At 44.4% G+C, this 144,179-nt stretch overlaps 4 protein-coding genes across 8 annotated transcripts in view; 1 reads left to right on the top strand and 3 right to left on the bottom strand.

Annotated features, from left to right (window-relative positions):
* The window catches only part of mak16 (MAK16 homolog), an 11,132-nt gene extending 2,608 nt beyond the window's left edge, over positions 1-8,524 (bottom strand). Inside the window, exons 1-7 of the mRNA XM_079563765.1 lie at positions 8,360-8,524; positions 7,216-7,265; positions 4,930-5,039; positions 3,613-3,677; positions 3,393-3,544; positions 902-956; positions 756-830 (exon numbers count right to left, since the gene is read on the bottom strand). Coding sequence (XP_079419891.1) covers positions 756-830; positions 902-956; positions 3,393-3,544; positions 3,613-3,677; positions 4,930-5,039; positions 7,216-7,265; positions 8,360-8,374 — 522 coding nt within the window. The 5' untranslated portion in view covers positions 8,375-8,524. The remainder of the gene's footprint in view (positions 1-755; positions 831-901; positions 957-3,392; positions 3,545-3,612; positions 3,678-4,929; positions 5,040-7,215; positions 7,266-8,359) is intronic.
* Positions 8,525-15,400: 6,876 nt separating this feature from the next.
* Positions 15,401-44,347, bottom strand: LOC306968440 (spindlin-Z-like). 2 transcript variants are annotated; one of them, XM_079563789.1, is made up of 7 exons: positions 44,227-44,347; positions 35,325-35,551; positions 27,130-27,178; positions 26,962-27,059; positions 25,678-25,833; positions 20,286-20,519; positions 15,401-15,741 (listed from the first exon to the last, which is right to left on the bottom strand). In XM_079563789.1, the coding sequence occupies exons 2-7, from the start codon at positions 35,371-35,373 to the stop codon at positions 15,545-15,547; spliced, it is 783 nt and encodes a 260-aa protein (XP_079419915.1). In that variant the 5' UTR covers positions 35,374-35,551; positions 44,227-44,347; the 3' UTR covers positions 15,401-15,544. The 2 variants fall into 2 exon arrangements, with proteins under 2 accessions (XP_079419915.1, XP_079419916.1); XM_079563790.1 differs by lacking the exon at positions 44,227-44,347 and adding an exon at positions 42,481-42,736.
* Positions 44,348-60,703: 16,356 nt separating this feature from the next.
* Positions 60,704-84,735, top strand: LOC306969242 (hippocampus abundant transcript-like protein 1). The gene is made up of 12 exons (XM_079564841.1): positions 60,704-60,938; positions 65,783-65,869; positions 65,938-66,000; positions 67,746-67,873; positions 70,659-70,773; positions 71,590-71,796; positions 75,753-75,866; positions 76,735-76,806; positions 79,564-79,676; positions 83,214-83,311; positions 83,389-83,525; positions 84,426-84,735. Exons 1-12 carry the CDS (start codon positions 60,882-60,884, stop codon positions 84,624-84,626), a joined length of 1,392 nt encoding a protein of 463 aa, XP_079420967.1. The 5' UTR covers positions 60,704-60,881; the 3' UTR covers positions 84,627-84,735.
* Positions 84,736-88,946: 4,211 nt separating this feature from the next.
* Positions 88,947-129,219, bottom strand: ogdha (oxoglutarate dehydrogenase a). Of its 4 annotated transcripts, none has more exons than XM_079563497.1 (24): positions 129,101-129,219; positions 124,850-125,206; positions 120,601-120,783; positions 117,108-117,198; positions 109,485-109,529; positions 105,925-106,040; positions 103,339-103,493; positions 102,810-102,956; positions 102,641-102,731; positions 102,121-102,300; positions 101,925-102,053; positions 100,252-100,431; positions 98,502-98,654; positions 98,264-98,366; positions 98,067-98,195; positions 96,687-96,837; positions 96,488-96,615; positions 95,426-95,604; positions 95,287-95,358; positions 94,609-94,734; positions 93,037-93,109; positions 90,248-90,411; positions 89,954-90,108; positions 88,947-89,286 (listed from the first exon to the last, which is right to left on the bottom strand). In XM_079563497.1, exons 2-24 carry the CDS (start codon positions 125,087-125,089, stop codon positions 89,169-89,171), a joined length of 3,108 nt encoding a protein of 1,035 aa, XP_079419623.1. In that variant the 5' UTR covers positions 125,090-125,206; positions 129,101-129,219; the 3' UTR covers positions 88,947-89,168. The 4 variants fall into 4 exon arrangements, with proteins under 4 accessions (XP_079419623.1, XP_079419620.1, XP_079419622.1 ...); XM_079563494.1 differs by lacking the exon at positions 117,108-117,198 and adding an exon at positions 116,696-116,798; XM_079563496.1 differs by lacking the exon at positions 109,485-109,529.
* Between the last annotated feature and the right edge of the window lie 14,960 nt (positions 129,220-144,179).

Here is a 144,179-nt window from a genome sequence, read left to right as displayed (position 1 = left end):
CTTTAGAGTCAAAATAGGCAATCGAATATTATAGGGCTGCGTAATTAATCGAAATTTAATCTTTAAATTTAATTGAATGGTCAATCTCAATCATGGTTGTGACTTTATAATGGACAGGTTTACAAATGCCATTTCTGTGGCACAAACAGGACCTCGTTTGGATGAGACTTTAGTGCGTTAAATGAGACTTGATGAAAGCATTTGTCTTTCTTTGAGCTCAGGTTTCAATAATACATGTATCCAATTTTATGAATGGATTTCATTTATTATGAAAAAATGTAATGGAATCGAAAATCGAGATCGATCAGTGGGGGGGAAATAATTGTGATAATAGAATATTATTATCCACATCGGAAGGAGCAAACTGATGTCCTACACAAATGAATGTAAACACAGCTGCACACAGTTCTTTTGGGACTCTTCCTTTGGAAACATTATGTGGTTATCATGAAAATGGATCAAATTTGATCTGCACATTGGATTATGGAAGCTGCCGTTGAGTGAACACTGGGCTGTGTCTTCAGCCTTTACCAAAGTCAAAGATATTGAGATAAACCAACTCTAAAATGTAAAAATGACAGAAAAGCTTTGTTTAAATGAAAAATGTGCAAATATTGAGCCCAAATGCAATGTTTATCTGTCATTTATTAAACGCTAAGACAATATATTAATCATGGCGGTTTATCGTGAGTCCTTAAATTCTTTTCTAACCGCGGTGATGTTTAAAGGTTTAACCCCGGGTCACATGTTCATACCGTCCCCTGTTTGAGTCGCTCCAGCAGCTCCTTCTCGATGGCGTTGTCCAGTTGTGCCGCGATCAGAGCTTTTTCCTGCAAAACGGAAAAGGATTATTCCACATGAAGGATTTTCACACGGTTTTACTCGTTTGATCATCTCTGACCTCTTTCCTTTTCTCTCGCTGCTCCACTTTCCTGCTCAGAGGCACCAGCTTCCTCCTGAAACACAAACCAACACCTGAACACACTCTGGCTTTACCCAAATCCAAAAACATCTTCAAAACAGAGGATGAAAACGCTAGAAAAAAAAGGGACAAAAATCCAGCTTGTGCATGCGGATGAGGTACTGAAGAAGAAGAAGAAGAAGAAGAAGAAGAAGAAGAAGAAGAAGAAGAAGAAGATCTTTATTTCTATAGCGCCTTTCACAGACATATAGTCACAAAGCGCTTTACATGAGACAATTGTACATTCACTCCATACTCGGTGGTGGTAAACTACGTTTGTAGCTTCAGTTCCCCCTGGGGGAGACTGTCAGAGGCGCTTTCGCGACTACACACGTCTGCGCCAACAGACCCTCTGACACCACCATACATTCACTCACACACATCATTCATCCTGGCCTATTGTGCATGTTTTTAGTGGTAGGGGAAACCGGAGTACCCGGAGGAAACCTACACAGACACGGGGAGAACATGCAAACTCCACACAGAAAGGCCCCGTCCAGGTGGGAATCGAACCCGGACCTTCTAGCTGTGAAGCGAGAGCGCTAACCGCTGCGCTACCGTGCCGCCCACTGTGCACTGTGTGATAATGCTATAATAGACTGACCGCCTCTTGAGCTCCAGCTTGCATGCGGATGAGGTACTGTGTGATAATGCTGTAATAGACTGACCGCCTCTTGAGCTCCAGCTTGCATGCGGATGAGGTACTGTGTGATAAAGACTGACCGCCTCTTGAGCTCCAGCTTGCATGCGGATGAGGTACTGTGTGATAATGCTATAATAGACTGACCGCCTCTTGAGCTCCAGCTTGCATGCGGATGAGGTACTGTGTGATAATGCTGTAATAGACTGACCGCCTCTTGAGCTCCAGCTTGCATGCGGATGAGGTACTGTGTGATAAAGCTATAATAGACTGACCGCCTCTTGAGCTCCAGCTTGCGCATGCGGATGAGGTACTGTGTGATAATGCTATAATAGACTGACCGCCTCTTGAGCTCCAGCTTGCGCATGCGGATGAGGTACTGTGTGATAATGTTATAATAGACTGACCGCCTCTTGAGCTCCAGCTTGCGCATGCGGATGAGGTACTGTGTGATAAAGCTATAATAGACTGACCGCCTCTTGAGCTCCAGCTTGCATGCGGATGAGGTACTGTGTGATAATGCTATAATAGACTGACCGCCTCTTGAGCTCCAGCTTGCATGCGGATGAGGTACTGTGTGATAATGCTGTAATAGACTGACCGCCTCTTGAGCTCCAGCTTGCATGCGGATGAGGTACTGTGTGAAAGCTATAATAGACTGACCGCCTCTTGAGCTCCAGCTTGCGCATGCGGATGAGGTACTGTGTGATAAAGCTATAATAGACTGACCGCCTCTTGAGCTCCAGCTTGCGCATGCGGATGAGGTACTGTGTGATAATGCTATAATAGACTGACCGCCTCTTGAGCTCCAGCTTGCGCATGTGGATGAGGTACTGTGTGATAATGCTGTAATAGACTGACCGCCTCTTGAGCTCCAGCTTGCGCATGTGGATGAGGTACTGTGTGATAATGCTGTAATAGACTGACCGCCTCTTGAGCTCCAGCTTGCGCATGTGGATGAGGTACTGTGTGATAATGCTATAATAGACTGACCGCCTCTTGAGCTCCAGCTTGCATGCGGATGAGGTACTGTGTGATAATGCTATAATAGACTGACCGCCTCTTGAGCTCCAGCTTGCGCATGCGGATGAGGTACTGTGTGATAAAGCTATAATAGACTGACCGCCTCTTGAGCTCCAGCTTGCATGCGGATGAGGTACTGTGTGATAATGCTATAATAGACTGACCGCCTCTTGAGCTCCAGCTTGCGCATGCGGATGAGGTACTGTGTGATAAAGCTATAATAGACTGACCGCCTCTTGAGCTCCAGCTTGCGCATGCGGATGAGGTACTGTGTGATAAAGCTATAATAGACTGACCGCCTCTTGAGCTCCAGCTTGCATGCGGATGAGGTACTGTGTGATAATGTTATAATAGACTGACCGCCTCTTGAGCTGTGTGATAATGTTATAATAGACTGACGGTCTCTTGAGCTCCAGCTTGCGCATGCGGATGAGGTACTGTGTGATAATGCTATAATAGACTGACCGCCTCTTGAGCTCCAGCTTGCGCATGCGGATGAGGTACTGTGTGATAATGCTATAATAGACTGACCGCCTCTTGAGCTCCAGCTTGCGCATGCGGATGAGGTACTGTGTGATAAAGCTATAATAGACTGACTGCCTCTTGAGCTCCAGCTTGCGCATGCGGATGAGGTACTGTGTGATAATGCTATAATAGACTGACCGCCTCTTGAGCTCCAGCTTGCGCATGCGGATGAGGTACTGTGTGATAATGCTATAATAGACTGACCGCCTCTTGAGCTGTGTGATAATGCTATAATAGACTGACCGCCTCTTGAGCTCCAGCTTGCGCATGCGGATGAGGTACTGTGTGATCTTGGTGAAGCGCTGTTTGCACTTGTGTCGGAGGAAGCGTGGCCAGTAGATCAGGTTCTCGTCGATCTGCTCCAGCGCCTTCTCGTAGTTTCTGCTCAGCTTCACCTGAAACAGACGCAGCTCAATCATCTGCAAACCTTCATGGGACAAAGAGTAAAGCCGCGCTGTCTGACCTTCTCCCACATTTTGGCCGGAAACGCCGCCCTCTCGATCACCTTCATGTACAAGAAGCACTGACCTGGACAAACACAAGACACAACGTTTACTCCTTCAAAACGTCGATTGACCTCTGAACCCCAGCACCTTTTCAATAGATTTCAAATTGAAAACAAAAACAATATTAGCCAACCTAAAAGTCTGCTCGGTGCATGTTTCATTTCAAGGCTAATTAAACCAAATCACTCTTAACAGCTTTATTTTCAAATCCCTGTGTGCCAGCAGTGAGGGTTTCACACAGACGTTTGATGACTAATGTTCCTAGACCCAATCCATCTGAGTCCTGAACCTTCGAAGCCAGGGTTTTTCAACCTACTGACGCCAGCACAAAGTTCTTCATTCCCACTGGATTTGGCTTTAGTGGCCCGTATTGAATGGACAGGCCCCTGTAACCGGGATCATCTGCTCGTCTATTGAGACGCATTCTGGACGAGCCTGAAGGTGGCAGCTGGTAAGTATACGGTCCATAAAAGGCCTCACCTTCCAGAATTTGTCGGTTTCCCTCTCGTCTTCTGAGACATCATAGTCAATGACCACTTTCAGATGAAGAAATGATCACGTGACATTGTGTCACTAATGGCGGGGATTCGTAGGACATTGGACCAAAACATCCTTATCTGTGGATAAGGCACGCAAGACATCAAGCTGCTGCGCCAAAAAAGTCATACATCTCATCAACCGAAGTTTTGAGAGATCTCCCACCATTACCGTTACATGGCCTTTGTGCAGTCAGCAATGAGCTTCATCAGTCTGAGTCAATGTACTGCTCCACATAAACCAGTCCATCATCTCCATCCTACACTGGGCTAGATTAAGAGTGATTTGATTTCATTACATTGAAATATGCACATAGAAGACTTTTCTCTGTAATTCCATTTTTGTTTTCAATTTGACAATTGAACGAATGATGAACGGATTATTAATTAAACAGCAGCAGCTCATACTTTACCATCGGAGTTATTTATCATCGACAAATGTTCGTGCTCAACTCTTAACTCTCGTACATGAGCGTTATAGCATACGAGGGTTATAGTAAAGATAGAATGAAATACAGAAGGTACATGAGAGGGTTGGTCTGCAGCTGATGGCAATGACAATGGCCAAAGCTTCACCACACGCGCCATGACCTTAGAACTAGTCTGCTTTAATAATCAGGAAGCAGAACTAATGGATATTTAGTGTGTGTTGTTTTAGATCAATATTTAATTAGCAAATGGATAAACCAAGTGTAAAAGCCGCTCTTTAAGGAGGACGAGTAGTGGCAGCTGCAGTACCTTTCTCCTCCCTGATGGTGGCGTACTGGCTGTTGGCCAGGGGGCAGGAGGAGCGGTTGCAGAGTCCTGTGAGGCTGTACTCATTTCGACAGAAGTTCTGACTCTTTGTTCTGAAAAACAAGTCCATGTTTCAAAGTTAAATCAGGAAACAAGCATCTCAGTCACAACAAAACCAACGATTATTGTCCCGTTTCAGTGTTTACAAGTGAAACTGGGAACACTAGAATATCATAGAAAAGTTCATGTATTTCTGTAATTCAACTTCAAATGTGAAACTAATATATAATATAGACTCATGACATGCAAAGTGACATAACTATGTCAAGCCTTTATTTGTTTTCATTTTTGAAAATTATGGCTTACATCTTGTAAAAATTCAACATCTCAGAAGATTAGACTATTACATGAAATCAATAAAAAAAAGTATTTTAAACAGAAATGTGGACCCTCTGAAAACTATAGTCATGCATATGTACTCAGTACTTGGTTGGGCCCGTTGTACTTGAATGACAGCCTTAATGCGGTTGCGTGGCATGGATGCTCTCAGCCTGTGCCACTGCTGAGGTGTTATGGAAGACCAGGAAGCTTCAACCAGAGGATTCTGACATCTGAAGACCATGTCCAGGATCCGTCTGTGTGTGGAGGCTCTTGATGCTCTGACTCATAAGATCAGACTACTGTGAAATTAGACCATATTGTAGCTCACAGTGTCACCCTTTTATCAGCCAATGAATCCAAAACACCTGCAAAGGGTCCCTGAGACCTTAAATGGTCTCTCAGTCTGGTTCAGGAGAATTCACCCTCAGGGGGAAGACTGCTGACCTGACAGTTGTGCAGAAAACCATCATCATTCATTTTTTTCCGGAGGCTCGCGTTGGCGCCGTCATGAATTGTGCCCGCCCCTTTTCTCCGATCTGTTAACATGGGACTGGAGAAGTCCACATAAAATCAGTTACTACATGAAAACAAAGCCGTTTTCAGGCCGCTAGAGAAACGGTGCAGTGACTTGTTGGTGCAAATGAACATTGGATATTTTACACAACTCAATCGACTAAACATCAGATTTGAGCGGTGAACTGTTTCCCTCACTCTCCGCTTATAGAACGGGCTTCACGCTCGACCGGAAGTGTCAGGACAACGGAAGTGCCGAGTCAAAGCAAAAAGAGTCCAAAGTGGGCGGGGCGGAATAACGTGAATAGCAAAAGAAGTTGGATGTTCTCAAAGTGCTGTATCAAAGCACATTAATAGAGTGGAAGGGAAAGGTGTGGAAGAAAAAGGTGCACAAGCCGGAGGGATGACCTCAGTCTGGAGAGGACTGTCAGGAAAAGGCAATTCAAAAGTGTGGGGGACCTTCACAAGGAGAGGACTGAGGCTGGAGTCAGAGCATCAAGAGCCTCCACACACAGACGGATCCTGGACATGGTCTTCAGATGTCAGAATCCTCTGGTTGAAGCTTCCTGGTCTTTCATAACACCTCAGCAGTGGCACAGGCTGAGAGCATCCATGCCACGCAACCGCATTAAGGCCGTCATTCAAGTGAAACGGCCTAACCAAGTACTAAGTACATATGCATGACTATAGTTTTCAGAGGGTCCACATTTCTCTGTTTAAAATCATTTTTTAAAATTGATTTCATGTAATATTCTTGAGATTTTCAATGTGGGATTTTTACAACTTAAAACAAATAAAGGCTTGACATATATCACTCTGCATGTCTATATCATGTCTATAAGTCTATATCATTTAGTTTCATATTTTAAGTTGTATTGTATGTACAGAAACCTTTTGACGATATTCTAATTTTCCGAGTTTCACCTGTACTGTATCCTTTGGCAAGACACTTCAGTGTCACCTTATTAATTACTTATCTAAAGTCCAGGCTTATGCAGTAGCATCAGATCAATTTAATGCCATTTTAATGTCCAAATTCTAGATTTCTAATGCTACAAACGGAAAAAACATTTACACATTTTTATCTTGAGATTTGCAAACATTCCTTCAAACAGAGGAATGAGGGGAATTTCAATATTCATAAGAAAAGAGAAAACAACATGCAACTTAAGAGCAAGAAGAAGCCTCGGAGTGTGTTTCAGAGCAGAATGTTGAGATCTCAACTTGTGCAGCAAAAATGGTTCAGCAACATCATCATTTTCCAAGAAAATAAGATTTATGACCAAATGGAAAACAGTTTGACCCTTTTTTTAATGACACCATGGAAACTGTGAGTAAATACATAAGTTATTATTAGTAGTTATTGTTGGAACACAAAAAGAACGTAAGACTCACTTGACTTTGTAGGAGCAGAACTGCTTGTTCCCGATAATGTCCCAGATCACCTGCAAAAAGAGAAGGGACCACTTTTAGCTCTGGGTTAGTTTAAGGCACAGTGATTTGTAAGAACACTGCAACAGTCGCTAAAGTCTTCATCTGACTGAGATTGTCAGATCCTCTTTTACACATGTTAGCGGTAGAGCTCATTTGCATTGTTTTGGTTTTATTGATTTTGTTGCATGTGCAGCACTTTGGAAACGTTTTGTTGTTTAAATGTGCTATATAAATAAAGTGGATTGGATTGGATGTTGTCTTCTACTTGAGGACCCCGTACCTGATTTGGTTTCCTTGTACTGGAGCGCCATATGTCTTGTTGTTTATTGTACACTCAGAGAAGTGTAAAACAAAACAAAAAACTATTAAGCGTTTCTGTCACAGTGAAACTGAAAACTGCCTTAAACAGAAGTTAGAAATATGTTAAAGTTATGGATGATCACTGAACTTATTTCATTGAATGCTTTTAAGTCCAGATTGAGAGCACTTGAGTCGCCCTTTGTCATTGAAACTGGTTTTCATAACGTGTAATTGTATGTGAATAACTCCTTTACTGCCTCTTGGCTATGAAGGACTCCCTTGAAAACGAGGTTTTTAATCTCAGTGGGACTTTCCTGGTTAAACTAAAATAAGAAAAGAGTTTATAACTATGTAATTTACTTTCTTTTTCTTCATTGTTTCCAAACACAATAATCCGGATTAGGACCTTTATGGTTTTGATATTGCCCATCATTTCATTCGTTATGAGGAGTTTGCTTGTTGTTAAAGGCGGATGGTTGAATGTTAGAATTCATCTATAAAAGTCAATAAAGAAAAAGGCAACACTAGCGCTGCCATGTTTCATTTTCTTGCTGTAAACAAACTCTGTTGTTGGCCTGATTAAAGTGGTTAGTTCATCACTGTATTATAGATCTGTACATTCATCTGACAGAGCTCCCTCAAACTCTTACATCCACTCATCATTCTGGTTCATCACATTTCAAATATTCCACTTCTTCCATAACAAACACCAGGTTGTATAATACCAGAAGTTTAATTTTGCATAAGACTCGTTTAGCACCAGTGGTTAGCTTAGCATTAGCTTTTTAAACGCGGCAAAACTTACGTCGTCGTGCTGCATTTTCCGTCCCGCAGTGTTTCCTCAAAGCCTCTCCCGGACCCGCTCACTGACCGCGGTTTTCTTCAATATGGCCGTAAATGTTCCGTTATTGTAGGATTCTAGATCCAGGAGCAGGAGTCACATGTGTTCACAGGCAGCCACCATTTTTGTTTGCTCCTGAGGGAAAGATCGCGAGATCTTTTTTCCCTGACACTCCGTCACTTCCGGGCGTGTTTCTTCTTCTTCTTCTTCTTCTTGTGTATTTCCGGCAGACTCACGCCACGCGGCGCATTGCTGCCGTTCTCTGGTTACACATGGTTATTGCACCCCCTCCTCACACCCGATCACTCATCCCAGTTAGAAAAATAAAGTCCATAAGGGCCTCACAGACCTCCCGATGATTGGCATCAGGGCCAAGCAACGCCCTGATAGACACCGACCCAATTCCTAATCCAAACATCCTTGAAAAAAGGGCTCTTCTTTGTACAGTCAACCTGTGACACTCCATTAAAATATGAAACACAGTCTCAGCTTTGCCACAGCTCTCACATAGGCCGTTCCTGTGCTTCCCAATCACATGGAGATCAGACGCCAGTCCACAGTTGACAAGTCGCAATCTTGTTAGTAGGACCTGCTCTCTTCTGTTGTTTCCCCAGGATGCAGTGCCCCCGACCCGCCTCTGAATATTATAGAAATGTCTACCCCTCTGCTCTTCGTCCCACTCTCGCTGCCACTGGGCATACACTTCCTTTCTTATAAGACTGCGATTTTCCGACCTACCAAACGCAACCAGCACATCTATGTTTTCATTTTTCAACGCCTCCTTCGCCACCTGGTCTACCACTTCATTCCCCAGAACTCCTACATGGGCCGGGACCCACAAAAAGCCCACATCCGTCCCCTCCCTCTCTGCCCGGTACAAGGCAAGTAGGGCATCACACACTAAATCAGGCCTAGTCTGCTCCATCCGGGAGTCGCCTACCCTGACTCATTGCCAAAGATGGAATATACACTCCAAAAGCACTTCTCTGACTTTCGGGGTCTACAGACCCATCAGTGAAGATCTGCAGGTACCCACCCCAATTTGCTTCCACAGCCTCCCTAACTACTGATACCAAAGACCCTCTACCTGTCATTTTAAGTGCCTCCATTACAGACCAGTCCACTTCTACTTGCGGGAGCAACCATGGCGGGATTGAGGGCCATACAACCACTGGCGCAGTGCTCCTCTGCCTAAGCTCTGGAACCTGAGCCCGAGCCCACAAGATAAACATTTCGCCTCTTCTTGTTCCCGATTCCCAGGTTTCCCTCAGCAGCCTCCATCCAGGGTGGCCCTCCTCCTGCCCCTGACACTTTGCCACAAACTGGAGCGCTAACTTAAGCCGCCTTTTCTGAAGGGGCATTTCCCCCATGTCCACCAGGAGAGCTGGCACTGAAGTGGTACGGAATGCACCACAACACACTCTAAGCGTTTTAGCCTGCACCACATCTAATTTGGCCAGGTTAGTGTTAGCTGCATTGCCATAAACCACACTCCCATAATCCAGCGGTAAACGAATCATGGCCCGATATATCATTAGCAGCAAGGCTCTATCAGCTCCCCAGCTCATGCCAGCTAGACACCTCATTACATTTATAACTTTACTACACCTGTCTACCACTTTTCCAATATGCACTTTCCAAGTCACCCTTTCATCAAAATGAACCCCCAGAAACTTAAATGTCTTTACCCTTTCCAACGCCTGCCCATAAAGCTGCAATCCTACATTATCTATTTTCCTCTTGTACCCAAAAACAATAAACTTTGACTTCTCTACAGAAATCCTAAAGCCCCACCTACTGGCCCACTCCATAACCTCATTTAATGCACTTTGTATTTGACTAAAAATATCCGGGTAGTGTAGTTGTTTGTTCGTTATCATTATTATTATTATTATTATTATTATTATTATTATTATTATTATTATTATTATTATTATTATTATTATTGTTATTGTTATTGTTATTATTATTATTATTATTATTATTAATGAAATTCATAATAATAAAAATGTATTGTTCCGTTTTTATTTACTTTTCGTAGTTTCTCTTTCTTTTTTGGTGAAAAAACAACACATTTACTGCAACTATTACACCAACAAAGACATATGAACTATTTTGCCGCAGTTTTACAAATTCATGAATATTGTTAGGCTACAAGTAAATCAAAGTGTGTTGTATGATTTCTATACAGGCAGATTTTCTTACCCATAAGTGTTTGGATGTTTACTTTACGGCCCACACTTGATCTTTTTTTGCGCCAGAGCAGCTCTTCCCCAAGTCTGGCCCTCGTATCAAAAGATCCCACCACTATGGATTCATATGTCATGTTTTTCATCATCATTTCTCATCATTTTACTAAACAAATGGCAAACAGAGGTTATTGGTTAAATACTCATGACTAAACAACTTTTTTGGAAACACTTTGGAAACGGAAAAGGCGAGTTTTATTATATTTTATTATGATTATCATCGTTACATTTTATTATAATTGTCTATTTAAAAAAAATCAGACCATGTGCTTGATACAAATGTTCAGCGCGATGTTTCTTCTCCCGGAGGCGTAGAAGCACCAGGATCGTCTTAAAGCTGGAACTTCAAGTCTGTATCAGCGGTGTTGTAGATGGCAGAGCATGGACCTCATGGGGTGCAAACATTAAAGCACAATTCAGTGCCCACTCCAGCAGATGGCGCCCTAGGCAGCCGCCTGGGTCGCCTATGCATTGGCGCTCAGCGCCATGAAAGACTGGGTGTATTTTGCAAAGGTTTAGAGTTATTTATTGACTCTCACACTAAAGCGTGAATAGTTTGGTTAGAAGGAAACTTGAACAGCCGAAAGACAAAATGGTGGAAGTGTCTCCTGACCTGTGTCATACTTTACTTTATATTTATATATATCTATATATATATAATATGTTCATTATGATAGATCCATGTACTTTCCACACTCTGGACAGAGCTCTCGGTCGGGGTCAGACGGACTGAGGCACATTTGCGTAACAAGGTTAGGCCTGTACCTCTCACAGAGTCCTGTGAGTGAGCCGTTCATCACGTTTATGACCGAGAAGGATCAGACCGACTCAAGATGGCGCTGGAGTTAGTGACGCGCGGCCACGCCGCTCTGTGTCAGGGTTCACACGCACGAACAGCACAGTCATTCAACAGCACCGGCACATGCACGGACACGGTCTTCTGTCGCAGATGAAGGCCTGCACAGGAGAAAAACAACTACACGAGGCGAGAAAACGCTACGAAGGTGGAGGGAGGTGGTGAACTGCATCATGGGAAAAGCTACTGCGGCGGAACAGTGACATCTAGTGTTTGATTTATCATGAACACGGTGATGAAGAGGCTCCATCACAATCTTTCAGATTATTATAGATGATATATGAACAGCATTATCTGATGTGTGCATGAAGTCACCAGGGAAATACAGCCCAAAGACCAAATGTCACACATATCTAAATATATTATAAAATAAGATTAAAAGCAACTTTAATAAAATATATATATTTTTTGAAATCACAAAACTATCCATGAAATGAATCCATTTGTTTGAAACAGTGAGCAGCTGATGAGTGGTATAACAGAAGGCCCAGTGTTTCTCTCGTCTCTTTGCCCTTTTCGCTTTCATTAAAGCCCGGCCCTCCCCCCCCACACCAGTCCCCCCCTCACTCCCCCCTCTCCATCACATCGGACCAGATGAGGAGAGAGCTGAGGCGACTGAAGCGGGGGAAAGCTGCAGGACCAGATGGCATCAGTCCCAGGCTGCTGAGGACCTGCGCAGACCAGCTCTCCGAGGTCCTCTGCCACATCTACAACCTGAGCCTCAGCCTGGAGAAGGTCCCCGTCCTGGGGAAGACCTCCTGTCTGATCCCGGTTCCTAAAACAGCGCACGCCAGGGAACCGGCCCACTACAGACCAGTCGCCCTGACCTCCCACCTGATGAAGACGATGGAGCAGCTCATCCTCACCCACCTCCGCTCTGTGGTGAGCCCCACCCTCGACCCGCTGCAGTTTGCTTACAGACCCAACATTGGAGTGGAGGACGCTGTCATCTACCTGTCGGAGCGGGCGCTCACGCACCTGGAGCACGCCGGGAACGCTGTGAGGGTCATGTTCTTTGACTTCTCCAGTGCCTTCAACACCATCAGGCCGGCGATGCTGCGGGGGAAGCTGGAGGACGCGGGAGTGGATGAACATCTCACCGCATGGACCATCGACTACCTCACGGACCGACCACAGTATGTGCGGCTGCGCAGCTGTGAGTCTGAGGTGGTCGTCTGCAGCACCGGGGCCCCTCAGGGCACTGTCCTCTCACCGTTTCTCTTTACCATCTACACATCGGACTTCACATACAACACGGACAGCTGTCATCTCCAGAAGTTCTCCGACGACTCCGCCATCGTGGGCTGTGTGTCTAAGGGGAACGACCTGGAGTACCGGTCAGTCATCATAGACTTTGTGGACTGGTGTGAGCGCAACCACCTGTGCTTGAACATCAGTAAGACGAAGGAGATGGTGATCGACTTCACTAGGAAGCCACTACCGCACACACCGCTGAACATCCAGGGGGAGGACATTGAGGAGGTGGACAGTTTCAAGTACCTGGGTGTTCACCTCAACAATAAACTGGACTGGTCCCACAACACCAACTCCCTGTACAAGAAGGGCTAAAGTCGCCTCCACCTTCTGAGGAGACTGAGGTCGTTCGGAGTGAGCAGGCCTCTGCTCAGGACTTTTTATGACTCTGTGGTAGCCTCTGCTCTCCACTACACTGCCGTGTGCTGGGCCCCGGGCCGCACAGAGCGGGACAAGAACAGACTGAACAAGCTGGTCAGGAGGGCCAGCTCCGTCCTGGGCTGTCCCCTGGACTCTGTGGAGGAGGTGAGGGACAGGAGGGTGTTAGCCAAGCTCACCTCCATCATGGACAACACCTCCCACCCACTGCACGGGACTGTAGAAGAGCTGAGCAGCTCTCTCAGTGGCAGACTGAGACACCCTCAGTGCAGGACGGAGCGCTACCGCAAAGCCTTCATCCCCACTGCTGTCAGACTGTGCAATAAGACTGTGAAGTAACATGTGCAATAATCTCTGCATCAGCTGCACTTTATTAACTCTGAGTGATCTTCTTGAACGCCGACTGTAACAAGTGAATTTTTCCTTTGTGAGATCAATAAAGGATTATCTTATCTTATCTTGAATTTGACTTGAAAATTTGTGAGATTTTGTGTTTTACTTTTCTGAGATTACTCTAACTAATTCCTTAGGAAAATAATTCAGTTCACTGGATTTGAACCTTTGAGATTCTGAACCTGAGCTGTTTTGTACAGGGGGGTCAATGTCACACTTTGACTCAGGGTCAGTCAGCTCTCCCTGGTTCTGCAAACTGCAGGTTTATTTAATCTTCTTAGGCATGCCCTTGTAGTCTATAGTTTTAAGGCTTTTATAGGTTAATATTTATCCAAGTTTTGTTTTATATGTTTTAATGTGTCATGTTGCACGATTGAACCGATAAATAATAATGAAAACTGTTGTGATACTGAAATGTTACGCAGTGTAGCTTTAAATTGAACAGAACATACTTGAAATGAAGTACAACACTGCAATGTTCAAAAAAGTGATCAAACAAAAGCCTAAAATAAACGCCTCACTTCATGTGTATTTAGTGAAAAAACATTTTTATTGGTGAATAGTTTTCTGTACAACACTTTTTAAACTTGGCACCGTTTTAAAGACACGATAAAGTCATTTTCAGCCACGAACAGCGAAAAGAGCGACTCATAAAAGCAAATAAAATCTTCTCCACGAGACGAAAAAGCCGGTCGACATGCGGCGCACACCACCGTACAGGAACTACAGGAGACAGGCATGCAAACGCACCAATCAGAACGCTGAGCCGCAGACCCAGGCCCGCCCACTCAGGAAACCGGGACCAGAACAAAAAGGTCAAAGGTCGAAGGTCAAGCTACGAGAGAAAAGGAGTTTAATGGAAGAGAAAGGAAAAAAAAGGTGGACTTTGTTGCATAACGTCGCCCTGAATCTTTTTGGCTCAAATAAAGTTCCATTTTTGATCAGAGAAGTGCTCGTGTGATGGAAATAAAAAGGTCATTTATTGAGGTAACAATATAATTTTTTTAATGGGTGACCAAAAGTACAAGAACTTTAACTCTACCTTTTCAGCTCCATCTTGGCTTTACCATCTTTTACAAGCCTAAAAAAATCTTAACTTTTAGGATAAAAATGTGTTATGTAGTCAATCCTTTGCTTTGGCCATTTTTCACTTTCAAAATAAATGAAAGCTTATTTAGATTAATTTAATTCCTTTGAGGACCATCAAATGAGTTCCAATAAATTGTGAAGTAAATTTAGTATAAAAGTTTTATTTTCTTCATTGTCATTGTACTTTTGGTCATAAAGTGAAACAAATAAGTATATTAGGAAACAAAGGCCTCTAAATCACATGCATGTTCAGTTTGTCGATATAAAAAACAAGTACAAATGGATAAACTCTAAATATGTCAGCATCAGATACATATGAACAAACAGCGGGAGGAGAGCGAGGGCTCATGGGAAACGTAGGCAGCAGCAGCAGAGTCCTGTGGTTTTATTGGTCCGTTAATTCCTTCATAGACCTCGCGTCCATCGAAGTCCGTGAGCAGCGCGAGGTCTCAGGACGAGCCGCTTTCCCAACACAACAAACCGCTTTTACAGAGAGCCTCGTTTTCCGTCAGAAATACAACCAAAATCCCAGTCGACTGTATTCTCCCTGATCTGACCAAAAGCGGAGCTTCCCCTAGTTCAAGCACAGTGTAAGAATCTTTCAGAATCACTGGTTTCAGTCTGATCCGTTGTGGGGTTGAACTCTGCACCTCTGCCTCACAGCCAGGCAAGTTGAATTTGACATTTTTTGACTGTATAAGTCTGTGCCACTTTGAATGTTGTTCCTCTCGTTTGAAATGGGTCAAAAAACAGACAGGTCCAGGACTAGGTCCAGAACTAAACCTGCGTCTGGAGGAAAGGTTGTTCCAAAACCACAGAACAAAAGGATGGTACCAATAAAAAGGACACAGAGGCTCTTTATAAAACACGTCCTTGTTGCTCCACACATGGGCTCTGATTCAGAGTCCGTTTGAGTCCTTCGCCACGCCTTTACGACGTCTTGACCAGGTCGTACACGTAGATGTGGAAGTCGTCATCAAACTTGATGAAGTAGACCGAGGGCTTGGCCTCCACCTGGTGGATGACCATCCCCGAGCGCTTCCCGCCGTCCTCTTTGGCGTACTCCACCTGCTTCCCCACCAGGCTGTCCACCACCTCGCCTGGCTCGCGCTCCGCACTGCCCTCATCTGGGGGAGAGAACACAGAAGATAAGTTTGGCCTCTCGGTCAGACACTTTCACAACTACAGCGCTCGCTACAGCCATAAAAGAAAACTTCATGAGGAACTTAGTGCGGTGGATCCACAAAGTGGGTCTCAGAACTGTTTTCAGTGGGTCTTGAGCCACAAACCCCGTTCCAAATTATTATGCCAATGACTGATTTTCTAAACGGTCAACTCAAATGAGAGTCAGCATCATTTTCAAGTCTTTAACTGGTAGATGATCATTTAAATGTGGTTGAAAAAATCTCCCAGTGATAACAGTATTTTTTTCAGAAATAAATATAGTAAAAAACTCAAAATATACTGTTCAAATTATTCTGCAACTCATCGTTTCAATACATTTTAAAGCTTGTAATTAACTGAAAATGGTCATTTGTTGAATTTGCAGCATTAGGAGGTCATATTTACTGAAATCAAAAACTATTTCAATCAAAAACATCTTATATGTTATATTTCAACATAGGACCTTCTTTGAGCAGCTTCAAAATTCTTAAATCCATTAAACTTGTGAGTTTTTGGACAGTTTCTGCTTGGATTTGTTTGCAGGATCAGAATAGCCTCCCAGAGCTGCTGTTTGGATGAAAACTGCCTCCCACCCTCATAGAAGTTTTTTTTGTTGAGGCTCCAAAGGTTCTCAACAGGGTTGAGGTCAGGGGAGGAGGGGGTCCACATCATGAGTTTCTCTCCTTTTATGCCCATAGCAGCCAGTGATGCAGAGGTTTTCTTTACAGCAGGACATGGTGCGTTGTCATGATGAAGAGGATCTTGTTAGGGAAAACACGGCTCTTCTTTTTGTAGCATAGAAGAAAGTGGTCAGTCGGAAAGAGGTCATTTACACACCTTCAGGGGCCTAAACGGGCTGACCAGCTCTCTCCCCATGATTCTGGCCCAAAACATGACTCCGCCCCCTGTTTGCTGACGTCACAGCCTTGTTGGGACATTGTGGCCATTCACCAACCATCCACTACTCCATCCATCTGACCATCCAGGGTCACACGGCCTCATCAGTGAACAAGACTGTTTGAAAAATTAATGTATTTCTGAGCCATTGCAGCCGTTTGTGTCCATGAGCTTTCAAATACAATTAATTTGGAACTAATACAGGAAAAGAATAGCATCATGACTTGAGCCTGATATTATCGGGTTGTTTTTTGTTTTCATCATTTCAGCTTTTTTGGGTAATCCAACTCTTATTCAACAACATTTTTGAGGAAAAGACCATATTTTACAAGTGTAACTTGTTTTGGGTCAGATTGTGGGTGAAGCTTTAGAGTTAGAGTTAGTTTCTGTGGTATCGTAAGGTCTTCAATATTACAATTTATCACAATAGTTTCCTGGCTCAATATATCGAACTTTAGATCTGGTTATCGTGACAGGCCTTCAAAAGAGAAGGGCGCGGCGGCTGACAGAGCAGAGTGCCCTGGGGGAGAGTCACTGATGTCCCACTGAATCAGAGTAAAGCTCTGGACTGAAGAGCCTGGTCCTGTGCACAGGAGGAACTCACATTAGCGTCCAACATCATGTCTGAAGAAAGCTCAGGCCGTGACTTCACAGACAGTAACAGGAAAAGAGAAGTCGTGATAAAACGATCTCACAAACACGACACGCGGTATCGTCATGCCATCACCTTCAGCCATCTTTGATTAAAAGATGACGAGACATTTTCCAGTTTTCATTAACTCGATGAAGGTGTCAGAAAGTGTCAGATGCTCACAGTCAGAGCCGGAGCGACTCGTCTGAGCAGCGATCAAACTGGGACTTTAGTGTTTGATTTTCCCACTGAAATACCGCTGTGTGTGATCGCAGAAATAGTGTCAATGAAGGAATGTGCAAACGGTGCTGTTAATAAACAACCAGATCAGAGGATGAGGAGAAAAACAAAACAAAGTCAACTGGACTTTTTAAGAGACCGTGGTGAAACATCTGGCTGACGGCTATTGTTGTGACATTAGTGACGGACACTGTAGCCTCGCACCAGGGTGTTCCTCCTCTGCCTGGGACCGGATGTTTTGTGTCGAGTGTTGAGCTGATGTTGAATAGCATGTTTGTGTTTCTGCGGAGCAGGAACCTAAATAAAAAGGAACTGTCAATGGAGTTCTGGACTTCACTTCTCTCCTTCTCTGAAGTCACCAGCTTTTACTTCTATCAAGGAACAACTGCAATAAACACCTTTTCTTTGAGACGACTTCTATCTCCACAGTGTCGTTTTCGTCAACGAAGACGATAACGATATCTTTTCGTTGACGCCCCTTTTTTTAAATGACGATAACATAACGATGACGAGCTAAAATGAGCTCTTTGGGGACTAGAACATGACGAGACGTTTACGAGTTTACGTCAATGAGACGAGACGAGACAAAAATGGGAGAAGGTTTTTGGTCAGATCGTTCACAGAGTTTGTGCGCGGAGTGAGAGAACACACGGTAAACGTGACCCGGAGCGGCGCCGTGCTGCTCATGATGACCCGGGCAGCGGCGCCGTGCTGCTCATGATGCGCCCGGGCAGTGGCGCCTGCTGCTCATGATGCGCCCGGGCAGCGGCGCCTGCTGCTCATGATGACCCGGGCAGCGGCGCCGTGCTGCTCATGATGCGCCCGGGCAGTGGCGCCTGCTGCTCATGATGCGCCCGGGCAGCGGCGCCTGCTGCTCATGATGACCCGGGCAGCGGCGCCGTGCTGCTCATGATGCGCCCGGGCAGCGGCGCCTGCTGCTCATGATGACCCGGGCAGCGGCGCCGTGCTGCTCATGATGCGCCCGGGCAGCGGCGCCTGCTGCTCATGATGACCCGGGCAGCGGCGCCTCTTTCTCTCTCTCTCCCCGTGGCGTGCGGTCACTGCTCGCGTACATCTTGCTCGGAGCGTCTGACATCCAGGTCACAGGGACTGTATTGTTTCTCAGGACAGTTTTCAACACAGTAGCGTATGAACGCAGAAAGCACGTTGAGGTCGGCTCCGTATGTGCAGACAGCGCTGTTGGTAAAAAAAATAACAAAAAATCTGGAAGCGACGATCAGAGGACGAGGAGAGCGGGCGCTTTTGGGAAAAGTCCTGTTCACATTCGGCCACTTCTGCCAGTGCCTATCGTGGTGTAATCTGTTTGTCAAACGCTATAGAAGCTTTTATTTATCCCAATTTCCAAGACTTATCGAAATTAATTATAAGTTCTTATAATGAAACAGACGAAAACTTGACAAAAACCTTTTTAATTTTCGTCTGACTAAAACGTGACTAAAACGATCACATTTTGAAATGACTAAAATGTGACTAAACCTAAAAGCATTTTCGTCCAAAAGACTAAGACTAAGACTAAAAGTAAAAGGGCCAAAAACAACACTGTATCTCCAGTGTATGCTTAGGCTTAGGGCTGGGCCATTTTGGAAAAAAATAATAATCACGATTATTTTCCCCATATTGATCGATCTCAATTTTCGTTTCGGTTTAATATTTTCATGATAAATGAAATACATCTTGCTGATTCATAAAATTAGATCCATCTTTTATTCAAACCTCAGCTCAAACAAAAACAAATGCTTTCCTCCAGTTTCATTCAACACACAAAAGTCTTCCATTGTCTCGTCCAAACTCCCAAACCCGGTCCTGTTTGTGCCAAAGAAATGGCTGTAAATCTGACCGTTATTCAGTCCTATGAACAAGAAAGACCAAAGTGGAGATTGCGATTTCGATCAATTGCCCAGCCCTACTTAGGCTATATCCAAATATCTGTCCTTGCGCGATACAAAAGCGCCAGGTCATAACATCTTTAATTGATTATTATAATTCAGAATTTTGGTGAAAAATACTGGGCTTTTCCAAATGGGAATTGTTGCGTTGTGTTGTCAAATTTTATTATGATTTTTTTTTATTATTACTTTATTATTAGCAACATTTCCCTCATGGTTCATTAAAGTTGGTCTTTAATCTTTTTTATAGTTTATAGCAAAGTATTTTTTAAAGTGCGTGTTATTTCAATCAAATGTTGTTATTCTGCACAATGTGCGTTGCTACGAGAGTGCGCTCATCTCTAAGTGACGGCTCAGCAAAGGAAACAAGGGACTTTTCTTTGCCAGTGTTATGTTTTTAGCGGCTGCTGATTGTCCTCAGTGAGTTTTTAAGAAGCCGGTGTTAGCGATAGCAGCCTAGCTTAGCGATAGTAGCCCAGCTTAGCGATAGTAGCCTAGCTTAGCGATAGCAGCCTAGCTTAGCGATAGCAGCCTAGCTTAGTGATAGTAGCCTAGCTTAGCGATAGTAGCCTAGCTTAGCGATAGCAGCCTAGCTTAGCGATAGCAGCCTAGCTTAGCGATAGTAGCCTAGCTTCGCGATAGAATTAAATCTGCGGTCCTGAATCTGTGCCTCCAGCTTGCAGGTTTACCACTGCACAGCGGCAAACCTGGAGGCAGCAGATCCAGGATCTGTCTTTTGTAACGGACCCGATCCTGTCATGAAATCCGATATTCTCAAAAGGCCTGGATCGGCTACCGATAGTGGTTAACATTCCCTGGTGGCAACACGTACTGTTGTCGGGCATGATGCGCAGGTCTCCCTCCTTGTAGTCGTCCAGCAGCTGGTACATATAGAGCACCGGGTCCTTCTCGTAGGTGATGTAGAACCAGGACGTCATAATGGGCGCTCGGGCCAGAACCATCCCCCTCCACTCCTCCTTCGGACCCTCCTCCGTCTCAAACATGTGCTCCACCGCCTTCCCGATCATGGTGTCAGCGAGCAGCGAGTCCGAGGCACGTGCCGGCGCTGCGGGCCAAGAAACAGCAGACATCAGCACCAAACCACAACAACCTACGACAGAGCCCCCCACCTGCAGCACAGTGGAGGCGTCACAAGGGGCGCTACAGGAAACAAGGAAGGGTCAAAGGAAAAGAATGTGAAAGATTAATGTGGAGCGGAGGGAGCTGTGCAGGAGCAAGAAAGAGGAGGAGGAGCTGACCAGTGCAGGACACCACGCTCTGAAACAGGGACAAACCCAGGACGTGGTGCACTGTTTCAGAGGAGCACTGAAGTCAGCCAGCCAGGTTTCCCCCGGGTGCTACGATTTCCCCCAGCTCCAAAAACATGCTGCTCAGGTCGGCCCAAAGCGGCTCAGGACTAACACCTGAACACTATTTCAATGTACAATGACTTATTTGGGAGACAAGGCGGCGCTAAACCACACCCCACATTTAGGAGTTTGACAGGGCACAGATTAAACGGTCTGGAAGTGTGCAATATCAGAGAGAGCAGGCCAGGCTACAACAGTGTGCAATATCAGAGAGAGCAGGCCAGGCTACAACAGTGTGCAATATCAGAGAGAGCAGGCCAGGCTACAACAGTGTGCAATATCAGAGAGAGCAGGCCAGGCTACAACAGTGTGCAATATCAGAGAGAGCAGGCCAGGCTATAACAGTGTGCAATATCAGAGAGAGCAGGCCAGGCTACAACAGATCAACACAGGTCAAAAGTCCAGAAATGCTTATGTTTAGTTTTTTCTTTTATCTTCAAACTATTTACATTGTAGATTCTCATTTATGAATGAACACATTTGGAATTATATTTCAGAGAAAGGTGAAATCAATTCTTCTTTTGTTTTGATTTCAGCTTTGCACATGAGCTTCAGGATGTCGTCACTGAAATGGTTTGGACTTCACAGACGTTAAACCATTTCAGGGACAAGGACCTTATGAAGCTCATGGAGAAAAGGCCAAGAATAAAGAGAATTTTATATATAAAACAGATATGAATTAGGGTTGGGCGATGTCCCCTTAATTGGCCGTTGACGATGTTTACAGTGAACCATCGTGATGGACGATGATATCGTCCATTTCTCATTATAAGCATTTTTTTTACATAGACATTTACATAGCCTATATATGCTGCATATTACTATGTATGTTAGGAAAATGTGAGATTGCAGCATAAATGGATCTAAACTAAACATGATTTGAACAGAGTCACGGACACGACTTTTGCAAAAGAAATGTGTTAAAACTTGTGCGCAAAGTCTGAGAGGAGAACGACTCATTCAGAGCGTGAACTCCAAGGCTCTTATCACACTAATACAAATGTAAATCGGAGCTTATTATTTGCATTTGCTCAATTTTAACGTAATGTTTAAGAAACAGTGGGTGAACGGGACAATATTTTGAAGTTTGCGTCGTAGCTACATTTTTGAAGCCGCTCCACGCGCCGCCCGGTCCGTGTGCTCTAACCTCTTAACTCCTGCTGCACCGCCTCTTTCTCTCTCCTCTCTCTTTCCTCCTCGGTCCTTCGTGAGAATAGTCCACGCGCTCAGCTAGCTCCGATGTGAGAGCCATCTCATTTTAAAACGGTTTAAGTTTCAATACGCAGCAAAGCAAAACAAAACCACGCGCTGTTAAACTCTGAGCTGCAGAGAGAGAGAGAGAGAGAGAGAGAGAGAGAGAGAGAGAGCCCCGCGCGTCAGAAACAGAGCAGCTGCGTCTTTACTTTAATAATTACGGCCAACACATCGTGGCTTCTGCCAGGCTACTGACGCTAGCGTGCATATTAGTTACATCAGTGATTTAATTTACAGTGCAATCCCTGCAAAGTTTGTAGGTTTACAAGGCCTACAGAAGACCAGTGTGTGTTTTTGACGGGAGGGGGCGTGGCATCACGATGGTGGCTCTCCATCGTGATGTTGCTCATCCATCGCCGATGGACGATGACATCGTCCATCGGCACAACCCTAATATGGAGTCATCTCTTCCATAATCCCATGTGTTCATTCAGAGTTTAAAGGAATAGGCCACCGTTTTTATATACTAAGATATGTTCTTACCTCACTTTAGTCGAGTTAATATATCCCCGTCTGGTCATTGTCCGCGCGCTCTGTCACGCAAACGGAGCACATACGCAGCCTCTCCCATATGTGACATAGCTCCGAAAAAGCTCACGATAGAAGCTACCAAGCTCTTCCACGTGTTCCCTATTTAAAGGAGCTATATCATGCTATTTTAGCCATTCCAAAGTTAAGTATAGGCATTTATATGATATATTGTACCTCTACCATTATGGAGCACTCATTTTTGTGATAAATATAAGTGTTTTCTGGAGGTATTTTTCAAACCCGGAAGACACAACGCTTCGATTCAGTTAACTCCGCCCCCTCTCTCCGCACATATAACTTTACCGTAATATAAATAAACAACAATAAGTGAAGTTACTTCACGATGCAGTTATATGGAGTTGACATCTGCAACACAGCTTCATAAATGGCTAACACACATGCTAATATGCTAACACACAAGCTAACCCGCGTTTGGATTGACGCACCCTCTGCTCCATCGTTGTTTACATTATGGGACTTGCGTTGGTTATAAAAGTTAATCCACTTTGATTCTGGCGAAGGTTCACCAAACATCCATAAGAGACAGTCACAGAAAAACACCATTTTGGCTGATAGTCGCTGAATCCCGGAGAAAAAAACAGCTGTGTGTCCTCTTCCTGAAAAGGGTTGAATATAAACTCCTCTTCCTCGTAGCCAAACGCGCTTCTTTTTCTCCGTCCGTGACATTATCGTTAGTTAAGAATAAAAAACAGGTGTCCAGAGTAGGTAACGAGCTCCATCTTCACAGCTGCAGCGCAAACATGACTGATCTGTTCAGAAGCGATGTGTTTGTTTTGGCCACAGCTGACCTGGAAGCACTTCGGGCACATCCTTTTTTTTTTTCTATTTTTTTTTTTTTTTTTTCATTTTTTACTCTTTGTTTCTCTCTTACGACAGAAATAATGAAAAAGCTGTTTTACAAATTAAAATCAGGCCGTAAGCACAGAATTAAGACATTACATTACAGACGTCGAGCACTTCCGTTCCGTTGTTACGACACAACTGAACACTCAGCCGTTCACCAGGAGAGGGAGGAGCAGCTGCTCAGAGAGCAGGATTCAGGAGGATTACTGAGAGCTGCGTGAATGAAGCCGCAAACCACTCTGGGGGTGTTTTTGATAAGGAAATAGCATAACAACATGGCTTAAAGCTCCAAAAAGTCGATTTTGCATGATATAGGACCTTTAAATAAAGTTACGTGAAGTGTTTTCATGCGAAGTATATTTACACAGAAATGTAACGTGTCGATTTTATAAGCAAATAAAAAGGGGGACTATATTGTGAGGCGTAATGATACGAGGAGCACAGCGTCCGCGTAGTAACTCCTAAAGACTTCCCCCGCTCACTTCCGTCAATAACCTTTAGGAGTTACTGCGCGGACGTTTTACTCCTCGTATCATTACGCCTCACAATATAGTCCCCCTTTTTATTTGCTTATAAAATCGACACGTTACATTTCTGTGTAAATATACTTCGCATGAAAACACTTCACGTAACTTTATTTAAATAGGGAACACGTGGAAGAGCTTGGTAGCTTCTATCGTGAGCTTTTTCAGAGCTATATGACATGTGGGAGAGGCTGCGTATGTGCTCCGTTTGCGTGACAGAGCGCGCGGACAAAGGGATATATTAACTCGACTAAAGTGAGGTAAGAACATATCTTAGTATATAAAAACGGTGGCCTATTCCTTTAACGTCTTCAACTATAGAAATAGTATTAAAATAACTTTTGACTGGTTAAGTATGCACACCAACAATAAGGCCTACATCGACTTATCCAGGGTAGCTCCAGCTTTGGCCGAGTGAAATTGAAGACTTAGAGTGATGAAGCAGACTGCTCACACTGTTGCAGTAACAGCTGGTCACGTGACTGTCTCGAGAGCGTCTCATTGAGCTGCCTTGAGCGACGAGGCACTAAATCACGGATGTTGCCCTATCCATACAGCGATGTAAATCATTAGTGATAAATACATGTGCTGTACTTCCCCCATTGACCATTTAACCACGTTCATGTGGTGAAAGTGTCTGCCAGAATAAACCCTTTTCCTAATCTTTACAAAGTCGTGCTTTTGAAGAGATAAACACATGTGGATGACTGACCAGGCGAGGGAAACGTAAGTGACATCTACAGCAAACAGTGGCTTAATTAACTCTGACTGAATGAAGCTAAAACATTGCACACTGATGTCCTGCCTTTGAGGAGCAGAGCTGCAGGTGACTGAGGCCCCGCCCACTGGAGCTCCATGAAGCACAGACCCACATTACAAAGTAAATTACTCTTATTTATTGGCCTATGATTGATTTGATCATTCAAACATCTATATCAGGCTGCAAATATTAAAACCACCAAAGCTCTCTTCCACATGATTGTGTTTCAGTCGTGTTAATGAGAAGTCTCAGAGACTTTGAGACACTTTTTTTTCCAGGAAAGCCTTAAAGTGCTACAAGGCTTCTCATGCCTAGGGCTGGGGATCGATACCACTACTTTAACGATACCTGCTTTTCGGTACCGGTGCCTTAACAGTGCTTTTTCTGATATCTATGTTATTTTAATTACATTGACATAATGTGTATGAAAAACAATAGTTCAGGAGAAAGTCCAAAGATGGTACAACAGCAAGAACACAGGCCGCAGCAGCGTCACCTGTAACTTCATTTTTAAGCCGAATTCCCACTAAAACAGTGATAAAAAGAGAGAAAGGACATTATTACCTCCTGAGCTGCAGAGACAGACCACATCCACATCCGTCTTTGCTAAACACACTGTGCTGTTCGGTAAAGTGAAAGTGCTCCACACGTCAAAGATCTGTTACATAGTGAGAGAGCGCTCACTGTCACTAATCATTTACCATAACTGTTCCAAAAATGGCTAAGGCAGTGTGAGTGCTCACTTTTTCCAGAAACAATCTTTGATGAGTTGCATAGTGCACCTTTAAGTTTTGGAGTTTGAGTTAAGCTAACCCTCTTCAATAATATTGCTTAGAGTGATATTTTACCTCTGGAGAAGCAGATCAAATCTGCATGCGACTTGAGGGTTTAAAGTCCAGTGAAGCGGAGTGTGATACTGACCCACTCTGTCGGGCAGGATCTCCAGGTTGATGACGCGCTCGTCGGAGAACAGCTCCAGGCCGTAGATGCAGTCAAAGCCGTCGTACTTGATCAGGTACAGAGACGGGTTCACGGGAACCTGGTCCAGAACCGTGCCCTTCCACACGGACGACTTACCTACAGCAGACAGGACTGTCAGGAGAGAAACTACGTACCAGACAGTGACTCCCAGTGTCCCCCCTCCCTTTATAATGGCAGGACCACAGCCTTTTATTATGATCGTTAAAACGGACATCTTTACCAAATCCATTCCTCTAGTCCATTAAAAAGTAATATATTCTTAGAAATCCGGTCCCTGTTTTATGACATACTATGTCTGGTCAGTCAGAGTCCGTGTTTTATGCAATCATTGGAGAAACAGAGTCTGGAACTGCCGTTACAGCGCGAGTGAGTTAAACTAGAGCGATTAGACAATAACATTAAAGTCGATCCTGGTTGGGTCGGTTTTGACCGACGTTGGCGTGCGCGTGTTTGGTTTGGACCGTCGGTCGTAGACGCCGTCTGTGGAGGTCGTGGAAGTCAGTCTGGTTCATTTGCATTTGTCAAATCGCTGTCTCCCTGTCACCACACTAGGTGCGCTGCGATTGGCCTAGTGTTACCAGCTGGTCAGCCAATCAGCTGGATATTAAAAGGTGAGTTTGTCGACTGCATTTTTGAGTTAATAAACTAAATTTGGCTCCCGGGCGCTAATTTTGCCTTAAGTGCTGCGCATTGTTTCATCAACTAGTTGGAAAAATATACAAACATATTCTTTGTGCCATAAATGTGAATAAAAAGGCGACGGACTCACAGAGAAAACAATTGACTGGCCAGAGACGACCACCACACAGACCGAGGCATTTTGTTACAATGTACAACTAAACGCACGTGCATGTGCACTGAGCAGCTATCGGGCTCGGTCTGAGACCTGAGCAGGAAAATTCAAACAATAACATTTCTAAAAAGACTATTATCCCCCGACAGCGCTCACGAACCGTGCACATACATGTGTGGCCCTGCCAAACCAGAAAAAGGGATATAAACCTCAGGGAAACACTCAAACATCTCAAAACAAACATTTCTGACATTGGCACCCCCCCATTTTTGGAGTCTGTAGGAGCTACTAAAGTGGAGATGTTGTTGAGAGAGTAGAATGAAAATGGCCTTAAACTTTAGTCACTTCTGTCTGCACATGCGCGCTGTGTATATTTCTCCCACAAAGGAAATGACCACATTTGGATATTAAGGAGGAAACATCGGACTTACTGCCTTCCTTCCAGATGTGCTGGATCCTACAGCCCACAATGTTCCTCCTCTGAGTCTGGGCCAGAGCTTTACTTCCCCCTACAGTCGTCTTCTGCTTCCTACGGGAGACAGGACATGGCATTAGGACAAAAGCGTTGGAGGAGGAAAAGTGAAAAGTGCAAGACCCACTTGTGAGGATTCTTCTTCTTCATCATGTTGACGGAGACTCCAGCGTGTCCTGCCGAGGAGAACAGATGGGAATCACACTCACAACCTCACGACAATAGCAGCAAACGAGTTAGGTCGACCTAAAAGGGCTCTCCACCCGAGAGCGGCACTTTTGGGTCAGTGTGGACCCAATCACAGCAGTTTGGCCCAGTCTGAACAGTGTGGTTGAAACAGGTCTCTCAGAGCAGCCTGTGCCGCACTCTGCGGGCATGAAGGCGGCCGACCTTGAGCCAAACTGCTCTCGCTTTCATGCCTCGTTTTTTCATGAAGAAAGAACGAATAAACGAGCTGCATGACAAGACCATTTGGATTACTACTGGATCCAACTTTAAATCAAGGCACATCTCTCTTCAGACCCTCGTTCCCTTCCTGCTGCGCAGTATGTTTCCTCTTCATACATTCAAGCACGATCCGGGAACTTTTGCTGACCCACGCCCCCTTTTGGGAGGAAACAAGAGTTACAAATTGCATTGGTCAGGGCTCCAGACTAACTTTTATTTTAGTAGCGCTGGTGCTACCAACTTTTTCATTTGGTCGAACAGACAATATTTTGGTCGCACAGACTCGAGACACAATATATATATTCACCATTTTAATCAATTAAAACAAGGACGTTTATAAACATGTTCAAAATCACTAATAATTGATCCTAACAATGATTAAAATAGTGTTAAAACTTTTTAAAATAGAGTTTTTCATATTAATAATAGAGTGATTTTATATAATTTTATTATAATTTTTTTGCATTGTTCTGCTTTAATTTTGTGTTTTCAATCCATTATTATTCATCTTCCTGTCAAATGTTTGCCTCTTTCTTTCCAAATCTGCAATATCACTGTCACTTGCAGGATATTCACTTAGAAAATGATGTATTACTGCCAATGAAGACGTATTAATCACAGGCAAAAAGGAACTGTTTTAGCCTAAAGCCTAAATAAAATACAGGAGCTGAATCTGCTGCGGCTGAGGGGGAGGGCGGGCCATAACAGCAGCTGTTAGCTTCACGTTTGCTCTCTGCTAGCTTTACGTTAGCTCTCTGTTAGCTTTACGTTAGCTCTCTGTTAGCTTTACGTTTGCACTCTAAAACAAGCTTCTTCTGACCGTGAGGAGATCAGAGTGAGCTCAGGTAGGAACATAAACCGCTAAACTCTTTCTGCTCCTGTCTCCTCTCGAGCTCGCGCTTCTCTCTGACCTGTGCTCGTGAGCTCGCCTTTTGGGGCGGTACTGCTGCAGCCGAGCGGCGAGCTCAGACATAAACATAAAAGTGAAAATATACTACTGTGGGGAATAAACTGTGGGAAAGTGCGTATTGGCAGAAAGTAATAGAAGGTTAATTCATGTCGGGACACGTGGCTTCTGTTGCTGTCTGTATTTCACCTGTCCCTCGGACAAACAGGGAGAGCGGGGCACTTGCCTGGACAAAACGTTTAGCGTAAACTACCAGCTGACTTCTTCAATAATAGTGGAAGCTTAGGTGCGTGCGTGCGCAGTGTGTGTTGAAGAGTGCTCTGGAGACGCTGTTTATAACGTTATTTGCAGCCTATTAGACTTTCTCTTTTTTTTTTGCTCGCACAGGTGCTACCACTTATTTTTTTTACTCGCACATTCTCTAAAAATAGTCGCATATGCAAGCATTTTGGTCGCAGTCTAGAGCCTTGTTGGTGTGTATGTGGAAACAGGGATCCTTTCTCCTTATAGTATAAAAAATAAAAGTATATAAAAGAGTATAAAATATTCCAAACCAGTAATCAGAACCACAGGAAAATTGCCGTTCTTGATGACAGACACATGAGCTCACTGTCAGAGGACGACTGGAAGATTTCTTATTTTTTTGTGGAAAATTATATGAGCGACTTTATTGATACCTACTATCTGCAGACCTGTACTATCTGCAGACCTGTACTATCTGCAGACCTGTACTATCTGCAGACCTCTACTATCTGCAGACCTCTACTATCTGCAGACCTCTACTATCTGCAGACCTCTACTATCTGCAGACCTCTACTATCTGCAGACCTGTACTATCTGCAGACCTCTACTATCTGCAGACCTCTACTATCTGCAGACCTCTACTATCTGCAGACCTCTACTATCTGCAGACCTCTACTATCTGCAGACCTCTACTATCTGCAGACCTGTACTATCTGCAGACCTGTACTATCTGCAGACCTCTACTATCTGCAGACCTCTACTATCTGCAGACCTCTACTATCTGCAGACCTCTACTATCTGCAGACCGGTACTATCTGCAGACCGGTACTATCTGCAGACCTCTACTATCTGCAGACCTCTACTATCTGCAGACCTGTACTATCTGCAGACCTGTACTATCTGCAGACCTGTACTATCTGCAGACCTGTACTATCTGCAGACCTCTACTATCTGCAGACCTCTACTATCTGCAGACCTCTACTATCTGCAGACCTCTACTATCTGCAGATCTCTACTATCTGCAGACCTCTACTATCTGCAGACCTCTACTATCTGCAGACCTCTACTATCTGCAGACCTCTACTATCTGCAGACCTGTACTATCTGCAGACCTGTACTATCTGCAGACCTCTACTATCTGCAGACCTCTACTATCTGCAGACCTCTACTATCTGCAGACCTCTACTATCTGCAGACCTCTACTATCTGCAGACCTCTACTATCTGCAGACCTCTACTATCTGCAGACCTCTACTATCTGCAGACCTCTACTATCTGCAGACCTCTACTATCTGCAGACCTCTACTATCTGCAGACCTCTACTATCTGCAGACCTGTACTATCTGCAGACCTCTACTATCTGCAGACCTGTACTATCTGCAGACCTGTACTATCTGCAGACCTGTACTATCTGCAGACCTGTACTATCTGCAGACCTCTACTATCTGCAGACCTCTACTATCTGCAGACCTCTACTATCTGCAGACCTCTACTATCTGCAGACCTCTACTATCTGCAGACCTCTACTATCTGCAGACCTCTACTATCTGCAGACCTCTACTATCTGCAGACCTCTACTATCTGCAGACCTCTACTATCTGCAGACCTGTACTATCTGCAGACCTGTACTATCTGCAGACCTGTACTATCTGCAGACCTCTACTATCTGCAGACCTGTACTATCTGCAGACCTGTACTATCTGCAGACCTCTACTATCTGCAGACCTCTACTATCTGCAGACCTCTACTATCTGCAGACCTGTACTATCTGCAGACCTGTACTATCTGCAGACCTCTACTATCTGCAGACCTCTACTATCTGCAGACCTCTACTATCTGCAGACCTCTACTATCTGCAGACCTGTACTATCTGCAGACCTCTACTATCTGCAGACCTCTACTATCTGCAGACCTCTACTATCTGCAGACCTCTACTATCTGCAGACCTCTACTATCTGCAGACCTCTACTATCTGCAGACCTCTACTATCTGCAGACCTGTACTATCTGCAGACCTGTACTATCTGCAGACCTCTACTATCTGCAGACCTCTACTATCTGCAGACCTCTACTATCTGCAGACCTGTACTATCTGCAGACCTGTACTATCTGCAGACCTGTACTATCTGCAGACCTCTACTATCTGCAGACCTCTACTATCTGCAGACCTCTACTATCTGCAGACCTCTACTATCTGCAGACCTCTACTATCTGCAGACCTCTACTATCTGCAGACCTCTACTATCTGCAGACCTGTACTATCTGTCCAGGCCATGTCAGGGCTCATTATTTGTGACGTCTTTAAATCGGGAAATATGTACTACGAGGCAGGTGAGGGGGTGCAGATGTTTGTGTGGTACAGGGCAGGTGAGGGGGTGCAGATGTTTGTGTGGTACAGGGCAGGTGAGGGGGTGCAGATGTTTGTGTGGTACAGGGCAGGTGAGGGGGTGCAGATGTTTGTGTGGTACAGGGGCAGGTGAGGGGGTGCAGATGTTTGTGTGGTACAGGGGCTGGTGAGGAGGTGCAGATGTTTGTGTGGTACAGGGCAGGTGAGGGGGTGCAGATGTTTGTGTGGTACAGGGGCTGGCGAGGGGGTGCAGATGTTTGTGTGGTACAGGGGCTGGTGAGGGGGTGCAGATGTTTGTGTGGTACAGGGGCTGGTGAGGGGGTGCAGATGTTTGTGTGGTACAGGGCAGGTGAGGGGGTGCAGATGTTTGTGTGGTACAGGGGCTGGTGAGGGGGTGCAGATGTTTGTGTGGTACAGGGCAGGTGAGGGGGTGCAGATGTTTGTGTGGTACAGGGGCTGGTGAGGGGGTGCAGATGTTTGTGTGGTACAGGGGCTGGTGAGGGGGTGCAGATGTTTGTGTGGTACAGGGCTGGTGAGGGGGTGCAGATGTTTGTGTGGTACAGGGCTGGTGAGGGGGTGCAGATGTTTGTGTGGTACAGGGGCTGGTGAGGGGGTGCAGATGTTTGTGTGGTACAGGGGCTGGTGAGGGGGTGCAGATGTTTGTGTGGTACAGGGGCTGGTGAGGGGGTGCAGATGTTTGTGTGGTACAGGGCTGGTGAGGGGGTGCAGATGTTTGTGTGGTACAGGGCAGGTGAGGGGGTGCAGATGTTTGTGTGGTACAGGGCTGGTGAGGGGGTGCAGATGTTTGTGTGGTACAGGGCAGGTGAGGGGGTGCAGATGTTGGTGTGGTACAGGGCAGGTGAGGGGGTGCAGATGTTTGTGTGGTACAGGGGCTGGTGAGGAGGTGCAGATGTTTGTGTGGTACAGGGGCTGGTGAGGAGGTGCAGATGTTTGTGTGGTACAGGGCAGGTGAGGGGGTGCAGATGTTTGTGTGGTACAGGGGCAGGTGAGGAGGTGCAGATGTTTGTGTGGTACAGGGCAGGTGAGGGGGTGCAGATGTTTGTGTGGTACAGGGGCAGGTGAGGAGGTGCAGATGTTTGTGTGGTACAGGGGCTGGTGAGGAGGTGCAGATGTTTGTGTGGTACAGGGCAGGTGAGGGGGTGCAGATGTTTGTGTGGTACAGGGGCTGGTGAGGAGGTGCAGATGTTTGTGTGGTACAGGGGCTGGTGAGGAGGTGCAGATGTTTGTGTGGTACAGGGCAGGTGAGGGGGTGCAGATGTTTGTGTGGTACAGGGGCTGGTGAGGAGGTGCAGATGTTTGTGTGGTACAGGGCAGGTGAGGGGGTGCAGATGTTTGTGTGGTACAGGGGCAGGTGAGGGGGTGCAGATGTTTGTGTGGTACAGGGTTGGTGATGGGGTGCAGATGTTTGTGTGGTACAGGGGCAGGTGAGGGGGTGCAGATGTTTGTGTGGTACAGGGCAGGTGAGGGGGTGCAGATGTTTGTGTGGTACAGGGCAGGTGAGGGGGTGCAGATGTTTGTGTGGTACAGGGGCAGGTGAGGAGGTGCAGATGTTTGTGTGGTACAGGGCAGGTGAGGGGGTGCAGATGTTTGTGTGGTACAGGGGCAGGTGAGGAGGTGCAGATGTTTGTGTGGTACAGGGGCTGGTGAGGAGGTGCAGATGTTTGTGTGGTACAGGGGCTGGTGAGGAGGTGCAGATGTTTGTGTGGTACAGGGCAGGTGAGGGGGTGCAGATGTTTGTGTGGTACAGGGGCTGGTGAGGAGGTGCAGATGTTTGTGTGGTACAGGGCAGGTGAGGGGGTGCAGATGTTTGTGTGGTACAGGGGCAGGTGAGGGGGTGCAGATGTTTGTGTGGTACAGGGTTGGTGATGGGGTGCAGATGTTTGTGTGGTACAGGGGCAGGTGAGGGGGTGCAGATGTTTGTGTGGTACAGGGCAGGTGAGGGGGTGCAGATGTTTGTGTGGTACAGGGGCTGGTGAGGGGGTGCAGATGTTTGTGTGGTACAGGGCAGGTGAGGGGGTGCAGATGTTTGTGTGGTACAGGGCAGGTGAGGGGGTGCAGATGTTTGTGTGGTACAGGGCAGGTGAGGGGGTGCAGATGTTTGTGTGGTACAGGGGCAGGTGAGGGGGTGCAGATGTTTGTGTGGTACAGGGGCAGGTGAGGGGGTGCAGATGTTTGTGTGGTACAGGGCAGGTGAGGGGGTGCAGATGTTTGTGTGGTACAGGGCTGGTGAGGGGGTGTCATGGGGATGGCTGATTCCTTACAGGTGCTAGAAAGGCCACATTTATTGTATTTATCATTAAAAAAAAAAAATAGGGATGCACCGATACCAGCATGTGGTATCGGGCCGATACCACATGCTTGTACTCATACTCTTACTCATTCATGAGGTCCCGATACCAGAAACCGATACCATTAATACAATAATCCACATAGAGCTGACTTTATTACAGACTGCGCTCTCTAAACCAGAGTCTGAGCTGGATTTAACCAGAGCTTAATGTTGTTAGAGCTGCAGCGTCTGCAGTGTTTACAACATACAGGCTAACGATGCTAACTCGCTGCAGCGTCTGCAGTGTTTACAACATACAGGCTAACGCTGCTAACTCGCGGCTAGCAGTTTTGGCCATTCTGACGCCGTTTTATGCCCAGGGGTTTATTCATCTGAAAAACTAACCCAGCGACTAAAAAGTCCTCAGAAAATCCAAATCAAAGACATACAGCATGTTTATATTGAGGGAAAATGAGCTGCAGCAGAACAATGAAAACGCTGTAGCTACTCGCTAAGTTACTACAAACACACGAGAAAATCTACAGGAGCTGAAGTAAAGACGAAAAGAGACCATTTAAATAACCATCTCAATACTATTGTTAAATGAAAATACATAAATGAATAAAGCACAGGAATTGGGAGCTTTTGGACATGGGCTTTTCTGTCTGTGTAATAAAGTGCAATAAAAATTAAAAATGATATTGAATGAAAATAAAATAAATAAATAAATGGCATCAGCACAATTCTAATATAACTTCTCTTAAATCTGTAGCCTACTTTACTTAAGGAAATGTTATGGCTCGTTTCCACCAGCCCTACCCTTCTCTACTCTACTTGGTTTGGTCCTACTCTACTTGGCCTGGTTGTGTTTCCACTATTCTGTAGAATCTGATACTGTATCCATGGTTACCAGGGTGTATCCATGGATATGGTTTTGCTTTTGACTGTATTCATTGGAAACAGTACCTGCTTGGCCTGGTTAGTACCAGGGCCAAGCAGGTACTAAAAAAAGTACCAGTTAACTGTAAAGTGGGCTGGTGGAAACATTTCAAATGCAGGCAAAGTAGAGCAGGGTAGAGTAGAGTAGGGTAGGTGGAACCGAGCCATAAATGAGTAAATTAACTAATTACAAACCAATCTGCTGTGAAAAAAGTAAGAATGTTGAAGAAAATGCCTTGTACTCGTATCGGTATTCGGTATCGGCGAGTACTTAAATCAAAGTACTCGTATCGGTTTTAGAAAAAGTGGTATCGGTGCCTCCCTAGAAACAAAAAAAGAATCAAATTGAAAATCGAGATCAATTAAGGCCCTGTCCACACGAAGTCAAGCTGAGGACCAAACGCAAAGATATTTTATCAATCCAGTGTATCGTCCATACGAGCCGGCGTTTTGGGGGTCTGTAAACCAACATTTTCCAAACTAGGTCCCAGAGGGGAAAGATCTCAAAACGCTGTTTACGCGGCGCCGTTGTCAAGACGTCACCGCAACTTTTATTAAAGCATCACAGCACCAGCGTTTGTGTCTGTTATCCATCATGGATCTGTGATGGTTTTACTCCTCTTTGCTCCACTGCCGTCCACAAGCCACAGGTGACAAGTAGAAAAACACGAGTCAGTCTGTGTAAAAGTAAAAGTCACTGACAGGTTTTTAGTCCCGCTACGTCTGAAGAATAAACTCTCCTCCTCGTCTCTTCTGTAGATCCTAAATCCTTCGATCAGTTTAATTTTCACTGTTTACATTCCACATAAGTTCACTGCACATGCGCCTCTACATCTTGTTCTATCATCTGTGTTAGCTTCACAGCGCCTCACACAGGCCTGGAAGATGAATTGTGCCGTTTTCACAGACCTGAGTCGACCCATGTGGACGCACACATTTACTGAGCTGGCTTCAGGTTTACAAAGAAAGTTTCTGAAATCATAAGCGTTTTGTCTTTGTGTGGATATAGCCTAATATGGGGAAGATAATCCGACGTTAGTTGGAGCCCTACTTCAGAATATTGTGGTTAAACCTACAGATCGATGCCTAAATGTTTTAACCTCACAACGACAGCAGGAACACGTCCAGATCCATCAGAATAAACTGCTCACCTCCGTCGCCTTGGGGCCGGGGCACGGCGCTCTTGAACGGTGTCTTCATTTGGAGCAGACGGGGTGGAGCGGGGGAGGCTCAGGGGGAAACGGTGAGGGTTTGTGGGACAAAGGGAGAGGAAGAGAAGGGGACGAGGCTCCAGCGGCTGCACCAGACCCAGAGCAGTGGAGGAGCTTCACATGGACGGAGCTGGAGCCCACGGTCTCCTGCAGAGCACCGGGCCAACCTGCAACAAAGATCCAATTTAGGCTTTAGATACAGCATTCGCCTGCAACAGCACATGACATTATGACATTACATATGACATTAGATTTTCAATACAGGATTCTTCAAGAGGCACGGTAGTACAGAGGTTAGCGCCTCCGCTTCACAGCTAGAAGGTCCCGGGCTCCATTCCCACCAGGACGGGGCCTTTCTGTGTGGAGTTTGCATGTTCTCCCCGTGTGTACTCCGGGTACTCCGGTTTCCCCTACCACTAAAAACATGTGCAATAGGTGAATCCTCCAGCCAGGTGATTCTGACCATCAGCCTGGCTCCACATCATGGAGATGTGTCCCCGGGCGCGGCACTGCCGTTGACCACTGCTCCTTACGGGTCGCCCCAGCGGCATCGAAGGATGGGTTAAATGCAGCGGACAAATTTCCCTACGGGGACAATAAAGTATAAAAACAAAATCAAAACTTACACCTGATAAATCAACCATGGATTGACGGGCAACAAGACTTAAAACTATGATAGGTAAAACTTGGAAAATTTGAATATTGTGAAAAAGTTCATTTAACTTAAATTAATATGATATAGACTCATGACATGCAAAGTGACACATGTCAAGCCGTATTATGGTTTACAGTTTATAAAAAACCCAAATTGAAAATCTCAAGATTAGATGACATGAAATCAATTTAAAAAAATGATTTTAAACAGAGAAATGTGGACCCTCTGAAAACTATAGTCATGCATATGTACTTAGTACTTGGTTAGGCCGTTTCACTTGAATTACTGCCTTAATGCGGTTGCGTGGCATGGATGCTCTCAGCCTGTGCCACTGCTGAGGTGTTATGAAAGACCAGGAAGCTTCAACCAGAGGATTCTGACATCTGAAGACCATGTCCAGGATCCGTCTGTGTGTGGAGGCTCTTGATGCTCTGACTCCAGCCTCAGTCCTCTCCTTGTGAAGGTCCCCCACACTTTTGAATGGCCTTTTCCTGACAGTCCTCTCCAGACTGTGATCATCCCCACAATTTTCTCTTCCAATCAACTTTCTGCTTTGATACAGCACTTTGAGAACATCCAACTTCTTTTGCTATGACCTTTTGAGTCTTCCCCTCCTTATGGACGGTGTCAATGATGGTTTTCTGCACAACTGTCAGGTCAGCAGTCTTCCCCCTGATGGTGAATTCTCCTGAACCAGACTGAGAGACCATTTAAGGTCTCAGGGACCCTTTGCAGGTGTTTTGGATTCATTGGCTGATAAAAGGGTGACACTTTGAGCTACAATATGGTTTCTAATTTTCTGAGATTTTGAATTTGAGATACATCAAGCCTTTATTTGTTATCATTTTGATAATTATGGCTGACATCTTGTAAAACCCCCAAATCTGACATCTCAGAAATTACAATATTTTGAAAATGGACTGTAAGCCATAATCAGCCAAATCAAAACAAATCTCACTTTCCATATCAATTTGTGTCATCTGATTTTCACCTGTATCATTTCTTTTGTCCTCCTTACTGTAAACTCAGACATTTGTGGGGACAATGCTGTGCATCTAATTATAAAGCATTTGTATAATTTTCATTAACTTGGGAGTTTTCTATAATTTCTGGAAAAGTGCTCAAGTTGTGAAATGCGCTGATAAACTTTTATACTTTAATTTGGATTTTCTGAGGACTTTTTAGTCGCTGGGTTAGTTTTTCAGATGAATAAACCCCTGGGCATAAAACGGCGTCAGAATGGCCAAAACTGCTAGCCGCGAGTTAGCAACATTAGCCTGTATGTTGTAAACACTGCAGACGCTGCAGCGCTAACAACATTAAGCTCTGGTTAAATCCAGCTCAGACTCTGGTTTAGAGAGCGCAGTCTGTAATAAAGTCAGCTCTATGTGGATTATTGCATTTCCAACAATTCTCCAGTTTGTTGCTTCTTCTCTCCTCAGCTGAGAGCTGCGCCTCGTAGCTGCGCCTCGTAGCTGCGCCTCGTAGCTGCGCCTCGTAGCTGCGCTGGCCGCACGTCAAATGGTAAGACCTCATGAATGAGTATGAGTAAAGCATGTGGTATCGGCCCGATACCCGATACCCGATACTGGTATCGGTATCGGTGCATCCCTACTTCATTGTGTAATTGGATGTACAATACCCCTCAGTCCCTTTGTCTTTTCTGTCTGCGTAGTATTTCCTCTCACTGACAATGAGTAAAAACAAGCAACATGCTACGACACCTGCAGTGGCGCTTACGGCCTCTAGGGGCATGAGTTACTTAGTAATGCTTTAATATGTAATATTAATTCATATTTAATATAAGTATTTCATCTCGGGTTTCATATCGTTAGCCCCGCCGAGTCTCGATTTGGAAATTGCGTCCTATTACCACAATTCCAGACTGTCTTTTATATGTATTTATAAATACATAAATAAAGTCGGTCTAGCTTTATGCCAGGCAACAACAATTCAGCCTGTAAAATATGCCAAAGCCTTTAGCTTGATTCTACATGCGAGGAAACAACCAAGCTCTTCCATGGTTTCCATATTTAAATACAGCTACGTGAGTAGTTACACCATCCAAGTATAGTCACACAAAATTAAACATGTCCTTTTCTAAGCAGATGAAAAGGGCTACTATATTGTAAGGTGTAAAAATACTAGGGATGCACCGATACCGATACCAGTATCGGGCCGATACCACATGCTTGTACTCATACTTGTACTCATTCATGAGGTCTTACCATTTGACGTGCGGTCAGCGCACCTACGAGGCGCACCTACGAGGCGCAGCTACGAGGCACACCTACGAGGCGCAGCTACGAGGCGCAGCTACGAGGCGCACCTACGAGGCGCACCTACGAGGCGCAGCTACGAAGCACAGCTACGAGGCACAGCTACGAGGCGCAGCTACGAGGCGCACCTACGAGGCGCAGCTACGAAGCACAGCTACGAGGCACAGCTACGAGGCGCAGCTACGAGGCGCAGCTACGAGGCACACCTACGAGGCACAGCTACGAGGCACAGCTACGAGGCACAGCTACGAGGCACACCTACGAGGCACAGCTACGAGGCACAGCTACGAGGCACAGCTACGAGGCGCAGCTACGAGGCACACCTACGAGGCGCAGCTACGAGACGCAGCTACGAGGCACAGCTACGAGGCGCAGCTACGAGGCGCAGCTACGAGGCGCACATACGAGGCGCAGCTACGAGGCACAGCTCTCAGCTGAGGAGAGAAGAAGCAACAAACTGGAGAATTGTTTAGTGTAAATCCAATAATCCACATAGAGCTGACTTTATTACAGACTGCGCTCTCTAAACCAGAGTCTGAGCTGGATTTAACCAGAGCTTAATGTTGTTAGTGCTGCAGCGTCTGCAGTGTTTACAACGTACAGGCTAACGCTGCTAACTCGCTGCAGCGTCTGTAGTGTTTACAACATACAGGCTAACGCTGCTAACTCGCTGCAGCGTCTGCAGTGTTTACAACATACAGGCTAACGCTGCTAACTCGCGGCTAGCAGTTTTGGCCATTCTGACGCCGTTTTATGCCCAGGGGTTTATTCATCTGAAAAACTAACCCAGCGACTAAAAAGTCCTCAGAAAATCCACCTTAAAGACATACAGCATGTTTATATTGAGGGAAAATGAGCTGCAGCAGAACAATGAAAACGCTGTAGCTACTCGCTAAGTTACTACAAACACACGAGAAAATCTACAGGAGCTGAAGTAAAGACGAAAACAGACCATTTAAGAAACATCTCAATACTATTGTTAAATAAAAATACATAAATGAATAAAGCACAGGAATTGGGAGCTTTAAAAAAAACATGGGCTTTTCTGTCTATGATGGACAGAGACATAAAAAATAAAAATTATATTGAATGAAAATTTAAAATAAATAAATGGCATCAGCACAATTCTAATAAAACTGCTCTAAATTAACTAATTACAAACCAATCTGCTGTGAAAAAAGTAAGAATGTTGAAGAAAATGCCTTGTACTCGTATCGGTTTTCGGTATCGGCGAGTACTTAAATCAAAGTTCTCGTACTTGTATCGGTTTTAGAAAAAGTGGTATCGGTGCATCCCTAAAAAATACCTTAGGAGCAATTCGACGTCCGTGCAGGGAAAGCGTGGAAGAGCTTGGTTGCTTCTAACATCACCCCTGTGTGGGTCCATAGAGGCTAAATGCTAACAACATCTGTGCTCCGGATTGTAGCCTTGGGCTAATTCCATCCGTCGTCCCCCATGCGCACTCTCAAACACACTCTCATACATCCTGGCCTATTGTACATGTTTTTAGTGGTGGGGAAACCGGAGTACCCAGAGGAAACCTACGCAGACACGGGGAGAACATGCAAACTCCACAGAAAGGCCCGTCCACGTGGGAATCAAACCCGGACCTTCTAGCTGTGAAGCACGAGTGCTAACCGTACCACAGTGCTGCTCTTTTAACCCCCACCTCAACCAAACACATTGTCTGCGGTTTAACTTTAACCAAATCTAAAAGCTTACTGAAAAAAAAGCAAACAAATAGCAACAAAAAAGAGACGTAAATGAGGATGAAAACACAACCCAAAAAAACATCAAAAAATGAAAAGAAATCATAAAAAATGCAACAAAACAGGCGACAAAAAAGTGATGAAAAACACATCACTATAAAAAACGCGTCTAAATTGCACCAGAAATACGATGGAAAAGTGACGACAACGCAAGAAAAACATCTTAAATGAGTTTTCTAGGTTTTAGCTTTCAAATGAAGCGCAGGGCTGTAATCTCCGGTCCACAAGCTTTTAGATTTGGGTAAAGCCGGACTGGAGTGAATGCGCTTGGTTAAGAGGTTCATAACATGAACTCTATGACCTTGACTCCCCTTTGGATCAATGACAGTTTCACATTTCAGATCTAAAGTCATGTCATTAGAACTTTCATGTCATTATCGCAGGCGAGGCTGGTTGGGTCAGTAAAAACGTGACTTTAAGAGTAAACAGAACATTTTAAACACTCTTGCATTCTACATTTGATGAAAAACAAATGAGGAATCCTTTCAGTGCTGCATCACTGCGAATGACAGGCTACAGCTTCACATTCTCCAGCAAAAGCACCTCGATACTGCAAAGCCACGAAACAAAAACCTTACGCACAGTAAGTTCAGAATTACAGTGCGTTTAGAAAGAAGCCATTTTGGCAACAACAAAGCAACATTCAGCAACAATAACATAACTCATCTGCAACACCACCGGTCTGACCAGGTGGAAATGTCCAAAACAAGGAGATCATTCAGTTAAACCACCTTGACAGTGTGCGTAAAACACAACCATGACCCAAACACAACCCTGCAGACCCAAACACAACCACAACCCTGCAGACCCAAACACAACCCAAACACAACCCTGCAGACCCAAACACAACCACAACCCTGCAGACCCAAACACAACCACAACCCTGCAGACCCAAACACAACCACAACCCTGCAGACCCAAACACAACCACAACCCTGCAGACACAAACACAACCCTGACCCAAACACAACCACAACCCTGCAGACACAACCACAACCCTGCAGACCCAAACACAAACACAACCCTGCAGACACAACCACAACCCTGCAGACCCAAACACAACCACAACCCTGCAGACACAACCACAACCCTGCAGACCCAAACACAAACACAACCCTGCAGACACAACCACAACCCTGCAGACACAACCACAACCCTGCAGACACAAACACAACTCTGCAGACCCAAACACAAACACAACCCTGCAGACACAACCACAACCCTGCAGACACAAACACAACCCTGCAGACCCAAACCCAAACCCAAACACAACCCTGCAGACACAACCACAACCCTACAGACCCAAACACAACCCTACAGACCCAAACACAACCCTGCAGACCCAAACACAACCCTGCAGACCCAAACCCAAAACACAACCACAACCCTGCAGACACAACCACAACCCTGCAGACCCAAACACAAACACAACCCTGCAGACACAACCACAACCCTGCAGACACAAACACAACCCTGCAGACCCAAACACAACCCTACAGACCCAAACACAACCCTGCAGACCCAAACACAACCCTACAGACCCAAACACAACCCTGCAGACCCAAACACAACCCTACAGACCCAAACACAACCCTACAGACCCAAACACAACCCTACAGACCCAAACACAACCCTGCAGACCCAAACACAACCCTGCAGACCCAAACACAACCCTGCAGACCCAAACACAACCCTACAGACCCAAACACAACCCTACAGACCCAAACACAACCCTACAGACCCAAACACAACCCTACAGACCCAAACACAACCCTGCAGACCCAAACACAACCCTGCAGACCCAAACACAACCCTGCAGACCCAAACACAACCCTGCAGACCCAAACACAACCCTGCAGACCCAAACACAACCCTGCAGACCCAAACCCAAACACAACCACAACCCTGCAGACCCAAACCCAAACACAACCACAACCCTGCAGACACAACCACAACCCTGCAGACCCAAACACAAACACAACCCTGCAGACACAACCACAACCCTGCAGACACAACCACAACCCTGCAGACACAACCACAACCCTGCAGACACAACCACAACCCTGCAGACCCAAACACAAACACAACCCTGCAGACACAACCACAACCCTGCAGACCCAAACACAAACACAACTCTGCAGACACAACCACAACCCTGCAGACACAAACACAACCCTGCAGACCCAAACCCAAACCCAAACACAACCCTGCAGACCCAAACACAACCCTACAGACCCAAACACAACCCTGCAGACCCAACCCCCCAAACAACAACAAACGCCACGGAACCGAACATTTCTCCTCGTTCCGTCATGGACCGCTCGGTTTTGCGGCACGGTCTGACGTCCCCCCGGCTCATGCCCCGGTGAATGCCCCGGTTTGGCTCGCCTCACCTGTGCTGTTGTCGCGGAGGAGGTGGGTGTGCTGTCAGTCCGCGGTTTGCAGCGCGTCACTCTGCAGAAGGTCACGTTTCTCATTAAAACACAAATGACCGTCGAAACACCGAGCCCCGGCGCCCGGCAGCCACGGCTCCGGTAAAGCGGGGACCACGGCAAACGAGGAGCGGCGTTTCCCGAGGCCCCGGAGAGGCGCGCGGGGCGGAAAGATGGAGAGAACAGAGGAACGCGCTGGTGAACAAAGAGGAGCGGGCACGGGAGATACGCAGCTGCAGAGCGGAGGAGCTGCGGATCCAGGGCCGCGGCGCTTTCACGACTCTAGTTTGTTAGTCAGCGCCACCTGCTGTCGGGAAGAGCGTGCTGCAGCTGCAGTCATGGGACTCTTTTCAAAGGGCTCATTTTCATGTCGTTTGTTTGCAGAACAATGAACATCGGACATTTTACACAAATTAATCTACTGAACATCGGATTTTAGCGGGCGAACATTTTCCCTCGTTCTACGCTTAATAAACGGCAAAAGAGGCAAAAGTGGGAGGGGCGGAATCAGGTGAATAGGTATCGAAAACAAAGTATCATTAAAGTAATGGTAACGAAAACATTTTTAACAAAGCCAGCCCTAGTCTTGAAAGGTCCCGAAGTGATAGCAGAGAGAACCACTGGTTTAATGAAAGGTGCATTAAAGGGACTAAACAGACTTAAAACATGTTAAAATAAAGTATTTTCCTCCCCCTACATGTTCCAGTAATGTCCTAAGGTGTAAAATGAGCCCAGACCTGTTCACCACAACTGCCTCTGAAATCATGACCTGTCACTCACAAAGGTGTTCATTCGGGGTCTGTAGTGCCGTTTTGACTCAGTGGCCTTTACTTTCCATCACAGTGGTTCCTAGGACGCTCCAGGATCAATATCTGTTAAGGTTTTTGGTAGGTTTTATGGATATGCGTAATCATGTATGGTCCCATCAGCTGTAAAAGCCTACCAGAAACCCTAAAAACAATTGATTCTGCTGGGTCGCTGAAAGGCCAAATATGCACCCATAACAACTATATTTTGCATATAAAGTTACAAAACGCACCTTTATACATCCATTGATTATGTATTCATCCTTTCCAGGCTTTTACTTGCAAACCAAACATGAAATACAAATCTTAGTTTGGTGATTTTTATCCAGGTACAGGAAGAAGCGAGATTTTGTGGCAAAACGTCAGCTTTAAGTCAAGAGTATCCCACTTAGCTCTGCTTATTAGACTTAATCAAATGTATAAAGAATACTGATTGTGAGGATTAAGATGCATTGATTGGACAAAACTGGAGATAACTTGCACAAGAACATAGCTGCATGACAATCTTTAATTTGACATTTTTGTTTATATTATGGATGAGTGACGTGTCATTTCAATTTCAATTTTTTCTCCATCAAAATGTTCCCTAACCCTGGCTCTTTCATGTCAAAATTAGAACAAGAACACTACGGTGTGCTCTGTGAGGGGTTGAGTGTCTGACTCTGTTCCAGAAAATCAAATCAAACAGCAGGTGGCGCTGTCTCGGGAAACACTCGAGTCGCGAATCAGCGGTCGTGGATCTGCAGCGCTTCTTTCCGCGGGTTCCCTCGGCGGAGCGGGAGCTAGCCGTGTTGTTAGCCGCGGGAGCTACAGCGGGAGAGCTAACGAAGGCTAAGCGGGCCGTGGGGCGCTCACGGCGGGGCAGGAGCGGGGCGGTGGTCCCGGGGGGTCCATTACTCACCGTGCACCGACCAGAGCTGCAGAAGAGCGGGCGACGACACCGAACACAGCCGCCGCGGAGCTCCAAACGATCCAACAGTAACGTTAAAGGTGAAGAGCCGAGAGCGGGAAGGAAGTCAGCCCTTCACAATAAAACACCCGCTGTTTGCACGCGCTCTCCAGCTCTGTCTTGCAGAGATAGACACACACGTACACATTCAGCCAGAGCTCCAGCTAACTGTACTTTTGAATCATGTATTATGTACTAGCCGCTAGTCTCCACATTGGGTCAATCTGTGCCAAATCACCCAAATCCACAAAATCTTCCCAGGTGAGTGACCCTCTCAGATTTGGATGAAACTTTTTTTCTTCAGTTCCTCCACGTGTGTAAAGAGTATGGAGGACCGTGGCTTCCAAAACAATAAATATATATATAAATAAATTAATAAAATAAAGATCAAATGTGCAAAGAAATGCATGCATTTAATAATAATAATATTTATTTATTTATTTATTTCTGTATTTAAATAAATACAGAAATAAATAAATATATGAATAAATAAAGGCACGTATTATAATAAATGCATGCATTTCTTTGCACATTTGATCTTTATTTTATTTATTTATTTATAGACATATTTATTGTTTTGGCAGCCACGGTCCTCCATAAGTTGCAACCACCTTTTCTGCTCGTGGGTGCGTTTTGTGTTTGTGTGCACTTTAACCAGCTTAATCCAGGAACAATCATCCAAAATGGGCTAGATTGTGAACCTTGGGATTTATAGGCTGGTCAAGATGGCAATTTTTCCATTCAGGGAAAACAAAAGAAGTGCATTGAGTGATCATCTTCATATTCTAGATTTTTGTTTGTTAGGATATGACCTTGTTGCAGTGGAAGCAGGATGTTGATCTGATAAAGGGTCTTTGAGTTAGAGCTTCACAAAGATGGGTCCTACTCAGAAATGGCCTTCTAGTCTGTGCAGGATTTGACCACGTAGTCTACCACTGAGGCACTTTTCCCAGATACAAGACATATTAGTCAGTCTGTAGCCAGAAATGTTTTATCTATCTCAAATGACTGATTAAAGGGGTTCGATGCAAGTTTGGCATTTTATACTCACTCCTGCCACCTCAGGTCATACGTGTAAACTGCAGCCTCTATATTAAGCTCGTGCATGACGGCACTTCAGACCCGAAGTAACACGTTTCTGAGTGACAGAGCAGGGTTTTAGAGGCAGTTGTGGTGAACAGGTCTGAGCTCATTCTACACATTAGGACATTGTTGGAACATGTAGGGGAGGAAAATACTTAATTTTTACATTTTTAAACTCTGTATAGTCCCTTTTTTTGTGTGTGCATTGTCAAAATAAAAAAGACAAGGTTTATGATGACAAGAAATGCATATTTATGTACACAGACAAATATGATAACACTTTAGTTTTGCATGTGTATAGATACATTTGTTTACCTAAAAAATGCTGCAGATACGTCTTCCACTTTGAATTCTCACTAGCTTCATTATACTATCTGAAAGGAATATTCAATGCATACATATTTCTTGAGATTACACAGTTTTTAACATTTCTGTTATTTTTTTCCCAACTCCTTCTTCCGAAGCCTGTGCCGTCTGCCAGTATGGTGGGTCTTCATTTGTACATGGCCTCTGCAGTGAGAATGCAGACTTGCTCTGGCTACGAGACATGTCACAATTCACAACTGTCCAGCTGTCGCACGGTTCAGTTCACGGTGCAGGACCTGCAGTTTGGTGCATCATGGTGCAAGTAGGCTACAACATAAAAAATAACAAGTTGGTTTTGAAATAAAATAGCTTAAATGTTCATTAGACAGTATTTATAATCTCAGAATAAAATTGGCAATGCTTTCAAAGCTGCTTTATAATGTACCTATGGGCCTTGTGACAGACATATTCCTCTACAATAGGCAGAAGTGTTAAAGCCATATTGACTTGACGCATTGCATTATGGGTACAGATTAGAGAACTGCGTGGGACTGTTTCTTTTCATCCCGCTCGTGCTGAATTCCTGACCATTACCATCCGCAAACGCAATCCCAGTCCTGCGATGTGTATGTCCACTGCAGCCCGCAACCTAGAGGTTAGATTTTTGGCCCGAGCCCGGCCCGAGCCCGACCCGATATTCGGGCCGGGCCGGGCCGAGATTTCCCGCATGAGAGTCGGGCTCGGGTCGGGTCGGGCTCAATTTTTTTTTTTTTTAAATTAATGTCATTATAATCTCTAATAAAAATCTATGCAATATGCGGAGTCTATTGGATACAAAATGTGGCAATACGCAATATTGCTGGGTTGCAGGTTCTAGAATGTGATGATGTCATCGGACCCAGCGGGGGGCAAGAGCCAGTTTTTCCTATTAATAACATTACACTTTCACAAGTCATAGCTAAAAAGAAAATATATGAATTTAAAAAATGATCTTTAATATCAGTCACTGGGTCCAAGATCTCTCTGTACAAGACCAAAAATTTCCTCAAAAACAAAATAATTTTTCCTCTATATAATAGTATAGGCCTTTAGAACGCTGTGATGTCACCTGCAACCCAGCAATAAAATAGAGGAGTCCGGGAGGGAGGTGGTGCAGGTGCGGGGGGCGGGCGCAGCATGGTCAGGCTGTGATACCGGCGCCACACAGAGAACATCACTCTTCAGTCTTTCTCTCAGGACAGCGTTTCATTAACAGTGGATAAATAAGCAGTTTGGTTCCTGTTACTGCGTAAAAAGTAGCTTTTGTAGAGCGCGATGTTTATGAAACATGAAGGAGGAGGAGAGAGAGAGACGGAAAAGAGGAGACAGACACATGGAGCTGCTCCGCGCCGCGTACGTCTCTGCCCACCCAGGCATGTGCGCTACTGCTGCGTGCACGTATGCCGTGCGCGTAGCCGCGTACCTCGCAAACATGGTGCTGCTGTGCAGATGCATCTATCTGAGCCTTAAATAAATAATTATTTACATCGGGTTTGTTTCGGGTTCGGGCTGACAATTCACGTTAATTGCTCGGGTCGGGTCGGGTCGGGCTTTATAACCGCGGGCTCGGGTCGGGTCGGGCTTGATTTTTTGGGCCCGATCTAATCTCTACCGCAACCTGCTGCTGTGTCCGAATGTCCTCGTTTCACAGTTAAAGCCACACCATGTAACATAAAAACAAAATCAATTGAGCATCGGACAGAAATCGCTGCTTCAACAACTGGACCAGGAGCTGACTGGGATTCGAGACAAACCGCCCTGACAGAGGCATCCACCAGATGGAGGGGAAAATGAAGACTCTTCTAGAGAAGCAGCTGTCTATGAAGGCAGCCAATAAAACCGCCGTAGAAGATGCTAGGAGCCATTTCAACATCGAGGAACGAGATTGAGGTCCTCCATAAAGATCTGGACTCACAGCAGAGCACAAACCAGATGCTGCAGCTGACTCTCCGCAAAAAAATGGCCTCATGCAAGACGCTTCAAGACGAGCTCCATCAGACAACTGAAAAACCGATAGAGGACCAACAGCAGAACCTCGTGCTCCAAGAGGAAGTGACCGGACATTATGACAGCATGCAGGAGAGCATGAGAGACAGACTTAACGCTTTAGAAGAGTCTAACCATATGTTTGACAGGTTTCAAAAATAGAAACAAACAATGAAAGCTGCCTTTGAGAGGACTACAGCTGATCTACAACAACCGCAGTTAAATCTCCAGGACAAAGTTTAGACTTTGAAGAGGCAAACAGAAATGACTTACGCTTGTCTCAGAGAAATGCATCCTCACACAAGAGATCATGAAATCTAAAATGCAAACATCAGGGCCCATATCACGCCTGGAATTGCAGCTGTAGGAGGCCAAGACAGAGTTGGAAAAATCAAAGAGACTCCAAGAACAGCTGCTGCTGGAAGTGTAAACCGACCTGACAAGGCTATGGAAGAGGCTGACAAGTTGAGGGAAGAAACAAGCGTTTTCCGTCGACAGGTTGAGGAACTGTATGAGAATCTGGACAAAAGTGTCAAAGTAATTGTGGATTTGAAGGAGACCAACACGGCTCTTCATAGAGGAAAACAGGTCATTTTAGAAGAACTCATTCAATTTAAAAAGACAGGTGCACAGCAGGAGACAGACAAACTACAACCAGATCAGCTGAAAACCGAGGAGCCAGAGAGGAAAGGAGCGCCGCAGGACACACAGGGCTAAAACAAGGTCTGGAAAGACTCCAGGACGCAGAGAGAGAGGGACAAGAAGGTTGAAGCTGACCATAAGAGGCTCAAGGTTCAAGACCAGAGGAGGATTGATGCCATTAACAGGAGACTTCAGGAGAAGGAGCAGAGTCAGAGGAAAAACGATTACCAGGTCTGAGGTGTGACAGATCGCTCACGAGGTCTCAGGGGGACAGATCTCTCTCATGAGGTTTGAGGGGGACAGATCTACAGTATCTCTCCTCTCTTTTCTATTCTATCTCTCTTTTCTCCCAGATCTTTTCTTTCTCTTTTTTGCATTTTTCTCATTTCTCTCTCTCTCTCTCTCTCTCCCCTTCTTTCCCTCCCCCATTTTACTGGGGCGACAGTGGCACACATAATAGAGCGGGTTGTCTCGGGACTGAAGGGTCAGCGAGACTGAGGTTTGAATCTTGGCTGCTCTAGGTACACACTGTTGTTGTGTCCTTAGGCAAGACACTTCACCCGCCTTGCCTCCAGTGGCTGACGCTGGTGTAAAGCGCTTTGAGTGCCTAAAGCACTACTTACTGCATATGTGACCACATTTCTCCCCATCTTTCTTCTCTTTTCTCTCCCCGTTTCTGTTCTTTCTCTGTCCTGTCTCTCTCTTCCCCCTCTCTCTCTGTCCTCACTTCTCTCTCTTTTTTTGGCCTCCTCTCCATTATTTCTCTCTTTTCCTCGTCTCTCTGCCCCCCCCCCCCCTCTCTGTCCTCTCCTCTCCACTCCTATCCTCCCTCTTCTCTCCTAAAGACCATCTCGTTTCACATCTGCAGACCTCCTCTCGCCTGGAGTCTTCCTTGTCCTCGTGTTGAACCTGTGTGTCCTCATCATCGCTGAACATCACACTCCTCAAATGTGACTCTAATGCCTACTTTTCCTCTCATCCGTTATTAATCTCTCTCTTTCTCTCTCTCTTTCAGATGGCTGGTCGGCGACAGGACAACAAGAACTGAAGCTCCAGCAACTGGACGTTCTTCCAGCGTGGTCTTGGCCCCGTCTGCAGAGGGACACTCATCAGCCCCCGTAACCACCTCCCTTATTTGCTTTACAAATATAAAGAATGCAAACAAATATAAGTCTAAGTGTGCTTTCTGCTTATATTACTATGTTTCTTCTCAGCTGAGGGCTTTGCCTTTGTTCCTTCACAGCAAAAGCACATCCTGAAAAGGGCCTAAATGAATGACCTCATGTCATGTCATCTCAATCACAGATCCTAGTAGAGATGGATTTCATATTACCGATTGAGCATGGATCCACAGAAAACACCAGACATTCATTACACCCATGAGGTTGCCTAGTCCAACGGGTCGAGACCAGGTTCACACAGTTACCATCAACGTTCCCTCCAATGTTTCATGTGTCTGACCAAACACAAAGTCCCTAAGCAGTCCCTTGGGGGACTCCCAGTCACACCAGGGGCAGAGGCGGAGCTTGCCATTTAGGGATGGGACGATAATTACATTTTAGGTCTCGATTGTCTTGGCCAAAATAATTGGTATTAACTATGTTATCACGATATTTGCCTATGGATTAAAAATGTAACTGAAACATGCAGACATTTCGGTAATGAAATATTTCTTTTCATTCTTAAAAATGTCATATTGAGTGAGACCTGATAAAGAATATTTAAACAAATTCAACTGAAAACTGTTATATCTTAACTTATAAGTATAGAATGAAATCCACACATTAAAAAATAAGTCAAGGCATAGGTCGTCAAACTTCGAGAAATCTTCTGACTGAAGCATGTTATGTTATTTACGTTCAGTTCGCTGGTCTGTCACTTGTAAAGGACGCTGGGTGGTGGTCTGCTGTGATGCTGGGTGGTGGTCTGCTGTGATGCTGGGTGGTGGTCTCCTGTGATGCTGGGTGGTGGTCTGCTGTGATGCTGGGTGGTGGTCTGCTGTGATGCTGGGTGGTGGTCTCCTGTGATGCTGGGTGGTGGTCTGCTGTGATGCTGGGTGGTGGTCTGCTGTGATGCTGGGTGGTGGTCTGCTGTGATGCTGGGTGGTGGTCTGCTGTGATGCTGGGTGGTGGTCTGCTGTGATGCTGGGTGGTGGTCTGCTGTGATGCTGGGTGGTGGTCTGCTGTGATGCTGGGTGGTGGTCTCCTGTGATGTGGGTGGTGGTCTGCTCTGATGCTGGGTGGTGGTCTGCTCTGATGCTGGGTGGTGGTCTGCTGTGATGCTGGGTGGTGGTCTCCTGTGATGCTGGGTGGTGGTCTGCTGTTATGCTGGGTGGTGGTCTCCTGTGATGCTGGGTGGTGGTCTGCTGTGACACACCCATCACACAGTCTCTTCAAGGTAATGCCTTCAGGGAGGAAACTATGGAATCCATGGGATCCACGCTAACAGTTTTATCCACCAGGCTATCAGGAAGCTGCACTCCCTCCCTTCCCTGTGCTCCCAGCCCTCACTCTCCACCCCCCGATCCACGATCAAGGATGAGAGAATGATCATTTCAATTCATTGACAAATAAATCGACATATATATATATATTTGTATCTTTTTGAGTCTTCTCTGCATGTGAGAGTTTCATTTCTTAGCTTTCTTTTGCTGTCAATCCACAAAGATGCCAGACTTTACTTTTCTCCCGGGGAGGGGAACGTGTGGAGTTATTCAGATCCATCTTGTTCACTTGTCCATGTGCCATGACAGCGGCATTGACTCACTCATTTTGCCAAAAGCTTGCACTGACTAGGGGAGCGGGGCCCCCTTGTGGTGTAACACCATAATTCACGATTATCTTCTTGTGCGATAATCCCGATTATTAAAAAATGTGGCGATCAATGAATAGCTGCATTTTTCATAACGATTAACAATATTATTATTTATCATCCCATCGCCATTAGGCAAGGCAGGCAGCTGCTTGGGGCCCCCAACAGTCAAGGGCCCCCATGAACTGGCCCATCATTTATACAACTTTACAAACGCTTGATATACACAGTCTTCTAATGACTTTGGCTGCAGTTAAACCGCCTCAGTGCTCTATAGTGCTATTTATTTTACGCTTTCATCGATGGACAAATGATCAACACATTTAAAGCGACACCAAGTGATAAGAGGCTGTTCAAATGTTCATAGCTTTATATGTAAGACTTATTTGCACTTTGTTTTTCAGAAGGTATGTACTTTAAGAGCCTATAGTAGTTACTGAGCTTATCCAGCTGTGTTTATGGTAGGCTATTATCTTGTCTATCTTTAAATGTTCCAGGTTTAAGAGATGATTCAAGGTTTGGAAATGACAGTGGGGAAGTGGCTACATTTCTCTTTCTCATGGGTCATCTCATTCTGCAGGAGTTGGGATTATTCTTAATACATTTGAAGGTAAAGTTTTGGATCAGAGAAGTGATAATGAGGGTCGCCTTGTCGAAATGATCATTCATTTCAACATTTAGCATCAACAAGTATAAAAACAGCTAAAACTAAAACTTTTGATTGAAGAAGTGATTTTAGGAGGGGACATTCATCCAGCGCAGCATAATTGATCATATTTAAATAATGTGATGATGGACTTTGCTGATCCCCTATAGATGATTATTATGTCATAGATACCTGTGTTAAATACAGTGAGAACCATATGTTTACATACACTGCATAAAAAGACACATTTGCATTTTTTTCTCACTGTTTGACATGAAACCGCTATTAACTTTTATTTTCCTTAGGTCAACTAGAATTAAAAAAAAAATCTATTTGTCAAATGCCAGAAGAATGAGAGATAGATTTTTTTTTACATTTTGTTTTATTACTGTTTACAAAATCAGTCCACACATTAAGATTACTATACCTTTAAACAATTTGGAAAAGCCCAGATGATGACGTCATGACCTTGGAAGCACAAGTCTGATTCATCCCTGGGTGTAATCATTTCAAGACACATGAAGGTGCCAGGAGGAACATGCTTCTGTATGGTCCTTATGGTGGGGAGCTGACGTTGCTGTAATACCACCCCCTGGTGGCCAGGGGCGACTCCAAGAGACTCTTGGGAGCAGGTGAAATATTTTTAACCACGCTGGTTTTTGTTTATCAGCCTCATATTTGGAAGCATTTTCAGTGCATTGACTGGCTCCAGAGCCTGTCAATCAAGCTCTGGAGCTCTGTGGAAGCTCCGCCCACCCCGTGAGTGCAGGGCTTCCTGCATTTTTGCCCTTTTAAAGGAATAGGCAACCGTTTTTACATACTGAGATATGTTCTTACCTTAGGCACGGGGGAAGATCAGACAGGTCCTAAAGAACTCGTCAAAGCTAAGGTAAGAACATATCTCAGTATGGAACAGCGGTGGCCTATTCCTTTAAGGACAGAGAAAGAGCGGCCATTAAGGTTCACACAGGACTTGGGAACCTTTTTCAATGAATGGGGCTGAATGGGACCTGCTCATCTTTATGATGTTATATCTATGGTTCAAACAATGATGTAAATGTCCAGTCATCACACAGATCAGAAAGAAGGCGGGTTCTGTGTCCCAGAGATGAATGTGCTGTGTCTGAAATGTGAAGGTCAACCCAAGAACAAAAGACTTGGTGAAGATGCTGAACCTGGTCAGAGTTTGTCATGATCCAGTGACCGACATGGGCTGAGAGGGAACTCTGCACGAAGAAGCTCTTACTCCAACGGAAACACAACAATGCCAGTTTGGGTTTGCAAATAAAAAAAGGATAAAGACTTTTTTTTGGAGTCTTCCGATGTGTCTCAGTTACACCAGTTCTGTTTGTGGAAGGAAATCCAAAACCTTTGACCCCAAATATACAGTTTAAAGGCTATTCTATTCTTTCAAATCAAATTTTGGTTTTGTAAAAAAGTAATAAAAAAAAATGTGTAGAAAATTCTATCTCTCCTTCTTCTATTGATTTAACAAACAAAAACAAAAAAACAAATTTAACAAATAGAAATTATTTTTAAAATTCTAATTGACCTAAGAAAAATAAAAGTGTATTCTGGTTTGATGTCTGGCAGTGAGAAAAAAAAAAGCAAAAGTGTTTTTTTTTAGGAAATGTATGTAAACATATGGTTCTCGCTGTAGAACTTTAGCACTTACCCTCAGGCCAGAAATGCTCCTGTGTTTAGAATCACCACATGCCGCTCTTTTGTTTGCTCTGCAGCTGTTTAAGCCACAAACTCTAGCACTTATGTAGATGATGTCCCACTATCTTCATTTGTTTCTTAATAACTGTGTGCTCATTTCAATGTTGAAGTCTTTTCTATCTCATAGTTTTGATGTAAAATTGAGTGTGTTCTGGAGTATTAACATTCAAATGACAGCCCTTTTCTGTTAGGCTGCTGCGAAGGTGAGCGAAGTGTGTTGCCAAAGCTCTGACTCTGAAATTGAACCGATAGCCTTTGGGGTTTTCTGGGTGGACGTTGTGCCCCTGGGGTAGAATCCACAGTGCCATGACTCACGGGCGTAAAGCTGCCTGTTCTTCAGTGGCGTCTGCTCGGGCTTTTATTGTGAAAAGTCTTCGGAGGAAGTGTCATTAGTCGGCGTCCACCTTTCTGCTGTTCTGCAAAAACACAGAGCTTTGGCCCCTGCACCACACTTTCATTTCCCCATGTGTGCTCCCTGTGCTCTTCCTGCAGACGCAGGGTGCCCAAACTCCGAGGGCCAAAATTAAAAAGTGCCTGTGGGTCGCAGGCCAAACACATCGATGTTGAGCGTGAAACACATGACTGCAAATAATAGTTACTTTATTTGATTTTTCGGTATATATTTGCATTTGATTCTATCTACATTAATACAAATGTTAACTATGGCAAAATCCTAGTTTTACTAGAACAAAATCAACAATTGTTGCAAAATGTAAACAACAACAGTTTTACAATGACTTTGCCTCATTCATTTGTTAACTCAAAGAAAATGCTACATTTGATCATTTTGAAAGAAAACCTTTCTTGATGTCAACAACTTTTGCAATAAAAGTTGTAAAACTGAGAAAGTTGATGCTACAACACTCCACCATAGCACCATAACAGTGTTTCCTTAACTTTGCGCCCCCAATTTGCCGCTGGTGGCCAAAAGGTGTACTGCATCCAAATGTAACAATGAGAATGAATGGGAGAGAATTGGTATTAAAGCAGAACTAAGTAACTCTTGCCCCTAGAGGCCATAAGTGCAACTGCAGGTGTCGTAGCAAGTTACGATTTTTTAATGTATTTATTATCTTGGAGAGTAAATACTACGCTGACAGGAAAGGCGAAGAGAGAGGCGGATATTGTACATCCAATTATACAATGGAAATATTTTTTTTCATTCAAACTTGGCTGTAAATACTGTTTAAAGTGACGTTAGCCCGCAGTTAGCTTTGCCCGTTAGCATGTTAGCTTCTTCGTGATTCTATTAGTGTGTATTGGTGGCTCCGGTCCGGTGGCAGTCAAGTTGCAAACATGATTTTCTGGCCAGAGACACCGGGGGGAGACGAAAGACCCTCCAATCATCCCATAAACACTTGTATTACCCCCACAGGGACCAGGGGAAGGATTTATTAAGGTAAAAACGTTACTGCTTTAACCAGATGCTGCGAAAAAGTAGGTCACCCCACTTTGGGCACCCCTGCATTAGGTTATGGTCCATTTTTATCCTAAACTGTGAACAATCTGTTCCTTGCTGTGACGACGAGGCGTCTGTCTGTAGTGTTTGGGAGAAACCGAAATGCGTTCACAAACTTTTACAGTAGTTTTATTCACAAACTTTTTCCAGTAAACACGAGGCTCATGCTCTTGTGAGAGTTGGTGCGTGATCTGAGCCAGTGCCTCTGTTCTCAACTTCAATAACCACATGTCCCATTTGACTGAAGGAGCTCAAGGTCTATTGATTTCAATGGCCTCTGCTGCTTACTACTCATACCGCCAGACAAAATGTTGACTTCCACATTATGTCCACCTTGGTTTCTGTGTTATTGGGCCCAAAGAGCGGTGTACGGTTGTTACTCCTGCGAGAGCCGATGCATGTGTGTGTGCCACTGCCCGCATCACATGATCGAATCTGGCCAACCAGCAGCGCAAAGCTTAAAGGCAAGGCAAGGCAAGGCAAGTTTATTTGTAGAGCACAATTCATACACAAGGCAATTCAAAGTGCTTCACAGTTGCATAAATACAAGAAAGCAAATAGAATCAATAAAAACATCAACATAGAATTAATCAATTACAGTAAGAGGCAAGAGTGTAGATAAAATACTTTCAGTTGTATGCATTTTTAAGTCTTGTTTAGATTCGCTCTGTCTTGAGCACTATTTCACTCTGTCTTAAGCACTATTTTTCTTGCTCGTTCACACAAAGTTAGTTGTTTTGTCGCACCTTCTCCTCTGGACATCAACATAAAATTAACCAATTACAGTAAAAAGCAAGAGTGCAGATAGAATACTTTCAGTCATATTCATGGGCAAACAGAACTGTTTTCAGCCTGGATTTGAACATTGTCAGAGTTGAGGCCTGTCTCACATCCTCATGAAGACTGTTCCAGATTTTAGCTGCATGAAACTGAAACGCAGCCTCACCGTGTTAATTATTGACTCTGGGAACCACCAGGAGGCCCCTCCCTAAAGTTCTCAGGGCCCGAGATTGTTCATACGGCTCTAACATGTCAGAGATGGACTTTGGTGCTAAACCATGAAAAGACTTGTACACAAGCAGAGCTGTTTTAAAGTCTATTCTCTGAGTGACAGGAATCCAGGAAGCCAATTCACAAGAAAATTTGAAAGGGAGAAAAAGTCCATGATGATATTACAGCTAATAATTGCCACAACATCTGACCTTTGTGGAGCTGTAGGCCCCCGTCAGCCGAACACGGTCAGTTTGTTTTTACACAATTGATGTATGAGAAAAATCTGTGATTTTCTGCTTCAGTATCACGTAGCGCGGTCTGAGGACCCAATCCAATATAATACATCAATAGCTCCATGTGCCACAGTCAGCAGATCTAACTCTCTGAGAGGGACGTGGCAATCTCTTTATTCCATCTTATCTGTTGCCAGGTTACAATGCAATAAGTTCATGGCCCATACCCAGACATGGCTTCCGGGTCACATAATCGGCCTTGTTATCTCTCACCAACCACCTTCACCTCCTAGACCAGGGGTGCCTAAAGTGGGGCCCGTGGGCCAAAATTGGCCCGCCGAAACAATTCCATGGGCCCACCAGAGAGTGACAACTTTTGCACCAGTATGATTAATTCTCCCATTCATTCTCAAAGGTAAATAAGGATGCAGTACACTTTTTGATCACCAGTGTCAAATTGGGGGCGCTGTTTCACTCCTTTCACAAAGTTAAGGAAACACTGTTGTGGTGTCTTGGCGTTTATCAATCACAGAGCGGTGTAGCACATCAGCTACCAGTTTTCCAACTTTTATTGCAAAGGCTGTTGACATCAAAAAAGTGTTAGAAATTGATTAAAAAAATAATTTATGCTGAACTGACACTTTAAAAATGATCTAATGTGGCATTATCTTTGAGTTAACAAATGAAAGAGGTAAAGTCACTGTACGTGCTGTAGATACAGGTGTTGCTGTTGTTTATGTTTTGCACTACTTTGCTACAATTTTAGATTTTCTACTAAAACTAGGCTTTTGCCATAGTTAACATTTGTTTTATTGTAGCATGTTCTTTGTATCGCTAGAATCAAATGCAAATAAAAAAACAAACCAAAAACAAAATACAGTAATTATTATTTTTTGCAGTTATATGTGTTTCACATGATACATGATGTTTGGCCCGTGACCCACAGGCACTTTTTCATTTTGGCCCTCAGAGACAAAACGTTTGGGCACCCCTAATCTAATGGATAAACCGACGTTTGTAGCGTATACTGGACCCAGGTGCTGCAGCCGCCTTGTTCTCACGAAAGGTTATGTCAGAGCAAGTCGGAGGCATCTTGGACACAAATCTGAGCAGCATGCACTGCCTGCAAAAACTGCACAATCAGTATTGCCTTCTCCACGTGCCGGAAGTAAAAATCCCATTCTAAATCTCCATAGACTTTTCAAAAAAGTCAAATGCACGAGACAGGCTAATCAGCTCTGTGCTTCTAACCACTGGATTGATATTTAACAAGATAGAAAACACTAAATACATGAAAATATGGCCAAATCCTGTTTAAAATTGTGTGTTTTATGTCCATGAGTCATCATTCTTTTAAAACCTTGATATATATATTTTTTTCTGATGGATATTTAGAATGGGATTATAACACTGCGGAGCCTCGACTGGTGAGCTCTATTGTGATCCTCCACAATGCAAGGACGGACCTGTCCCTTTTTAAATCCATTACAGACTCATCTCTTCAAACTAACTTTAAACTTAGAACTCACTGAATTATGTCTAGGATGTAATTCTGTGTTTGTCAGTTGTTTTATCTATGAAGCACTTTGGCCTTCCTTTGTGTCGTAAAGTGCTATATAAATCAACTTTGATCGATTATCCAGCATAGCATCTTAATCAGAGTCAAATCAAAGTGAAGGAATTTAATAGGCTGTAGTGTGCAGTGAGTGCAGCACTTACAGTGGTATGCATAAGTATCGGCCCCCCTTTAACCCCCCTTTAACATTTTGCCATACTATGGACCGTAAACATAAATATAAAATACATTTTATGTGAAAGACACACACTAAGTGACACACAATCGTGAAGTGAAATTAAATTAAAACATGATTTAGATTTTTTTTTAATACATAAAAAACTGAAAAGTGTGATGTGCAAAAGTACCTGCCCCGCTTTCCTTTTAGTGCCACCAATTGCCTCAGAGGTTTCCTGATGATTTCTGAATGATCACATGTTGACCTCATGACTAAATAGAGTCTACCTGTGTGTAATCTAATGTCAGTTCAAATACAGCTGCTCTGTAATGGTCTCAGAGGTCTGTTAGAGACTATTGTGGAGCAGAAGCATCATGAAGTCCAAGAACACACCAGACAGGTCCAGGGTAAAGTCATTGACAAGTATAAAGCTGGGTTAGGTTAGAAAAAGTACATTTCCAAAGCTTTGACCCTGGATGAACTGCAGAGAGCTACAGCTCAGGTGGGGGAAACTATTAGGGAACTATTAGTCGTACTCTGCACAAATATGGCCTTTATGGCAGTGCAACCAGCGGCTCTACGGAAACACCTACTGGAGCTATACGCTCAGAGCACATTCAACGCGTGCCCCCACCAGCCCCTGCCTAGAATGTCCGGCCTACCATTTCGACTCATGCTCGATGAGAATGCCACACCAGGTGCCTGCCACCCCCATTACCGTGGCCGTACACTGGCAAGATGAGGTGAAAGCAGGCCTTGACCAGGACGTTCGTCTTGGCGTACTGGAAGAGGTGACGTGGTGTCATCGTATGGTGATCTGCGCAAAAAAGAATGGCACACCACGGCGCACTGTCGACTTCCAAGCCCTGGACAAGCATGCGCTCCATGAGACCCACCACACGCAGTCCCACTTCCACCAGGCGAGACAAGTACCCAGTGGGAAACGCAAGACTGTGTTCGACGCTTGGAACGGCTATCACAGCGTCCCACTGCATGAGGACGACCGACACAAAACGACGTTCATCACCCCTTGGGGACGCTACCAGTACCTCTCGGCCCCACAAGGATACTTGGCGTCGGGGGATGGTTACTCACGACGCTATGACGAGGTGGTCGCGGACATCGGCAACAAGACCAAGTGTGTGGATGACACACTACTGTGGCCAGATTCAATTGAGGAGAGCTACTTCCAGGCGATACAATGGCTGGACGTCTGTGGCAGGAACAGCATCATCCTCAATCCAGACAAGTTTGCCTTTGCTGCGCCCACAGTGGACTTTGCTGGCTTCACAATCACCATGACTGACACACACCGTGCAGCCGTTACCTGGAGGCGATCCGAGACTTTCCACGGCCACGCAACGTCACAGACGTCAGGTCCTGGTTCGGACTAGTCAATCAGCTAGTCACAGGGGCGTGCACTACCTTGTGATAGTGGACCGCTACTCGAATTGGCCAATTGTCTCGAGATCGACGGGTGGCGTGCAGACTTCATATGCCATCTACGCCACGCCTTTGCCACGTACGGGACACCTGACGAACTGGCGTCGGACGTGGGGTCCTGAGTTCACCTCCACTGAGACCAGGTCTTTCCTTCACAGATGGGGTGTGCACCATTGCCTTTCCTTGGTGGCTTTTCCTCACAACAACTGCCGCGTGGATATTGGGGTGAAGACGATGAAGCCAGCCCTGGACATCCCGTGTACTCTGCCACCGGCCTCAGTGGCCCCCTTGGCCCCTTGGCCTCCGAACGAGTCGCCGGCAAAGGATTTACGCCGGTCACCGGGAAGGCCGGTGTGCCCACCTGGTATAAGGACTATGTTGTGGAGTAGTCTTTGATGGGTTTCGTGGCCTTTGTGTTCATGTTGGACCCTCCTTTTACGTTTCCGGTGCGTTCTGCTCTATACGCTCTCATGTTAGTATTGCACTGTTTCTGTGTTAAAGGCTCGGGGGAGATAGAGAATACTGCACTACGGTACTTTATTTTGTAGGACATAGCGGAACAGGAAGTCAGCTTAACATGACATGTTTGATTATTGTCATTTCACTGATGTCATTCATTAAAGCATGTGAACAAATGGAACACTGTTCTTATTTACAAGTAAATATCTTTGATGTCTCCGACCGACAGGACTGCTAGGCAAACGATCCACTTACTCCATGCATCTACCATAGCTGTGAAAGTCCGATCAGGGCAGACGACCTCCTCCGTGGTCTCACTTTGAGAAAAAACCTTATCAATTGCACTGAGATTTCAGTTAATCAATTCCATAGTTAAGTGGTTCGGGAGGACAGCGAGCAGGTGGTCCAAGAGAAACTAAAAGAAGAAGAAGAAGAAGATCTTTATTTATATAGCGCCTTTCACAGACATCGTCACAAAGCGCTTTACATGAGACAAAGTCAAACAAAGACACTCGCAGAGGCAGGAAAAAAGCACCAAGACCAGGAGCAGTTAGAAAGCACGTCTGCACAGAGACAGGAAGTACTGGAGCTCACTTAATTTAGTCAGCTGGTCATTTATACCCATTCAAAATATGACATATTTTATTTCTCTCTCCTGCTTGTGCCAAGGACAATGAGCCTTCACCAGAGACATTTTATTACACATGACACAGTTTAATGTAAAAGAACACTGCTCAAATGTGTCAAGTATTGTCATGTTTTGTTTAGATTTAGGTGACAAGTCCTTTTTATCGGGTGTAAATCACCCGGCGTTTGTGACGGTGTTCTGAAATTAAGCACCGCCCGCCCGGACCCTCCTGCGATTGTAAACCCGTGCGGAAGTGTATCCTACTCGGTCAGACTCCTCCTTCACTCCCCCGTCTGCTCCTCCGGTTGCTCCTCCGGTTGACTCCCAGCGGTTGCGGGACACATGAGATCCCGGGCCAGAAGCACGGATTTGTTCGCTCCGCGCAGAACCTCCGCTACCTCCGCCAGCACCGAGGCCATGTGAGATGCTCTGCGGGAAACCAGCGTCCCAGGCCGGCCACAGCATGTCGGTGCGCGGCGCGGTGAGTTAGCCGCCTTTAGCTCTGTCCTGGACCTGCTCTAATCCCCGGAGAGTGATTTTGTAAACCTCCCTCTCTCCTTCAATCACTTTTTAACGCCTCTTAAATAGCACATTATTCATGTTTTACTAGCTAAAGGCTACAAACATTTGCAGCCAATAGCTAATAGCAGCAGTTAGCTTCTACTTTTTAGTAAGTTTTGAACGTGAAACAATCGCGATCGCAGCTTTTACAAGTGAAATAACAGCATTTTCAGCTTTGTCATCCTCTCCAGACATATGGATTTTTTGTTAAAGCATTTTAGGGCAGTTTCGACGCGATTACTATATTGTTTTGGAGACCTAAACATGTAGCCTAATTGTGAACATTTCCATTACGTCCCGTTGCTTTGTTCGGTTTGACACCTTTCTTTTGTTTTCTCTGCATCTTAACTTTCTGTTGATTTGAAAGAGAATTTTATCTTGGAATTTGCCAAAGTATCAATCCATTTCAGTAGTGCTGTCATGCAGGTATTTGAGCTGAACCAAATGAGCCACAGATTAACCTTCTGGAACCCTTGAAGTTGTGCCACTATTCTTTTCCTCCTGAGAACTTTTAGAAGGGATTGACCCAAAGAGATTGTTGCTGCAGTTAATGATCTGACAGATGTTAACAGTCAAGGAAAGGAGCTAAAATGAGAAGACGAGTGAACAGAAAGACGTTTCCCCTTAAACTGTACATTGTTCTTTCTGGTGCCGTTTTTATAACACAAACATCCTCACTCATTTCTGAAACAAAGGCAGGTCTCCACTAAACCAAACTCACTTTATTCATGTAGCACATCTAAAGGAGCATTATGCAAATGTTTATGTGAAAAAGTTGATAAGTTGATATTTGTGCATATTTGACCTTGTAGCGACCCAGTGGCTGGAAGACACCTTTACTTTCCATCACAGGGATCTCTAGGATGCTCCAGAATCAATCATTTAGTTGGTTTTGGGAAGAGGCTCCGTCAGCAGTGAAAACCTCCCAAACAATTGATCCTGGAGCGTCAAAAGCGTCTGGTTTACATGCAGAATATACGGTGGACGCGCTTCTAGGAGCGTCGAGAGATCCTGCAGCACATCCTGCGCCTCTTATGGTGCGTTTTGAAGTGTTGCGTTGGATGCTGCGTGTTTTAAGATTTTAAGCTTTTGACGCGCGTCAAAACTTGGGATTGTTCAACTTTCATCGTCTGTGTCGTGAACCGGAGCTACAGCAGCTCTGACACCCATCTTTGTTTCTTTTACCTAAACACCCAGGATTAAAAGCGGTGACATGAAAAAAAAAAATCCAGAGCCTGGATCTGCACTGGGAATGTGTTTGGGACTTGATGATGCACAGAGTTTTCCCGTCGGAGAAAACTAACGCTCCAATCGATCATGTGAAAACAAGACATACGCACTAAATCAGTGAACTGTTCCCACTCTCACCTATGGTCATGAGATTTGGGTCATGACCGAAAGGACAAGATCGCGAATACAAGCGGCCAAAATGAGTTTCCTTCGCAGGGTGGCTGGACGCACCCTCCGAGATCGGGTGAGGAGCTCAGTTACCCGAGAGGAGCTCGGAGTAGAGTCGCTGCTCCTTCACGTCGAAAGGAGCCAGCTGAGGTGGCTCGGGCATCTGTTCCGGATGCCTCCAGGTCGCCTCCCGCGGGAGGTGTTCCAGGCATGTCCGAGTGGGACAAGGCCTCGTGGAAGACCCAGGACACGCTGGTGGGACTATGTCTCCGAGCTGGCCTGGTGTCGCCTCGGGGTCCCCCCAGAACAGCTGGAGGAGGTGTGTGTAGACCGGGAAGTCTGAGCATCTCTGCTGAGACTGCTGCCCCCGCGACCCGGCCCCGGATAAAGCGGAAGAAAATGGATGGATGGATGGATGTTACATAAAGCACCATTAAACAAAGATCACACACTGAGCTGGTTGTGTTGATTTTGAAGTTTATTGCTCACTTTTCATCAACATCGGCCGTAGCTGATCTTGGCATGGTTAGCATCCGGAGTTTGCTGCATACCAGCTGCTAGCTCGTATTGATTCTGTGAAAACAAGTTTTATGCACAATAACGTAAATAAAGCCGGCAACGACATAACTAAAGTTGGTTAGTTTCACTAAACCTCAGTCAATATGGACAGGCCTGGCACATGAATCACAGTGTTTTCACAGAACTGAATGAATCCATGTGGACGCACTCGTTTACTGAGCTGGCTCCGTGTTTACAGAGAAAGTTTCTTAAATTATAAGCATTTTGTCTTCGTGTGGATATAGCTTTAGCCTTTAGCTCAGAGACACTTTTACAGTACATTCATTAAGGATTTCTAATGAGGCTTTGGCAGGAATCTAAATGTGGACAACAGCTGAAAACATCTGGATTGTTCATCATTTCCTATGTTTAAGTCTAAATGCTAACAGCTATAGGAAAAATACATTGAACAGACTCTGAAAAATGTCCAGATGAGCCGACTTGCTAACTGTCCGCGTATGTTGGGATCCAACCATAGACTGTAAAAAAAATGGACGTCTTCTGCTCACTCCTCCCTGTTTACCATAATGACCACGGTCGTGGGGGAAGTCATGGAGGATTTACAGACTCCTCCTCCCCAGCTCTGACGAAGCATGTTCCTAAAAAGGGCATAAGGGCGGGATTTTCACCGTAGACTCCGCCCTTGCGTGACGTGTAGCTCGCGCAGCTCCAACGCTAACAGTCCGAGCCTCATTAAGTACGAGATTTCAAAAATTCTTTTCACGAAAACCAGCCTGGTTTCATATATTGTGATTAACCCAGCGTTATCTCAGGAGGAATATCTAGCCTAGTCTAGGTTTGAAAAAATTGAAACCAGGCGTTAAAGTTGTTTTTCACGTGTCTAAAGTCCAATGCTTTTCAATGGGGGCCTCGTGGCGATATGGAGGTACTACAGCAATGGCGGCCCCCAGTGTCGTGGGCATAAAGCAGAGCAGCCAGCGCCCATTGGATCGAACACCGCTTCTCCTTTTTATTTCTATGGGCCAGTCAATATTCGATATAACGTTTTTATTCATTCATAGACGCTAATCTTTAGAGAATAATAAACACGGTGAGGCTGCGTTTCAGTTTCATGCAGCTAAAATCTGGAACAGTCTTCATGAGGATGTGAGACAGGCCTCAACTCTGACAATGTTCAAATCTAGGCTGAAAACTGTTCTGTTTGCCCGAGCATATGACTGAATGTATTTTATCTACACTCCTGCCTTTTACTGTAATTGATTAATTTTATGTTGATGTCCAGAGGAGAAGGAGGTTAGGTAACTTTGTGTGAACGAGCAAGAAAAATAGTGCTCAAGACAGAGCGAATCTAAACAAGACTTAAAAATGCAAATAACTGAAAGAATCTTATCTGCACTCTTGCCTCTTACTGTAATTGATTAATTCTATGTTGATGTTTTATTGATTGTATTTGTTTTCTTATATTTATGCAACTGTGAAGCACTTTGAATTGCCTTGTGTATGAATTGTGCTCTACAAATAAACTTGCCTTGCCTTGCCTCCCGACCACAACACTAAAAATGCAGCGGATAATAGGTGTAATAACATTAGGTCTGGCCCATATTGACAAAAATGGCAGTATGTTTTGGGACTTTCTCGATAATGATGATGCAATATTTTTGTAAAGATTAGAAATATGTAAAAAGGTCCTGTAAACCTCTGAATTTACTTCGCCTTATTCCTCAAAAAGATGATTGTCCTCAACAGACTACAAAAGGGCAGAAAAAAAACACTTTCCTCATGTTTCCTCATTTCCCCCCCAAATTGTTTACAATTGTTTTGTACTTTGCTAATTTTTCACCAATTTCTTCACTTTTCTTCCCATTTTTCCCTCAATTATTTCCTAATTTTCCTCTATTTCCCCTTGTATTTTGCTATTTTTTCCACTTTTTCCAGCATTTCTTGACATTGCAGATAAACTCAATATTGTAAATTTGCATATCTTCCAAACTGCAATTTTGATGGGATCTTGCAGAAGAAGTAACATCTCCAAACTGAAACGGTCTGTTTGGGCCGAGCAGCTCTCAAGCTCACCTTTATTTTGTCAGTTAAACCTGGAGGACGTTTCCTCAAACTGGGACTCAGGGCAAACATTTGTTTGTATCTTTTTGTAAACTCCGCTTGTTCGTGTGAAACGGCTTTTGTTGACAGATTTCACAGTCTCCACATGCTCTTTGGGGATTTTCCTTTTGCCAAAAAGCAAATAGAGAACACAGGGAGGGAAACGGTGACTATAATGATCTGGAGCCAACTCTGGATTACTTTGTGCTTTGACAAAGAGGAAGTGAGGTGCTTCCTCTGATGTAGACCCTCATGTTTCCTGGATTTATTTCATATTGTTCCAGTTGTTTGGAGAGATCTCCAAATTTACAATATCGAGTTTATCTCCAATGTCAAAAAATGTGGGGGGGAAATGGTTTAAACAATGTGGAAATACATTTCTGCCCTTTGTAGTCTGTTCAGGACAGTCCCACAAATATTGAGTCATTTTTGTCAATATTGCCCTTATTTCATTTTCCTTGATATTCTTACTGTGACAATTTGGCCTGTACTTTTTCTTTCCCATTTTTTTTATACATCATTATTGTAGCGCACCAAGTAGAGCTGCTCAAATTTGGAGAAATGTTTAATTGCAATTCTCGGACACAGCTCACGGCATTTCATACTTGGACTGAGAGAAAGACGAAAAGACTGGAAGCTTTGGAATCTATGATCTAAAAATGTATTTTGTTTGGTTCATTCAGCTAACGCTCTGTTGTTCTCTGTCCACATGAGTGAGTGATTTACCTGTTGTTCTCTTGTTCACAGCGGGGCCGAGCCACAGTGACCCACGCGGTCATCGTCATCTTCCTGGAGTTCTTCGCCTGGGGCCTCCTCACCACGCCCATGCTCACGGTGAGTCCTCGGAAAACGTTTAACAATGTAACGTCCATTTTAACACGCCGTCTTTTGTACGTCGTCAGGTTCTGCATGAGACGTTCCAGCAGCATGAGTTCCTCATGAACGGACTGATCCAAGGAGTCAAGGTCAGTGCCTGCAGTCACATAAAGGATGAGTAAGGCCAAATCTGTCTTGTCTGAGTAAAACCTATGTAGACCCGAGACCTTTGACTTTCACCTGAGCCGATGAGCGACTGCTTTGGCCCATTGTACTAGACTCGGACTAAATTTGCAACAGCTTTGCCACAAACCAGACCTCTCTGTTTTATACAGATCAGCTACTGTGCCTGAACTAAAACAAAAGTTGATTGTTCGCCTCTAGAGTGCAATGAAAGGTATTCAGCTTTACCGGGGAATAAACTATCTGGAACTTCAATCTTAGATGTGTTTAGTGGAGCAGCGGTGTTGTGACAGTGGTGTTGTCGCTTACAGGTATTAGCAACACTTTCATTATGACAAATCGGTGCCTTTTCAGTTTAAAAAAAAAAAAAAATTCTTGATATTTTTTAGATTTGTTTAGTTTTACTAAAATGTATGGGGGTCATCTCAGTCTCTCATTTTAATTTTTTGAATGGATTTTTCTTGTTTCTCTTCCTCAGAATAGTAACAGGAATGACCAAATTTGACCAATTTGTCAATTGCAGGCTAATGCTAACAAGCACAGAAGCACAGGCTGTACCCACTGAAACTACATTTATTGTAGATATTGATTAAATAAGTTAGAACAGAAACATACTTGGATTTACACATGAAATATTGGTAACAGGAATGACGTGACATATTTGCCCCCCCTCTCCAAATGTCCACAGTTCATAGAGTAAAATATGGGAGAGGGAGAGTCCTGATTGGTTTAGATGGTGGGAAAGTCTCTTCTGAATGTAATAACTCCTTGATTGTGACGTCATTGGACTGAACCATTAATGTGTGGAGAGTTTTTGTAGTTTGGTAACAGGAATGACGAAAAACTTAAGGACACACATAAAACTGCAAATATTTCATAGAAATAACATTTTTTAATACTTAAAAACAGTAAAAATAATGAGATCTCTTAGTGGACAATGTAATTAAGTGATTCTTTTGTAATTTTAGCTACAATTGATACATTTTATATGTTATTAACGCTGAAAAATCACAGGCGAGTACAGGCCAAAAAACACATTTTTATGAAAATTTGAAATAAAAATAAAAACCATTGCTGAAATTGTTTCAAAACTATTAAATATTTAAAAAAAAAATCTAAATAATGTTATGTGATAGTTGTCTTTCAACAATTGGTTGTGATTGCCATTTTGTGCCTGTTTATTTTCTTATTTTCTCACCGTCTTGGCAGAATGACTTGTGAGCTATTTTTTTTTAGCAAGTATATTTACGATGTTGTAGGGTCAAGGCTTTTTCCCTGCACACCCTGAACCTATGTACGACTAGACTTTACATGTAAATGTATGGAGTGTCAGATTTTGTGGTTGAATCAATACATTTGTGAATTTTAGTGATGGGATTTACGGCTCTTTATTGGCAGCCCTGTCTATGGTATCCATTCATTTCAACGAGTCAAATGAAAAAATGTAATAATGCCAGATATTAACTCCCAATATCTATGACGCGATCCATTAATTTAAAAAGTACAATGGGACTGATGTTTACGGTTTGATAAACGTGTTTGTGAATAAAAGTTTTTGTGCTGATTCTTAAGTTCGTTCAGGGGAGTTCTGGGTAAAGTTGACTTGACTCCGGCTCTTTTCACAACTGAGATTCCGTTTGAACCGCTCACCTTAAAGAGCCGCTCCTTCATGAACATCTGGAGAAAATAATGATTTCTTTTGTTACCTCAGGGCTTCCTGTCGTTCCTCTCCGCGCCTCTGATTGGTGCTCTCTCTGACGTCTGGGGCAGGAAGTCCTTCCTCCTGATGACAGTCTTCTTCACCTGCGCCCCTATCCCCTTCATGAGGCTCAGCCCCTGGTATGTCGAGCCACATCTTCACTTTGACATATTCAGATTAGGCTTCGGATGAAAAGGTGCTTTAGTTTTGGTAAAGATTTAGTGAAACAGTTTTCTTCAGTTGTAGCTGAGGAAACTTTGATTAAACCTAAGTGCAGAGCTGCAAACAAATCACCATTCGGCCGTTTAGATCAGGGGTTCTCAACCTGGGGGTCGTGAGACAAATTTGAGGGGTCACCAGAGAATATACTGTATTTTAATATTATTATGGTATTATAGCATACATGCCATTTTACTAGGGTGCCATTTTTTGTTCTAAATTTGAATCATTTTATTTTAGCCATTGTTTTGTCTTTGTTTTTTTAGAATTATATAGGGTAATGTCCCTGTTTTTCCCATGGTCTGACCCGGGCAGGGGTCACGATCCTAATTAACTGTTATAATGGGGGTCACGGCTCCAAAAGGTTGAGAACCACTGGTTTAGATCTCGAAAACGGTCATCCACATGAATTGCGCACATCTGTAATAAAATATTTGGAGGGGGTTAGTGGGGTCTGCGTAGGCAAACCGATGCCGTGCTCGCTGCGACGGGTGCTCGTAACGATGACTGTTGAGGGTACCAAAGAGGCCATTTCAGCTCCACCACAGCCCTACACAGCCCAGCAGTAGCTGCACGGCTGTGTAGCCGCTAGTTGCAGGTTCCACCACGTTGATTAATGCCTTAGTAGATTGCGAGCAAGGTCGTTGTCTTGTTGAAAGATCCAGCCCCGGCACAACTTCAAATTTGTCACTGACCTGAAACAGGTCGCATTTATCTGACCTACATGCCATCGATGCTCTACAAATACCATTCAGTCTGCGTTAAAGTAGATGGGAGCGGGAGGAAAACTACACGTGGACTTGTAGTGACACCACAGAGACACGTTTCTCTCGAAAAAAAACCTGGACTATAGACTTTTGTCTCTCTTCCTTCTTAAAGGAATAGGCCACCGTTTTTACATGGTAAATGGTAAATGGTCTCAACTTACATAGCGCTTTTCCACCTACATTAGGCACTCAAAGCGCTTTACAGCAAGGATCCACTCACCCATTCATACTCTCATTCATACACCAATGTACGCAGACACTGGGGGCAATGTGGGTGAAGTGTCTTGCCCAAGGACACAACGACAATGTGCACTTTCAGGAGGTGGGATTCGAACCCCCGACCTTCCGATCATGAGACGACCCTCTCTACCATCTGCGCCACTGTCGCCCCATACTGAGATATGTTCTTACCTGAGCTGTGACGAGTTCTTTAGGTCCTGTCTGATCTTCCCCCGTGCCTTCAGTCACGTAAACACAGCGCAGACGGCGTTAGCATTTAGCCTCTCCCTCTCTCCTCTATAGCTCCAAAACAGGTCAAGATAGAAGCTACCAAGCTCTTCCACGTTTTCCCTATTTAAATATGGTTACGTGAAGTGTTCCACTACAAAGTGTATTTACACAAAATTAAACATTGTGGATTTTCTAAGCGGATAAAAGGGGGAACTATATTGTAAGGCGTAATGATACCAGGAGTAGTTTGGCATCCGCACAGTAAAGTGAAGATTACTGCGCAGTAAAGTGAAGATTACTGCGCGGATTTCGAACTACTCCTGGTATTATTACGCCTTACAATATAGTTCCCCCTTTTATCCACTTAGAAAATCCACATTGTTTAATTTTGTGTAATTATACTTTGTAGTGGAACACTTCACGTAACCATATTTAAATAGGGAAAACGTGGAAGAGCTTGGTAGCTTCTATCTTGACCTGTTTTGGAGCTATAGAGGAGAGAGGGAGAGGCTAAATGCTAACGCCGTCTGCGCTGTGTTTACGTGACTGAAGGCACGGGGGAAGATCAGACAGGACCTAAAGAACTCGTCAAAGCTAAGGTAAGAACATATCTCAGTATGGAAAAACGGTGGCCTGTTCCTTTAAAATGATTTGGTTATTGATGTTCTCGCTCCGTTAGCTTCCAAAAACCTTTACATTACCAGATCAGTGGTGCTTTTTTTGGCTCTTCCTCAAACAGCAGAGCGCTGTTATCCTGGGAACCAGATTCACCGCTGTACCAGCGAGTGAGTCAGGTCACGGAAGCCTCAATTCCATTTCCCACAGCGGTGCATATGCAGGAGAACATCAACACTGTCCTAAATGAGTTCAAAACTTAGACTCCACACATTTATGGAACCACATTTGTGGAGTCTAGTGTGGAAAGTTGGAAATGCCTGATGAAAGTGTCCTTTATGGAGTCGTTGGCCTCAGACTGAGCTTCACATGATCCGCATGTGACTGAGTGGAGAGTTACAGCACCGGCAGAAGAAATGGTTAAACGGAATTAACCCTTTCAGAACCCTAGTGTTAATTCTGTCAGGATTTTAGTAAAAAATATATTATTGCTGACTAAAATTAGACTAAAGTAAAAGTGGTTAATGAGACTATAACTGTGAATGTGAGTTAAACCTGCAAATATTCCGGTTGACTCCTAAAAAAAGGAGTCGAAGGAAAAGAAGGGACAAAAACATGTCTGAAAGAGCCTCATATCATCAGGTCTGTGCTTTGTTCAGGTGGAGAACAAACATGAAGCACACGATATCAGTAGATTTCATTTATGAATACAATTAGAGACATTTAGTTTTCGTCCATAAAAACTGTGACTAAATATTGGCTAAAGCTAAATTAAAATATGTTGTCAGAATGACCCCTGGGCCTTGTCCTTGAACTCGTGGATTTCTTTAGATGTCTAGTTTTAAAGCATTAATGCTGGTGTGGTGTTTTCCAGGTGGTACTTTGCCCTGATCTCCGTCTCTGGCGCCTTCTCGGTCACGTTCTCCGTGATCTTCGCCTATGTGGCCGACATCACAGAGGAGCACGAGAGGAGCACCGCCTATGGCCTGGTCAGTCCCTCTCATGACACAGTCACATGATGCGGTGTGAGGAGGGATTAGCCCCGAGGCTCTGCTCTGTGAGGGGTTTGGACAAGAGCTTTAACATCTGAGAGCACTCGGGCCGGGACACAACATTGTACGTGGTTGTGATGTTCGTACTGTATCGGAAGCATTGTTTTGGCTGTTGTTTGCTTCAAATGCTACAATTATAAAACTGTTTTAGTTTGAATGTAATGTGTGGTCTTTCCTGGACTAGCAAGTAAACAGATGCTGCGGTAAAACTGAAAACTGCATCTAACTCGACAGCAAAAACAAGCTCCACACTTCCAGCCTCAGTAAAACATCCCCTCACCTGCCCACGCAAGCTTAGATTAAGATTCCATTAACTGCCCAGCCCTAGTCTGTGAAGTGAAACTAATGTGCAAGTGCAACAGGTCACTTTATTATTCTGACAGAGTTTAAATATATTATTAATGCACTAAATAGGATATTTAAACAACAAAACGTTTCCAAAGTGCTGAACAATGAAATCATAAAACAAAAAGCAATATATTACAAATTAGCTCCACCAATATTTGGGTACTTTTGTTGCTCTTCAGAGCCGTTTGGGTGCACATAGTCACTGTTGTTTGATGTAATGCAAAGAAAGGTATTTAAATAAGATAAACAAACAACTGTAGTATTAAGAATTTATTCTAAAAAGGGTCTTAAGTGTACATCACACATTAGACACAAGTTCTGCTAAAACACACTTAACACAATTATCTTAAGATTTAGTCAAATATTTTTCCTCCTTTTCCTTTGACACGGTTTCTTCTGTGGCAGGTGTCAGCGACCTTTGCAGCCTCCCTCGTGACCTCCCCCGCCATCGGGGCGTTCCTGTCCCATCGCTTTGGGGACAGCCTGGTGGTCCTGGTCGCCACGGTGATCGCGGTCCTGGACATCGCCTTCGTGTTCTTCCTGGTGCCGGAGTCTCTCCCCGACAAGATCCGCGCCTCGGGCTTCTCCTGGCAGCAGGCCGACCCCTTCCACGTGAGTGTCTTTACCAACGGGCCGACCCCTTCCACGTGAGTGTCTTTACCAACGGGCCGACCCCTTCCACGTGAGTGTCTTTACCAACGGGCCGACCCCTTCCACGTGAGTGTCTTTACCAACGGGCCGACCCCTTCCACGTGAGTGTCTTTACCAACGGGCCGACCCCTTCCACGTGAGTGTCTTTACCAACGGGCCGACCCCTTCCACGTGAGTGTCTTTACCAACGGGCCGACCCCTTCCACGTGAGTGTCTTTACCAACGGGCCGACCCCTTCCACGTGAGTGTCTTTACCAACGGGCCGACCCCTTCCACGTGAGTGTCTTTACCAACGGGCCGACCCCTTCCACGTGAGTGTCTTTACCAACGGGCCGACCCCTTCCACGTGAGTGTCTTTACCAACGGGCCGACCCCTTCCACGTGAGTCTCTTTACCAACGGGCCGACCCCTTCCACGTGAGTCTCTTTACCAACGGGCCGACCCCTTCCACGTGAGTCTCTTTACCAACAGGCCGACCCCTTCCACGTGAGTGTCTTTACCAACGGGCCGACCCCTTCCACGTGAGTCTCCTTACCAACGGGCCGACCCCTTCCACGTGAGTCTCCTTACCAACGGGCCGACCCCTTCCACGTGAGTGTCTTTACCAACGGGCCGACCCCTTCCACGTGAGTCTCTTTACCAACGGGCCGACCCCTTCCACGTGAGTGTCTTTACCAACAGGCCGACCCCTTCCACGTGAGTCTCTTTACCAACGGGCCGACCCCTTCCACGTGAGTCTCTTTACCAACGGGCCGACCCCTTCCACGTGAGTCTCTTTACCAACGGGCCGACCCCTTCCACGTGAGTCTCTTTACCAACGGGCCGACCCCTTCCACGTGAGTGTCTTTACCAACGGGCCGACCCCTTCCACGTGAGTCTCCTTACCAACGGGCCGACCCCTTCCACGTGAGTCTCCTTACCAACGGGCCGACCCCTTCCACGTGAGTGTCTTTACCAACGGGCCGACCCCTTCCACGTGAGTCTCCTTACCAACGGGCCGACCCCTTCCACGTGAGTGTCTTTACCAACGGGCCGATCTCTTCCACGTGAGTGTCTTTACCAACGGGCCGACCCCTTCCACGTGAGTCTCCTTACCAACGGGCCGACCCCTTCCACGTGAGTCTCCTTACCAACGGGCCGACCCCTTCCACGTGAGTCTCCTTACCAACGGGCCGACCCCTTCCACGTGAGTGTCTTTACCAACGGGCCGACCCCTTCCACGTGAGTCTCCTTACCAACGGGCCGACCCCTTCCACGTGAGTGTCTTTATCAACGGGCCGATCTCTTCCACGTGAGTGTCTTTACCAACGGGCCGACCCCTTCCACGTGAGTGTCTTTACCAACGGGCCGACCCCTTCCACGTGAGTGTCTTTACCAACGGGCCGACCCCTTCCACGTGAGTGTCTTTACCAACGGGCCGACCCCTTCCACGTGAGTGTCTTTACCAACGGGCCGACCCCTTCCACGTGAGTCTCCTTACCAACGGGCCGACCCCTTCCACGTGAGTCTCCTTACCAACGGGCCGACCCCTTCCACGTGAGTCTCCTTACCAACGGGCCGACCCCTTCCACGTGAGTGTCTTTACCAACGGGCCGACCCCTTCCACGTGAGTGTCTTTACCAACGGGCCGACCCCTTCCACGTGAGTGTCTTTACCAACGGGCCGACCCCTTCCACGTGAGTCTCTTTACCAACGGGCCGACCCCTTCCACGTGAGTCTCTTTACCAACGGGCCGACCCCTTCCACGTGAGTGTCTTTACCAACGGGCCGACCCCTTCCACGTGAGTGTCCTTACCAACGGGCCGACCCCTTCCACGTGAGTGTCTTTACCAACGGGCCGACCCCTTCCACGTGAGTGTCTTTACCAACGGGCCGACCCCTTCCACGTGAGTGTCTTTACCAACGGGCCGACCCCTTCCACGTGAGTGTCTTTACCAACGGGCCGACCCCTTCCACGTGAGTGTCTTTACCAACGGGCCGACCCCTTCCACGTGAGTGTCTTTACCAACGGGCCGACCCCTTCCACGTGAGTCTCCTTACCAACGGGCCGACCCCTTCCACGTGAGTCTCTTTACCAACGGGCCGACCCCTTCCACGTGAGTGTCTTTACCAACGGGCCGACCCCTTCCACGTGAGTCTCCTTACCAACGGGCCGACCCCTTCCACGTGAGTCTCCTTACCAACGGGCCGACCCCTTCCACGTGAGTCTCCTTACCAACGGGCCGACCCCTTCCACGTGAGTGTCTTTACCAACGGGCCGACCCCTTCCACGTGAGTGTCTTTACCAACGGGCCGACCCCTTCCACGTGAGTCTCTTTACCAACGGGCCGACCCCTTCCACGTGAGTCTCTTTACCAACGGGCCGATCTCTTCCACGTGAGTCTCTTTACCAACGGGCCGACCCCTTCCACGTGAGTCTCTTTACCAACGGGCCGACCCCTTCCACGTGAGTGTCTTTACCAACGGGCCGACCCCTTCCACGTGAGTGTCTTTACCAACGGGCCGACCCCTTCCACGTGAGTCTCTTTACCAACGGGCCGACCCCTTCCACGTGAGTGTCTTTACCAACGGGCCGACCCCTTCCACGTGAGTGTCTTTACCAACGGGCCGACCCCTTCCACGTGAGTGTCTTTACCAACGGGCCGATCTCTTCCACGTGAGTGTCTTTACCAACGGGCTGACCCCTTCCACGTGAGTCTCTTTACCAACGGGCCGACCCCTTCCACGTGAGTGTCTTTACCAACGGGCCGACCCCTTCCACGTGAGTCTGGGCCCAGGTCCACTTTACGGGCCGACCCCTACATTGATGGTGATATAAGACCGTGTTAAGGTCTCCACAGCTGACAGTCAGTCATTTTTTTAGGGATGGTTTTGTCACGATTCAAAGCACCTCTGCACAGCCGCTCTTTCTCCTGCTCGTGTCAATGAAGGAAATCCAAGCCCTGAATGTTCTGCAGACATGAGGCTAATGCAAGTTACTCTTTTGGCTGCGAGCCACTCTTCTTTCAGAGCTTTTAAACCTGCCGTCTGTCTCTTATTCAGCAACACATATCTCCCTTGCCCACGGGGGGACTTCCTTATTTGTTAAGTAGCCCACTGCTAGCGAAATGCTTCCTGTTTGAGTTCTTCACAATAAAAGCCCTGGATTTTAACTTCATAAGAGTTTATATTGTAAAAGCGACAGAGCATCACATGGCAGCAGCCTGATGTCATGAGAGGACACCACAGAAGCCTTTGCCAAACTTACTTTGATTTCCCTTGTTATTTTTTACCTGTGTTTATTAATAGTAGTATTACTGTATTGATTTTCACAAAGTTGAATAAATTTCTTTCCCCTCTTTCGATCTTTAAGCTGATACAGCTTGTTTGCCATGAGGGCTAAATCAATGTTGTCCTGTTCAATCCACGGCAGCAAAGATTGGAACTTTTACTTTCATGTATTTGTTTTTGCCTTATAAGCCTGTCATGATAAGCTGCTATAAACATGAAATATAATGAAACAACATTTTTACAAAGAAAGAATAGGGGGGAAATTCTGATAAATGAACAGACGATAAATATCAAGCCCAAAAATATATTGTTTATCGTGATTTATTGAACGATAAGTCGATATAGTAATTATCATGACAACCCTATCATTAGGACATTCATTTGGAATATTCCTAGGTAGGAACTATTGTTTGTTATGTAGGTTCTGCTGGGGCGCTTTAGTTTAAAGCAAGTCCCCAAACATGAGACAAAGCCCCGAACCCTAACGCTGCTTTGAACCTACCTACCTGTGGTTTCACACTGTGACTGTAAACTGGAACAGAAGCAGTGGAATGTTTCTGCTCGCTGCTGATCGCTGAGGAATGTAAAGAAGCTTGTCTAATGTTTTGATCAGCTGTTAAAGGTATTGTTTGTGATGTTTTCTCCAGTCACTGCGGCGCGTGGGTCAGAACCCCACAGTTCTGCTCATCTCCGTCACTGTGTTCCTCTCGTATTTACCGGAGGCCGGACAGTACTCCAGCTTCTTCCTCTACCTCAAACAGGTACAAATACTGCTACTACTACTATTACTAATATTTATTTATTCATATTTAAAAAAGGATTAAACTGATATTGGCTTAAAGACAGTTGAGTTAGTGCCAGTTTTGGTGCTGATAGGTTTAAACAAAAGAGCCAGAAAACATTTGCTCTTTTCAAAGTGTTTAACTCAATGTCTGATTTATTTTTAAAGTCTAACTTGTGTAACTGAGTGAACTCAGAGAATACCATATATTGTATCGTATTGGACCTACTGTATCGCGACAAAAGTGTGTCTTCCCTGCTAGGATAACGGTACGGTAGCGCAGCAGTTAGCAGGGCTGTGACAATTAATCGAAAATTGATTTAAAATCAGTCAAAATGACATATGTGACATATGTATTCATATGTGTAATGTTGTCATGTCAAGTTCTCTTACTGAGACGACTTGTTAAGGACAAAAATGCAGATGTTAAAATAAAAAAATCTGAGTCATATCCATATTGTAAAAAAAAGGTTAAAAAAATGCTGAAATTTAAATTGGAAACTTAAAATCAGAAATCTAATTGAATCCCTGCTCCGGTGACGGCCTTCTAAAATATTCCATAAATAACAGAGAATTTCGGTTGAAGTAAGCCCTGGTACCAGCCCTGGTACCAGCTGTGATCTTTGCAGTTTGCTGAGTTCAGGCATGTGTCATCCATCGAAAGGCAGCTGATCGCCAGACCCTGCCTTTCTGTTGAGTGCCCTATAGTTTCTGTTTTACTTTCGAGTGACTTCTAAAGTACATCAGGGTTTGAAAAGATTGAGCAGCTTTGGTTTGTTTGTGGTGAACAGCTCACTCTGTGTCTAAGCCCCTCCCTCAGACGCTTCATAACAGACTCTGTTCTTCAGGTGATCCACTTCACTCCCACCTCCATCGCTGCCTTCATCGCCATGGTGGGAATCCTCTCCATCATCGCCCAGGTACTGACTAAAACATTTAAAACAACAGGGTACTAGAGAGGTTGGGAACACTTAGGTACTGACTACACAAAACTATTGCAATGTTTAAAGAGTAACTAACTTGTTAGCATTTTAGCGTGATTTCTCCACTGCTTTTGCAGTAACTCTCTTTGAGATTTCTTTGAGATTTCTGGAGTTCGGGCTCTTTACGTCAGAAATGGCTCTTGGGCAGAGAAAGTAATGTTCCTGAAGAACAATGTGTATTTTGAAGACACTGCTTTTATGTGACACTTTTTGTGCACTTAACTGTAAAAATCATGACATAGCTTGTAATACATATAATCACGTCTCTTACCTCACACATCCTCTGCTGAGGACACTGAGATACATTTCACATGCTCACGTAGAGAACAGCAAAAAGTCTACATCTAAAATAGGCTGGTAAATTCTGTCAGGTCACAGTTACGTCCAGTCCCTCAGCTGTAGTAGTAGTTAGTAGTAGTAGTAGTAGTAGTAGTACTCCACACTGTGATGCTAACACCGCTCGAGCTCAATGCTAAGCCACTAGCTTTGTGGAATCACCCTAATAAAATCAGCCCGTGCATGGAAGCAGTCGCAGGCACACATGTCTGCCATGATGCTTGTGTGCAGAGAGAGCTGTAGTTAGCTCGCTGTGGGAACTCCATGCGGAGCATTCAGGTCATGTGACTAAGCCCTGTCAAACCCCTCCCACCCCTAACCCCCCATACTTTCTCGGACTCGGTAAGCTACGCCTCTTTTTCTGGCATTTTTCAAATCAGGCTTGAGGCTAAGGGTTCACTAGTTAACAACTAACTGGGGGTTATTGAACCTGACTGAACTTTTCAGATTTGTTTTTTGGAGCCATCTCCTGCATTTAGAAAAGGCTGTATTTCATTATTTATTATGGACGTAGCACAAGGGTTCATGTTCTCTGTCACTACAACAGATTTCCCTCATTTTGACCAATTAGGGGAAATTGTCACTTTTCCATCTTTAGCCCACCTAAAGCTACTTACTGCAGCTTTTGAACATTTTGAAACCTGTTTCATTATAGCAGCCTGATATTAAAATAATGCACATTTGTTTACACTGTTACACTAATTGCCCTTCAATAATAGAAACTGAAAGTGTGTAGATTATTAAAGAATAAAAATAATATTTGGGACATTTACAACTTGGAAAATTAGAATATTGTTGAAAAGTTCATTTATTTCTGTAATTTAAAATGAGAAACTAATATATGATATAGACTCATTACATGCAAAGTGACATATGTCAAGCCTTAATTTGTTATGATCTTTAGGATTATTTGGAAAATGGACTGTAAGCCATAATCATCATTGTTATTCCTATATAGTTGAGCCATAATAATCAAAATGATAACAAATTAAGGCTATACATATCTCACTTTGCATGTAATGAGTCGGTCATATATTAGTTTCACAGTTTGAATTACAGAAATGAATGTTTTTAACAATATTGTAGTTTTCCTAGTTTCACCTGTGCATCATGGGGCTGTCACACCTTGATGATCTCGCCAGCGTGTGCCAAACGTGTCCTGAGCGGGGCAGCCAGCGAGGATCAAGCTAAGGCCATGGGGAAGGAAGGTTCGGGACGGGTCATGAAATTCTCCCTTGATCGCGTGGCGGGTCATATATGCCGGTCGTGGTCACACTTTGTCATTGAATTCAGCCACAACTTACTCCGTCATCTTGAGAGCAGGTTTTTGTCGTAAATATGCGGTAGATTTTCATAAAATAATCTGTTTTTGGAGCTCGATGTCTCGTGTTTTCGACCCTCTGTGCGTCTGTGAGTGAGTTCGCGTGACCTCTGCTGCGCACAGGAGAAGGAGAGAGAGAGAGCGATGACACGCCAGTACTGTTTACTTCAAGCACATCTTTGGACGGAATGAAAGCCGTGGTCAATTCAGACGGATCATATGTGTATGGTGTAGCCTAGTTTTTAATGGTTGCGGGGAAGGTTGTTAAGATAGAAACAACGTGCGGGGCAGAACTTGCTCCAAATGCGGCCCTGCAGGCTGAAAAAAAAATAAAACCCCGTCCCGCGCATCACTATTAGACATCACAACTTATGAGTAACTTAAAATTAACGTGTCAACGATCACATGACTTACCTGTAACTTATGACCCACTTATGTCGGACGTATGACCATACACTGGCATACGTTGTGAAATTTTGAGCATGCTTAAAATTTGTGGGCGTATGCCAGTGTACTTGCCGTATGTGAACGTGCTTCAGCGTGCTCATAACTTATACAAAACGGCCCCATAACTTATCCAACATACACCAGCGTATGTGTCAACTTTATCATACGCCGGCATACGCTGTATTTGTATTTGTGACCATCTTTTTTCTGCACATTTTCTCCCTCCTATTAGCTTGGCTAACACCAGACTAAAACAAAGTGATATTTAGTCTGGGGACCACCAATTAATGTTCTGGTAGGAGAGGTGTGGTTTACGATTGTCCATAGCCATTGTCTGTTATGTGTCTGAAGTAGCCACAGCCAATCGTATCATCGTATCAGATGACGAATGACGTACCCGCTGTAAACTTTGGAGCTAAACTATTTAGAACACGGTCTAAAGCTGGATCAAAAGATGGTCTGCTGCTGCTGGCATGTCCATTGGGGCTTTTTAATAAAAACAGGACAATGCTGTGAGTGTGAAGACAAAGATGTGGAGGCCAGAATGATAAGTCTGTGTTCAATACGTTTCCTGATGTGGTTCTTTTCAGACGGTGCTGCTGAGCGTGCTGATGCGCTCCATCGGGAATAAGAAGACTGTTCTGTTGGGGCTTTGTTTCCAGATCGTACAGTTGACCTGGTACGGCGTGGGCTCACAGCACTGGTATGTCACTTAGTTGTTACAGGAGTTAACCTGCCCTGATTTAAAGCCACCCTCTACTCCATTTTGCCGGCCCGGAACGCTTACATTCCCACATTACATCACAAGATGCTTCAAACAGAGCTACCTTTGTCCCATGGAAGTAAAAACGAGCTCCACACCTCCCTCACCTCACAGCGCACCCTCCATCACACCCTCCATCACACCCTCCATCACACCCTCCATCACACCCTCCATCACACCCTCCATCACACCCTCCATCACACCCTCCATCACACCCCTTACCTGTCAGGTCAAACACGTGCAGGGATCGCAAATGTTTGAAGCAGCAACAGTTAGTGGCTAACACAGTCAGAGTGTAGCATTCGCGGCTAGCACTGTCAGAGTTTAGCATTCGCGGCTAGCACTGTCAGAGTGTAGCATTCGCGGCAAGCACAGTCAGAGTGTAGCATTCGCGGCTAGCACTGTCAGAGTTTAGCATTCGCAGCTAGCACTGTCAGAGTTTAGCATTCGCGGCTAGCACAGTCAGAGTTTAGCATTCGCGGCTAGCACAGTCAGAGTGTAGCATTCGTGGCTAACACAGTCAGAGTTTAGCATTCACGGCTAGCACTGTCAGAGTGTAGCATTCGTGGCTAACACAGTCAGAGTGTAGCATTCGCGGCTAGCACTGTCAGAGTGTAGCATTCGCGGCTAACACAGTCAGAGTGTAGCATTCGCGGCTAGCACTGTCAGAGTGTAGCATTCACGGCTAGCACTGTCAGAGTGTAGCATTCGTGGCTAACACAGTCAGAGTGTAGCATTCACGGCTAGCACAGTCAGAGTGTAGCATTCACGGCTAGCACAGTCAGAGTGTAGCATTCGCGGCTAGCACAGTCAGAGTGTAGCATTCACGGCTAGCACAGTCAGAGTGTAGCATTCGCGGCTAGCACAGTCAGAGTGTAGCATTCACGGCTAGCACAGTCAGAGTGTAGCATTCGCAGCTAGCACAGTCAGAGTGTAGCATTCGCGGCTAGCACAGTCAGAGTGTAGCATTCGCGGCTAGCACAGTCAGAGTGTAGCATTCGCGGCTAACACAGTCAGTGTAGCATTCGCGGCTAGCACAGTCAGAGTGTAGCATTCACGGCTAGCACAGTCAGAGTGTAGCATTCGCGGCTAGCACAGTCAGAGTGTAGCATTCACGGCTAGCACAGTCAGAGTGTAGCATTCGTGGCTAGCACAGTCAGAGTGTAGCATTCGCGGCTAACACAGTCAGAGTGTAGCATTCGCGGCTAGCACAGTCAGAGTGTAGCATTCGCGGCTAGCACAGTCAGAGTGTAGCATTCGCGGCTAGCACAGTCAGAGTGTAGCATTCGCGGCTAGCACAGTCAGAGTGTAGCATTCACGGCTAGCACAGTCAGAGTGTAGCATTCGCAGCTAGCACAGTCAGAGTGTAGCATTCACGGCTAGCACAGTCAGAGTGTAGCATTCGCGGCTAGCACAGTCAGAGTGTAGCATTCGCGGCTAACACAGTCAGAGTGTAGCATTCGCGGCTAGCACAGTCAGAGTGTAGCATTCACGGCTAGCACAGTCAGAGTGTAGCATTCGCGGCTAGCACAGTCAGAGTGTAGCATTCGCGGCTAGCACAGTCAGAGTGTAGCATTCGCGGCTAGCACAGTCAGAGTGTAGCATTCGCGGCTAACACAGTCAGAGTGTAGCATTCGCGGCTAGCACAGTCAGAGTGTAGCATTCGCGGCTAGCACAGTCAGAGTGTAGCATTCGCGGCTAGCACAGTCAGAGTGTAGCATTCGCGGCTAGCACTGTCAGAGTGTAGCATTCACGGCTAACACAGTCAGAGTGTAGCATTCGCGGCTAACACAGTCAGAGTGTAGCATTCGCGGCTAGCACAGTCAGAGTGTAGCATTCGCGGCTAGCACAGTCAGAGTGTAGCATTCACGGCTAGCACAGTCAGAGTGTAGCATTCGCGGCTAGCACAGTCAGAGTGTAGCATTCGCGGCTAGCACAGTCAGAGTGTAGCATTCGCGGCTAGCACAGTCAGAGTGTAGCATTCACGGCTAGCACAGTCAGAGTGTAGCATTCGCGGCTAGCACAGTCAGAGTGTAGCATTCGCGGCTAGCACAGTCAGAGTGTAGCATTCGCGGCTAGCACAGTCAGAGTGTAGCATTCTCGGCTAGCACAGTCAGAGTGTCAAGCTGCTCTGATGAAGCTGAAATTCTCATCCCATCTCCAGGGAGCTGTCAGGTGTTTTTCTTCTCTTTCCTTATGATTAAAGAGTGCTGGGAGGCTTTGAGGTGTTCAAGGTTTGTCGGGGGAAAAAAGCTCTGCACCGTAAACCTAGTTCTAAATGGAAGTTTTATGTTCTAAATGCTAAAAAACCCCAAGACCCAGAATTACATGAAAGTGACATTTTAACAAATGATAATTTAAAAAAAATGCGTTTTATGCTGATAACTGTGTGTTGAATCCATCCTCATTAAGCAGCATGTGAAGGCAGAGCAGGGTTCACCACTGACATGAAATACAACAAAAAAGACATCATTCAGGGCAGCTTTAACCCTGCTCTGATGGTGAGGGCCACTTCAGTCTGACGGAGGTAAAGTTTGTCTTTTCCTGAAGTGAAACGTGTCTTGAAGAGAGAGCAGTTGTAGCAGTGGACCTCTGAGAGTCTGCTAGGGTTGCCAGATTCTCAAAACCAATATATCGTACCAAGCTTCCCAAACTATCGTATTTCAGCTCAAACTAGTACACTGTAAATATGCCAATAGCGCTGTAGCATCTGCGCAAAATATGGCTCCCCTAATACAGGCTCACATCCTATTTATTACATTACTCACACATGATGACATCACCTCACCGAAGAGATGAACTCCACCTCCTCGTCGGAGTCATTCTCTTCTGCAGGAATTTCTGATGTAGACGCGGCTAACACAAGTTTGCCGAAGTCATAAAGCGCAACATAGATGTAGTGGGTTTGAAATCCGAACATCCTCCTCCATTCTTCACACACTGATTACTGCAGCAGCTTTTCCAAGCATCAGTCTATTGCTGGGTTTGGTTTGATCAGATTTACTTTGGAGAAAACACACTCACATGACGTGTTAGAATGAGGAAAAGTAATTAGCTAAGCAGTATTAAAGAAGCGGGTAAATGACCAACTCGTGAGAGGTGAGACGGGATTACGTCCTGCTGATATGTGATAGAAGAAGAGACTGGATCAGTTTGACAGTTCCACTGACAGCAGATATTATGCCCGTGTGCATACGGAGTTTAAGTCTGACTCCAGATCAGCGCGAAAGCAAAGCGTTGCTGAAGCATTTAACCAGACCTTATCTGGCGCTCTGAAATGATCCTACATTTAGGGCTTTTTAAAATGATTGCTTGTGCAAAATGATCGTACAAATACACTAGTTATCGCACAAGCCTGGTCTTTATCGTCCACTAGTTTTGTCCTGAACGTCTTAGTTTTAACGTCTGTTTGTTTCCGACGTTAAAAGTCCAGAAGAAAGGCAGTTTGAGGATGTCCTTGTGAATCCTTGTGTTCAGGATGGTGTGGGCCGCCGGGACCATCGTTGCGCTGTCCTCCATCACGTTTCCGGCTGTTTCTGCGCTGGTCTCTTACTGCGCCTCGGCCGATCAACAAGGTACTGAACTACAGTGACTGTGTGCTGTGGGCGTGGCCTCTGGGGTGACGTCGGTGTGGCTTTGCCGTGTGTTGCAGGCGTGGTCCAGGGCATGATCACCGGGATCCGTGGCCTCTGTAACGGTCTGGGCCCCGCTCTGTACGGCTTCATCTTCTACCTGTTCGACGTGGAGCTCAGCGACACAGACCCAGAGCCACAGACGCCACAGACTGAGGTAAAACACAGTTCCTCTGAGATCCTCGCCTGTCCCGCCCCAGTCCATCCACAGTGGACAGACAGCGGCGCAGCTGGTAGAGCTCGAACCCCACCTCCTGAAAGTGCACACTGTCGTTGTGTCCTTGGGCAAGACACTTCACCCACATTGTCTACACCAGTGTCTGCGTACACTGGTGTATGAATGAGAGCATGAATGGGTGAGTGGATCCTTGCTGTAAAGCGCTTTGAGAGCCTAATGTAGGTGGAAAAGCCATTTACCATGAAAAAAACAAAAACATAGTTGATGCTGTCGGGGCAAAGGTTCACTTCCTTTAATGTTGCCCCTGGACCGTTTCCCCCCCTCTCATTTTGTAGCCATTTTTTTCCTTATTTTTTCCCCATTTTCTCCCCACTTTCTAACCTAAGTGATGTTTAGTGTGGGGACATTGTCTCGTAGGAGAGGTGTGGTTTACGAATGTCTCTCATGCGTCAATCGTATCATTGTATCAGATGTAAACCTTCGAGCTAAACTATTTAGAACACGGCCTAAAGCTCGCGTCTGCTGCTGTCATGTTTGATCCGTAAATAAACTTTTAGTTTTTAATCCGTGAATAAACTACAAGCTTCCGTATATCGAATAGCTCGTCATCATCTCGCTGTCCCTCCACGTTCTGTGATTGGCCCCAAATCCATGTGCACATTTGGGCCCTGGCCCCCAGGCTGCTGTGCAGTTCCAGATGGTTCAGTCCGGCGTCTCTCCTCGTTTCTGTTGCGATATGGATGCTTTTTTTTCCCAAGAAGCTTTTAGAGTTGGATAAGGCCAAACTGTAGATAATGTGCTCGGTTCAGGTGGGGGTTAAAATGTTAAAGATGGAAGTGGCCTTTTGTTAACATGTGTTCCTCCTGTCCCCCCCCTCAGACGCCGCTCGTCCCGGGGCCTCCCTTCCTGATCGGGGCGTGTGCGGTTCTCGTGGCCATTTTCGTGGCCATTTTTATTCCTGAAAACAACAAACTCTTGGACGACAGGAGCCCAAAGTCCACCACCACCGCCGCCACACTAGCCCCGCCCCCCAGCGACACGGAGGACATCGAGCCCCTCCTCCAGGACACAGTCATGTGACCCGACAAGTCGCTATTAGTTTTTTACCTTCGGATGGCGTTATTTATTGAAATCAAGTTACTGCTTTTTACAGATGTCACAGTTCCTTTTTTATTTTCACCTTTTAGTCGGTAAATCTGTTAATTATCCACACAATGTATCAATATGGAATCACAAACTGTTTGACAAAACATTTTAAGAGTTCAGTAAAAAGTAGTTATTCTTTCATTTTGCAAAGTCTTTATTCCGTGCCATTTTGATTGATCTCAAATCTACAAGAAGTAAATAATGAAATCCATGTAGCAAAAAGAGGCTCATTTCAGAGTTTGAGCGACTTTACCTTTAAACAGATGTTCACAGCTGTTTGTGAGGTTTCTGTAGTTGGGTTTACCACGTGTCCTAACAAGGAAGACGTGCTTGGAGTGAGTGACCTCCTGGAGCTCAGCCGTGTGGACTGGTCCTGCTCTGGATCAGCTGATTCAGTTCTTCTGATGTGAGTCTGATCTAATATGAGCATTAGAGTTAAACCTACAGGAGCAGAGTCTGACTTCCGTCTGAACGTTATGGCTTCCCTGGTCTCGGTCCGAGTTGCAGATTTAACATGAGACGCTCGAGGAGACGCTCTTATGCCTGCTTAAGTGACAGATTTTTCTTTATTATTTAGATCTTCAGCTGCTCTTCCTGGGTCCTTTATACAATTCACACAAAAAATTCATGAAACAAATACGCTGCTCTTATTATAGAGACGCAGCAAAGATCCAGAGCAAAGATTCTTTCAAGAGTTTCTTAAAAGTAGCTTTTGCAGAAGCTTCGGCGACAGCCCACAGTTCAGCTCTGAACTTGACAGATCTGGGTCTGACCCTGAGCGGCTCCTCTGGTGGAATCACAGCTCACGACAGACGGCAGTGAAGCAGGCTGACCTTGGCTCCAAAGTACACGGCACCACTGCTGTCAGGAGATCACAATGACGAAAGGTCATTTCAACTGTAGCGACGTAAAGTAGCCTTTTTCCCGCTCCAACTGTGACAACAAATCTTTTTTTTTTCTTTAAGTGCCATTTCTGTTGTTTTCCCATTTTCTGTCACTTTTGAACCACATTCCCGCCTCCTGTAACGCCGATTTCAAAGACTGTTTTATTCTTATATTTCCTCTTTTGTTTTTGAGTCTTTAAACATCACATATTGGACCTAAATAACTTTAACTCATATGTTACTGACGTCTTTATATCATGTGTTTGTGTTTGACGCTGCGTTCGAGGCTCAGCAGAAACTCGCCACAAATGTAAGACTTCGATTGTTTCCTCCGATAGGGAGCGCTTCAGTGTTGCAGTGACGACCGATTATCCCCACCTTAAATTTAGGGCTGAACGTTTCAGAAATGTGTCACAAAAATGTTTTAGGATTCCACTAAACCAAAGTTTGTAGGATTCTGTTGGAAACGCAAAAGACGACGCATTTTTCCCTCCCAAAGTTTTGAAACAAGTCCATCGCATATTTTGCTGAAATGCACTTTTATTTATATTTTGACAGAGCGTATCCGATATGACTTGGATCTGGTTCCGGTCGTCTTTTCTATGAGTGGCACAAAGCATTTATTTCAGTTAAAATGGCAGTTTCTGAGACTTTTCTTGATCTTATTTCGATGTTTCTGCCGAGTTTGTGCTGAGCCTGCATCGCGGAGCAGAACAATCGGCCGCACTTTACGTCTGAGCTGTGCCTAAAGTGTTTTTATGGAGACCAGACGATGCTTGTCTGAGTTTGGACAAATCTAATTATTAAAGAAAGACTTATCTTTAGAAACATGAGGCTGTGTGTGGTTCTTCCCTCAAACACCAGGGGGCAGGTTTTAGTTTGCAGTTACAGCTGTGGCTCTGGAGGAGAAAAACAAATCTAAAGTGTTCAAATTGAACACTTTTTAGCTCAAAATGTTTCATAAAACATTTTGATCATGAAATGTAAACACTACCGTCAAAGGTTTGGGGGGCCAGGTTAGCTCTGTAGCTTTTCTAACAATTTTCAGCAGTGCTAGCATAATTGCACGAGGGTTTTTTAATCATCAATGCCCTAACAAGAAACCGACAATGCTAGTGATGGGTAGATGACACCTCGAAGTGTGTGTCACATACTTTACAAATAGCGTCACGTTGTTGGTAGGCTTATAGGCGCCATCTGGTGGTGAAAAACGCTGCAGCATCTGCTCTCACTATTTCAGATAATGTGAATCAAATCGTCAGGATTGAGCTGTTTAACAGCTGAGAGTGATACTTTATCTGGAGAAGTTTTCCTCTTTTCATGAGAATAGAAACAAAATATAGCCACAAAGCGGCGTGAAAGAATAATATCCACTTCACTTTGTCCCATTAGTGTTTGTTTTCCGATACATGTGCGCGGTGAGAGTTTGAGAGGTTTTGTGTCCTCCGTGCACTTTGGGGGTGTGCACTAAGGGCCCCTTCTCCAGCCCTGATGGCGCTTGGGCCTAATGAATGATAATGAGAAGTAGCCGATCAGTGATACAACCATCTGAAAATGAAGTCCAGGAAGTAATAAAGGACAATAAGAAGGCACCACATTTTTGCTTTTGTTTACCAGTGGATGTCAAGTCAAACGCCTAAACCATCATAGGGCTGGGCGATATGGACCAAAAGTCATATACCGACATATGTAGGTTGAATATCGATATCCGATACATATCCCGATATTTTTGTTGCATAGTGAGAGCTGTAAAATGTTAACTTTAAGTCAAAGCCAAATGCGACGAGTTTTATTGAAATTTCACTACAAAATGTAAACATAAACACAACATAGCAAAGCTCTGTAAGGTGCACATTTAATTAAGAAAAAGTGGGCACAGGTCCAATCCACCTCCCCCTACTGGCAGTTTGTGTTCGGCAGCATCGGGTCCACAGAGACTCCAGAACACCGAGCAGATCGGCCACCAGGGAGCTCCTTCGCCCTTTTACTATACAGGCTTATTTTGAGATTCTTTCCACTTTTACTGCTTAATAATTTTGTTAGAATAAACCTAATCAAACTTTTGATCTGTTGGCTTCACGTTTTCGCACGTGACATGAAAAGGGTCTAGTAAATTCACAGCGCAGAGGCATCACCGGGGTCCAGACCAAAAGCTCCAGGTCCGGAGTTGCCTCCTCTTCAGGCACATTCACGTTTTCTCAATAATTCCAGGACCCAAAGCGAATGGCCCAGTTTCCTCTGTAGAATCCATCTGGAGACATATTTGAAAGTTTTGCAGTAAAAGAACGACCCAGAGTCCGGAGTTGATACATACAGTATTTATTGGAGCGCAGCTAAAGAGTTTCCCTCGTTATGAAAATAAATAAGTGGATTTGACCCTCGTTTGGCACCGGGTTAAACTGGTTCAGCGCATTCAGAACGACAGCCTGAGAGGAGCGACAGGCCTAGTGTTCATGTTTTAGGTTTAGGTAACAATTTGGTTGTTTCGTAGTTCATGTTGGCCACCAGAGGGCAGCACTTGGGTCTGTGAAATGAATAAAAACATTGAGCTCCTCTCACACCGCACGCCCCGTCAAGAATGCGCCCAAAGAAGCGATTGAGTAAATATTTATATATAATTTCATCTACAGCTGCAAAAGGCAAAAGAAAAACAATATCCAAGCAACAAAACAAGTCGAAATGAAATGGAGTTCTCGCGGCGGGAAACGCTCTGACCCAGAAAACACTTAACTCAGGAATAAAAGGTTTACTGTGTTTAGGCGTGGAGGAATTGCAGAGAATTCATTTTGAAAGTGAAAGAAAAACATTTCAAATCTCTTGGAACTCGAGAAAAAGTTGTACTGAAGTATTTTACTAACACTGGCTCCTCCTGCTGGCAGCGGTGGGAATAACCTTTGATTTACTGCTTCAGATAGTCCGTTGAAGTTGAACCGATATGTCATGTTGGATTGAAAAATGGAGGACAGTTTCGGGTTTTAATAATGTAAATATAAGCAGGAAGTACAGAACGAAGCATTGACAAGGGAACGATGCATCATGTTTTTATCAATTGTGCAAATTCCACCACCTGCTCTTGCATTCTGATGTAAAGTAAATAATAATATCCAAGTTACTTTTGTCAGGTCCCTCCTTACCGGATCTCTGCAACTAATCACAGTCTATTATCCGGAGACAAACTTTTCCTGTGAACCAGCCTGTCAGGTCCAATCAGGAGGGGTTCCTGCTCTCATTTTTTAAATTTGATTGTTTACTGTCAAATGTCACTCTTTCTCCTCACTTTGCAAACTCACAGACTATCACTTTAGGAGTTATTTCCCAGAAACGTTGCTTTTGGCTCCGACAAGAATTGAAAATGTGGTTTTAAACTTTGCAGCAAAGTTTTAAAATGTGTCGAATTAAAAATGTTCAATGTGACAATAAAAGGTTTGTTCGGGCTCAGTGTTTCCCCAGACGTCGTTTTGTTGCAGAAATGAGGAAGTGAAAGTAAAATGAAAGTCCAGGTCAGAGCGTCCCGCGACATGTTTCCCCGCACTGCTCGTCCGTCGCCTGTAACAGAGCCGTGTTTTACGCCTCGCTCAGCCCCGCCGCTGTTCTACTCCATCCGAGGAGAGTCCAGGTCGAAGGCGGAGTCCAGGAAGCGCTTCAGCTCCATCAGGTGAGTGACTTTGTTTCCCGTGGCCGGAGCTGCCGCTGGGCCGCGCCCCGCGTACCTGCAACACATGAAGAAGAAACATTAGAGTCGCTATGTTAGACTATTGGTGCATTCGTGTGCACTGGGGAGCTCGCTTTCCCCAGATGTGACGTCAATGTCCCCAGTTGGTTTATGTTCATGTGCTTTTGATGTCATCAACAAAATGGTCTTTTATCATTGATTAGCTAATCATTTAAGTGTGTTGTCTCAATAGCTACATGCTAGTTTGTTAGTTTGTTGCTTGTCAGGCATTTCACTTGCAATTTTGTTCCGAGGATGACGACGGCTCACACTAAAAAGCTCACATTAGACAGAATCAGCTGATTTCTGCAGTCGGGTCAAAACGAGCTTCCCGACGTCCGCACCCGAGTTCCTCAGTCGTTTCCCCAGTTGAGCGAGCGTTCACGTGAATTCCCCAACTGGGGAGTTTGCACCGTATGCTGACTTTATTTTGATATTATTTACTTTGCAGACACACAGTGAAGAGCTACAATATCCAGATTCTTAATAATCATTTGTCACTTAGAACAAAAAACTACAAAAAACAGTATGGTTGTTTGTATAATGTTTTAAGCCGAGTTTATGGAGTAAGCTCGTCTCATGAAAGAATTCACAGGCTCAGAGGTTTTCCAGTACAGATTTGCCGCTTGGCTCTCTAAAGCAGTGGCTTCCGTTTAGTTCCTCACCACACAGGTTTGGTTCTCTGGATGGTGGTCCTGATCCGTGGTTTGACGTAGTCGTAGTAGCCCTGGTTCTTGTGCTCCTCCTGACACCAGACAAGATCCGCATTTGGGAACTTCTCCACCTCGGCCTTGACCTGATCGAATGGGAACGGGGACAGCTGCACAGAGAGAGAGAGAGAGACTAAGTATTACAAGAACGTCTCTAAAGACACTACAGTTACCAGTTACTATAGCCATGAAAATGTGAAGAAAAGCTGTGCTATCCCACGGCCTAACCCTCCTCACTGAGCGCAGTACCTGCTCCACCCTGGCGATAGCGACACTGTCCTCCAGCCCGCGGTTCTTCCGCTCTTTGTTGAGTTCGTAGAAGACTTTCCCAGTGCAGAAGACGATGCGCTTTACGCCGTCCGGATTCTGAGCTGCAGCGCCCCCTTCAGGAATCAGTCGCTGGAAGTGTGTCCCTGAAATAAACCACAAACGGCTCTGCCACATTATTCCCTGTCCGTTCCACATAGGGAAGTTACTTTGTACAGAGTAATCGGTGCAGTATGAACGGACGGGCCTCGCGCACAGACTGTCAGTAAGATTAACCAATCAGCAGTTAGACATGACGACAGCTGTCGCCAAATTCAGAAAATATGAGCTGAATGTAAACTTCATCCGTGATTAGTTTTCACGACTGCACACATCTGCGCCAACGGTCCCTCTGACCACCATCATTCATCCTGGCCTATTGGACATGTTTTTAATGGTAGGGAAAACCAAAACCTACGCAGACACGGGGAGAACATGCAAACTCCACACAGAAAGGCCCCGTCCAGGTGGGAATCGAACCCGGGACCTTCTTGCTGTGAAGCGAGAGCGCTAACTGCTGTGCTACCATGCTGCCCGCACGGTACCACAGCTTTAGCCACTTTCAGTTTTCAAACCAGCACATAAGGAGAGTAAGTGTCTAAACCCCTCATTGTTTTCAAAGTGTCCTGATTCTTCTGGATCAGGAGTGCAAACCTTTGAGGGTCTCAGATTGAAGTGTTCATTTCTGCTCTCCACATGGAGCCTTCTGTCTGTATCCTGCGTGATTCTGTCCGTGTGCTCCATCAGATGCTTTGTTTATCCAGAGTCATAGCAACAAAATGGGAGCATGTCTGAGCCTTATACGATGTGGAGGGCCACAGATAATTAGACTTTAACCTGTGCCCCGCACCTTTATTTAGGCCTGGAACCTGAAAACTAGCTTTCCCACAATAGCATGTTTGTAGCATAGCATAGCATGAGGCTATTATTGTGCACAATTATGTGTGGTAACTCTCACGATGCCTGAAGGCCACCATAAAGGTCTTAGTGTAGGTTTCCCCTACCACTAAAACATGTACAACAGGAGAATGAATAACGTGTGTGTGTGAGTGAGTGCAAGCCCATTTTCAAATGAGGCAAAGCCTCTTGGAGTGATCAGACTAAAATATCACTTTGACTAAAATTAAGACAACTAAAATTAGACAAAAAAAATAATAAAAAACTATGACTAAAATGTTCAGATGTTTTAATCCGACTGAAATAAGACTAAATAAAAATGAAAAGGAGAGACTAAAAATCATCCAAAATTCTGCTGACCGTCTGAAAGAGCCTCATATCATGTACATTCACGGCTCTGTTCATGTGGAGCAGCTCCATGAAGCAGAGCACCTGATTAAATATCATTATATTAGAAATGCAAAGTCGACTAAATTTGTCTTAAATTCGACAAAATATTACTAGAATTGAATTACCTTTTTGTCAAAATACTAAGACTAAAACTAAATGAAAATGTGTTGTCAAAATGAACACGGAGTGACCTAAAATTCAAGCGTCACAATGAGGAAATGTGCAAAATGGCCGCAAGGAAATCTTTGTTCTCAAACTGCTTAAAACTAAAGCTGCCACCAAGAAGCGATCAGCTGCTGTTGCACTTACACAAGGCCTGTGTTGAATCTCTTCTGGAGGATTGCTCAGTGCTGAACACTGGTGAACTGTCGGGAAAGTGTGTGCATTTCATTCTTCAGACGCCACATCGCTCAGAAACAACATCTGAGCATTATGGACGACACTTTAATCAAGACACACCTTTGCTCTGTCCTGTTTTTAAACTGTATCATGGGCTCTGACCGTCCCGCACAAAAAGTATTACCCTGTACCCTGTGCGCCAGCCAACTTGTGTATTGGATGGGACAGTGCCTGCAGCTGCAGTGTTGGTCTCGCTCTGACATGGGACAATGGGTGAATTTAAGTGATATCTGGCCACATTGCAAACTTCCCTTTTAATTCGGGGTTATTGTTTTGTCTTTGGTTGTGTGTGTATTTTCCTCTTCCCAACGGTCTTATGACCACCCATTTTAACTTATATTAAAATGAATCTCGTTTTTAACTGTGGCTTCTTGTCTACAATAAAGTTCTTTTAGAAAAAAAAAAGGGAACATTGGACATTATACACAAATCATGCTAAACATCAGATTTTAGTTCTCCGCTTAATGAACGGACTTCCAGAAGAGTCAATGCAATAGAAGTGCTGATCCGCGGGGCAGAATCAGGTGAATAACATGGTCCTGAAGCCTCTGGGTCTGGAACAGTGTGGCAGTCCCACATCGGCTGATCCAGCAGCTGCTCCCGTCAGACACTTACACCTCAGCCTCAAACACGGACTTTCAGATCACTCTCAAAACTTCATCTAAAGCCCCAAACTAACGTTCGACTAATCTGCAGACCAATCACCAAATTAACGGATTAATTCCAATAAACTAGCTTCATACGGAAATTGATCTAATTTAAACTTTCATTAATCTTAAGTGTTCCTTAAATCTCATTGTGATGTTATGCTTTTCAAAGTAAAAATCATTTTCCTTTATGGTCTTGTCTGTCCTTATTCATCACCAATAGATTATCATATTTTACTTTACAAAGTAACTTTACTCTTACTTGAGTCAATATTTCGGCTTTTCTACCACTTTGATATTTAGAAAGATGCAGAAAAATCAGAAAGCCCATATTCAGCCCAGTCCAGCGCGGGTTCCGTTAGAAACAGAGCTTAAAGCTGCTGTTGTGTGGAGTGTTACCTGGGAGCATCTCGTCAAAGCTGGACCTGGCCTCCGGGTGGCGCAGCAACGATTTGGGAGTGAACACGATCAGCTGCAAACAGAGAGAAAGAGGCAGGTTTTCAATGTTAAAATCAGCTGGATAAGGTGAGTGATGGAGAAGTTTGGGTCACTGCAGAGGTCTGAGGTTAAAGAAAGTGCGTCTGTGGGATTTGTTAACCTGTGACTTACCGCCTAATTTTGGCCTATGCACAAAAATGGACATACCCAAATGCCATCGCCTGTAAAAGATGGTCTTACAGCCTAGATGCATATATGATACTGCATGTGAAAGATGAGGCCTTCTAGTATCTTCTGCTAGGCAGAAGAACTACCAAACTTAGTTTTAGACACATTTCAGCTGCTAAAGGCTGTCGGTTTCTTCACTCGGAAATATTAGTCCCAGTTGCTAAATTACAACGCTCTAGTATATTTCAGTGTAATCATGTGAAAGTCACTACACTTGGTGTACACACCTTGTGGACAACATCTGTGTAAAGTGGCTAATCTCTGCACCAAATATGGCTATGGGTCTTTTTGTGTTAAACAGGCTTTTCGGCACAACTGCCGAACTGCTAATGAGGGTGAAATTTTGGTTCTCCTTTCTTCAGCTCGGTCGTCTGCTGCAGAGAGGAGTCTGCTGCCGTGGGATCTGTGTTCACTATGGATATGGAGGATGAGGCTTAGCTAGTAATCACCAGTTGGTAAAGAAGTTAATGCTATTACTAGTTCAATTAGTTTATTACAGGTTTATTTGTGGCAATAACACGCATAACAAAGTTGCTGCTCAGTATATGTATATTGATTAAAAAAAATCATCGGCATTGAGGATGGATCAAATGTGGAGAATGAATTTCCCTACGGGGATTAATAAAGTATACCTTAAACCAAGACTAAACCAGGACTAAACCAGGACTAAACCAGGACTAAACCAGGACTAAACCAGGACTAAACCAGGACTAAACCAGGTCTAAACCAGGACTAAACCAGGACTAAACCTTGACTAAAGAGGGCTCATTGTTGAGCTGAGCAAAGAGGATAAACACAGCACAGGAAACCAAGCACACCCAACACCAAATGCAAAATGGCGACCTAGCGGCTTACATCGAAGAGAAATAGAGTGTTTTATTCTTGTTTTCTTGCTTTTCATGGAGTTTGAGCCAACTTTGACAAACTACTACACTACAGGACGTCACTCTGGAAAATACAACTAGATATTCTGCTTTGGACTGCTGAGTAGGTGCTAAAAAAGTCCACATGTGCCCGGATTGGGACTTTTTCTGGACTTGTAGACCCGACAAAGGTAAGAAATACCAACATAACATAATTCATTTGTGCACATATTTCAATGTAAAACCTTTTCTGGTGGATAGTGGGGGGGCTATGACTTTATACTATTTTTCTTTAAAAAGTTGATGTACAACATGCTGGGATTTTTAAGAATAATAAAATGGTTGTTACCGGGTGTACAACAAATACGCTACTTAGTGACGAGCTCGTTCAGATGGGGGGTATCAGGTTAATTGCTTGTGAATAATCATAAATGAGACTGACTGGTTTCCTGAATGGCAGCAGGATCTGGCGTCTCAGGACGTGGAAGTAATTTCCCGGATTGGAGCAGTTCACGACGATCCAGTTACAGTCGTACAGCTGCCGCACGGCAAAATCGTCTGTGATCGGCTGAAAAACACACAAACAGTGTTACTATACACTAGCCTGGCTAATGCCAAAATCACAAGTGATATTTAGTCTGGGGACGACCAATTCATTTTCTCGTAGGAGAGGTGTGGTTTACGATCGTCCATAGTCGTTTATTGGGCGCTATGAATGTCTATCATGCGTCTGCACGTAGCCACAGCCCATCGTATCATCGTATCCGATGACGTATGACGTACCCGCTGTAAACTATCGAGCTAAACTATTTAAAACACGGCCTAAAGCTTGATTGAAAAATAGCGTCTGCTGCTGTCATGCTTGATCCGTAAATAAACTACAAGCTTCCGTATATCGAATAGCGCGTCATCATCTCGCCGTCCCTCCTCGCTCTGTGATTGGCCCCAAATCCATGCGCACATTTCTGCCATGGTCCCCAGGCTGCTGTGCAGTTCCAGATGATTCGAGAGAATAACATTATTTTCAAAGGCATGCAGATTTAATGCCTGCTGGAATCATATTACATGTTTATTTTTCATGACATTTCGGGCCTGTAAGAGTCACAGAGTAGTGTTTTACCGGGTGAACGTCGGGGTCGTCGTTGCACATCTGGAGGAACCTCTCGGGTCGAGCGGACGAGTGCTCTGGGCCCTGGGCAGAACAGATCATTTACTCCAGCTCTTAACACTGAGGTTAAACTGGGAGAGTGCAGACGTACCATGCCCTCGAGTCCGTGAGGCAGTAGCAGCACAATGCCGTTCTGCCTCACCCACTTGGCTTGTCCCGGGCAGATGAACTGGTCGATGATGCACTGGGCCGTGTTGTGGAAATCGCCGAACTGAGCCTCCCACAGGATCAGGGCGTTGGGGCTCGCCATCGCGAAACCCAGCTCGAAACCTGCGCACAAACATCGTCACAAACACGAAAAGGCCATTTCAAAACCAAGTGTCTTGTGAGCTGCAGATAGGACTGGGTCACCCAATTAATCATTTGCTCGCGGAGCGGACAAAAACAACTGATCGCCGTACGCACGGATCATTGTACTATAGTAAGTGTGTGTCTTTACAGCAGGTTTTTGCTCAATTGCAGGAAAAATAATACACAGGCTTTATACAAAATATTAAAACCACAAATCGAACCGCAAAATCTGTCAGAAAAAAATGCAATTAGGTTTTTTGTCGAAATCAAGCTCAAAGCTCAATAAATTTGTCAGGAATTAGATCTGTAAGAATCCTTGTGTGAAAAAAACCTTCCAAGTGCAGTTAATTCCAAGCCTGTAAAGTGTGGAGTCTGTAGAAGCGGCTAAAGCGTAGATGTTGTTAAAAAGTTTAATGAAATTGTAATGAGAGCCTAGTTTGTGAACTTGTTCTCAAACTATGGCAATAAATACTATTCTGATTCTGAAAACGGCCCTAAAGTTGAGTCCCTTTGTCTGCACATGCGCCGTGTGTATATTTCTCCCGTCTTTAACCGCTGCTGTCTCCCACAAAGAAAGTGACCATATTTGGATTACAGCGTCATCACATGGATACCAAACATGTTAGTATTTGTGAATGAATAAGCGAGGGAAAGCGTGGGACCAGGGAGCGCTACAGCCATGTTGGGAGTCACTTCCTGGATAAATATGCGGCTCAAAGCGTCAGAGAATAAACATTGTAAAGAGAGAGTTTGGCCTGTTTTTACTCTGACAGAGTTCAAACTAAGTTGTTAAGGTGATATCGCAGGAGCCCAAGATCCACTGCCATAATGTGCAGAGTAAGTGTTGTGTGTTTTGACCCACCCAGGACGCCATACTCAGACAGGCAGCTGTTGCAGACTGTGTAGGGGGCCTGGTCCGGGCTCAGGTGGTTCATGGGGATGCAGGTGCGCTTGTCCACGTTCTGGTCATGGAGCACGTGGTGACGGTGGCTGTACAGGGACAAACATTTCGTTATTATTTTAGTGAAAGTAGTTTCCTGAAGTGTAAATGTGACTTGTACCTGAAGGTGCCTCTCTCCACGTCCTGCCCCGACAGCCGGACGTGCGTGCCCTCCTTCAGCAGAGAGCCGAACGCCATGTACTCGCCCAGCGCCCAGTCTACCGTCCTGTTACGGATCATCTCCCCGCGACCTTTCAGGATCCGGCTCAGACCTGCACACGACAGCAATTTACAACATCGACTTTATTTCCAATGTCAAGAAAAGTGGGGGGAAAATATATACAGGACTAAAAATGGTAAAAAATGTGTAAAGAAAAAAAGAAAAATGTAAAAAATGTGCTCATATTTGAGCACATTGATTCTGTGGTTCTTATAAACCTGCTGACTCTGTAGTCTGGACTAGAGCTGGAAAGAGGCCCAAAAATAAACAAGCCCGAACCGACCCGAGCCCGCGGGCACATAGCCCGACCCGAACAATTAACTTGCATGGCTGGCCCGAGCCGAAACAAACCTGCCGTAAACAATTATTTCTTTAATGCCCGGTCAGAGCCTCTGCACAGTAGCCTACATACAGCAGCAGAATGCGCGCCGTATGTGCGAGGTACGTGCACGTATGTGCTGCACACATACCTGGGCAGGCCGGGAGACATGCGTGGGGTGTTTTGGCAGGCAGGTTTCGCGCAGCAGCAGGCTGTCAGCGTCCCTCCTGCCTCTCTCTCTTCTCCTTGTTCATAAACATCGTGCTGCATTTGCAAAAGCCACTTTTTACGCACAAACAGGAATCAAACTGCTGATTCATCCTCCAAGTTAAACACTGTCCGGAGATAAAGAGTGAATAGCGATGTTCTGTGTGGCGCCGATATCAAAGGTGCCTGGCCACGCTTGCTTAAACGTGACAATAATAACCACGTGTGCCCGCCCCGCGCACCATCTCCCTCCCAGAGCCGCAGGAATAAGTAATATCATATATTGTGTATTCTGCCCCGCCCACTTTTGCCTCTTCATTTAAATGGAGAACGAGGGAAAATGTTCGCCGCTCAAATCTGATGTTTAGTCGATTGATTTGTGTAAAATGTCCACCGTTTCTCTGCACAGCCTAATAACGGCTTTGTTTTCGTGTAGTAACTGATTTTATGTGGACTTCTCCAGCCCCATGTTATCTGATAGGAGAAAAGGGGCGGGCACAATTCATGGCGGTGCCCACGCGAACATCCGGAATAAGGTGAATAGCTTAGATTTTTATTAGAAATAATGACATTAAAAAAAAAATAATTCCTGAAGCCTAACCTGACTGTTCAGGTCGGGTCGGGCCGAGATGTCACACATGACAATGATTTCCAGCTCTAGTCTGGACCTTCTCTCAGTCACCCGAGGAGAATATTCTCCGCAGGCCGTATTATTATTCAGTCTGAACCTGTTTAACCGTGCAGTGACGTCATACCTCCATGGATGGTGAAGTCCTCGACGGGCACAGACGAAGCCATGCCCCCGATGTGGTTCAGATTCTCCTCGGTGAGTCCAGTAGAAGGGCAGCTCATGGACTTGGGCTGACCGTCCAGAGTGAAGAAACCTAAACAACGACAGTCAGACGGCGCCGAGAGTGAGGAGAGCGGCCGGAGAAAATGAGGAGAGTCTTACCAGGCCACGGCGAGTCCAGCCAGTGCTTGATATGGAGGATCTTCTCATCTTTGGAGCGGGCATACGCCTCCTCGCAGATCTTATCATACTTTGCAATCTCCTCCTGCAAAAGAACACGCTGATCAACGCCATGTTTTTTCCCCTTTTGTCCTCAAAACACAACTCCAAGTGGTCTTGTGAGGAGGGAACTACATTATAACATGACAGAAAGCGTGTTGAAACGTCTCTCTGGCCTCACCTCGTACTCCTGCCTGGTGACGGCTCCCTCTGCGATAAGTTTCTCCGCGTATTTCTGCAGGACGGGCTTCTGCTTCTTGATCTGTTTGTACATGAGCGGCTGCGTGAACATGGGCTCGTCCATCTCATTGTGGCCCATTCGGCGATAGCCCACCTACAGGACACAGACACAGTGTTAGTCCAATTCTATTCTATACGTCAAGGAATACAATTTGAAAGAAATAAAAAAAACAGTCGATCTTATTGACTAAAGCTCTTGCTCATCTCTGAAGCATGTCTGAACAGAATATAAACAAATAATTAAAGAGTGGGTTCTGAACCATTAACTGTTTATTCCCCTCATCATGTCACATATGCTTTATGGACATTTGACCATTACATACCTATATTCAGTGAGCATTACCACATGTGTTCCTTCTATATACGTTCATTTGTTCTTTGGATAACCAGTCATCTAATCTATAGAGATGCCCTTGTCGATGGCTCCTTATGTATCTGCTGTATCTCCATATGCATATGTCAAATAAACCTGCACGCTTTAGGGATGCACCGATACCACTTTTTCTAAAACCGATACGAGTACGAGTACTTGGATTTAAGTACTCGCCGATACCGAATACCGATACGAGTACAGGGCATTTTCTTCAACATTCTTACTTTTTTCCACAGCAGATTGGTTTGTAATTAGCAAATTTACTCATTTACATTTCCTTAAGTAGGCTACACATTTAAGAGCAGTTATTAGAATTGTGCTGATGCCATTTATTTATTTATTTTTATTTTCATTCAATATAATTTTTTATTTTTATTGCACTGTCCATCATAGACAGAAAAGCCCATGTCCAAAAGCTCCCCAATTCCTGTGCTTTATTCATATATTTTTATTTATATATATAAAGTATCATCTATCTATCTATCTTAACAATAGTATTGAGATGTTACTTAAATGGTCTCTTTTCGTCTTTACTTCAGCTCCGTGTGGATTTTCTCGTGTGTTTTGTAGTAACTTAGCGAGTAGCTACAGCGTTTTCATTGTTCTGCTGCAGCTCATTTTCGCTCAATATGGACATGCTGTATGTCTTTTATTTGGATTTTCTGAGGACTTTTTAGTCGCTGGGTTAGTTTTTCAGAAGAATAAACCCCTGGGCATAAAACGGCGTCAGAATGGCCAAAAGTGCGCTAGCCGCGAGTTAGCAACGTTAGCCTGTATGTTGTAAACACTGCAGACGCTGCAGCTCTAACAACATTTAGCTCTGGTTAAATCCAGCACAGACTCTGCTTTAGAGAGCGCAGTCTGTAATAAAGTCAGCTCTATGTGGATTATTGTATTTCCACTAAAGAATTCTCCAGTTTGTTGCTATTTTCTCTCCTCAGCTGAGAGGTGCGCCTCGTAGGTGCGCTTGCCGCACGTCAAATGGTATCGGTTTCTGGTATCGGGACCTCATGAATGAGTACGAGTATGAGTACAAGCCTGTGGTATCGGCCCGATACCCGATACTGGTATCGGTATCGGTGCATCCCTAGCACGCTTGATTCATGACAACTTCTCTCCGGTTTTCATTTAATATAGTCTTAATGTTTACCATAACAGCTCTCTGCTTTAGCAGGTGTTAATAATCTCAAACACATCTTTAAAATTCCAGCCAAAACTGCAACTGGGCGTGTGTTTTTTATGCAAACGTATGCAGCAGAAATAGAGGATTATTGTGAGGGGAAGGGGGTGGAGAGACAAAGGAGACACAAGTCCATACCAGGTCGACCACGACGTCTTTGTGGAAGGTGGCTCTCCACTCTGCCGCCACGTTGCACACGTACATCACAGCCTCCGGGTCATCCGCATTCACATGGAAAATGGGAGCGTTCACAACTCGGGCAACATCTGTGGGGTACGGTGACGAGCGCGCCATTCGAGGGTCCGTGGTGAAGCCAATCTGAGGGAGAGAGAGGTCACAGCAAAAACAGGTCCGTCAGAGAAATAACATGTCAAAGGGAAAAGAGGATTGCTTGATGAACGACGTGGCAACACTTCTACTACTTCTACTCAGGCTTTTTGGACTTATCGTCTCTTTGTATTAACTTGGGGCAAACTCTGATCCTTTTTGAATGATATTTAAAAACATTACAGGGTCAAGGTTTGTGGCAACATCGTTTTCAATAGATAGTAGTTGAATAAATATGCACAAAAGCGGGGGCTATGACATGAATACTGTCAGAAGCTCTGAGGGAGAATAGGCGGGTTGTTTATATGTAGCTTTAGGTGCTACAAGCTAACACTGTTAAAAACAAATTCAAGTGCGATAACACATGTTTGTACTTGTACTAGTGCTCATTAATGTGGTCCCAATACCAGAAACCGAAACCACTTGACATGCAGGGCTCCTACAGGGCACTCCTCCAATACTCTACAGTATTCCTTATAGAGCTGATTTTATTAAAATGCAGCGGCCCTAATGTTAAGCTGCATTTGTTCCCTACTATTTCTCCATCACACACTGCGGTCCAATGAAATATATTGGCCCTGGAAGTATGGAAGCTGTGCCTATTTGGTGAAGAGAACGGTTGGTGAAATTCACGAAAAGTTGGTACACCCATGTCCTCAGAAATAAAAAATGCTCCTCCGCAACACAGTGTATCTAAATTAGTCATGTGGCTTTAACTTTCCTCTAAATCAGTGGTTCCCAACATTTTTTGTCTTTCGTACCCCTTTCGTACCCTAGACCTTTGGCCTTTCAGTGGTCAACCATGTACCCCCTACCTCAAGGGTGTTACAGTTTATTTAAAAAGTAATTACTTAAATGTAGTATTTGTAAGAAAAAATATAGCTTTTCCTTTTCCTACCCCCAGGGGTCCCCGTACCCCTGGTTGGGAAACACTGCTCTAAATGAAAGCAAAAGCTTCAATTAGGCCATTTACTGAGGCGGCTCTTTAAAACAGTGACATGTGACTATGCTGTGGTGACTAACGATACTTTGTCACTTTTATAAAGTTTGGCTCACGCGGAATCTTATTTTTCATCATCACTATTAAATGTGTGCCTTTCAATCAACAGTGGTTGCGCATGAAGAATCACTCGAGCGTGGGCGTGGGGGCATTGGTATCTTTGTACTTCAAAAATTATGTTTGAAGCAAATGCCTTTTACATGTATCGGTATCGGCAAGCACTCAAATCAAAGTACTGGTACTCGTATTGGTTTTAGAAAAAGTGGTCTGTGCATCCCTACCAATATATGCTTCTATAAACACAGTAATAGACCTGACCTATGAGCCGCCTGCATTTATTCTCACTGTAGACACTAATTTATATTTTTGATACAAATGGCCCTCCATACAGTTCCCATTATCCTCAATGTAAACACAGAACAAGAAGAAGCTGTAGAGTCAGTAGTATCAGTAGTAGTATCAGTTTTCGTAGTCGGCCTCTGACCTGGTTGTTGACGACCACGTGCACAGTCCCGTGGGTGGAGTAGGATGGCAGGTCTGACAAATGGAAGGTTTCGTACACGATTCCCTGACCCGCGAACGCTGCATCTCCGTGGAGCAGGATGGACATCACCTGAACGCAAACCGCACGCTCAGAAAAACATTTATAAATAAATGACCTGTCAAGTCAAGCACAATACCCTCTTGCCGTCGTTATCCCCACAGTAGAACTGTTCGGCCTTGGTCTTTCCCTGAACCACGGGGTCCACGGCCTCCAGGTGCGAGGGGTTGGCCACTAGTGACAGAGTAATGTTCTTGTCGGTGACACGGTTTATGCGCCGATGGTACATGCCCAAGTGGTACTTCACGTCCCCGGAGCCCTGCAGCAACGGCACAAAGTTAACAGGACCCAGAGTCAGACAGAGATGACAGAGCAAACGGAGCAGTCAGACAGAGCAGAAGCTACATTTAAACCAGATTTATTTCCAAATTAAGTTTAGCTCATATAAAGTAAACATCCCTGGGGCCGTTATACCGTGTTTCAGTACCATCCCTAGAGAGGAACAGGGGAATTTTTTTTGGCGAAAACTAAAAAGAATTGTTTGGCTAATTGTTCACTAAAACTAAATGTCATTTTTGTTAAAAAACTAAACATATAAAAGTTAAATATGTCATTGAACAGTTAAAAAAATGCTGGAGAGGAAGGTCAGATGACCGTACCTCATCCGCTGCCTCCAGCTTCGAGTCGAACTGACAGAAGATCTGCTCCAGCTCTTTCCGGATGACATTGGCGAGAACGTTCAGGCGACCCCTGCAGGAGGAGAGAAGAACAACGTTACCACTGACTGCTCTAGTTTAAGGGTCTGACGGCGAGTGAGGGTGAGCGGACCTGTGCGGCATGCCCATGATGACGTTCTCCACGCCGTTCACTGACGACTTATCGATGATGGTTTTCAGAGCCGGGATCAGGGACTCGCAGCCCTCCAGACCGAATCGCTTCTCCGCAGACCACTTCTTCTGCAGGAACTCCTCGAACCTGCAGCAGGCAACAACAGTGAGGCACAGTACGGCCGCAGTAACAGAACGAGGCCTTCAAACGTCAGGCAGACCTTAAACTCTGAATGAACTCAGGGGATTAGGGAGGAAATAACTCCATATATGTTTGATATTTTAAATTCCCTTTAAATACCCTTCTTGGCCATTTCTCCATGAGCTTCATAAGGTCCTTGTCCCTGAAACAGTCTGAGGTCCAAACCATTTCTGTGATGACATCGTGAAGCTCACTGAGAAATTGTCCAAAGCAATTATTAATCAAAGTAAAAGAAGAATAGATTTAACCGTTTTCTGTTTCCAGTTAGTTAGTTCATAAATGAACCTAACTTTTGAGCGGTGCTGTAGGTTTTTGTAGCGTGCAGTACCTGGTGGAGCGGACCATCCGAGCGAGCAGCGTCCTCTTCTCCTCCAGAGTGAACTGCATCCCTCCCGGCGTCTCAAACTTCTGCCTGATCCACTGGCATTGCTCCAGGTCGTTGATGAACATGAACTCCACTCCGATGTGCTGACAGTACGCCATCTGCAGATCATCACACAAATCGTCCATTATATAGATTTTTATTTATTGGTTTTATACCAGGGGTATCAAATTCATTTGACAGGGGCACGTTTACTATGTAAACATAGTGTTGGTTGGGGGCCGAAACACACAAAATGTCTTTAGATAGACGAAATAAAGACTATTTTTTATTATTTTATATGCCTTGAATATGCCTTTGAATATACTGCACATTACCTAGATACATTTCTAAAAGCTTCCAGGGTTTTCATAAGGCTTGTATTTCTTGTGTATTTTAAAGTTAGAAATATCAAAAAGGCCAGAAACTCAATTTGTGTTTTTGTAATAAGCTAATTCATGTACATGTACTGTATGTAGTTTTATTCATTAATTAATGACTTGTTACGTTTCTGTAACAGTGGTTCCCTACTGCTGCTTTAGGTATAGCATTTGAATATTTCCTTCTTCACAAACTCATCAGTGCAACATACTGAACAGTGTCCTGTCTGTTCGTAACTAAACATTGTGCTCGATGTCGTGGCAAATGAGACAGCGTTTGAACTTGCAAGTTGCGATGTTTGCTTTGTAATGCACATGATCAGCTGAACAAAGAAAGTTTCCCTCCTCGCCTTCAGCCGCTCTCCTGTTACAGAAGCGTCAGCGCCCTCCGTCCTTTTTCCCTCTGTTCATTTCTTTGGTGAAAAAAAGTTTGAAGGGCGGAAAGCCCCTGTAAAAAGCCGTTTCAGCAACAATACAGCGCTGAGAAAGGGGCCGCGTCATCTGCTTATGAGAAATGTACTTCCAACGTCTTTGACACCATTTATCGGCAGGCCGGGAATGCAGAGGGAATAGAGTCTTTAGCGATAGGAAGAGTTTTAAGGCTGGTCATCTGACCTTCCTCTCAAGCGTTTTTTTTAACTGTCTTAGTTTAAACCAGCGCTCAGCGGAGACGAGTGCAGCTCACGATGTTTCCATCCACACGTCTGTGCGGTTTTTTTTGTCTTATAAGATTTCTAGATTCACATTGCAGTGTTCACGAGGCATAAGGGAGAAACCGTTACATTAACCGAAAATTCTCCGTCATTAACGGAATATTTTAAACTTTCACGGAAAATTTTCAAGGCCGTCCGTCATTTTGACGGATTGAAAATCAAGCCGAAATTAAAATAAAAACGCAGCTCTGCTGTTACTCAGAGCGGGCGGGGCTCGCACTCTAAAAGCAGCTTCACTGTTTGACACCGCGTCTCGTCTTGAATGACCTCTGACAAGGTAGCTAACTTTCTGGGCGCTAACGACAACAAGGGGGAGAAAACCACGATGCAAACGAGCCGTGCTTTAACTTGAACTACTTAAAGTCTCAGGACGAGCTCATCTATTTCTCTCCCTCTCTCTTTCCCTCCCGTATGTGTTTCTGAGTGCAGTGATGCAAACTGGGAAATATTGTCCCATTCACCCGATGTTTCTTAAACATTAACGTTAAAATCGAGAGAATGCAAACAATAAGCTTCACTTTATATTTGTATTACTGTAATATGAGCCTTGATATTGATGAGCATATGACGCTCTGAATAAGTCGTTCTGAGACTTTCACGCACAAGTTTCTGTAGAAAAATTTGTGTTCCACGATTGTTCAGATATTTCGTTCAACTCCATTTATCCAGCGATCTCACATTTTTCCTAACAAACACAATATGCAGGCTATATGTAGGCTAAATGACTTTAGAAAATGCATATAATGCAAGATGAATTCATGAAGGATAAAAATGCTCATGCTCATGGCGGATTTTTATAACCCTGCCCATCAAAATGGAGGATATTATCCCTAGCAAAACCACTGGTAAGGATCATGTCATTTTATGTGAGTTATTTATATTAATGTAACCTAAAGCCTGTCATGCTAAAGATACTTGATGAGAAAAATCCAGTGATTCTTGTTTAATGTTTTTCCAATACGGTTTATTAATAGATATACAGTAAATGATCTTCAAGAAAAATAAAGACTTTATTGATCTGACACTGGAGGAAAGAGACAATTAATTTTTTCAGTCACTGCCGATATCCAATATTAGCCATTATCAAGAGACTTCTTTTAAATACTCAAACCTCCAGTATCGCTATCGGAAGCAACAACATGAGCAGCTAAGCATTTTTTCCGCTGATCACCAATACAATTGAGCATGGGATGAGCGAGTAAAGCACCACAGGGGGGAAAAAAAAGAGTCAGTATTTGTCAATAGATAAGCGTGGGAAACATCGTAAAGGAAGAGTTTGGTCTGTTTTAACTTTGACATTAAAACTAAGATGCTGAGGAGAAAACTAGACACAAATCTCAACATAGGCGATTGCGTGACAAATCGACATTTTCACATGCAGAATCTCTACATCAGCTCTGAACATCTCCCCGCCTGTTCCCTAAAAAACGTTCTACTAAATAAAGTAAGAAAAACCTGACCTCCAGCCTCCGTATGATCTCCTTCAGTGGCAGCGCGGTCTCAGATCCTCCGATGAAGGTGGTTGTGGGCAAACGGAAAACCTTATCCAGGTCCGACTCGTCCAGGCCGTAGAAGCCTGCACGTACCAGCATGCACCGAGGCAGAGAGGGGAGTTTTCAGAGTGAGGGAGGAAAGAAGCAGACGAGGTTAAGCTTCACGAGTCACAGATTTCATGACACAAACTACAGTCTGTTCACATGCACTGAAAGGGCACGAGTTTCCAAATCAGTTCTAATAAACACAGTCATTTCTGCCCATGTGAACAAGGTCAGATGCAAATAAAAGGCTGTTTTCAGAGACCAGCTCCCAGGGAAACAATGACATTTTAAATGAGTTGTTTTCGATCGAAGTCGCTACCTAACATGAAAAAACTTTAGTATTTTTGATTTAGTGACTAAACTCATGTCATTGGTTGTTTAAAACTTTGAGGTTTAATTCAGTCTTAATTAAATCTATGCCCTTTCTCAGGGGCTCCCAAACGGAGTCTGGGGCACATGGGATTGGAGCTTTGACTGGTCAGAGGGTCATTCGTCATTATTCGGACTAACTATAGTAGTTTACTCAAAAGACTGATACTACTGAATGCTTAACTTGCTCAGGCTCGTCAGCTACAAAGTGCTAGTAGTGTGTTTAGTTTGATGTCAGTGAAAGAAGCCTTTTTAAACCTCAACCATATAATGAACAGTTTAAAAATCAGAGTTCACTCAAACATTGAACACATTCTCCACAGCAAAAGGTTCAGTAGGTTCCACAGAAACATGGAGCAAAGCGTGAAGTGAGTGAAAGGGAGGGGAGAGAGGGAGATGTTATCGATTTGGATCATGGCACACTTTTTGAAAAACGTTCCAAATCGGGGGAATGAGAGGAGAGAAGGAGAGAGGAGGAGACGGGAAACACTTTAAAACTCGACTGACCTAAACCTTCAGCCAATCAACACAGAGACAACTATAGTTCAGCCAATCAGAGCACAGATAACCGCAGCTCCACAGCCAATCAGCAGACAGCGTTCAACCCATAACCCTGCCGCAAACGTCACTGGGCACTGACCACGACGATCAACTCAGACTGTCACAAACTGCAACAGTCACAAACAGTCCATCAGCCGCTGAAGCACAAACCGAAGCCAGACGCAGACGTTCCTCTCCTCTCGGACACGCACAAACTGAAGATTGAATCTCAGCCTTTGAAGACTTCTTCTGTTCGTCCTTTGTCTTCTCTGGTTTCCCCTACACATCTAAAATGTTAAACTCCATTGGTACTTTCCCCAGAATAATGGATGGTCACTAAAAGCATTTTTTTTAACTGTATAATTTTAAAAGTATTAAATAATAATAAACTAAAGGAGGAGTAAGATGTTTAGCAGCCACTGGATGTGAATCCAAGCCACAAACAGCAAAAACTGAACGTGAGCTCAGAGTAGGGCATTAACGACAACTGATTTAAGGTCGACTTATTTGCAAAAATAGTCGCACACGAGAGACTAGTTGTGTGGTGATGTCATCCCATTAACAACGGAGAAATAACGCCTCATCTACAGTATAACGAGTACATCATATCCAAATGCATCATCCAATAAGGTAGGCACCTATAGCGGTACATTTCCAGTTCCTAGGTTTTAACTTCACTTTTAGTATTTAGTGCTTAGTGTTAACCTTGCACCTCCAGAAACATCGGAGGTCTGCGTTCTCTCTCCTACTCAGTTGGTCTTGTAACTCCACTCTTCTCCTGGCCTCCTCTGTACTCGTTTGTACTGTTAGGATCATCTTCATTTTAAATCTAGGATCTGAAGTAGACGAGCTTTTGGTCCTGGAGTGTTAGATCGTAGTTAATTCCATGTGAGTGAGTCCGTGTGAGAGAAAAGTGAAAAGTGGAGTGCGCGATGGGCCGTGGTGCGTGGTGACCGTGGAGAGACAGTTCTAGCATCAGCTCGCTCATATATCGGCTGAATATGTCCATATGAGATGCATGTAAAACTAGGCAGAGAGAGATTAACACACGACTAGTCGACTAGTGCTGCAGTAGTCTTAATGCCCTAGCTCAGAGACCCTTTTATACACTCATTCTAATCTAAAGTCCCATCTCCAAAGGTCTGTACATTCATTAAGGATTTAGAACCAGGCTTTGACAGATACCTTAACAGCTGAAAACATCTGGGTTGGTCATAATCTGGGATGTTTGAGGCTAATGGTAACAGCCATGGGAAAAACAGGCTAATGCTAACCGACTCTGCAACTTTCCTGAAGTAGCAGACTTGTGAACTGTCTGCAGACGTTTGGAAACGCTGCTTCTTTTTATTTCTGCGGGTGAAGGTAAGACTTCGACAGTGGCATCGATGGTAGGGCAAAAATATAAATGCTGAAAACATTATTTTCTGACTAAAATCAGATTGTGAACATTTAAAACACTTTCGTCTCGAAGCAGGAGAGGAACGATCGGAGCCAACATCAAACTCCGGTTCAAACGCAGACCCAGACTTAAACCAAGCTTTGAATAAACAGTTTACCACGTCGAATAAGGCCTCTGAACTCTGACTCTGCAACAGACCACAGCAGCGTTAGCTCCGCTCACGCCTCTGACACTACGGCTCCTTCAATACAGGATGGAGCAGCTAAGGCTAAAGCTAATGAGACTTACACAGCTTAGGAAGCAGCTGAAGTCAACAGGAAGCACTCAACAGACAAAGTGTCTGAGTGTTTCGTGGATCTGAGCGCTTAAAGATTTTTCACTGGAAAACACTAAATAGATGTATTAAATCTGTGACCAACAGTTTGACAGTGTTGTGCGTTAAAAGGTGCATCATGGAACTTTTTATGCAAAAAACAAATGCATAATAGCACAGTGCCTATTTCGATCATGACATCCTCTAGAACGGTCCAAGATCAACAGTTTTTCAAGTTTTCTGGATGGAATGTATGCGTAACCATGACAACAGGCCATCAGCAGTGAAAACCTACCAGAAACCCTAAAAATAATTGATCCTGGATCATCATAGAGGCCTCTGTAATGGAAAAAAAAAGGGGGCTATGCTAACCACTCATAACAGCGCTGGGTCAGATTAAAATTACATAAAAAGTCCCATTATGAACACTTTTAAAATCTTTTCTTCTATCCATCCATTTTTGGTGCTGACTTGCCAAGTCAAATAACCTGCCAAAAGAATAACCTTGATCCACTGGCAAATTAACTCAGGGTAGGTCACACAATAGGTAGGTCATTTTAACTAAATTAATAATTGCTTGTGCGGTCAGTAATCATTGAGAAATAATCAATTCAAGATGGCGGCCATAACTTCCCATATACAGTTACTTTGTTTAGTTGAAATTCTGTTAAAATAGCGAACAGAATTAATGACAAACCCCACCATTTTTGTGGCGTCCCTGTGTGAAGGGACTATCCCCCAAATATTACAAAGAAAATGTAAGATAACATGTGTTCCTGTCGTTTTCCAGCGAAACATCCCTTTTGCATTGGGCCTATTTGTCTAAAAGTAGCGTTCTGTTCTAGAGCGTAGAGTCCCTACCTCCAATCGTCAGAACTCTCAGCCTCTCCTTGAACACTGACACGTCTGGTCCAGCGGGGGGCAGTGGAGAGACACCCACACCGTTAGAATACACACAACAGACCTGCACAATCACCAGAGTAAGACCGGCAGAGCACGCGGCCAAACGTAGTCGAACTTGAGTCGAGCAGCAAACTGCAAAACGTCTGAAAACTGCGAAACATCCTGAGCGACAGTCAAAGGTTATGATTGGGTTACAGCACAAACAATGACCCCTTGATTCTACAGCAGGTTAAAGGGACTAGATGGAAGTTGGCATTTTGATACCTGCTACTGCCACCTCAGGTCTTATACATATCTGCAGTTTCTACATTAAAGGGACTATACATAAGTTTAACCACAAATAAATATATACAAATTAAACATGTCTTCCTCATTCACGCTCCAGCAATGGCCTGGTAAGTAGAATGAGCCCTGGCCTTTTCACTGCGATTGCCTCTACTGTGGTATGCAAAAGTTTGGGCCCCCCTTTAACTTTGACATTTTGCCATACTATGGACCATAAATATATTTAACAGAAATGTTTGTATTTTTTAAAGAAAACCATAAGAAGTCCCGTTTCTGCTTGACAGAAGCCACCATGTGGCCTCCATGTGGCTTCTGGTAAAACGAAAACAGGACATCTTATGGTTTTCTTTCAAAAATGGCTTGTTCAAGCCATTCTGCCATAAGGCCAGGTTTGTGCAGTGTACGACTAATAGTTGTTCTGTGGACAGTTTCCCTCACCTGTCCTTGTTCGGTCAGTAAGTTGAGGAGGACGGCCGGGTCATGGTAGGTTTGCAGTGATGCCAGACTCTTTCCATTCCAGGATGGTGTATTGAACTATACTTTGAGAGATGTTCAAAGCTTTGGAAATCTTTTTATAACCTAACCCAGCTTTATACTTCTCAATGTGTTGTTGGACTTCATGATGCTTCTGCTCCACAATAGTCTCTAACAGACCTCTGAGACCATCACACAGCAGCTGTATTTGAACTGACATTAGATTACACACAGGTAGACTCTATTTAGTCATGAGGTCAACATGTGATTATTCAGAAATCATCAGGAAACTTCTGAGGCAATTGGTTGCACTAAAAGGAAAGGGGGCCTATACTTTTCAGTTTTTTATTTATTAAAAAAATGTTAAATCATGTACAAATTTAATTTCACTTCATGATTGTGTGTAACTTGGTGTGTGTTCTTCACATACAATTTCAATTAAATATATTTATGTTTATGGTCCATAGTATAACAAAATGTCGAAAAGTTAAAGGGGGCCCAAACTTTTGCATACCACTGTATATGCCTGTAAATTCACTTGAATAGAGAGTGCCTCGGGGCGAACAAGCAAACGTCATGCACGTTCATACTCAGGTGTAGCGTTAGCTACATCGTCTCCATACTGAAACCGCCAAGGAGCGAGAGGTAACTTTGGAAGGATGGATTGATTTAGTGGAGAAGAAGAGGAGAGAGGCTTTAAGCACCGGCGAAACTCCAGCCCAGACCCCGACTGGCGACAAAAAGGGGCGAAAGTTGAGCCTGATCGGCGTAGGCAAAGAACCAGAGTAAACATCGGAAAATGTTGAGAGAATCACTGGGTATGACAAAAGATCCGCAGTTGGCGTCATTTTTGCTTGAGAGTTAAGAAATTAGTACTCAATACGTGGGAAAAAGTGATGATTTCAAAACAGCAGTGTCCGTGCATGTTTTATACAAACTTCCCTGAAAAAAGCCATAAAATAAATCATATTTTGAAGTTACCCAACTAATTGATCTAATAGTTTTATACATACAGACAAGTTGTGTTGGTAGCAGACTAGTACTGTCAGTAATAAGAGTAACTGCGCTGTACCTACAAAATATTTGAGTAATAACGGTAACGTTGCTGTATTTACAACGGCAAAAATATTGTTGCTAATGTTAGCTTTTCTTGCCCGCAAAATAAGCATGAAGCCCAACGCACACCAGAACGACACTTCAGAGGCTTCTCAAACCGTGTGGGGCTTTAAACACGTTTTTACATTTATCATAAATAAAATACACGTATGTCCGTGTTGTAAGAGAGAGCAAACGTGGCTCTGTTTTGCAGGCTCATAATGAGTTGGCGACAGACTAGTGAAACGACCACAAAAAGTCAACACTGGACTTGTGGCGTTTATAAGCATAGCCCAGGGAATTGAAGAGACAATTTTGCTTCCCTGGTAGCATTTCTACATGTGGAATTATTTTATTGATACAATTAGGCCTAGGTTTATGCATACAAAGTATACCACAGTATTTTTTTCCTCCTTCAAATGTCATTTGTTTATCTGTATTATTTGGCTTCTTCACCCGATTCACTTTGCCATGCATTTGGCTTAAGTATCACATCTTGGAAAATACACACTCAAAATATCTGACAAAACGAAACATTTCTTACCTCAGTTGAAGTCATGCCTGCAAATCTGCACAATACATTGACTAGGGCGTGAATGTAATTTCTGGTGCTTGTTCCCCCTGCACGCCTCATGCACGAGCGTATCATTGAGGCTGCAGTTACACGTTTGGCCTGATGGGGCAAATGTGAGTACAAAACTGACAAACTCCACATAGCCCCGTTTTAGTACTTCGGACCTGAACTCACACCTTTTTTAGTGACAGTGCTGATTGTTAGAGGCTGTTGTGGTGAATTGGTCTGGGCTCATTCTACACATTAGGACGTTGCTGAAGCATGTAAGGGGTAGAAAATACATAATTTTAACAGTTTTAAACTATATAGTAGTAAATTGAATGTAAAGCTGCAGGGGTCTGCAACTTTCATTATCAAAAGAGCCATTTTGCCCCTGCTTTCGCCAAAGAAAAGAAGTTTTAAGCCCCAAAATATAATACGGGTCACAAACTAAAAGTAAAAAGAAAAAAGTAAAAGAATTTTTTGTTAAAGTTGTCCTGTTACAACAAGTGCAGTCTGTGCATGTGTAGGCCTAAATTAAACAGTGAAATATGCAAGCCAATTTGTGTCTGTCTTATATTTGTATAATAATACCAGAGGTGGGTAGTACTCAGTTATATTTACTCAAGTAAATGTACTTTGGTAACTATTTGAAGTAACTGTACTTTTTTAAATCAGGTGCTAAATGATGTCTTCATTGGACCTCAGCACTGGGTCTGCTGCTAATATTTCTAACTGTGCTTATGGTGCTGGAGATTCTCAAGCCACTTTATGCCTAAATCTTCATCTGTAAAAATAACCCAGCAATTGAAAAGTAAATGCAAAAAATACAAAATACACAATGTTCATATGCAGTGAAATTTAGCAACAGCAAAAACAAGCAAAATGCTGCAAGTTGCTCTAATCTATAAAACACACCTACACCTATCGGTTTTAGAAAATGTATCGGTGCATCCCAATATTTCATGTTTTGTTTCTCATAATTTAAGTCGCCACTAAAACATGAATCAAACGTTTATGCCAAGTTATTCACAGAACTAACATTTTCTCCAGGTTCCTGTTTACTCCTATTTGAGTACAATACTAATTTTCATGTTGTTTTTTTGAAGAGTCCCAGGTTGCCTATCTGCACCAGACACTGACTGGTTTTCTGATTCCCTATTAAAGCCGAACTGAACATTTCTGAGTGTCATTTTAGACAGCCTGACGCCTCATTTACACCGGATACGTTACGTCCACGGTCCGCTTTACGTACGTCTACCATAAGAATAGGAATTACATAAACTAATGTGGTTGTTTACACCTGTCCGTCAGGTGTCCGTCCCGTCTACAGCTCTACGGCAAGAACACACATCGATTCCACTTTTGACGGACACCGGAGCGTCATCAAAGGCTTTTTCTACTGCTCAGTAGTTTGTTTATCCTGCATAATGAGCAATGTGCTCCACAAAAGGGCAAAACACCGGATAATGGCCTAGTTTTGACAGTGATGTCAAGGCGGAACTGCTTCTCCGTGTTTCGGTGGGACAATAAACAGTGTAACACCACTTCAGAACAATATAACATCTCCTGGAAAAGGTTTAGCCCGCAATCCGCGTCTCTTCAGAAGTTATTTAGCCGAAATAAGCTAGCTAGCTATAGCGGGGTCTCCACCGTGACTGTGTCGAGACCCACTGCATGGCCCGCTTTTCTTTTTCTCTTACACGGACTCGCTATGATCTGAAACTCCGGGGACTGAGGGCACGTTTGCTTCAGACGTCAGATATGAGGATGGGGATGATCTGAGGAGAACAGAGACAAGGAGAGGAGGACAGAGGATAACAGAGAAGCAGAAGACTGAGGGGGAAAGAAGAGGACCTGAGCGGATGATGAGAGAGGAGGAGGACACAGACAGACCAACTGCAGCTCCGTGATGTTTCTTGAGGCGCAGATAAACCCGTTAACTCAAAGCATTGCCTAAAAAAATGAAGTTATAATCTAGGAAATGTATATAAGCTCCCATACTGCATGTTAAACTCGTAAAATAAACAAAATAACAACGGACCGTGGACAAAACGTACTCTGTGTAAATGAGGCGTAAGACATCTGTGAGGGGGGTGGAGAGGTGCTCACTATTACAGATTGATAGATTTGTGAACAATATTTGAGAGAAATGAATCTGTTGTGTTTATAGAAAAAGTTTCATGTTTTTTAATTCAGGGCAAACTTTGTGACACTCTGAAATAAAAGGAAAAAAGCCACCACAAAAGAGATTCATGGGAGTTTTCCACTAGTTCTGACTTGGAGCTCATCGACTTGGCTTACGCATTTTCACTGTGCTAATAAACTGTGTTGTAAAAAAGCTCCGTGAGTCGAGCTGAGTAAGACTTGCTTTGCTAATGGAAAACTCTGTATTTGATTTTCAGGTTCCCATCATTTGACAGTGTTAAAAATCAGAAAAATAAAGTTAAATAAAGTCAGAGACCCCACAGCTACAGTTGTCAGTCTGGTCTTACCTTTACCAACCTTCCATAGTTGGTTAGAATAATACGTAGCTCTGCCTGTAACCCAAACACAACTCTAAAACACCTGCTTTTCATTCCAGACTTCACAAGCCCAGCGTCTGAATACAAATAATGTTATAGAAAGTGTGAGTTTGTGGACGGCCTTAAACCATGCAGCTTCAGCCTCGCACCCAAAACCATGAACCGGGAAAACACCAGAGCTAAAGTTTTAAGCTCAGAACTGTTTCAATAACATTCAGAGCTGGAACAAAGCCACAGTCCAAGGCCAAACTACTGTCTGTGTGTGCTCTGAAACAGACAATTTCACCAACAACTGCAGAGGAAATAGTCAGGGTTTAGTAGAAGGAAGAGGCTTGTGATTAGTGCCAGGATTCATTCAAAAGGGTTCTCTTATTTGATTCCAAAAAAAGTTAAAATTCAGTGTTTCAGCTTTAAAAACATTTGGTGCTGTGGTTCTCAAACTGTGGTAGGGCCCTGTATTACAGCTACACTTCAAATAAATATTTCATTTTAGTCAACATTACTGTTTTATATTTCTAGCCTGGCCAGAAAAACTATGCACTTTTCCAATGCTTTCCAAAGACGTGCCTCGGGCCTGGCATGAGCTCAGTGAGTGCTAGTGGTTATGATTGACAGGCGGATTAACCAATCAGAGAAAGAAGGTCCTGCTTTTGAAAAGATTAGGAGTAGCAGACAGATTAGACGAGTCCTTGTTTGGTCATAGCTTGGTCTGGTTTAAAGGCTGTTTACCTGGCAATAGTCTCCAGGAAAACGCAGCAGTCACATCCTCTTTTGATCCGCTTTCACATGATAATGAAGTGTCAACGAAAACCAGCTTAGAACAATGAAACTGCTGTGCACGTCTTCGTGCAGCACAATGTTTATTTCGTCGACTAAAATATTTAGTCTTAATTTTAGTCAAAGTGATATTTTTGACGACTAAAATTGGACTAAAACTAAATTAAAAGTTTCTCATGAGACTAAAACTACGACTAAAATGTCCAGATATTTTAGTCGACTAAAATAAGACTAAATAAAAATGAAAAGGAGAGACTAAAATCATCCAAACTTCTATTGAGCGTCTGAAAGAGCCTCAGATCATGTAAATTCTCTGCCAAAGGATCAGCTCTGAGCTTTGTTCATGTGGAGCAGCTCCATGAAGCAGAGGAACAACATTAAATATGATTATAATCAATATTATCAATGCAAAGTCCACTCAATTCGTCTTAAATTTAGTTAGACTAAAATTGAAGATATTTTTTTTGACTAAAACTAGACTAAAATCGAATTACATTTTCGTCAAAAGACTAAGACTAAAACTAAATTAAAATATGTTGTCAAAATTAACACTGGTGCAGCAGACGTCGCTGTGTGCCTATCATTATTTTAGTTAGGCATAACAACTATTAACTTCAGCCTAAACTATTTCCATCATACTATGCATTGAATAATGGAAATGTTTGTTTTGTTTTTAAAAGAAAGTAATGACTAAATAAACTACTACTAAAGTGATATCTTTGTGACTTAAATTAGATTAAAACTAAATTAAAAGCAGTTGACACTAAAACTGACCAAAATCTCGCAAAAACTCAAATCAAAAGTAAAAGAAGGGACTAAAAACATGTTTGAAAGAGCCTCATATCATTTACATTCACTGCCAAAGGAACTGGTCTGTGCTTTGTCTGTGTGGAGGAATGTGAAGCAGAAGAACGTGATAAAATGTGTTTAAACACATCATTTAAATGTTAAGTTTACTAAATTAGTAGAACAGGGTAGCTCGAGCTTTGGCCTCGTAAAATGTGACACTTTTTAAAATACCTTTTCATGCCATCACGGTGAACGTTAATGCCACTATTACTGGTCAAAAAGTACAATTTGTTCTCATTAAATAAATAAAAAGATTAATGATAGGCTAATGAGGATGAAATTAGCGGCTAGTGAAAATAATGTTAATGTAAGCAAAAACATGTAGTTGGACAGTTTGACAAATTTATTGCATATATATTCATTTACATAAAAATGTGTCAAAATCCACATTGCTCAGCCCTGATTTGGCCCTAGTTTTAGTCCTGGTAAAGGCTAAACTGAAACCAGGACCGGAGCTGCAGAGTTTAAGAACCACTTAACACTTCCACGTCTTTAAAGCCCCAGTCCTTCTACAAATGCGTCATAACTGATCTGAGATCAGTCGCAGGAGCAGAGTTAGCTTTAGAGAGGTTTAAGGTGGAAAGAAGAATGATTTAAGGCGGAATGATTACCCAGCTTGTCGGAGGAGGTGATAATGTCAGTGGGGACACAAGAGTCCAGATCCGCGTCCATGATGCCCAACGGGTCCAGCTGAGCTACATGATGCCCCCGGATCTACATGGCAGGGGGCACAAAACACAGCCACCCACCGGAGAGAGACAGGGGGGAGAGAGATAGGGGAGAAGGAGAAAGAGAGAGAGGGGGGAGAGAGGGAGTAGGGAAAGAGAGAAGGGAGACCCCAAAGAGAGAGCAGATGAAAGCAGAGATGAAGGAGCAGCAGTGAATAGAAATGAAGGCAGGGGGGAGGAGCCAGCATGAGAGTGATTGACAGATGGAGATGATTGACCGGCGGGGAATGGGGGAGGTGGTGGGTGGTGCAGCACAGTTAGCGTCAGAATCACAGCGACGGCGTCTGGAGCTCACCCACGTCCTGGAAGCTCCGCACGGGCGTCTCGTCAAAGTTCACGCAGCTGATGCCCAGAGGGTCGAGCTGTGCCGAGTGATGCCCCACGACCTGTGCTCGACGCCACAGTCAAAGGCATGCACAGGGGAAATAAACACGAGACATGGACAATGCAGAGAGACGAGGCAGCAGCTCACAGGAGGAAACAGTATAACAGTACAAAACTGGACACACCACCTTAAAATGAATAGATGAATAGGTTCAATAACCTGAAAAACCTGTAAATCAAAGCCACAAGCAGCATCTTCAAGGCTGGATTGTTAAAGGTGGCTCCCACAAGATGCAACAACTAAACGACTAACTAAATTTAAAATTCAGGAAGGACGTACAGAAAATTCCTAAAATCTTTTAGACTGATTTTAAAATAGATCATCACAAACGAGTAAAAAACAAATGAACCAATCAACTAATTTTGCTTTCGTTTTTACCAGCACATAAACAAACGCCGCTGCACACGGTTCTTTTTGGACTCATCCTTATTCATGATAACTGCATAACGTTGCCAAAAGAAAAAAATGCTGCACATTGGATTATTGAATCTGCTGCTGGCTTCATATGTTTGTACTGGATTTAACTCAAGGCTGTTTCTTCATTCTTTACCGGTGAGTGGTCGTTTGGCACAAATACACTACAACTCATGGGGCGTGGCAGCGTTTTAACATTGTTACTTTTAACCTACTGTGCAGTAGGGTTGGGCGATATGGACCTAAACATGTATCACAATATTTGTCAGAATGTATAACAATATGACGATATGATATAATTAAATGAACTTATTTTTGATTTATTTTTATTTAACCAGGAAAGTCCCACTGAGACAAAAATAAATAGATTTAAAAAAATAAAACTTTTTCAAGGGAGTCCTGGCCAAGAGGCAGCAAAGGAGTCACAATTACAAAGTAAATTACAAATCTCAAAGTAAAATTACTCACACATTATGAAAAACCGTTACAATTATAAGAGTCGTTTCAAGGGCTCTCAATCTGGATTTAAAAGTATGGAATAAATTCAGTTATTATCCGGCTCTTCACAACGAAAGTAGAAGCTCCGTTGATTTGAATGGGATTTCCCAACGTTCTACCGGTCATTATTTTCTGATAAAGGACCTCTGAGAAAAATAATGACGCTGCCAATGGCAACGGAGTTGGTGCTTTCATATCACTCCGCGCGTACGTAGTAGCGACACTATCTGTCCCGTCACTGCGAGAGAAGTTGGGGGAATCGCTCGTGAAGTTAGCGTGAGTCTGACTTTCAACTTACCCAGAGATTCACCACATTCCTCCAACTGCACCTTCAGCTAAGTAGCTAGGCTAGCTACTAGCCTTTCTGCTTCTAGCCTAGGAAAACGTTGCCGAGCAACGCGCAAACTTTTGGGAACTATTTGTCGCGGAAGTCATTAAATAACCTTTCGACCATCATAAAAGTGTACGAAGTTTATGTTGTGTGTGTTTAGTTGGCAAATGGCCGTATAATAAGCGGGATAATGTATAGAACGCTGGTCATTATCGGGAAAATAAGCACCGACAGGGCGAACCGGACCCCGACGCAAAGCTTTTTTTTTTGCTCCATGTAGAAGGAGCAGAGTGAACAAAAGCCCCTTTTCCCAGAGCGGTGAGTAAGTCAAAAAACAAAGCTGTGTTGCACATGTCAACTACTTATAACTGCATTGTGAAGAAACTTCACTTATTGCTACAATATTAATGTTCTACTACTGGTAATGTTGGATGGGCGGCATCAATTCAGGGAGAGGGGCGGAGTTAACTGAATCCAAGGGTCTTGTGTTGGTAAAACACTTAAATTTCTCACAAAAATGAGTATTACATAGTGGTAGAGGTAGAAATGCCTATGGTTTACTTCTGAATGGCTAAAATAGCACAATAGAGTCCCTTTAATTGTAAGCCTTTTATAGCGTACCCATCGATCACATGGCTTCTTGTCAATGAAAAAACACACTGGCGACTATACTACGCCCGAGAAGACGCAATCTTATATGCATGCGAGCCGTACGTAAACATAGTCGATTGCCACACAATATGGCTGCTGGAAATGGAAACCCCCCTAATGAAATTTTCCACAGGCCAATGTTGCATCTCGTGGAAGACAGCTGTCGATCCAGCCATGATGAGCCTCATGGTTTGTGTTGAAATGTCTGTTTAAAGTAGAAAAGGAAAAGTGTGGTGGCCAGTCTTTGTTCATTTTTGTAGAGGAGGTTGTAACTCAAATATAGCCCACAAACCACTCGAGGAGCTCCAGTATGCCGTTCAAACAATATTTATTTTAAGTGGTTGACCACAAATTGGGTTTTCTTTCATTTAGTTTGGTTACTCAACAGTGTCTCCTCTCCTCCCCAACTACTGACACATACAAACTGCCCACAGGTGAGCTGATAAGGCTGCCTGATTAGGAGGGAGGGTCAGAAGTCACACAAACACAAAAAAAACATACTTCATTCCAAACAAATAAACTGGCAACAAAAAGAAACAGGACTGTAGTTGATTGTGTATTTGAATGTGAATGAAGAGATCTGCCACTGACTGACTGAAATGTAAAGCTTTTTAATGCCATTTTAATACTTAATTACTATATTTGTAATGCCACAAATGCAAAACTACTCAGACATATTTCATTTCGTAACATTTGTAAATAAAAAAAAGCCTAAATGTTCATCATTATGCCGTATTTAAAGTCTCTGAAAAAAATGGCAATGCTTTCTAATTCTTCGAAGCTGCTTTATAATAAAATGTGCTCTATAAACCCTATTACTCTTAAGTAAAAAAGGAAAAGAAAAGAAAAAAAGCAGCACAGTGTAGGCCATGTGCTTGTTAAGTGACAAGTTTCAGTTTCGCTTTTATGGATTCAGCTTTCAGTATAAGGCGGATTATGACCAAGATGGGATCCTACACATTTGTCTTGCTGCACTGGATCAATTTACCGCAGCCTGGTCATCAGCAGGACTCGGGAGAAACCTTTTCAAAGCCACGCAGATTTCATGTGTTTTTGGAGGATGTAACTTTGCATGTCTGGAGTGGCTACAGCCTTCAGTTTAGCGGTAAGCGATGATGTCACCCATGCGCCCTGTTTGGATGTGCGCACAGGCATGACATCTGCCATAGAGACTGAAGGTTGCACCGTCACTTTCATACGGTACATATCGTCAGATTATGGTGCATTGTTACAACCCTATTCAAAAATATATTTGACAGTGTGTGGCATGTTTCTTCAAAAATTGTGATATCGTAGGTTATGCATATTGTGAGCCATGTATCACACTGAATTGTTCGGTTTCTAGAGGATCCCACGTCTTCTGGACCAATACAGGAAGTCACTGTCCAGACTGTGGAGCTACTGTACCTCGATTCCAAAATCATACAGAGTCAATTAAATGTCTCTATAACAAAATGTGTTTACAAGGCTGTCCTATGCGATGTGCTAATTTACGGTTTGTTTCCGTACCTGGTAGGCCCTGATGAGCGACTGCACGGCCAGATGGTCCTCCACCAGTTTCTCCACGTTGGGCTGAGCCGACATGGCGGAGCTGAGCGGCGAGAGCAGAGCCGGGCTCAGGCCCAGAGGAGACTGGTACGCGGCACCAGGGGGCGCTCCGGCGTTCGCATTACGGAAAAACACGTCCCACGACTGGAACAGGGGAAGAAGGTATGAAAATGAGACAAGACACCAAATAATGATTTAGAACAGGGGTGGCCAACCAGTCAGAGACCAAGAGCCGAAATTTTCAACCTTGATCCTGTGAAGAGCCACAAAGGCACCGACCATTAGCGAGATTCCGGGGCGGTAGTTTATTGTGATTAAATAGAATGTGACAGTTTTATTTAATCACAATAAACTATAACTTTATGCCTTTTTCTTTCTTTTTTTTAATAATTGTGTTAGATTGAATGGTTTTACTCCTCAACAAGATTGAAATACATGTATATTAAATGACATTTTGTGCTTTCAGCTCTGACTGAGACAGAATTAGATTATTATTATTTTTATTTTATTTTTTAATGCTGGGGTGTGTTTGTATGTGGGGCCCTGCCCACTGAGCCCCCTTCTCTGATTCGCCCCTGGCCTGTGCGCTCTGTGCCTGCAGCTTCGTCCTGACTGGACTGTGCAGAGAACGCACTCTAGGCTGCATAAAGTTCATGAACTTTAACCAGGAGCCTCTGGACGACCGAGAGTCTGTTTTAAGTTGCATCTGTTACAGTTACTGTCACATGTGAAAGAAAAGTCATGACTTTGCGTATTTCCGCGTTACGATGTCGCGCTTCGCATCATATGCTACATAAGAGCTCCGCTTTTTTCCATTTCCTAATTTTGATCTTTTTCTGTGAATATGAGGCCAAATTACATCAAATAAAGAGTAGCTGATCAGAAATCTGAAAAGCACAGAAGTTAATCCTAGTGCCACGATCTGCCTGCCTGTTGTTCAACCTACATCCCGCTTTGAGTGAGGCTGCACGGGCACCTTTTACACGCCGTCTCGAAAAGGAGAGAGATACAGACTCTCATTCATGTAGAGATGGAAACAGGGTCTGTAGCACGATTTTTGGTCAAAGACTGTTACAGTTTATGGGAAATATTTACCAATTATTTTGCAAAGAGCCGCATTGTATTAAACATCTCCAATCATGCAAAGAGCCGCACTCTGATTGGCCAAGAGCCGCATGCGGCTCGAGAGCCGCGGGTTGGCCACCCCTGATTTAGAACTACATATGAATGAGCTGAGGTTTCCTCTATGAAGGGAGAGGAGGCATTTTTGACATTTTTTATGATTCACCAAGTTTGTGTTTGTGGAGCCTTCAGTTTAGCGGTTAGTTATGATGACACACATGTCAAAAATGTAAAAAAAAGAAAGTGAATTATACAACAATTACAAAGAAAAAAAACAGACAAGAGAGACATTACAAAAAGCAGACAACAGATCTCAAGTGACATTGAACCAGAAAACTTAGAATTTAGGCTGTATTGGTAGGCGTACTGGGCGGAAGTGTGCATGTGTGCGGCTGTGCGCGCGTGTGTGTGTGCGTGCGTGTATTAAAAACAAATGAGGATATAAACATTTTTCTTTTGTAAGGCGCATTGAGTTGCCTTGTGTACGAAATGCGCGGTATAAATAAAGTTGCCTTGCCTAAGGTTGCGCCTTCTGAATATTGTCCCGTTCACCCACTGTTTCTTAAACATTATGTTAAAATTGAGCAAATGAAAATAACAAGCTCCGATTTACATTTGTATTAGTGTGATCAGAGTCTTGGTATTGAGGAGTTGACGCTCTGAATAAGTCGTTCTCCTCTCAGACTTTACGCACGAGTTTTAACACATTTCTGTTGCAAAATTTGTGTTCCGTGACTCTGTTCAGATCATGTTTAGTTTAGATCCATTTATCCTGCAATCTCACATTTTCCTAGCATACATAGCAATATGCAGCTTACATATAGGCTATGTAAATGTCTTTAAAAAATGCTTATAATGAGAAATGGACGATATCATCGTTCATCACGATGGTTCACTGTAAACATCATCAACGGCCAATTAAAGGAACATCGCCCAACCCTAGGAAACATAATAATAATTTGTTATCATTGTCATCATCATCAACATCATCATCCACAGCAATGTTGCAACTACTAATATCATCCACACTGTCAATATACTGTATCTAATAATAATGGTAATAATATAATGATAATAACAATAACCATATCAATACTGTTTGACACGAGCCGCCTCTGAGGCATTCCGTATACAAAAGTTAAAAGTCCTTGATTGTAACATCTGGACAGCCAACCCGTTTCGACACATACGCGCGTCTTTGTCAAACTTCACAAACTCTTGCCTTGACAAACTACTTTGGCGTGACTGAGCTCACGCACAAAGACCAGACAGGTACGCCTCAACTCGTCTAAGCTATGGTAAGAACATATCTCGGTATGGAAAAACGGTGGCCTGTTCCTTTAAACAGGGATTTAAAACAGTTTGTCCAGTAAATCCAGAAGGCAGACCATCCCAAAGCTGGGGGTCTGCAGCTGCAGAAGCTCTGTCTAGATATTGTATGTGTCTGAGGGACATCCTGGAAGAGCGCAGTGCCCTGCAGGAGATATGAAGACATGCCCCCAGACACTAGGGATGTTCCGATCCAACATTCAGAATCGGTATCGGTAGCAGAACCAAGCATTTGGCCTATCAGACCAATCACAGACCGAGAGGCGGGAGTTCATCATACCAAGAGATGGAAGCCGTCAGCGCACTCTTACACAACATTAAAGATGGCGTGCACAGCTAATGAAACACTGTTTTCTTCTGCTCTATCGTCTGTTTTAAATTAGACACAGCGTTCCATTGGCAGACATTAAAGTTTAATGAAAAGGCTTCCTGCAGCTTGCTCGTCTGTCAATCCCGCATATCGGGAAATCGCTGAGATCACGCTCACACCAGACTACATGTCTTTGAAAAGCATGTCGTTTGGCAGGCCAGGCAATGAAAACAGTATTGCTTCTCTTTTTTCTGTAAAAAGTTATGTTATCTCTGAAACTCAAGTATCAAAGTAATATTGAAAGATAATACAAGATTAGGCGTTCATGTGCAATTTTCTATTCAACAAGTGGCAATTACGAGACCACATGAAGGCACCATGAGCAGAGAACAGACAGAAGAACTTTTAAACATTGTTCTCAAGCTCTGACTCAAATGTCCCCCAGTCTAAAAATAACCAGTCACATGACCCACGTCCCAAAGTCTGAGACAGACTGTACTTTCTGCAGAAACAGCCCTTTCACAATTAAAAGGCCGTTACATGACCATGTGCTACTGATTTTATGAAGTCTGATCTAGAGTCCTGCATCATGTTCATTGTGTGTCATTCGAGTTTATGCAGCTGTTTCTAAGTCCGGGTTCTGTGCCCAAGTGCATAAGAGCAGGTTTGTGTGCAAGTTTAGGCGTAGGATCAGACGGGGCAGAGGCTGTGTGCTCATGGGTCGTGTGTGACAGGTGTGTAGCGTGTTTGTTGCGACAGGTGTGTGTTGCGTAATCCCGTGACTTCCCTGTTATTAGCCGCTGCAGAAGGACACGGCTCTGGCCTCAGGGACGCTCTCACTGTGGCCCTACATTCAGAATAAAGTCTCAAAGGCCTCTCTACGTGACACTAGATCTAGAGACTACATCGACTTATTGTTCAATAAATAACAGATAAATAACACTTTTTTGGGCTCAGTATTGATCATCACTTCATTTATTTGCATTTTTTTAATGCAATACTTTATTTTATACCAAATGTAAGTTGTGTCTCATTGTACTTTATATTTATTGTGGGATATAAGTCCTTTTCAAACAAAGCTTTACTGTCATTTTTCAGCTTTAGTTTCTGTGGCATTATACGTTCTTCAAAATAATACTGTTTATCACGATTTCCTGACTCAATATATCTAACTGTAGTTTTGTTTCATCGTGACAGGCCTAACCGGATCGTTTAGGCGGGGTACCACAAGTGCGTTTAGGAGAAACCTGTGGGGCTTCGCTCGGGCCGGTTAATGCAGATTGAAACCTTATAATAATAAATGTTTAAAGATTTAAAAAAACAACATCAAATGAAACTACAGTGGGAGGAAAAAGTTAGTACACCGTTTGGAATTTGGAATCGGCCATCTGCCATGCCAACCCCTTCATATCGGTATCAGTACAGTAGTAGTAGTAGTCGCAGTAATACCTTGTGGACGCTCTTTGGATCCTCCAACCAGGCGAAGTACATTTCCTCCACATAGTTTGAGCTGGTGCCGTTGAGAAAAGGCTCTGAGGCCACCGGCGCAGAGTAGCACCTGATTGGCTGAAACGTCCTTGTTCCGCCCGGACACTGGGCTGTGATTGGCCGCTGGGGGCCGGCAGTCTGAGCGGTCTGTGCCGCCGTGAGCGGCCGCAGACGCGCTGCACAAGTCCTTAAGCGGTGCATAGTCCCGGTCCACAGACCCAAACCACAGAGTCCGGGTTAGTCCACACAGGAAGTGACACGTCCAACTGCAAGTATCCAACAGGAAGTGAGAGTCCACTGAAGTCCACTGTCCTCGATCTGTGGATACAGAAGAATGTCACCAAGTAGAACAACATGAAAGAAACATTTTTTAACCAGAGTAATCTTGTTTTTGTTTGACTGATGTTTGTGTAAATCACTGCTTTTTATTCACACTTTTCACTGCTTCAAGTTTAATCGTGGTTTTGTGCCAAGTGTCCTGATTGAGATGCCATTTTGAACACAAACTACTTCACCACAACATTCTTCAAAAATGTGATTTTCTTCTTGAGTCTAGTTTTGAAAACACTGATGTGGATGTGTAGTTTTTACACAAGTGACATCCAGTCTGTAAATGTAAAAATCATTTAATTTGATATATTTAATGACATTCAAGAACAACCTTTCTGCACGTTTTCACACCAAACAGTGGCCCCTAATCTTCATATTCACCTTATTCCGGCCCGCCCACTTTTGCGTTGTCTCGGCACTTCCGGTCGAGCGCGAAGCCCGTTCATTTTAAACGGAGAACGAGGGAAATTATTCTCTGCTCAAACCTGATGTTTAGTCGATTGATTTGTGTAAAATGGCCAATGTTCATTTGCACCAACATGTCAACACTGCAGCGTTTCTCTGCGCGGCCGATAAACGGCTTTGTTTTCGTGTAGTGACTGATTTTATGTGGACTTCTCCAGCCCCATGTTAACACATAGGAGAAAAGGGGCGGGCGCAATTCATGGCGGCGCCCACACAAACTTCCGGAATAAGGTGAATATATATTTCAGTTCTCATGAAAACATGAATTCAGGGATCTCTGCTTCTGCTGTGAGTGAAGTAATGTTGATTAACAATAACCTTAAGGAGAGTTTCAGCACAAATTTCACTGTGTGAACAGTTTGTGGTGCATTCACCAATGAAAAGCATTTCTGTTCTGGAGACTTCTTGATGGAGGTCGTTGTAGGTCAGTGAGAGGTCAGATAACGCGGATAAACTGTTTTAAGTAACAATGTTGTTGAAGTTTAGAAAATCTCAGCTGAAACAGGAACCAAAGACACAACGTTGTCTTTGGTGACAGTAACTTAACCACAGAACATGCACTACAAACTCAGGGACAGCTATTGTGAAATGGAAATGTGATTTTAGAGCCTACTTTCACACATTTTCTCCAGAGAAACACTTAACCCACTCATCATCAACATGAGTGTGCAACAACAGAACCACACCCAATAGATTAACAGGTTTAAACTAGATTTAGTTGTTTGTTTTGGCAAAAGGATGAGCCCGAGGACAAAACATTTTCCACCTTACATGTTTAATTATTTGTGAAGTACTTTTGTTTTCATCAAAGACATGTTGTATTCTTCCTGTTGTGTCTCAGTGTACTATCATTTTGTCTCATCTCATAACAGCTTTAAAAGATATAACATAAATCCATCTACACTCATTTTCAAAAGGGTTTTACCACTGCTTATCTATTTGGATCATTAAAGATAAACTCACCCTCAAATCCACTTTTTTTTGCTGATAAACGGTATAAATGAGTGTCCAATAGTGTTGTCCACATATCCTGGTCATAATTTTGGCACTTACGTGCAAATTAGTTGAAAGATCAACTTTCTGCCTAAAACCGTCAGTGAGTCGACATCTGCAGGCGACCTGTATTTACTAGGGCTGTGCAATTCATCGAAATTCAATTACGATTTTGATTATTACACTAAACGATTACAAAATTAGCATAATCGAGAAAAAAAATTGCCAAGCAGACTTGCATTATTTCATGGTGCTGGGATTATTTTCCCTTCGCATTTCACGTGCCCTGGCTCATGCTTTTGCCTGACATAAAAACAAACAGCGCTGTGTGATGATGTCATCAGGCCGCGCTGCTCAGTTTACTTGCGCAGGTGTGAGGGCTGGCCAGCAGGGGGCAGGTGTGAAACAGAGACCGCTCTTTAATCGAGGCAAACTTGAAATCATTTGTACTTTTATGACTGTTCAGAAAACAGAAAATATTCAGCATAGTTTTTTTCATTAATAAATAAAACACTTTTTTTAAAGGCAACAAATAATCGTTTGAATAATCGTGATTTCAATTATGACATAAATAATCGTGATTATTATTTTTTCAATAATCGAGCAGCCCAAGAATGTACTACATCTGAATTTTGAATTTGGCCCCACCATTTGCGCAGGCGTGAAGCCTGACGTGTCAGCGGTGAAGCCTGACGTGTCAGCGGTGAAGCCTGACAGCCTAGTTATAGCATTTAGGTCGATTTTTTTAGCATAGCTTTTTGTATTAGAGATAATGTGTTAATAGCGTTGTTGTTGTTGAATATTGTAGTTTTAGTAGTTGCTTTTATTGTTCGATTAGATAGCTGAATTTAGCCCAGGAATGTTGTTAGCATTACTTTTTAGTATTCTCCATGCTCGGACTTTGTTTACGAGGAGCGCTGCAGGTGCAGCGTCGAGGTCAGAAGCCTCAAGCCTGTCAATCACAGACCCAGGCCCCTCCCACCCCTCACCCCTCCCGCGTGCCCCTTAGTCCTCCAGGCAACGCTCCTTTCTGTTGAGTTTTTCAAATCTGAGGCTCTGAGGCTGAGGCTCTGGAAGAGGGTTTAGTGACTCTTTAAATTAAATATATTTGAATCCATTACTTATTATTATTTATAGGAGTTCACTATTTTATGCAATAGTTTCTAATGTCAAGTTTCTAAACATGGACGAAGTCAAACAAGCTTGAGTTAATGTTATATAATGGACTATATCCACGGGCAAAACTTAAGCCCAGGAGCCACTTGCTGCCCTTTTAGCTTTTTATTCTGACCCTAAAGCATTTCAGTCTGAGAATAACCTCTACAAAACTAACACCAATCTTCAATGCATTGGGTAAAAATTATGACCGGCACAACTGTTCTTTTCAACTTCTCACTGATATACAAAAGGTAAAGTTATAGAAGCTCTGCTTGTTGCTAGGAACTAGTAAACATTGTGCATAGACCAACATGAGCAGAAAACAATAATATAGAGCTGAGGAAGAATAACTCTAACATATCATAAGTACATTTAAACACTGTAGTTCAAATAAATGCCTTTATGTAAAAAAATAACTGCTGCACTTCATCATCAACATAACGGAATAATCCCGAGATCTGTAACTATTCTAGACGAATTGCAGGCTATAACTGGGACTATAACAGGTCTCAAAGGTTGGGGTTTTATCCAAAGTTTACCTCATACAATTGTACGCACAGTAAAGCAGCTCCAACTCTTCTGCTCTGGAGTCTATTCTTGGCCCTGTACCAGCTCTACTTCTCGTGTTTTGACCTTCCACAACATTCCCCCTGCGCTGCCCCGCTAATCCCCACCCCCCGCGCCTTCTGATTGGCTGCGCGCAGAAATCCCGCCGCGCCATTGGTCACACGCGTCGTCGATCACCATGTCCTTTCCAGCCACACCAGTCATGAGTTCCCGAAAATTACACCTCACACATTAAACAAAACACGGAATTCAAACCCTTTAAACTCCCCAAACCACACATTTACCCCTCATGTCACGGGTTATGAATGTGTACAAAAAACGCGGCCGGGACTAGTTATGTAATTAGCCGGTTTGCTTGCAGAGGATAGAACTAGTTTCTATTATACAAATGCTATTAGCAGTCTAGCTTCAAGGCTTGAGCCGCAGGCGTGTTAATAACATATAAGACGTAAGGTAGCTACATACGCAATTACGGAAAATATATGTTGTTTGCCTTTGTTGTAATCTCCTCGTAAATGCGTCAAAACATTCAAACTCCGGATAAAGTTAGCAGTGGCGCGGTTTAGCTTAGCATGCTAACCCAAACATTCCTCAACACTGGCCTGAAACCCTCGCGCTGGCGGTCGGATTTAAACGCCCTAAGGCGGACAGCGGTGAGAGCCCCCCCGGAGTGTAGAGCTCCGGGGCCAGCGGACTGACCTGGAGAAGGCGGGTTGCGGTGCTCCGTGAGGCCGGTTCCCCCGATGCCCTTCGCGGCTCCCGGTGAAAGGTGCAGCGGCAGTAGGATGAGGCACGGGCAGTGACGCGCTGTGACGCCAACACAAAGAGTGACAGCGGATGAGGGTTGCCAGAGTCTCAGAACCATTATATCGTGCAACGCTTTCCAAACTATCGTATTTCAGCACAAACTATCGTAGGCAAGGCAAGGCAACTTTATTTATATCGCGCATTTCGTACACAAGGCAACCCTACACTGAATATGCCAATATGCGCAAAATATGGCACATACATTGGGCTAGGAAAGCCCTTCTCTGTCCTCCCGACTACCAGCAATGCAAATTTGTCCTCTGTATTGGACATTTCTAAACCTGAGTATCTCCCAACCAATACATACTACTGAATGAACTCCTTTTGGCATCTACAGAGGACATTTGCAGCTTTTCAATGGTACCAAATGTGAAGGGGTGGGGCTTTGGTAACTTTCTTTTTTTTTCAACAAGTAAAATGTTGGCCCTCGAGGGCCAACATTTTACTTTGATGCAGTACATTTACTGCATCAATGCGAGGACATTTTATGGAAGAATAAAAGTAAATGCATAAAAATTTCATCGAGCGAATTTTGGATGGCAATGTTGTTAATGCATAATTTAGATGTGTCCTAACAACACATTAATGCACAGTTGGACTTATTTTTAACTGTATTTTACCATAGTATTGATGCGTTTAACAAATGTCCTCTGGCGTGGTCGTTGGTAGTTATTTTGTTCTATTTGATGGAGAAAATATGTACAAAGATAGAAAAAAATATCTGCACACCCCCACATCAAAAGTGGAAACACCAGCCACTTAGACTCTATCATCCATCTTCCAGAGATGGTGGACAAAACATGCATATAGGTGTCGCAGATTAAGATGCAAGAGCAAAATCTGTGTAGGGCAGGGGTGGCCAAAGTGGGGCCCGCGGGCCAAATTTGGCCCGCCGGAACAATTCCGTTGGCCCCCCAGAGGGTGACCTACTTTTGCACAGCATCTGGTTAATACCAATTCTCTCCCCTTCATTCTCATTAGGTGTGTTTAAGATGAAGTGGCCTCGCCTCGATTCCAGACGAGACCAGGCGGTGGCGTCAGAGGGCGGAGAAAGGCGCCTCTAATCAAGGCAGACACATCTCAGCCCCGAGAACAGAGAGGAGCCTCAGGTCACGCAGCGTCTCGCGTTTGTTAGAAAGAGTTTGGGAATAAAACTATTTTAAAAGTTTGTGAACACATTTGTGCTTCTCCCACACACCAGACAGAAGCCCCATCATACAGCTAAAATAATAGACTCTCCACTTACAGTTTAGGATTAGAATAATAAACTTATGCTTATTTAAATGTAGGCCATATGTTGAACACACTGGCACTTTCTGTCAAATATGAAGACTCTGAAGCACTTCTGCAGATCAAAGTAGATCTGTGACGAGGAAAAGATGAGGCAGGAGCTGCGGAGCGTCAGGGCAACACGTTTCCGATCTAAACACAACTCATATCCAATCATCTGTCAGTCCTCTGTCAGCGTACGTGTTTACAGCACTTCATTTCCCACAATCCCTTTGGCCTTTGTAGTTCAGCCAGCCGAGCGAGGCGGAGAAAAGCAGCTTCGCTCGCCGACCCAAGGCGCTCCAGCCGCCTCGGTCTCACGAGAATTCGGGCACCGTCGCACAGGTGGCGTCAGAGTGAGGCGGGGCCATCTTGGACACGAATCTGACCGGCCTGCAGCCGCCTTGCTCATCTTAAACACACCTATTGTTAAATTTGGATGCAGTACACTTTTTGGCCACCAGCGTCAAATTTGAGTGTTGCAGCATCAACTTTCTCGGTTTCCCAACTTTTATTGCAAAAGTTGTTGACATCAACAAGGGTTTTCTTTCAAAATGATCAAATGTAGCATTTTCTTTGAGTTACCTCCCGCCTGAACTGAGAGCATTTTCTCTAGTTCAGCTTTACCCAAATCCTGTAGGCCAGTGTAACACCTCATTTGAAAGCTAAGACCTACAAAACTAAATTGATCTTTTTCCTCACATCATCAGATTTTTTTCCATCACTTTTTTTGTTGGGCAGTCGTCTCATTATTGTCAAATTTTCGTGACTTTTTTGTCACTTTTTTGTCCATTTTTGCCATTTTTTTGTCCATTTTTTGTAAAATCTTTCTCATTTTTTTCACATTTTTATCCTTGTTTTCGTCTCAGTTTTGTTGCTATTGTCACACTTTTTTTCCAGAAGCTTTTGGATAGAAAATGTGCTCGGTTCAGGTCATCGTCCCTTTTGGGTCACATTTTAGGGCCCTTCGTGGAACCAGTCCTTATTATGAACACCTAACTCTAGGTCACATTTTAGGGCCCGTGTGAACACCAACCCCTTTTGGTATATAGTGTATAGTGACATATATAGTGTCTCTTGCACACCATGTAATCCCCATATTTCCTTTTCCTCAGATGACAAGTAATGCTGATGATGATTATGAGATGTGCCGCCCAGTGGGAAAAGGATATACGCTGCTCACAAAAACTTAGGGCACACTCAAAAAACACATCCTAGATGTCAATCCATTCGATTTTTCGGATAAAAATCTTTATTCATAGTGTAGGGCAATTTGTTGAGAACAAAATAGCATAAGAATGATAAATGGAAATCAAATTCTCAGCCCCTGGAGGTCTGGATCCAAAATTATAGTCAAAATCAAAGTGACAACTCAGGTCACTGGTTGATCCAAATTCTGTAGAAATTCCTCCAAACGAGTCTGTATCATCCTCAGTCGTGTGTGTGGCCTCCACGTGCCTGAATGCACTCCCTACAGCGCCTGGGCATGCTCCTGATGAGACCACGGATGTCCTCCTGAGGGATCTCCTCCCAGACCTGGATTAGAGCATCAGTCAGCTCCTGGACAGTCTGTGGTGCCACGTGGCGTTGATGGATGGACCGAGACATGATGTCCCAGATGTGCTCTATTGGATTTAAGTCTGGGGAACGGGCAGGCCAGTCCAGAACATCAATACCTTCATCATGCAGGACCTGCTGACACACTCTTGCCACATGTGGCCTGGCATTATCAGGCATCAGAAGGAACCCAGGGCCCACAGCACCAGCATATGGTCTTACAATAGGTCTGAGGATCTCATCCCGGTCCCCAATGCCAGTCAGGGAACCTCTGGCTCGCACATGGAGGGCTGTGCGGCCTCCAATGAAATGCCTCCCCAGACCATCACTGACCCACCACCAAACCGGTCATGCTGGATGATGTTGCAGCAGCAGAACGTTCTCCAGGGCGTCTCCAGACTCTGTCACGTCTGTCACATGTGCTCAGGGTGAACCTGCTCTCATCCGTGAAGAGCACAGGGCACCATTGGCCAATCTGCCAATCGCTGTGTTCTCGGGCAAATGCCAATGGGGCTGCACGGTGTTGGGCAGTAAGCACCGGCCCAACGCCCTCATACCCCCCTCATACCCCTCCCTCATACCCCCCTCATACCCCTCCCTCATACCACCCTCATACCCCCCTCATACCCCCCTCATACCCCCCTCATACCCCCTCATACCCCCTCACACCCCCCTCATACCCCCCTCATACCCCCCTCATACCCCCTCACACCCCCCTCATACCCCCCTCATACCCCTCCCTCATACCCCCCTCATACCCCCTCATACCACCCTCATACCCCCCTCATACCCCCCTCACCCCCCCTCACACCCCCCTCATACCCCTCCCTCATACCCCCCTCATACCACCCCTCATACCCCCCTCACACCCCCCTCACACCCCCCTCATACCACCCCTCATACCACCCTCATACCCCCCTCATACCCCCCTCATACCCCCCTCATACCCCCCTCATGCCACCCTCATACCCCCCTCATACCCCCCTCACACCCCCTCACACCCCCCTCATGGAGTCGGTTTCTGAGCGTTTGAGGACCAACATGCACATTTGTGGCCCTCTGGAGGTCATTTTGTCGGGCTCGGGCAGTGCTTCTCCTGTGTCTCCGTGCACAAATGAGCAGATAGCGGTCCTGCTGCTGGGTTGTTGACCTCGGTCGGCCCCCCCCCCCCCAGGTCTCCTGGTGTACTGGCCTGTCTCCTGGTATCTCCTCCATGCTCTGGACACTGCGCTGGGAGACACAGCAAACCTTCTTGCCACAGCACGAATGGACGTGCCATTTTGGATGAGCATCACTCCCTGAGCAGCTTCTGTGGGTTGTAGATGCTCCTCATGATGCCTCTAGTGGTGAGAACACTGGACAAATGCAAAAGTGTTCCAAAAATACGGTCCAAAGGATGAAGACAGGGAAATGGTCTGTGGTCACCACCTGCAAAACCATTCCTCTTTTGGAGTGATCTTGCTAATTGCCTCTCATTTCCACCTGTTGTCTGTTTAATTTCCACAACACCAAGTGAAACTGATTCACAATAAGCGTGGCTTCCTAACTGGACAGTCTGATATCCCAGAAATTTGACTGACTTGGAGTTACATTGTGTTTTTTTTGTGAGCAGTGTATATACAGTATATACATAGGAAACTATGTTGTGATTATTGGATTCTGCCACTGCCAGCAGTTACATATATAGTGTCACTGGCACATCATGTCATCAGCACATTTCCTTTTCCTCAGATGAGAAGTAATGCCTGCAACCCAAAGCAGATTCCCAAAACGAACAAACTACATACATTGTGTACACCATGTAATCCCCATATCCCTGCTTTAACCTCTTAACTCCCGCCTGAACCAAGAGCATTTTCTCCAGTTCAGCTTTACCCAAATCCTGTAGGCCAGTGTAACACCTCAAGCTAAGATCTACAAAGCTAAATCTAAATGGATCTTTTTCCTCCCGTCATCAGATTTTTTTCCTATCCTTTTTTTGGGGGGGTATTCAACTCATTTTTTTCAAATCACTTTTTTGTCATTTTTTGTCACATTTTTTGTCATTTTTTTGTCTTTCTTGTCACATTTATGTCATTTTTTTGTCACTTTTTTGTCAAATTTTTCTCACTTTTTTGTCACATCTTCATCATTGTTTTCATCTCAGTTCTGTGGCAATTTTCACACCTTTTTTCCAGAAGCTTTGGATAGAAAATGTGCTCGGTTCAGGTGGGAGTTAAGGGGTTAAATTCAAAAATCCCGATGAAGTTGCATTATACTGCTTTAAATGCAAACATCCCAAAGTTGCATAACTATTAAACAACAATTTTCATAATTATAATTAAAACCCAGGCTTATCATGCTGTGATTCAGCGTTGCCAGACATTTTTTTTCACCCGCGGAATGGCTTTTAAAAACCGCCCACCCAAGTTTAATTTTCTGTGATTTTATATAATGTGGGAAAATATTTTTATTTCTCAGAGCTGTTTGAGGAGCAGCTTTTTGCTGTTTCTCCATAACTTTGAACAGAACGCTGACAGCTCCAATACACACATTTCCTAGTTATCCAGAGTGTTGCTGATTTCTGGAGATATATTTTTTTGTAATTCATGCAGTTCTTATATTTGAAGAGTTACGTGGCACTAGGCTTGTGCTAGGCTTGTGCATTTCTATGATATCAGCTAGCCTGCATTAAAAACAGTCTGACCCACTCCACAGTGCACCTGAGGCAAATCAACTTGAGTACGCCGGACCAAACGATATAAATGTTTGTGTCGATAGAATATTTTTTGGAATATAACTGACCTTGCATCACATGAATGATTGCATTTTGAGGGACAATTTTCTAATGAGCACTTTCCCCCTCTCTCTTTGTTTCCCTCCGTGTGTGACCGTGTGTTTGTGCGTCTGGGATCGAACAGGAGAGATCGGAGATATAGTGAATCCTTTGAAAGTTACAATTCATTTAACACATGTCCTAAACACGTCATTGCCTGACAGTAAAAACACAAGTAAACTGCACAGAGGAGGGTGAACTTACATTATTATTTGATCTTATCGTCTGTGTTTTTTAGAGATATAGGTGAATTTGGATGAATAAAAAGAACAAATGGCTGTAAATGAATTTTCCCCATCGGCGAAAGGCTTTGATTTGTATGTATTTTGCCAGGTGTAAATTACATCGCCAAATCCGTCAATACCGTTATCATGATATTTCTTTTTCATACCGTGATGTAAATGTTGGGCCATATCGCCCTGCCCTACTATTGACACACACATTTATATCATGCACCTGAGGCAAATCACTTATAACGCAAGACTAGGCGTTATAAGTGATTTGCCTCAGGTGCACTGTGGAGCCGGTCAGACTGTTTTTAATGCAGGCTAGCTGATACCATAGACATGCACTAGCCTTGCATTAGCCTAGCGCCACAAAACTCTTCAAATATAAGAACTGCTTGAACTACAAAAAAAATATGTCCAGAAATCAGCAACACTCTGGATAACTGCCCTTTTCTTTTTTGCTTTCAGACTTGTGGCCGATTTGGGTTCGGGACTGGCACCAAGAAGCCTCTTACGAACACTTTCGGGCGTGGAAAGGGGGCGGACGGCGGTGGAAGTGGATGGTTCCGGTTGGGTGAGCCTTGAAGGCATGGGAGTGAGCCTCTCACTGCAGCTGAGGGCAATGAAGCATTGCCTCATCTCCCGTGCCTTCTTGACAGTTTTTTAAAGGGCATAAAAACGCTCTTGTGTATCCAGGCTGTGGCACATAAATTGTGCCACACTGTCTCTGGTCGCTTTGTCCTTGTTCTGTTCAAAGTTCTGGAGAATAAAAAAGGTAAATTACAAAACAGAAGTGAGACACCTATTTGATAACAATTCGTACATCTTTCCTTTAAACTTACAAATGTTGACACCGCCGTCCTAATGTCTGAAAAGTCGTGCTGCCCCTCGAGCCCCATTTCGGTCCACGCCCGAATGAGGTACCGCTTTAGGTCCTTCATGGTGCCAGTCCCGGTATTGGAAAAAAAGGACGGGTTTTTTGGCTGGGCCCGCTGGAGGAGCCGGATCCATCGGGTGCACCAGCCGTACTCCTCGGGGTGAGGTAGATTTGTGCCACAACAAACTTGTGGGTGGTCTTGTGATTCGAAACCTGCAAATAAAATGGTTATTTGCAAGGGTATACCGTTGGGAGTGTCTGTAATGCGTGTTTAACTTCGATATTGAAATTGCAGTTATGTTGATTAGGTAGCCGGATTCCTCATCTCCGTGGGCCTGCTCCACCTCCCTGACCAGCAGGTTGGTGTAAACACACGACCTGTGGCCGTAGAGGCAGGCCAGGTAGGCTGCTAGGTGTCCAAGCAGCCTAAACCTGGCTTTGCAGTCCTCAAATGGAGCAGCCTCGACCTCATCTGAAGAGAGACAATTCAATTAGAACCCACATAAAAAGTCAGATTCAACAAATGAACACAACATTTTGAACAAGAATATTACCCAGGAGGGAGGACATTCTCTCCTGCCCCACTTTGAGGCAGCCAGCCAGGTCATCCTTGGAAAGAAGCCGGTCCAGCTTTCCGGCTTTGACCTGTTGTTGGTGGGCTGTGACCAGGCGGCTGAAATCGAGTGCCAGTTTCGCGACTTCATGGTGGACAATCTTCAATCGCTGGAGAGGAATCCGGCTACCCGGACTGCCGAACCGAATCAAGTAGTCCAGGAAGGACTTACCATTTGACAAGAAGACAATGATTGTCGTGGGCTCCTTCCCAAGAGCTTCGAGGATCAATGGGTAGCTGTTGGAAGACATATTTCAATGTTAGACATGTACATATTGCTTCTAAAAATTATCCCCAAAATGATTTCTTACTCACGCTCTTATCATTTCCACATTGTTGAGGAACGTCCAATCCCAGGCCCGGTGGATGTTGAGGTCCCTCGTCATGATTAGGAAGGCCACGAAGCATTTTGCCCTCGTGGCCTGGCTAATGCAGTTCTGTTGAACCTTTTCCGTTGCACGGGCACGAAAAATGTGGTTTGTGTAGTCCTCCATCTTGTCCTCTGCAAGGACAAAGATAATCATTTCAGAAATAAAAGGCAGCTTAGTGAAGCTAAATCATCAACTGGACTGGACTTCAGTAGAGTAGTCTAGTTGATCACCACGATGGATTCTCCCTGGACACATAAAAGCCTACACAAGCACACTTTCATTCAAGTACTGATTCAGGTAAGCATTTCACATCAACCAACAGCACACCCATTCAAATTCTAAAAACAATATCAGAAAGGGGGCAAGGTAGGTGAAGTGTCTTGCTCAAGGGCATGACGACAGTGTGCACAAGCATGGCCGTGAACACATCTTCACTTACCGACGCTCTTGGGAAAATTGAATGATGAAGTGCTCCCCCTTTCGGTCCATGTACAAATTATTCAGCACTGTGTGGACAGGCACTGTCTCTGTCTGTTTCTGCGAATGATAAGAAAACACGAGTTCATAATATCAGCAAGAAAAGAAGAAATACATTTATCGGACATTTTTACTCACGCTCTCCTTCTCCTTAACTATTTCCCGAACATTGCTTTCTTATTTTCTGATTTTCAAACTAATTGGAATCTAGCTCAGTTAGTGATGAGTAACTCAGGTATGGCCAGTGCATAACTCAAACCCTTAACCCCTAAACCCTAAGGAACTCCCCCTAGTGGATGGGGTTAGGAAACGTTGCCACATATGCAAATGAGAGTCTTGGCTTTCCAGAGTCATCTGCACTTTCTTCTCTATACCTAACCCTAACCCTAACCCTAACCCTAACCCTAACCCTAACCCTAACCCTACCCTAACCCTAACCCTAACCCTAACCCTAACCCTACCCTAACCTAACCCTAACCCTAACCCTAACCCTAACAACTCGACCTTTACCCTAAACCTAACCTTAACCTAGCCCTAACCCTTACAACCTAATCCCATAGCCCTAAACCTAACTCTAAACCCAACACCCACCCTTAACCTGCCCTAACCCTAACCCTAACCCTAACCCTAACCCTGACCTAACCTTAACCTAGCCCCAAACCTTTACCTAACCTAAAACCTAATCCCAAAACCCTAACCCTAAACTTACCCTAACACTAATAACTTGACATTTACCCTAAACCTAACCCTAACCCTAAACCTAACCTTAGCCTAGCCCTAAAAAAACACCCTAAACCTGCCCTAACCCTAACCCTAACCAAACCTTAGCCTACCTTAACCTTACAACCTAATCCCATAGCCCTAAACCCAACCTAACTCTAAACCTAACACCCACCCTAAACCTGCCCTAACCCTAACAACTCGACCTTTACCCTAAACCTAACCTTAACCTAGCCCTAACCCTTACAACCTAATCCCATAGCCCTAAACCTAACTCTAAATCCAACACCCACCCTTAACCTGCCCTAACCCTAACAACTCGACCTTTACCCTAACCCTAAACCTAACCTTAGCCTACCCTAACCTTACAACCTAATCCCAGAGCCCTAAAACCCAACCTAACTCTAAACCTAACACCCACCCTAAACCTGCCCTAACCCTAATAACTCGACCTTTACCCTAACCCTAAACCTAACCTTAGCCTACCCTAACCCTTACAACCTAATCCCATAGCCCTAAACCTAACCTAACCCTAAACCTAACACCCACCCTAAACCTGCCCTAACCCTAATAACTCGACCTTTACCCTAACCCTAAACCTAACCTTAGCCTACCCTAACCCTTACAACCTAATCCCATAGCCCTAAACCTAACCTAACTCTAAACCTAACACCCACCCTAAACCTGCCCTAACCCTAATAACTCGACCTTTACCCTAACCCTAAACCTAACCTTAGCCTACCCTAACCCTTACAACCTAATCCCATAGCCCTAAACCTAACCTAACTCTAAACCTAACACCCACCCTAAACCTGCCCTAACCCTAATAACTCGACCTTTACCCTAACCCTAAACCTAACCTTAGCCTACCCTAACCCTTACAACCGAATCCCATAGCCCTAAACCTAACCTAACTCTAAACCTAACACCCACCCTAAACCTGCCCTAACCCTAATAACTCGACCTTTACCCCAACCCTAAACCTAACCTTAGCCTACCCTTACAACCTAATCCCATAGCCCTAAACCTAACCCTAAACCTAACACCCACCCTAAACCTGCCCTAACCCTAATAACTCGACCTTTACCCTAACCCTAAACCTAACCTTAGCCTACCCCAACCTTACAACCTAATCCCATAGCCCTAAACCTAACCTAACTCTAAACCTAACACCCACCCTAAACCTGCCCTAACCCTAATAACTCGACCTTTACCCTAACCCTAACCCTAACCTTAACCTACCCTAACCCTTAAACCTAACTTTTAAACCCTACCTAACCTTAACCTAAACCTAACCTGACCCTAACTTAACCTTAAACTTAATCCCATAGCCCTTATCACAACCAGACTCTAGAAAAATAATAATTACTTTTACCCTAAACCTAATCCTTAACCTAACCTTAAAAACTTAACCCTAAACTTAAACTTACCCTATCCTTACCCTAAACTTAAAACCTAACCATAAACCTAAACCTATCCTAAACCTAAAACCCAACCATAAAAAATCTAAACCTAATTTTAACCCTGACCCTAAACCTACCTTAAACTCTAACCTATACTTAGAAAATCCTAAAACCAGGACTTAAACCCTAGAACCTGAACAAAAGAAACACTAAAAATAATATTAAAAAAATAAAAAAAACATCCCTAAAATTTAAATGAAGAAAACCTAACCTAATACCCTAAAACCCGAACCATAAAAAACCTAAAAACCCTGACATAAATCCCAAAAACCAGCTTTTAATTTTAACCCGGAAAATTCTAACCTAAAAAAATCAAAACCTAACCCTAAAACCTTAACCAAGAACCGCCAACAACCCAACATGTAAAACCCATTACCAACCCTTACTTAAAACCTGTTAATCCTAACCTTCTAGCCCCCAAATGAAATCTGACCCTAACCCTGAAAAAAAGTTGGTAATTCTAACCCGGAACCTACCCTCAGAACCCGGAACTTGACCTTAACCCTGGTCTTTAAACCTAGCCCCAATAATATGACCCCCGAATAAAATAATCCTAACCTATGAAATACGAACACAAAAACCGATCCCTAAAACTCAACCCCCGAAAAATAAAAACAAATGTTTTTTATTTAATAACCCTCAACCTTAATCCAATTCCAACCCTGGAATCTCTCATCTATAAACTTGCAATCGAACTTTCCCCTTTAAACTTATTTATCCATTTTTGAGTATATTATTATTATTATTAATATTAAAAATTTAAAAATAAAGAATACGTTGTTTAGCTCTCTATTACCCCCTTATTTCCTATTCCGTTACTAATTTGTATCCTCAAAACAAACCCGTTCATATATTTTAATTTTTTCATCCTTTAAATTTTTATATTTATATCTTTATATTTTCGTAAGACTTTTGTCATTTTAGAATGTCCGTTATAACTAAAATATTAATAAATATACTTACTTATACTAATCCACAAAAACCCTGCCACTGCTCCTTTAAGAAAGACGCTTATTTCCTGGTTTCAGCTACGACCAATCAAATCGACACTCGCATTATTTCCCGGGGTTCAAGTTGGCAAAATAGAGGCACCGTGACTCTAAGTCTTATCATATTCAAAGGGAAGCCTCGCCCAGCCTCACTCAAACTCACCGGATGGCTGGGATCTATTCTTTGGTGAGTATCCTCGCATTACACAGACTTTCTGAGGTTGTGCGGTGTATGGAACGCAGAAAGCGCTGACACAAGTTATAACAAATGGTCGTGCGGTGTATGGGACGTTTGTATGACAAGAGATCTCTTAGGGCTGTACGGTGTATGGAGCGCAGGAGATCGTGAAGACCCACGTGTCTTTCCCTCCAGCAGGGAAGCTTAACCGGGTAGCGTTGCTTGGCGCGGCTGCTCCGGAGCGGTTTCCCTGTCGGGCTGCGGAGGGAGCGGTCTGGTGGAGCGGGAGAAGCGACGTTCTGTCGCAGCGGACCCCGTCTCCTTTACCCTGAGGCTTTCCGGGGGGCACTGCCTGGCGGGGCTAGCCCGGTTTGCCAACACGGGACTGACAGCTCCTTGCGGCGGGAGAGAGCGGTCTGGCGGGGCGGGAGAGGCGGCGCGCGGTCGCCGCTGACTCCCGTCTCTTTGCCCTGAAGCGATCCGTGAGGCACCGCCTGGCGGGGCTGGCCCGGTGCTTGGACAGAGGGTCAGACGGCTCCTCTCGATGCGGGAGAGCGTACCGGTGGAGCGGAGGAGGCGGCGCTGTGCCGGCGCTGGCCTCTGCTCCTTTACCCCGAGGCGCTCCGGCGGGCACCGCTCGGCGGGCCTGGCCTGGAGCGCTGACACGGGACGGATGGCTCTCACGTGGAGGGGATGCGGACTGAGGGGGCGGAGGAGGCGGCGCTGTGCCGGCGCTGGCCTCTGCTCCCTTACCCTGAGGCGCTCCGGGAGGCACCGCCTGGCGGGGCTGGCCCGGTGCGCTGACGGGGGACAGTCCGCTCCTCTCATTAGCCCGTGGAGGGGGCTAGACACCGAGCTACGAGCGGGGGTTTGGGGCTCTACGCGGCAGGCACTGACTGCCGTGTTAGACCCTAAACTGCTGTCCACCAGGGAGGCACTGTTCGCAGAGCTGGCCCTGAGTGACACAGCACCGCTCCGGGCTATGGGTCTACGGGAGTCAGGGCCCCGCCCCCCCCCACACATTTTCAAGACGAGAGACGACCTACAGCAGCGCCCTTATTAGACCCTGGCTGGGATACCTAGCGGTGTGAACGAACAGCCGGTGGATTGGGGAGGGCGGTAAGTATACAGCCCCCCAGGTTCCGACTATAGGACAGCACTATGGGTGTGGCGGTCCAGGGCATCAGGACCTTAAATGTAGCCCAATTTTCTATGGGGCTTAGCCCCGCCCATGCAACAGCACATATGCATTACACACGCTTTTAATCTGGCTCTACAAACCCCCTTTAAACCTTCTAAATTTTTATCCCCTGATCTAATAAGGGCTCAGGCCGTGGATAATTCACAAAAAAAAAATTCCCCAAAGATGGACATGGTTATTTTGAGTCACCTGAGGAGCCCTTTCTTTTGGGGATTCTCCCCAACATTGAGGGCCCCTCCAAACCAGGGATTTAACTGGAAGGCAACGTTCAACCGGGGCTGGTCCAGTGAACCTTGGAGGTCTTTTGTTGTGAGCATTCTTTGGGATGGGAGAAGCAATGTTCAGACATGGCTAGGCTCTCATTCCCTCTACCTGACCGAAATCCGGAAGGCAATGCTTTGTCATGGCTGGTCTGGACCTAGGAAAGGAAGGAGTGCTTTCACTTGGACCGATGGAGGCCCTCACAAGACTCCAGAATAAACTATGCTTCCCGTCATAAATTATAAGTCCCTCAATCAAATCCCAAATCTACATAGACCCATTGCAGCTTCCCTAACTCCCTATAACTTCCGCCTTTTAGATAGATTCTCCGTTAAATTTCGATATAAATTCCTAAGAAATCTCCCAATATGAGACAAATGCTTCTCGAACCAAAAACTCGTTAAAAATGGGAAAAGACTCACGAAATCCAGGATAATCATTTATTTACACTTAAAAATTGTAACAAAACTCTGGCAAAAAAATGTAAATTTTAAATTCTCTATTTGCTTACAATGTATTACTTACCTTTTATATAGAATTAAAAAACTTTGAATCTCGATTACCTAACCACTTACCTTTACTTAGAACAAAACTCTGGCTCAACTTAAAGTCTTGTTTTTCTCATAAAATTAATTACTTACCTTTTTCTCCTTCACTTACCGTTACTTTAATAAATTTAAAAAGACACACCACGGGACTTGATCATTCCCGTTGGGGCCGTCCTTGGATGAGGGTGTATAGTGGTAATGGCCGAAACACCCTGTGATTCCAAGGTACACTACTGAAGATGTGTCAAATTATAATTTCGGGATAATTCAATAATAAAGTATTTTTTGAAAAAATAAGCTTAACACATTCTCTCCATAAAACCCATTCCAAAAAACCACTAATAATATCCAAAACCGTTTTAAACCTCATACATAACTTTTAATTTCTAAAAAACCTTTGTGGTTGCTTTTAACTCTAGTCATTTACATAATCCTTATTTAGATTTAGGAGATTTCTCCCACTTTCTACAATATTTATTTGGAATCCTATGAACTACATTCTTTTCCTCTCAAATATAAAAAAAACATAAACCAACTACAGTAACCAATTGACCACCTAAAATCAACCAATACCAAACACTGGTCCCTTAGTAGAAACTTTAAAGTGGACCCCTTTAAAACAGCATCCGTTCCAAACTAATGTATCAACACTTACTTTTAATTAGTTTTTTCTCACTATTTATTACAGCCTTTTACCACGTTTTAAATTAGAAACTCGCCCCAAAACCTACTAGAGTATCACTTTAACTCCGGCTTTGGAACTCCAACTAATGATTAGTCATCACCCTAGCTAAACTCCTTTACCTTTAACAAAATTATTATTCTAAAACACAATTTTTAATGCCGCTGGAATAAGGAAACTGCAAACGACGTGCGTGGGCCCGTGCATTGCCTTTGACTCTCCTTAACTGTTTAATTCATCAAGGAATGAACAGGGAGGGTCATTGTGATAATTTTCTAACCTAACCCTAACCCTCCACAGAGCTCACATAGCTCAACAGAACTCAAAGACCCCACAGACCCCACAGACCCCACAGAGCTCAACAGATTCCACAGAGCTCCACAGAGCTCCACAGAGCTCCACAGAGCTCCACGGGCCCCACGGGCCCCACGGACCCCACGGACCCCACGGACCCCACGGACCCCACGGACCCCACGGACCCCACAGACCCCAAAAAAACCCACAGAGCTCCACAGACCCCACAGACTCAACAGACTCAACAGACTCCAAAAAAACCCACAGAGCTCCAGAGATCCCACAGACTCCACAGACCCCACAGACCCCACAGAGCCCACAGAGCCCACATACTCCACAGAGCCCACAGACTCCACTGACCCCAGAGAGCTCCATAGAACCCTCAGACCCCACAGACCCAACAGACTCCACAGACACCACAGAGCTCCA

Source organism: Gobius niger, assembly GCF_951799975.1.
Source record: "Gobius niger genome assembly, chromosome: 1".
Lineage (NCBI taxonomy): Eukaryota > Metazoa > Chordata > Actinopteri > Gobiiformes > Gobiidae > Gobius > Gobius niger.
This window is presented reverse-complemented; position numbering and strand designations above follow the sequence as displayed.

What these genes read in the sequence shown, in the direction of transcription:
- LOC306968440 (XM_079563789.1), bottom strand. Translation starts at nt 35,373, where the DNA reads ATGAAGACACCGTTCAAGAGCGCCGTGCCCCGGCCCCAAGGCGACGGA. An exon ending in GCACATCTGGAAGGAAGGCA is followed by an intron (nt 25,834 to 26,961) that starts GTAAGTCCGATG and finishes TGTCTGCTGTAG; the next exon opens with GTAAGTCGTCCGTGTGGAAG. An exon ending in GCGCATCATGCCCGACAACA is followed by an intron (nt 15,742 to 20,285) that starts GTACGTGTTGCC and finishes TCTCTCCCCCAG; the next exon opens with ATGAGGGCAGTGCGGAGCGC.
- ogdha (XM_079563494.1), bottom strand. Translation starts at nt 125,089, where the DNA reads ATGCACCGCTTAAGGACTTGTGCAGCGCGTCTGCGGCCGCTCACGGCG. An exon ending in CGCTCATCAGGGCCTACCAG is followed by an intron (nt 116,799 to 120,600) that starts GTACGGAAACAA and finishes CCTGCCATGTAG; the next exon opens with ATCCGGGGGCATCATGTAGC. An exon ending in GGGATAACGACGGCAAGAGG is followed by an intron (nt 102,054 to 102,120) that starts GTATTGTGCTTG and finishes GTTTGCGTTCAG; the next exon opens with GTGATGTCCATCCTGCTCCA.
- LOC306969242 (XM_079564841.1), top strand. Translation starts at nt 60,882, where the DNA reads ATGCTCTGCGGGAAACCAGCGTCCCAGGCCGGCCACAGCATGTCGGTG. An exon ending in TCACCACGCCCATGCTCACG is followed by an intron (nt 65,870 to 65,937) that starts GTGAGTCCTCGG and finishes GTACGTCGTCAG; the next exon opens with GTTCTGCATGAGACGTTCCA. An exon ending in GACTGATCCAAGGAGTCAAG is followed by an intron (nt 66,001 to 67,745) that starts GTCAGTGCCTGC and finishes TTGTTACCTCAG; the next exon opens with GGCTTCCTGTCGTTCCTCTC.